This window comes from Boleophthalmus pectinirostris, unplaced genomic scaffold, assembly GCF_026225935.1.
Source record: "Boleophthalmus pectinirostris isolate CB_2022bp ecotype Guang Dong unplaced genomic scaffold, ASM2622593v1 HiC_scaffold_14, whole genome shotgun sequence".
Taxonomy (NCBI): Eukaryota; Metazoa; Chordata; class Actinopteri; order Gobiiformes; family Gobiidae; genus Boleophthalmus; species Boleophthalmus pectinirostris.
The window spans coordinates 25,842,414-25,986,592 of record NW_026571047.1 but is presented as its reverse complement, the minus strand read 5'-3'; the positions used below and the strand labels follow the sequence as shown (position 1 = coordinate 25,986,592).

The window sequence follows — 144,179 nt, the reverse complement described above, 5'->3', positions numbered from 1 at the left end:
GCAGTTATATGTAATATACATTCAGATTGTTTTATGTCTTGTGGAACAATCAAACTACCTATAGTCATGAGCTCTGGGTAATGACCAAAAGGACGAGATCATGGATACAAGCGGCTGAAATGAGTGGCTGGGCGCTCCCTTAGAGACAGGATGAGGAGCTTAGTCACACGGGAGGAGCTTGGAGTAGAGCCGCTGCTACCCCACATCAAGAGGAGCTTGAGATCTGTTCCGGATGCCTCCTGGGCGCCTCAACCGGGAGGTTTTCCAGGCATGTCCCACCAGAAGGAAGCCCAGGGAAAGACCCAGGACACAGCGGAGGGACTATGTCTCTGGGTTGGCCTGGGAACTCCTTGCAGTCCCCCCGGAAGAGCTGGAGAAAGTGTCCGGGGTGAAGGAAGTCTGGGAGTCCCTGGTTAGACTGGCCCTGGATAAGCGGAAGAAAATAGATGGATGGAACAATCAGACACTTAAAGGTTCTATATTACACAAAAATGCTTCTTCTAAGGTTTAAGTCATGTTAAAATGTTGTTATCTCCTCAAAAACATACCTGGAGTTGTGTTTTGTTTCATTCACACACATTTATCTTTGAATTATTCTTTATGTGTTATTAGTCTGTCTACATCTCCAAAGCTCAAATTTCACTGTTGCACTTTGTCATGTCATGAAGTTTATAAGTTAACAACAAACTTTTACCTTTTATTTCAGTAGAGAATGGCAATTCCAGGGCTGAAATTATTCAAATTTTGTAGTGATTCTAGTGAAATGAAACAAAACACAACTCCAGGTCTGTTTGTGATGAGGAAATAACATAACATCGATCAGAAAATTGTGTAATATGGGCTCTTTAATAACCACATTGTTGAGTTGTCATTAAAATAATTATCCTATGCACTTATATAAAGTAATATACAGATGGTTTTATGTCTTAGTATGTTCATTTTTTTCAAGAACACATCTGCATTTGACCCTTGATCCTTCAGTGCTGCTGTTAGGAGTAGTGGGGACCCATCTCCTGATCTTGATCAGGATCTACCTTCGCTGGAGGATTGTCTTCTGTGCATGTTTTGAGTTGATGGGAGAAACCAGACAAAACCCATGAGACAAGGTAACCAATTCCACCAACAAAGAGTTCAAAGTTTGCTGTAATATAACACAGTGATTATAATGAAGGTGCATGGAGTTTAAAAACACAGTGGAGCACGTCCTTTTTTACCACATGAACTCAGCCTAAATATGCAGGATTTGTGTTTAAAATGTGTAAATTAAATTAAAACACAACTCCAGGTTTGTTTGTGATGAAGAAACAACATTATAACATAGATCAGAAAATAGCGTAATATGGGCACTTTCAATGTGGAATTATTTTTGAACTCCTATAATTTACCAAAAGACGCAAAGAAAAAAAAACTAGTATTTAATAACACAAAAATAAATAAATAAATATGTAATCATTTGTAACCAACAGGTGGCAGTGTAGACCTTTATCCATTACTGCTTGAGTGAATTAAGTCTTAATGATTATACAATGTGGTTTATTCGACTGTAAACCAAGTGTAACTTTTAAAGAGATTAAAGTCATGGTTTGCATCCTTCACATGGGAATCATTATCTGTAAAAAAGAAAAGAAAAAAAAGCGTGATGATTTATACAAGCTGTAATGAAAAAACAAGCCTGTAAATGTAAGTCTGATTACATCCATATGAGCAACAGAATCACAAATGTTCTGGAAAAAAAAGTATTAAATATACTAACCTCTACGTATACTTATCTTATTATTATTATTATTGTTTAAAGCCATAGTATGCAACTTTTTTCCAAAAATAGACTACAGTAAAATCATGTTTGTTATGAACGTTTTTGTTACACTGAAACAGATACAAGGGGGCTTGCATCTCCACAGACCTGATTCTTATTTGGTCTGCTTGTTTCCATGGAAATAATTGCTCCTTTGGCAATAATATTTCACAGTATGGCATATAACTTTAAACATAACAGAATCCAGGCAAGAATAAAAAATCATAGTGGGAGAAATATAGTTAAAAGGCCTTTATTTAGATGGCCAAAGCCAACATGTTTCGATCAAACTGGTCTTCATCAGGGCTTACCCTGCATTCCATTATCTTCCCACTCCCACTTGGACCTCGGATTTGACGTCATGTCCGAGCTTGAAGCGTATTTCGCGTGTCGGACTCGGAGAATAGCGTGTAGCCTCATTACAACACCGACTACCCAGACCCACAAGCAGTGGAGACTGGAGTTGATTAGAGGCATGCATATATATATATATATATATATATATATATAATATATATATATATATATGTTATATATGTGTGTGTATATGTATATATATATGTGTGGTGTGTGTATGTGTATATGTATATGTATATATGTATATGTATATATATATATATATATATATATATATATATTTATTTTTTATTTTATTTTTTTTCTTCACAATTTGCCTGGGAGCCCGAGAGTTCTGTGCAGTGTCTTTGCTGTTCTGGACTGAGATGTCCGTTGGTTTTCCCAGTATCTGTTGTAGCCTCTTCCAGTTTGGGGGTTACGGCCCTAAGTGCTCCGATCACCACAGGCACCACTGATGCCTTCACTTTCCAGGTTCTCTCCAGTTTGGCAGTTAGCTTGGACTGTAGGTATCTTAATAACCATTTCTCCCACATCCTGTTCATGTAACCCCTCTGACTCAGGTTACTTATACATATATATATATCTTTTTATATATACACACACGCACACCCCCCCCACACACACACACACGTGTGTGGGCGTGCACACCCCATTGTTTTTTAATAATAATAATAAAAAAAAAAAAAGTATATGAGAAAAATATGAAAATGAGCCTTTGAGCCTACAGTGGTCGTACATATAACATTTATAAAAAACAAGACAGATCAAAGCTCAGACCCGGATGTTCACATGCTCTTAATTTATGAATCCAGAAAGTCTCTTTGATTTAATTTCTGAAGTCTATCTCCACTTCTTTCCAGTGGTCTCACATGTTCAATACCTCCAATGTGAAGCAGAGTGTCATTGCTGTTTTTTCACAAAAATGGTGATCCACTGTTTAGTCCTGGTTCTTAACCCTAATCACATATTTGCTCTCACACGCCTTTTTCTGCGGTTAATATAGAAAAAACCTGGACAAGGACAAGACAGACGATATATAACATGATTAGTATTACAACTAATGAAATAATTTTGTGTGAAGGATCTACTATTGTGTACATCCATGAACGTTTTTTGGACAATGAACACTGTATACAACTTATCTATGTCAGTGGAGAATGTTCTGAAGTGTGGTTTTAACTTGAAAACTACCACTTCATGACATCACGAGGAGAAACAGAGCATTTTGAGCTTTGGAGATGTGGACAGACTAATAATAAAGGATTACTCACTCATGAATGAAACAAAACAGAACTCCAGGTATGTTTTTGATGAGGTAACAACATTATAACATGACTTAAAGCTCGCGAGAGTCAGTTTTGTGTAATATAGGACATTGAAGACTTTTTTCCCCCCTTTTTTTTTTTCCAGTATTGCCCACACATACATGCATGCATATTGTTTAGTCAGCACATGGTCACATTGCCACATATTACTCCGAGTCCCATGGCGATCCTATTCTACTAATGGAAAGCAAATTAGCTGTCAGTCTCCTGCCACTCACAATATAAACAAGGATTTATGTGGAAGAAGTACTGCAGTTTTAGTTCCCTATTAGACTACACAGACTGCCCTATTTTCAGCTCTCGCCTTTCTCCTAACAATGTCTGCAAAACTTCCAATATGTCCTACTTTTTACATACTTTCAGTCTCTATAGGTTCACAAGCCCTTATTCAGATTTGAGCTGTGTTTTTAAAATAGGAAAATGAAAAGGAAATGCACGGTAATAGTGAAAGAAGACATGGACTTGAGCAGAAAAGGAGAGGGAAGCGAGAGAAAGAAAGTAGAAGAAGCAGCCATAAATAGATGAAGAATGCAACTGTCATCTACTGTTCTTAAAGAGCCCATATTGCTCTATTTTTCTGAGGTTGTTTCTTCATCAAAAACATACCTGGTTCTTCCTCTCAAAATGAAAACACTCTGTTCCACCTTGTGATGTCATGTGGCAATACAGGAAGTGCAGCACTGTGTTTTTAAACTTTATACATCTTCACTAGATTCAACTGGATAATTTCAGACCTAGAATTGCCCAATCTCTATTCAGCTAAAAGTAAAATGCAGCTGGTAACTTGAAAACTACCACTTCATGACATCACAAGGTGGAACAGAGCATTTTGAGCTTTGGAGATGTAAATAGACTAATAATGAACGATTACTCAAACATGTGTGAATGAAACAAAACACAACTCTAAGTAGGTTTTTGAGGAAGTAATAATATTATATCATGGCTTAAAGCTCAAAAGAGTCAGTTTTGCGTAATATATGACCTTTAAATCTTGTGATCAAAGGGACAGTCTGGAATTTTTGACATAGGGCCTCATTTCCTAGTGCGTGTGCCAGAGTGTTGGAGACAACATTATAACATTGATCAGCAAACTGCGTAATATTGGCCCTTCAAAGGTGCACTATGAAACTTTTCTGGTGTGTTTCTCCATGGAGATATTATTGCCTTAATTGGAAGCTCTTTTTTTTTTTTTTTTTCAAATACAGTATTGTAAAAAAAAAAAAAAAAAAAAAAAACTAGAAAAATATGCATTCTTACTGTGAGTGGGGTCGCCTCTCTTCACAAATCATGACCTCCAGTAAGTCTCAGTCATTTGTCTGTTGCCATCACAGCCTGTCTTTGTCTTCGGACATGAGCAACATGCGATGATTCATGATGCGTTAGTTTTACAACAGGACACAGTCTTCTGGAATTTTGGACATAGGACTGGATGGATGGAATATTTTAAAAAAGTGTCTCCACACGTCTCCAACACTCTGGATCACTAGAAAATGAGGTCCTAAGTCCAAAATTCCAGACTGTCCCTTTAAAGATACACTTTTCTGCCACCTGACTGTGTTTATGGGTATGTTATATATAGCTTTGCCTGGAATGTTCCACAGTATGGCATTAAACTTGGCTGTCTCCATGGAGAAGCAGGTCACACGACATGGATAATTTTGTAAGCAATACAAGCGCCTCTAATTTAATAAATACAAGATAAGGTTAATGTCATACGGTGGAACATTCCAGGCAAAGCAAACATCTCTGTGAAAATTTAGACAAAAAATTTGATCAAAAGAAAAGTTTTGCAGTGCACTTTTAACTTTCACACATTTATATCAGTTTGAAGGCCTATAAATAAAGTAAACAAACAGTATCCTAAAGAAATACCTCTACCACAATTGGTTCTGATGTAAGTAAAGGACATGTCCTTAACCAGAGCGAATTGCAGAATGAACCAGGACCAATCCATTAGATACACAGATTTCAGACTAAAATAGGCGCTCCTCCCCCTCTATCCCAAAGAAACACATAGGAACTGCTTCTAAGAAATGATTTAATCCCAAAGTGGAGCTTCCTGAATTATAAAGGAAGAAAGAATCAGTCAAAATAAAACTGGTGGCTCGGCTAATTGGACGTATCCATGGAGATTAGACAATTTTCTGATCTATGTTTAAAATGTTGTTTCCTCTTCAAGAACAGATCTGGAGTTGTGTTTTGTTTCATTCACACGTTTAACACACAAACCTGCATATTTAGACTTAAAGTTCTTCTCTCAGACAGAAAATGGTCTGTTCCACCTTGCGATGTCATGTGGTGATACAGGAAGTGCTCCAAGTCCATACGCCTTCACTAGAATCATTTGGATGAGTTCAGTCCTGGAATTGCCGATCTCTACTGAACTAAACGTAAAATGTAGCTTTTAACTTGAAAACTACCACTTCATGACATCACAAGGTGGAACAGAGCACTGAAGATAGTTTAGGTTAACTACTAACTAGGTTTACTCAAAGGTGAAAATGAAACAAAACACAACTCACAACATTATTGAAAAACATGAAGTCTTGCTGTAAGTGCTTTGTTACACGCAGGAGCACTAATTTAAAGCATCAGTTATTTTTGTTTCCTTTTTGTAATAAGTTTTGTAATCATGGCTTATTTTTGCGTGGCTTGTGGAGTCTATAAATACGGCTGCCTGTGTGTTCACCTTGTACGCTCAGCCGGGTGCACAGTGGGTTGATATGTAGTTTTTGTTAGCTGTTAGCCTTTTGTATTGACCTGGTGGGACCGGTTAGTCGGGCTGGTGCCGCCTTGTGCCTCTGCTCAATTTCATTTCTCTCCAGAGACTAGGTTAAGGATCAGAATACACTAGACGGTTTGCAAGAACCCCAGAATTTGTAGACCACACACCGGCCAATTAGCAAAGAGCTGTGAAGTCATGATGTCAAACTCAAGCGTCTGTCTGTGTCCCTTTTGTGGTACAGCACAACAGTAAACAAAGCGGTCCAGATGGATGTAGACGAAGACAGACATTCTGTGATGGCAACGATTCCCAAGATCGAGGATTCAAAGCCATAACAAAGAGAATGTTTGGTGAATTTTATCAAGTGCAAAGACATTATTGTCCTTCTTCCTACTAGATTTGGAGCATTACATACATCACGACCAAATAGCAACAAATGTTAAAGCCTACCGTCGAGCGAACGAATCCTAATGCTGCAAGGTCAGACGTTTCCACGAAGTGAAACCGGCTGATGAATCAGGCTAGGGACCGGCTGTCCCATTTTCGCTTTTCCTTTGGGTTCAGGTTTGTTGAGTTTTTGGTCTTCTACGGTCCTGTATGGGGTTGGCCTGGTGTCGCACCATTTTGTTCTGTTTGGCCAGCTCATTAGGTCCACCTTTCTGTTCATTACTTTCTATTATTTTTTTGGGCACAGGAGGGTTTTTCAATTTCTTTAAAACCTTTAAAAAGAATGAAAAGAAAATTAAAAACTCACTCTTGACTCCTGTTGCTTGATCGCCAATTACTTGGCTTTGGAGACAAGATGGTGGTGTCCCCTCAGATTGGAAAAAATGTAAACATATAACAATATAACTAAGACTGAAATTATTATTCTTGGCAACAACCTTTTTTCAGCAACCCTGACCTCTTTTTGTTCTAGTTCTACATTTTCTCCTTTATAGAAAGCAAACAACAGCATACAATTCAAAGGTTATCAAATAATTCTGCTTTCTCTGTTTGTCTATTTAAAGATTGCACTATAGGATTGAGAATTTGAGTCGTTATCTGCCAAATAATCATGTTTCCAGACATGCTGAAAATAACTATAGCCCCAATGTGACAAAAAGCATCTTTGTTGACACTTTCCACTTCCTCTGTGAGCGGTCACCATGGTAACGTTCCTCTACGGGAGCACAACAGGCCCAAAAAGGTCAGATATGAGTTAAGAGGTCTTATGAATAATGCATCATTCTAAAGCTACTCCATTCTTATCGTGGAACCAGGGCAAATTTTATTTTTATATTCACAAGGCGTTTCTATGTGGGCTATGGAAAAGCATTGAACTGTGTCTGTGCATAAAACATATATGGAAATAGCTTTAAATATTTAGCTTTTCCTGTTTTGCCTTCCAATGTTTATTTCACACATTTCAAAGCAAAGACGTGTGTAATGATATGCAACTTTAGAGCAAGTGATATGTACTGCCACATAACAAGGTGGTCCCAGGTTTGATTCCCAGACTGCATTTGACCTTTTACAATCCATGTATCATTTGTTCATTTGTTTTTCAATATAAAACCAAAAATAAGGAAATGAAAAAACAAATATTTTCTTCATTATTTGTCTCCAAACTAAAAATTTAAAAAAACGGATAACGATTTGTTTTTTTCAGTTTTTGTTTTTGTGTTTAAATGAATAATAACGGCAATTTCAGTGACTTAAACTTCAATGCCAGTCTTTTGTGCCGCAGACGGACTGAACCAGGGCTGAACCAGGGCTAAAAGAGGTCTAAACCAGGACTAAACCAGGTCTAAGTCAGGGTGGGCCTGAAGGTGCGCCCGTGTGGACTGTAGGGTGATCAGGACTAAGACCACAACTGAGACCAGGGCAGACACTGGAACTGAGACCAGGACTGAGACCCGGACCAGGACCAAGACCGGGACCAAGACCGGGACTGAGACCAGGACCAGATCGGGACTGGGATCAGGACCAAGGCTGGGACTGAGACCTGGACTGGGACCAAGACCAGGACCAAGGCCAGGACTGAGACCAGGACTGAGACAGGGACCAGATCAGGAATGGGACCAGGACCGAGACCAAGACCGGGACCGAGACCAGGACCAGGTCAGGACTGAGACCAGGACTGAGACTGGTTTAGTCCTGGTTGATGTAGACAGACTAATAATAAAGGGTTACTCAAACATGAATGAATAAAAAATACTACTACTACTATAAATAATAATAATAATATAATAATAATAATAATAATAATAATAATAATAATAATAATAATAATAATAATAATACCTTGGATTTATATAGCACATTTTTAGACACTCAAAGACGCTTTACAAACAAAAGCGTTACAAACAAGGTTTACAAAGTAAGCAAGTAGCAAAGAACAATAAAAATAGTATCCAGAAAGCATTCAAAAACAGACAATGAAGCAACCATTTCAATTAATTATAATAAATAAGTTAATTAAATAGAATATACGAATAATAAAATAAATAAGGAACAAAATCTAGCTAGAACCATACTTCGTCCGGATCCTGGACTTTGGAACAGCTAACAGGGACCTGCTCGTACGGGGTTAAATTTCTGAAATGTAACTTGATGCAAGACCTAAACGAGCTTTAAAAGTGATCAGTAAAACCTTCAAATCAATTCTAAAACACACAGGCAGCCACTGAAGGGAAGATAAAACAGAGGTCATGTGTTGATGTCTGTTAAAACCAGTGAGGACTAAAACACAACTCCAGGTCTGTTTTTGAGGAGGTAACAGCATTATAACACGGCTTAAAGCTCACGAGAGTCAATTTTGTACAATATAACACCTTTAAAACTGTGAACGTGAAAACAATAAAGTACTTCTACTGTATATTTGTCTCAGACATAATGGAGGTGGCAAGACACAAGGTCATAAAAACCCATTAGACGCTGAAATCTGTAAGTAGCTGGTTGTCATTAATATTTAATTGCCATATATTTCCAACCTACCCAAGTTACAGACAGGCAAGAAGCTGCACATGTAATCAAAACAATGCAGCTTTTCTGATGGAGGGTCCGCCACCTGCTTGTCTCCATGGAGATGCTATTGCTTTGCCTATAAAGTCCCACAGTTTGGCTTTAAACTATCTCCACAAACACACAGTTTACAAGATCTGGTCGTATTTGTTCTAGCAATAAAAACATCAGTTGAAAAAAAATGCAAGACAGAAGGTTCACTGTGTAACTTTTTAGTTGGGGGCCCGTCACCTGCTTGTTTCTATGGAGATGTCACTGCTTTGGCTGCAATGTTCCACAGTATGACATTAAACAGCTCTACCTTACATTTATTCAACTACATGTGGTTTAAAAGCTCAAAAATACCTCGACATTCTGACCGTTCTGACTGTGAGCGAGGTTGGGTCGCCTCTCCACAGATCTGGCCCGTAACTTGGTCTGGTTTGGTCTCCATGACGATAGAAAGGTTTAATACCGTACTGTTAAACTTTCGAGACAAAGCAATAACATCTACATGGACAAAAGCGTTTGACGGACCCTCCACCAGAAAAGTTACACAATGCACCTTTAATCTTCTAGACAAAGCCTGAGCATCTCCATGGAGACGAAGTTATAGTACAAAACTTAAATTCACTTGAACACACCTTTGCTCTGTTTGCGTCATTAGTTCTACAACAGTTTCATGCGAATTCATTTCCTCTTGTAGCAAAGTAATTTATGATAATGTCAAAAAATGCAAATTGAAGAGTCTACAGTTAAATAAATAAAATTGTTTTGTGCTTTGGTCCGTTTCAGTTTCAGATTACCAAAGGGAAAAGTTTAAGAAAAAGTTACTTGAGGGCACCACAGCTGTGTAAGCAAAAACACAGGATATACCAGCGACATCTGCATTTTAAATTAGGATCTGAAGCTCTGAAGGGTCAAACCAGTCGTTCTGTAACACTGTAAGGGCTCAGTACTGTTTTATAGTAGTAGTAGTAGTAGTAGTAGTAGTAGTAGTAGTAGTGGTGGTAGGAGGACGAGGAGGAGGAGTAGTAATAGTAGCAATAGTAGTAGCAGCAGCAGCAGCAGCAGTAATAGTAGTCGCAGAAGAAATCATAGTAGCAGGAGTAGTAGTAGTAGTAGTAAATTTTTCAAGGTATTTATCATCAGTAGTAGTAGCAGCAGCAGCAGTAGCAGTAGTAGTAGTAGCAGTAGAAATAGTAGTAGTAGTAACAGTAGTAGCATAAGAAATCGTAGTAACAAAAGTAGTAGTAGCAGGAGTAGTAGTCATAGCAAGCACAGTAGTAGTACTAGTAGCAGCAGTAGTAGTAGTAGTAGCAGCAGTAGTAGTAGTAGTAGCAGTAGCAGTAGTAGTAGTAGTAGTAGTAGTAGTAGTAGTAGTAGTGGTGGTGGAAGTAGCAGCAGCTGTACTAGTAGTAGCAGTAGCAGTAGTAGTAGTAGTAGTAGTAGTAGCAGAAGTAGTAGTAGTAGTAGTAGAAGTAGTAGTAGTAGTAGTAGTAGTAGTAGTAGTAGTAGTAGTAGTAGTAGTAGTAGTAGTAGTAGTAGTAGTAGTAGTAGTAGTAGTAGTAGTAGTAGCAGTAGTACCGCTAGTAGCAGTAGTAGTAGTAGTATAGTACAGCAGTAGTGGAAATAGCAGCAGCTGCAGTACTACTAGTAGTAGTAGTCGCAGCAGAAGAAATCGTAGTAGCAGAAGCAGTAGTCGCAGGAGTAGTAGCCGTAGTCATATCAGTTGCAGTAGTATTAGTATTAGTAGTAGTAGTAGTAGTAGTAGTGGTAGTGGTGGTAGTAGTAGCAGTAGCAGTAGTAGTAGTTGTGCAGTATAATTTTTTAAAGCAGTAATTTGTGTAGAAACATAACGTGCTTTGTCCTGATGCTTCCATGAATCATTTTTATTGATTGTCGTGCAGGAGGTCTGCTGTGGGGAAGCTTTTGTTATGACAGTAAACTCTGCTTTCCTGTGTGAAGGAAGTAAAAACAAACCCATAAAATAATGTTTGTAAAGGTAATAAGATAATGAAAGAATTTGTGGGTTAAACTATCCCTAACTTTGATGTTTTGGAAGCAAAGAAACATGTCTAAAGGTCACTGAAAACACTTAAAAAACACGGAGGAGCACTTTTGGTAGCACATAGTTATGTAACGAGACAGACGCGCTAAAGGTGTACTATTATGTAACTCTGATGATGGAAGGTCTGTCATTTGGTTTTCGAGCAGGTAGCTCTTTTTTTTTTTTTTCTTTTCTTTTTTGTTTTTTTTTTGACTGGAATGTTCTACAGTCTATCATTAAAGGGACAGTCTGGAATTTTGGACATACGACCTCATTTCCTTGTGATCCAGAGTGTTGGAGACGTGTGGAGACACTTTTTTAAAATATTCCATCCAGTCCTTGTATTTGCAGAAGTCACTGGTGCTAGACTAGTGCATGTCAATGGTCATAGTTATTCTGTCACTAAAAACAGTCTTACCCACTCCACAAAACACCCAAAGCAAATCTATTATTACACCAGACTGTCCATGTGAATGTCTGTGTCGTTAGAATGATGTTTGAAATAAAACTAACTTTGCATCGCATGAATCGTTGCATGGTTGAGGGACTATTTTCTCATATATCAGTCCGCCGCTGCCGAGCTTCCTATCAGAAAGTACAACTCACTGCTGCTGCTCAGACATAAATCCTTCAAATGCAAGGTTGGTTTTACTTCTAAAATTATTCTATTAACACAGACATTTACATGGACAGTCTGGTGTAATAATAGATTTGCTTCGGGTGTTTTGTGGAGTGGGTAAGACTGTTTTTAGTGGCAGGATAACTATGACCATTGACATGCACTAGTCTAGCACCAGCGACCTCTGCAAATACAAGGACTGGATGGAATTTTTTAAAAAGTGTCTCCACACGTCTCCAACACTCTGGCTCACTAGGAAATGAAATCCTATGTCCAAAATTCCAAACTGTCCCTTTAAACATGTGAATCTCCATGAAGACAAGCGGGTGATGGCAACAGGCAAGTGACAGGACAGATCAGTAGAGAGAGGCGACCGCACTCACAGTAAGAATGCATATTTTCCCAGCTTTTTAAGGCACCTATAATAATATCTCAATGAAAGCGATAATATCTCCATGGAGACAAGCACCAGAAAAGTTTCAGAGTGCACCTTTAACGGGCCCAAATTACGCAGTTTTCTGATCTATGTTATAATGTTGTTTCCTCATCGCAAACAGACCTGGAGTTGTGTTTTGTTTCATTCACACATGTTTATCACACAAACCTGCATATTTAGACTGAGTTCTCTCTCTGAAAACTCTCTGTTCCACCTTGTGATGTCATGTGGTAATGCAGGAAGTGCTCCACTGTGTTTTTAAACTCCATACACCTTCACTAGAATCATTTGGATCATTTCAACCCTGGAATTGCCGATCCTTACTGAAAAAAAGGTTTTTTTTTTAAAAAAAAAAAAAAAAAAAGAAGAAGAAGCTGTTAACTTGAAAACTACCACTACATGACATCACAAGGTGGAACAGAGCATTTCAATCTTTAGAGATGTAGACAGATTAATAATAAAGGATTGCTCAAACATGTGTGAACGGAACAAAACACAACTCTGGGCATGTTTTTGGTAAGAAAACAGTATTCTTACATGTCTTAAAGCTCACAAGAATCAATTTTGACTAATACAAATCTATTAAAAAAAAAACTGTTATAAATGAAACAATAACAAACCATGACTCGATCCCAGCTCCTGTGCACTGTTTCCCATGGAAGTGAACAGCAGGATCGGATGGTTGTACGGGATTGGGTATCTGTTCTAATGTGGTTTTGGGGGGCTGGGTCAGATTATGGCTGCAGTAAGAGCTGTCTGATTGGATTAGAGTGGGCGTTAAAGTGTGTGGTGAAATGCTTTCGTCTTTTGAGATCCTTCGCTGTAGAAAATGAGAGCAAATTTATCACGAAGAAGACACCGAGGAGTCAGAAATATGTACAGGACAGGAGCTAGACAGAGAAATATACAGTAGTGCATTACAGGTGAAGATTAATGAGAGAGACTTCTTGTTACTTCTTATATGTTTATAAAGCATCTTTGAGTGTCCAAAAAAGCGATATATAAGTCCAATGTGTTATTATTATTACTATGAGAGATCTTAGTTGTTTCTTTCTCAAAAGTATATCTGGTGTAGTAATGTGCTTTCATTAAATGTCCTATAATTATGCAAAATTGACTCTTGAGAGCTTTAAGATATGTTAAAATGTTGTTACCCCCTTAAAAACATACCAGGAGTTGTGTTTTGTTTCATTCACACATGTTTCAAAATGCTCTGTTCCACCTTATGATGTCATGTAGTGGTAGTTTTCAAGTTAACAGCTGCCTTTTATGCTTTGTTCAGTAGGGATTGGCAATTCCAAGGCTGAAATGATTCTAGTGAAGGTGTATGGAGTTTAAAAACACAGTGGACCACTTCCTGTACTACCACATGACATCACAAGGTGGAACAGAGAGTTCGCAGAGAGAGAACTCAGCCTAAATATGCAGGATTTATGTGAGTGATAAACATGTGTGAATGAAACAAAATAAAATGACAGGTACTGTATTTTCTGGACTATAAATTGCTCTGGAGTATAAGTCGCATCAGCCAAAAAATGCGCAACGAAGAAATAAAAACATATATAAGTCGCACTTTTTGGGGAAATGTGTTTTGTAAAATCCGAGACCAGGAACCGACATTTCATCTTGAAAGGCAAATGATATTAATAACAATAGAACAGAGAACAACAACACTGAATAGGCATCAACATGTTAACGTAACATATGAACAGTTATTCCGATAATTATAGCAGAAACAACAGAACATAAGTTTACCAAACTCACAATCTTATCTTATCTTTATCTGCAACTGTAAAACACTCATGTATATTAACAGAGTGAAGGTAACTGAGAGTTCATGTTTGTTTGATAAGGCTTAAATACACAAAATGTTTCAAATAGTTAGGTGTTTGTGCAGAATAAAGTTCCCACAGTGAATGCAGCAATCAGAAATTTTGTATATAAATTTATAATGCACCTTAAGGACTCACATAAATGAAATTTTAAATGGTTTAATAATAAAACAGTGTCAGATTCATCACTTATATGGACTATAGATGATTTTTGCTGTTGCTTTTGTCTGTTTTTAAAGGTGCACTGTGTAACTTTTTGGTTAGGGTCCGTCACCTGCTCTGCCTGGAATGTTGCACAGTATGACATTAAACAGATCTACCTTACGTTATTCAATTACAGGTGGTTTTATTGCTCAAAAATGCCTACAAAAACTGGAATTCTGATTGTGAGCGAGGTTGCGTCGCCACAGATCTGACCTGTAACTTGGTCTGGTTTGGTCTCCATGAAGATAGAAAGGTTTAAAGCCATACTGTGCAACATTCCAGACAAAGTAATAACATCTCCATGGAGAAAAACATTTGACAGACCCTCCACCAGAAAAGTTACATAATGCACTTTTAAATGTTATATATGGACCAACTGGAGTCTGAAATAAAACATGATTGGCTTATTGACTGAACTAATACTCAAACTCATCAAATAGTAAAATGGTGACTTGAATATATTTTCTTTAAAAGGCCAGACACAACAATTAAGATAAAATAACCTTTATTTGTCTCACAATAGGGAAATTCTGTTGTAGATGTAAGAACAAGTATGGTCCTAAAACTGAACCTTGTGGAACACCACCCTTATTTTTTCATGTTTTTTTGGTGAATCTTCAGACTATATGCATATTTAAACCATAAAACAATCACACATGCAAAATAATCACAGCATATAATAATAATTTGAGACACATAAAACATTATTGTAAATGATAATGGACTTAAAACCACTTCAGGGGCCGGAGGTTTTAAGTGTTTTAATTCCAATCCACTTTATTTCTATAGCACATTTCATAAACAAAGACTGTTTCCAAAGTGTTGCACACACAGAAAAAAAAAAATCTACAGTTTAATTAAATAAAAATAATAATAATAAAACAAAATAAATAAAACAGTAAATTATGTGATTTAAAACTAAATAAAATTGCTCCTATACAGTATGTTTTGTCATATGGATAATCAAATCTTCTTTTAAGTGCTTGTTTATTATTGTCCTTATCGTGATTTGACTTAATGTTATTGTTGGTTACTTCCTTCCTCCATTAGAGGTTTATGTGTTTTCCCAGTGAGCCACAGATATGAATCTTGCTTTGCATTGTGAAATGTGCTGATCTACAGCCGCGTGTTGAGTGACAGACCATTAAAGGAAGGGCGTGACTGCGTAATCGCCACACATAAAGAAATTGAACAAGCAGCAACCAAGCGTTAAATTCCAAGTCTAAATCTGCTTGTATGCAGTCATGTAAATCTCTTCAGCCAAAGGTCTATAATATTAAAAATGGGACCCTGATTTTTAAACTGTGAAAGTAGAGACTAGATATTTAAAAATTGTTCTAGGTCACATAGACCGTTATAGTGCTTATATATAGTATTCACATGTTTTTAGGGAACAGCTTTTTCTAATTAACACTATATAGATTAATCTGACATTTTCATCTTGATGCATACTGACGTGTTCTGCTTTAAAATTAACTCAATTTAATTTACATCAAGACGCCAGGCCTCTTTTAATAGGATAATATTTGTGATCCTGAAGTGAATGGATTTAGATTTTAGATACAACTTGGTGTGCTGAAATACATTAAGATATATTGTGTATAATTAGAACCTAGAACTTAGATCAAGGGTCACTAAACTTTTTTCTCTGGGGGCCACATTATCGCTCCTGACTGTGATGGGGGGGCCGGGGTCGGGTCGGCCTCATTGTGTAGTAGAAATTACTCATCTGGCACATCCACAATACTATATCAACACATTTTTCCTGGCACATATTTGTTTATCGTTACTAGTTGTTTGCAAAAATAGTAAGTACTCCACACTTTGTTTTAATTTGAAATACCACAGATATTTCATGTATTTATATTCTAATAAAAAATAACACCAAAAGTAAGAAATATCAAGGTAAGAAAGATCTGGTGATTGACACTGGCTAAGGAGAGTGAAAAATTACAAACTGTAGGTTGCACTGATCATATTAACAATAATCCTATGAATAACAATTGTAATAATAATAATAATTGCGTGCAGCACTTAATAAAAGTCAAATAAATAGGCCTATAAAATAAATACATAAAAAATGTTTTATTATATTATGAGTAACACATCAACTTGCCAGCTCTCTCAACATTTTTTATGTGAAGGTGAAAATAAAATGAGCATTAGGCCATTTACAGGTCAAAACTAAAGCAGAACAGAACAATGGGACTCAAAATCAGTAGTACAGTAGTATATGTAGGCACAGGTGACGGAAATTTGGTGGATAATTCGGCGGCAAATGTAAATGCCTCATAGGGCCAGAGCAAGTTGTGGGGGGCAGAGGGGCTGGGGGCCGGTCAAATAACAGCATCACTGGGATTAAGTACTTAAATAAAGACAAAGAGCTGAGTAAAACACACTCACACAAAAGTCAAAACAACTACCAGGTCACCTAGTTACAATAAACATCTACCAGATTGGAAAAGAGAGAGGGGGATAGAGATCGATCAAGGACAAAAGTGAAAACATATTTTGGGACAGAGGAAGGATAAGCAGACTTAACAAAATGAAAAAAATTATCCCACGTTTTAAAAAAAGCTCCCAAGAGAACATCTTACTTCATTCTACTCTAATCCAGGCGTGGACTGTGGGTGGAGCAGGAGACTTCCATCCAAGAAGAATAATGCATCAAGCAATAAGAGAAACAAATGCAATGAAATCTTTTGCATACTTTGGTGTAGAGAGTTCAAGTATAACAACAAACAGAGCAGGAATTCATGTGTTTATTTCTAAAAACTTGTTATACATCAAACTGCATTAATAAGTATAAGTCATTTGGAAATATGAAAACGTGTTCATTTAAAATTTAAAAAAGTCCTGAGATGGATTTTACTACAAATATTCCTATGCAATTTCTGACGTAATTTTCCTCTAACAGATGCATCATGAATCTCGGACTTCCGGTCATTGCGCAATGCATACTGGGAAAGATTTTCCGAAAAAGTGAGCATCAAATCGCCATGTTTGATTTCCCAGTGGGATGCGTCTGTTGTCAAAGCCAAGTCTTTTCAAGTCTTTTGAACCATATTGGTTTTTTTTTCTGGTTCTGATATTGTCATCATATTTTAGTTTTGGGATTCGGACATCATAATTGTGTGGTTGTTGGATGTCCGAACAGTGGAAAACGGCTCGAGAAACTGGCTTCAGAAGTTTGCGAACTCTGTAAATGCAAAATGGAATCAGATCTGTGTGACTGCAAACCTCTTTTCAAACTGTTTCCCTTCCCAACGGAATTGAAAAATAGTGAAAGGGGAAGGTAATGGGCAGAAACCTTTGGCTGCATAAATCATCCCGAGTTTGCAGTGAACATTTTGTATGTTCCCATCAAAATGGGATCATGTTTGTTAAGCGAGCGGTGCAGAAGACAAACAGGCTGAGGTTGCACTTTCTTGTTCGACTTTACAGCAACATCACATCTTGGTGTCTTTGCAGTGGAAGGTGTTTCTTAGCGAGCAGCTGGTGCCTTTCGCTTTTACGTTGACTTTTTAAATTCGTAACCAATGTTGAGTGAGGGATTTGCTTTGATGGTGCGCCACATACAAAATGTTCAATGCAAACTCAGGATGATTTAGACAGTCAAAGGTTTCCTTTTTCGTTTTTCCTGTGTATCACACTATTTTTCAGTTCCGTTGGGAAGGGAAACAGTTTGAACAGAGGTTTGCAGTCACACAGGTCTGATTCCCTTTTGCACTTATGAAGTTCGCAAACAAATTTCTCGAGTCATTTTCCGTTGGACATCCAGCAACCACACAATTACGATGTCCAAATCCCAAAACTAAAATATGACAATATCAGAACCAGAAACAAAAGCGATATGGTTCAAAAGACTAGAAAAGATCGGCTTTGACAATAACCGCATCCCACTGGGAAAACAAACATGTCGGTTTGATGCTCACTTTTTTGGAAAATCCTTCCCAGTATGTATTGTGCAGTGACCAGAAGTTCGAAATTCATGATGCATGTATTAGTGTTATCCATTGAAATAACAAAAAACAGTGCCCCCTGTCTTTTAAACGAAAACCTACAGTGCAAAACTAGATGCATTTATCCTATAGAATACCTTGGAAAAACTACTAGTGTAAGCCAGAAAGAGTACATCTCTCCCTCCCATGTGTACTGTACTATACCATGACCTCATTCATGCACTGCAGTCGGACTCAAGCGCGAAGACTTTAATGATGAAATAGAGTTGTTGTGGTGATATTTCATTAAACGGCGCTTGTCTCGCTAAAAGCCCCATACAAATAACAGCCTGATTTATTATAGGCTCCATGTTATAGTGATTTAGAGATGGCGGATTCAGTGTGGGTAAGACTCTCAGTTCCTCTACACTGCCCTTTATGTCTGCTGGTACACTCCTGAAGGAACTGAAAAATGTTGCATCGTCAAGTAGTTTTCAAAATGGGGAAACTCAGCGAGACTACTATCTGTCACTGACCTAAAAGCTCAATTAATCCTGCTTTGAAACTACTTTAAAATGCATAGTTACACTTCTTGAGCAGTGGCAGAGTTTCTGTAATTATATAACATGAATTATACGAGCGCCCCGTCATTTATTTGTGTACAATATATAAATCACGTACAAAGAGTTTGCTAGAGCTTGGTAAAAAAAAAAGTAAATAATTATTCCCATTTAGGTGTATCACTCCAAGAGAAAAATGTTTGAAAATTCCTTAATATAACTTCTTGCTGTTGTTAATGTAGCAGTCTTAAAACCGGATAAAAAGACAAAATTTAGTGGACTGTTTAAAATCCTCATCTATGTCCCATTTTAAGATGTCAAGACTTAACATTAACATTAACATGTTAACCTTAAAGGTTGCCGATATGATACATACCTCGATACAGTGTGCTTACGATTCAATACATTATATTTCAAATCGATTCGATACGGTTCAATAAAAAATAATAGCAAAATCATGGCTGTGATACTAAAAGTCTTGTTAAACCACGTCTTGTGCAAAGTGAATATGAAACACGCCCATTTTAATCAACTAAACAGTGAAAATGTTAAACGTGTTGCATAAAAGAGTTTCCTTCCTCTAAACAAACAACAAAAGTGTAGCTCTGTAACAAAATAATGTAGTAAAACATACCAGAAAATACTCTTGGAGATATATCAATACAGTAGCTCACGATATCGATACTGTATCATGACATTAAACGATACGATATATCAATATTTTGATATTTTTGTACACCCCTAATTAAAGGTGCACATTTCTAGATACGTGCTTGTCTCCATGGAAATATTATTGCTTTGTCTACAGTGTTTCACAGTATTGATTAAACCTATGTATCATGAGACAGACATGCAGGTTACAGCAGGGGTCCCCAATCCCCGGGCTGTGGATCAGATCCCGGTCGTGGGTAGTTTGGTACCAGGCCGTGAAAGCAGGAACCCTCCCTCCCATACGCCGCGTGAATCATGCCTCCTCCCATGTGCTGCTTGGGTCGTGTCTTATTTCATAGACCGTGTGGACTCCCGTGTGGACTCCCGTGTGGACTCCCGTGTGGACTCCCGTGTGGACTCCCGTGTGGACTCCCGTGTTTCCCCGTTTAAACCAGAATTAAACCAGGTCTAAACCAGGACTAAACCAGGTCTAAACCAGGACTAAACAAGGACTAAAACAGGATTTAACCTGGACTAAACCATGCCTCGTAAACTGCGTGTCCTGAAAAGAGCCTACCCTCTAAGTCCGCGAAATGTTGTCGAACATAAACATAAAACCAGTCCGTGGTGCAATAAAGGTCTGGGACCACTAGGTTACAGCACTACACTATATTTACACATTATTACAAGTCAGATCTGTGGAGAGTCGACCCTTTTCACAGAAGGAATTATTGTATTTTTGAAACACCTGTAATGAAATGGTAGATGGATATATTTAATGTCATACTATGAAACATGCAAAGCAATTACATCTCCATGGAGACAAGGAAGTGGCAGATCCTCCACTAGAAAAGTTGCACAATGCACCTTTAAATATTACTTATTGCTGAAAATGCTTTTTAATATGAGAGCAAATACCACTTTTAGCTATTCTTAGTTCTTGAACAACAGTAAACAAGGATAGCCAGGGTCATACTGTCATTTAGACTTTCCGTGTAAATTCTAAGTATAGCCTTTAATTATGCCGTATCTCTCGTCTCTGGCATCTCCCTCTTCATCTCCGCTCTTCCTCTTGTGTCTTCTTCATCATCAGCTCCTCTGTCATTGTCTGGTGAAAGTGGGTCAACATGAAAGCCTGTGAGATGTGAGAGGGCTGTAGGGAGACTGGAGGCAGCAGGCTGAATACTTGTTGTTTTAATTGCCCTCTCTCTCTCCAGTAGAGTACTATCAGTGTAATCTTAGCCCGCTGGAAAAAAAAAAAGTTCAAGGCTTTTAATGGCTCTGCTCTTGGCTAATAAAGTTAACTGTGAGTTTATACGATCAAGTACGCCAAGAAGAAGTTTTTTCTTTTTAAATCAATATAAATAAAGAAGTATATGAGTGATGTTTTAATTTTATTTGCTGTATAAACACTATTCAAGTTCAGTATCTTAGCTGGAGGACACGTGCTGTATTTCCCTATCGTGCATGTTCATGTTTATAGCACAAACCACAGTGTTCAGAGGAAACCCACGCACACAAGGGGAAACCTGCAAACTCTGCACAGATCGAACCCGAAACGTTCATGCTGTGATTCGTGCATGCTAGCCACTCTTAAAACCAGAGAAATATACATAATTTAGTGGACTGTTTAAAATCCTCAACTATTTCCCCTTTTCATTTGTCAAAACCTTTAAAAATTACCTCTTTACAACATTTAATATCATAAGTATGGTTAATTATGGGTATTTTATTGCTCGATTGCTGTATTTTTTGTTATTTTTAGAGATCTTAGAGCTCCCTCTGCTGGCAACACTAGGAAGTGAACAATGTTAAAAAGGCAAATTAGCAGCAAAGTGAAATATGGGCGCTTTAAAACAATACAAGCAATGAATTGATTAAAACAAAGGTTCAGTATGAAAGTATGCATTTTGAAAAAGATTGAAACCAACATTTTAAGATTGTGAAAATTTTAAATCAGGTGCTATGTGAATTACTATACCAGGTATGTAAGTGTAAACATTAAAGGTAAGGCTGGGTATCATTAAGAAGTTGCCGATACGATACATACCTCGATACAGTGCGCTTACGATTTGATACAATATATTTCAGTTCAATAAATAATACAGTAATAGCAAAATCTTGGCTGTGATACTAAAAGTCTTTGTTAAACCACTTCTTGTGCAAAGTTCTTATGAAACACAAATATTTTAATCATTAAATGTCAAATGTGTTGCATAAACGAGTTTCCTTCCTCTAAACAAGCAACAAAACTGTAGCTCTGTAACAAAATAATTTAGTAAAATGTACTACTGCGCTGTGTAACATTTCTAGATATGCACTTGTCTCCATGGAAATATTATTACTTTGTCTACAGTGTTTCACATTACAGCTTAAACCTATGTATCACAAGACAGACATGCAGGTTACAGTAGGGGACCCCAACCCCTGGGCCATGGACCGGTACCGAACCCCCCCTTCCATACACTGCGCGGACCGTGTCTCCTCCCGTGCGCTGTGTGGACCTTGTCTTATTTCATACGCCTCGTGGACAACCGTGTTTCCAGCGCCTCTAAACCAGAACTAAAACCAGGTCTAAACCAGGACTGAACAAGGACTAAAACAGGATTTAACCAGGACTAAACCTTACGCCGCCGGTCCCGAAAAAAGCAGCGTAAGGTTTAGTCATCCCATCCGGTTCGCGAAATGTTGTTGAACATAAAACCAGTCCGTGGTGCAAAAAAGGTTGGAGACCTATGGGTTACATCACTACACTATATTACAAGTCAGATCTGTGGAGAGTCGACCCTTTTCACAGAAGGATTTGTTTTTGTGTTTATGGCACAAACCACAGTGTTCAGAGGAAACCCACCCACACAGGGAGAAACCTGCAAACTCTGCACAGACAAACCCGAAACTTTCATGCTGTGATTCCTGTGTGCCAGCCATCCAGCCACTGTACCACAAGTTACACAAATAAAAGGTGATGATGATTAGATAAAAGGTTATTGACTTTTGCAATTTACGCAAAACTTTATACAGCAAAACAACCGTGATAAGAACAAGCTTACTGTTGATGATAAACAGACATTAAAATACACTGTAATACAATAAAAATAAATATAAATAAATAAAAACATACAACAATAAAACAAAAAATAGATAATATAAATACAATTAGTAAAAACAAAAAAACAATAATAATAAATACATTTAAAACACACAATTGTATTTTTATGAATGTCTCTGCAGGGTACTTGAATACACCATGGTATTAGCTGGCATCTATTGACTTTTTATTGCGTGCCATTTCCTTGCACTGCTACCTGCACTTCGAACATTCAGACCAAGGCTAAATGACAAAGCCTGGTTTGTTTCCAGTCAGGGCCACAGGGGAAGTCAGCGTGTTGCACAATACACCACAGTTTGACCACAACAACTAACTATTCTCTCCATAGACTCCTGTGTAAGAATGGCATAAATTACACGGTAAAGGCAATACTTTATTTTTTATATTATGTTCCCGTGTAAAGGCTTTTTCTCCCTGTGGTGCTCAGTAATAAAAGACTCAATAATGTTGCGTAAAAGGAACTGTACCTGATTTTTACTGTCTTAAAAACATGAAAAACAGCACTAGTTCATTTTTTTGTGGTTTGCAGTGGTACAGAATTATTCCTTACTTACTGTACCTTGCGCATAAGAGCAGAGTTTTGTCTTCACAGTAAAGGTAAAAAAAAAAAAAATAAAATCCTGACTACAATAAAACGCTTTATAATTAGATGTAAACAGAACACAGTAGGGATGTAACAATATCCAAATCTCTTGGTACAATATTATCACAATATGCATCTCACGGTACAATATTTATTGCGATATTTTGAAGAGGCTGATAGAATTGTAGATGTTTTCACACACTTTTTTTGCTTTTAAAATACCTTGACAAGAGTTTGGTGTCAATTATTACTATCATAATAGCAGAAATTCAAGCAAAAAACATATTTCTTCATGTTGTCTGCGCTGAAATGAATCATGGGATATGTAGTTCCCGATGTTTATTAGCTATTACTACTTTAAAGAAATGCATTTAAGCAAAGGAACTTGTGATTCAATATTATTGTGAGACTTCTGACAATACAATATCGCAATATTTTGGTTATTGTTACATCCCTAGTACACAGTGCACTTAGACCCCATTCACACTAGTGCGTATTTGAGTCATTTTCGTTGAGGATACAGTGTTCGTCCACACTAATCTGATGGAAAACGGCTCCAAAGACTCAATGATCTGATGCCACCAGCTCCCATGAAAAGTACGGATCTGATCTAGCACTGTGTGGATGCCTGAAAACATTGATACGCTGACTTAGGAGCTCTAGTCGTGTCATCATTGGACCATGTCACTGTGACTTACGCCTTCCTGATTCTCTGGGTTCATGACATGGTTTAAACATGTCAGTTTAAACAAACCATAGACAAACAGGAAACAGTAACTAGAACTACTTACTACTTCACGCTTGACATCTTCCTCAGCTCAAAATCGGCTGCTGTAACTTCAGACACGTGACACCAGCCTAGTCATGTGATTAGCGTTTCAGGCGGTTTTGTGTTACTGTGTGGATAGGGAACGGACACAGAAACGACGTGTCTGGACGCAAATCCTTTTCAATACGGTGATATGGTGATTCGTTTCAGTGTAAACGTAATCTTATTTTGACCTCAAGAGATGCTTATAAAATATATCTGTACTATAATAAGACACATTTTGCTTGAAAACATGGAACCGGCCCTTTAAAGGTTGTATGGAGGATTTTTTTTTGTTTCAAGTTGTCAATGATAGATTATAGAGATGCAGTAGCCTTGTAATTATGATGACCAAAAAAAAGAGAATAAAAATTCATCAACTCTGGACGTGGTGGGGCTAAACATTTGCCAATAGATAACAACACTGCCTCGTTATCTGTGAGCTGACAGGCTGTCAATCAATCTCCCTACGTTTCTAGCGTAACTGACTTGCCTGCGCCGCCGGTACGTGGTTTACGTACGCCTGTCACGCAGTCCACAGACGCAAGACGCACAGACGCTGTTTACTCCACCAACGCAACAGTTCTTAGCGGCTTTTTTTGACCTATATCTTCCTCGCAGTTAGCACAAAGTTTGTTGCAATGGCAGACAAGAATCCAGGAGCAGTTAGCCGCAAAAGAAAGTCCGTTTTTGAGGTCGCTGAAAGAAGAAGACAAGGGGAAAAGCAGCGAAGCCAAACTAAGGTGATTCTTGAAGATTCATTCCAGCGATGGCGCAACTGAAGCAGACGCAGGGTCTAAAGACTGACGCACTGGTCGCCAAATTACTCCTGGACAGGTCACTTCTGCTTATTATGAAAACGTACTTTATTTCCAAGAGCTAGTCAAACGTTTTTCAGTACACGAAAGCGATATCCTATGTCTGAAAACGTAATTTTCAAGGCAAAGAAAGAGTCCGCTTGCTGCTGCGTGTTGTAGCTAGTTCATTCGCACTGAATCTCCGCGCAACCTTCTCTGCACCCCTTTCCTGCTCCTCTCCCCGCTGCCCGTTCCGCTCTTCCCCCTGCTCCTCACTTCTCCGGGCACGGAATCTCCGCGCACCCCCTCCCCTCTCCTCTCTCCTCTCCCTGCTCCCTGCTCCGCTCTTCTCCCTGCTCCTCACTTCTCGTCCGCGCACAAAATGTCCGCGCACCCGCTCCCCCCGCTCCTCACTTCTCCGTCTTGCCTAACCAACACTGTAGTTAGTTGTTTACAAGTCATGTGCAGCGCACCGGCTGTAAACAAACCTGTTTCTGGCGTAAAGAGGAGGCGGGAGGAGGCGTTTCTACGTAGGGAGCTGTAGGGAGGGGGGGGTGGTTTCACGCATGCGCAACATTTGAAAAAGGACAAACAGTCGCTGGATTTCTCGTTCCTTGGAAAATCCTCTATACAACCTTTAAGTCTTCATACTATGTTGTAATGTTATGTCATCATCAACAACATACGTGGAGTTGTGTTTGTTTCATTTCCACATTTGGTCTGTTTCTTCAGAGCTCAAAACCTGTTTCTCTCTGACAAGTTGTAATTCACAAAGCTCCTACATATTGGGTATCCATGCTTTTAGTTAGTTAGTATAATAACATAAAAACACATATAATCTTGCAAAATATAAGAACAAAATATTAAAAAAGGAGACAGGGTAGCTAAGGAAAACCTCTCTTTAGGTCTGGACTGTATCTGTGCACGTCCCTGGTGTCTGCCATGTTGCCAGGCTGGTTTTCCGCATGAAGACATCACAGGGAGACAACAGATGCTTCAAACACGACCCAAAATACATATTTAACCACCACAGGGACTTACAACAATGATTAATAAGATAAAATGTTACTTAGTTTTGCTTTAATTGCTTAGAGACTTATCTTTAAACCGTGCTGCTGATCTGTTATTGAAGGATTTCACTGCGTCATTTTTAGCTTGATCCAAACAAATTCACTTTTCAATGAGCAAGAAAAGGCATTCTGAGCACCCTCTATTGACATTTTGTTTAAACAAATGTCATGTCTACTAATAATTTTAGGTATAAATAGTCCCAGGTCATAAGAGAAGAAAAAAGACAGAATAATGTATAATATAAGTGATTTAAAGTAGCGTGAACAGTGGTCTTCGTGTCTGCCTCTGCCCTTTTGTGAATCTGCTGCTCCGTCAGTCCGTCACTTATTATGAAAATCATCATTATCCGTGCATGAGAAGGGATTCAGCTGTGAAGAAAGCTTTAAACACCGACAGACAATGTGCTCTTCAAACTGTAACAAGTTACAAGTGTGAGACAAGAGCTGCAGGGTCTGATAAAAGATTCAAGTACAGAACAGAGTCTTTTGAGAGGAGCTGAATTCATCATCTGTGTTTCTAGGCTTTACTGTACTCGTATGTTGAGGAGATTTCTGGGTCACACTTTATTCAACGCTACACTACATGCACTGTAACTATCATTAGCACAATGTAATAAACTGTGTAACAACCTGTAATAACATGTCATGCACTGTGTGGCAACCTGTAATAACATGTACCTTGCTTTCTAACTACTTGTAATAACATGTTACCCTATTTGTAACTACCTATTATAACATGTACCTTGCATTGTAACAACTTAATACGTAATAACATACAATGCTTATTGTAGCTACATGTAGTAAAGTGTAATCCTAGTTGTAACTGTTGTAATAACATGTACCTCTTTTTGTAATTACACACTACTTGTAAAAACATGTAACGGTCTTTGTAAGTACTTGTAATAACATGTTACTCTATTTGTAACTCCCTATAATAGCATGTACCTTGCTTTGTAACTACTTGTAATAACGTAACACTATTTGTAACTAGCTATAATAACATGTACATTGCTTTGTAACTACCTATAATAGAATGTATATTGCCCTGTAACTACTTGTAATAATATATTACACTTTTTGCAATTACCTATAAGAGCATGTACCTTGCTTTGTAACTACTTGTAATAACATGTAATGCTATTTGTAACTATCTATAATAATATGTACTTTGCTTTGTAACTACGTGTGATAACATGGAACGCTATTTTTAACTATGTGTAACAGCATGTAACCCTAGTTGTAACTTCTTGTAATAAAATTTACCCCTTTTTGTAACTACACGCTACTTGTAGTAACATGTAACAGACTTTGTAACTACTTGTAATAACATGAAACACTCATTGTAGCTGCGTGTGATAACATGAAACCCTAGTTGTAACATCTTGTAATAACATGTACCCCTTTTTGTAACTAAACGCTACTTGACATAACATGTACCTTGCTTTGTAAATACTTGTAATAACACGTAATACTATTTGTAAGAATGTATAATAACATGTACCTTGCTTTGTAACTACTTGTAGTAACATGCAATGCTCATTGGAGCTACATAATAACATGTAACTCTAGTTGTAACTTCTTGTAATCCCCCTTTTTGTAACTAGACGCTACTTGTAATAACATGTAACTGTCTTTGTAAGTACTTGTAATAACATGTTTCACTTTTTGTAACTATGTGCAATAACATAGAATTCTCTTTGTAATTTGTCATTATGTCACACTCTTTGCTGCCACTTTTAATAACATGTACCGCTCTTTGACACAACCTGTAATAACATGTTACGCACTGTGTAATAAGCTGTAATGACCAGTAATTATATTGTATATCTGTATATTGTACTCTGCTTTGGGTTAGAGTTTCAGTTGCAAGTTATGTTTATTTTTAAGATAGTATTAGTGTAAAATTAAATGTTACAGGTTTTGGTTTCTTGTTTCACAGGAAGTTGCGGGGTTACTGTGGTCCTCTTTTGACATATTTCTCTAACACCGGAGGGACATCAGTTGAACGAGAGCGTAGCTTGTTTAGTAAGCAGAACGACTTTCATCGCTGATCAAATGGTTTGTATTTGGTGTATACAAATGTTAATGTTTTGAAGTTGAGTTGAGTCGAGTCCTTTGAAGCAAAAATAACATAATATAAACTGTTAATTTTGTTTGCAGCGGTCCTGTTCGCTGAACATGTGATGTTTTGGATGGTTTTGCGAACAAAATACTGTGAAATTAAGGTAAGTGATCACTGTTTTGTTGCCAGTCTTTTGGGAATTGTTAAGGTATCCAATTTGTTCATTAGCGTGCAGTGTATTGGGAGTTTCTGAAATACATTAACCGCTGAATCACCTGCACTTATCCTGTGTTTCTTCCGTGATACTTCCTGAACACTACTCCCCCTGCTGGTCATATCCATACTCACTTTCCCAATATCCTATGTAAACCTCTTATAGCCCCTTTAACTGGCAGGAGGGGAGTGGGCTGAGTAATAGGGGGAGGAGGCATGCTTGCTTCTCTCATAAAGGCTGTGTATGTTAGAAGATAACCACATCGGGACTGAGAGGCAGAGGAGAGAGAGCGCGCTGCCGGACAGAAAGAGAGAGAGAGAGTGAGAGAGAGTGAGGGGGTCAGGAACAGTGAATGAGTGAAGAATAGACAGAGCATTGTGTCGCCGGCCAAGACAGAACCCATGTCCGGACAAAGAGGTAGGTGTACACTGCTGCTGTGAGACTGTGGTATAGGTTGAATTAGTTACACAAGTGTAGAGGAAATAATTGAGAGAGCTGGGTACATTATATGTGTCAGAAACAAGAGAATGAAGAGAATGAATGGTGTAGAAGTGGCTAGAGTTGCAGGCAGGTGGCAAAGCACTGTTCAGTAGTAGCAGCTGCAGTATAAGTAGTAGTAGAAGCAGCAGTAGTAATTCAAATTCGTTGTTATTAGTTATAGTCAATGTAACTGTACTGATGTATTTGTAATGAAAATGTAGTAACAGTAAAATTAGAGATGTAGTAATTACTAGTAGTTGCAAAAAAGTAGCATAGTAGTAGTAGTAGTAGTAGTAGTAGTAGTAGTATTTTTTCCAATGATATAGCGTGCATTTGGTGGATGAAGTTAGAGTTATGGGCAGGTGGCAAAGCACTGTTTTCATAACATAACAGCAATTGCAGTACAAGTAGAAGTAGAAGTACCTGTAGTAGAAGTAGCAATAGTTATTAAAATTTCTCTTTATTTAATGTAATTCTATTCATGTAATATGCCAGTGTAGACTTACTGGCTGTGAGGTATTTGTAATGAAAATGTAGTAACAGTAAAATTAGAGCTGTAGTAATACTAGTAGTTGCAAAAAAATAGCAGTAGTAGTAGTAGTAGTAGTAATTTTTCCACTGTTATAGCGTGCATGTGGTGGAGGAGGTTGGAGTTGTAGGCAGGTGGCAAAGCTCTGTTTTCATCGCATCAATTGCAGTACAAGTAGTAGTAGAACCAGTGATAGAAGTAGTAGCAGCTGTAGTAGAAGTAGCAATAGGAAAAGTCAGATTTGTCATTATTAATTATATTCAGTGTAATTGTATTCATGTAGACTTACTGGCTGTGAGGTATTTGTAATGAAGATAACAACAGTAAAATTAGAGCTGTAGTAAAACAAGTAGTTGCAAAAAAGTAGTAGTATTAGTGGAAGTAGTAGTAGTAGTAGTAGTAGTAGTAGTGTTTTTCCACTGATATGGTGTGCATGTGGTGGATGAAGTTAGAGTTGTAGACAGGTGGGACAGCACTATTTTCATAACAGTGATTGCAGTACAAGTAGTAGTAGAGCCAGTGACATTAGTAGCAGTAGAAGTAGCAATACTGTAGTTATTAAAATTTCTCATTATTAATTATTCAGTGTAATTCTATTTATGTAATATGCCAGTGTAGACTTACTCACTGTGATGTATTTGCTGTGAAAATGAAGTAACACTGGTAGTTGCAAAAAAGTATCAGTAGTAGTAGTAGTAGTAGTAGCAGTAGTTGTAGTAGTAGTAGTAGTATTTTTTCCACTGATATAGCGGGCATGTGGTGGATGAAGTTAGGTGGCACAGCTCTGTTTTCATAGCAGCGATTGCAGTACAAGTAGTGGTAGAACCAGTGATAGTAGTAGTAGTAGTAGTAGTAGTAGTAGTAGTAGAAGCAGCTGTAGTAGAAGTAGCAATAGTAATCCATTTCTCTTACTGATTATATATCGTGTAATTATATTCATCTAATTTGCTGATGTAGACTTGCTGGTTATGATGTATTTGTAATAAACAGATTGATTTTGTTGTGGCTTGCAAAATGGTACAAAAATGTAGTAATGATAAAATTAGGTATGTAGTACTATTAGTAGTAATTTTAGTAGTAATTAGAGTTGTTGGCAGGTGGCTGGTCTCTGTAATACTTGGTATTTCTAAAAACAGCATACATATGTTGAAATGTAGCGTGACTGTACATGAATCAATATTGTGTAATAGTACGCATTAAGCAATAACTATTGGGGTAGTAGCAGTATTGGTAACAGTGACTAATCTATTAGGAAAGCATGGATGAGTATGAAGTATTTGTAGTAGTACAGTGTAAATGAAGTTGGATTCTATGTGTGAGTGAGAGTGTGAAGCAATAAAAGTAATATGTAGTAGCCAAATGAGTGGAAAATATATGGAATAGTATTATGGACCTATAGTAGTAATAGTAGTAGTAGCAGCAGCTGTGAGTAGTAGTAGTAGTAAATCATAGGCAGGTTTAATAAGATGCCGTATATGTCAGCATGTTCTTTTCAAATCTGTGTGAATGAATTACATACTGTAGTGAAATTGCAGTATAGTGAGTGAGGTAGGTGTGATTTTGTGGTGTGAGTGCAGTACTGGTACTATATGAGACTGACCGTAGTCCTTTTTGTTACTATAGTAAAAGTACACATATTGGAGCGATGAAAAGCACATGAAAAAATCGACTTAAGTAAAAGTACCTGTTCAAAATGCACTTTAGGGTACACTTATTAACATCTAAGTACCTGCTAGTTAGCATAGTTGTAAATGCTTAATTTGTCATTAATTGGTATTTATTTAACCCTTATTAATGTCTAATTCCACAGAAGCTTATTCTGCTATTAGTTAGACAGTTTCCTATTAATACACTCCTTATTACTTTATAAGTTTGACACTAGGTCACTTTTGTCCATGAATTATGATTTTACTAAACTGGTGTTGTTAAGGACTAGTAGCAAAAGAAATGTAGTTTTTAAAAATTTGCACCAAAAGCTTATTAGAATCATAATTCATGGACAAAATTAATTAATGAAAAATTAACCATTTACAACTATGCTAATTAGAGGGTAGTTAGATGTTAATAAGTGTACCCTAAAATAAAGTGTTATCTGTTAAATCAGAGGCCAAAATTAAAAACTGGCACTGAGTCGTGGGACAAACTAAGTATTTATTGAAAAATTTAAACAATATCAGCATGTTTCGTCTTCTTTTGAGATATGTAATGTTAAACCTTTTCTTATTAAAAATAAATGTTTAATTATAGTTTAGCTTAAACATTGAGTCCAGAACAAGCATAATATAAAATAATAACACATTTTAAATAATGTCTCTATAGTCTATCTGTAGCCGGCGGGCAGCTGTAATACATATTTGTATGATCTCACTGGCCAAATATAATTACATTGTGGGCCAAATTTGGCCCCCGGGCCTGAGTTTGACATGTCAGTCTTTAAGAGTAAAACGTAAAAGTAGTTTTGCGAGTATTTTGAGGTCTTATAAAGCCTGAAATGTAATGATTCAAGATTTGCACTGAGTTTTGTTCAGATGAAACTGATTTTTTTTTCTAGCTGGTTTTATTAGTATGTTTTTGTTTGCTCTAACTACAAATGTGTTAAAAATAAACCCTCAACCTTTTCAGCAGGTCTCAAACTATAATAAAAAATACTTTAGCTTTTCAGTCCTGTTCAAAAATGTCATGGAGTGTTAAGTTGAAATACTTGCACTCAGATGTAGTGAAATAAAATAAAACAGTATCCACTCTCAAATCTACTTAAGTATAGTATAGATACCTAAAATGTACTTAAGTACGGTGTTTTATGACTTTTTTTAAAACTTTTTTTTTTTACTTTTTTGTGTTTTACTTTTTTTTTTTTTTTTTTTTACTTCTACAAGAGTAAGTACACAAGAGTAACTCAGGGTAGACAGATGGGGTAGAGGGAGGGCAGAGAGAGGGGAGGTCAAAGTCATGTGATTTTAAAGGGTAGTTAATCTGCTAGTCTCAGTGTTTAAGAGACCTGATTTACTGTGTTAAATGGACACTATAATGTCAATATTATCTGGCCAAACCAATATTCCACAAGAGGCCACTTAAGGTAAGGGCTCTTAGCAGATTACGGTGTGTTAAGTGACCTCAGTGTTTGTGTGTTTTGGACCGGACTGGTTTATATATTCTGAAGAGTATTTAGATTATAATGGGATTAAAATTTGTCTTTCCAGATGGAGAAAGTATGCAATAGTGTGAGAACCTTGGAGTATGTTCATTTGCCCTGTTTGACCCTGGTTAAATCCTGATGTGGACTTGGTTTTGTCCTGTTTTAGTCCTGGCTAGTCCGGGAGGAGCTCGGAGTAGAGCCGTTGCTCCTCCATGTCGAGAGGAGCCAGTTGAGGTGGCTCCGAATGCCTCCTGGGCGCCTCCCTCGGGAGGTGTTCCAGGCATGTCCTACCGGAAGGAAGCCCCGGGGAAGACCCAGGACACGCTGAAGGGACTATGTCTCTCGGCTGGTTTGGGAACGCCTCGGGGTTCCCCCGGAGGAGCTGGAGGACGTGTCTGGGGTGAAGGAAGTCTGGGAGTCCCTGCTTAGACTGTTGCCCCCGCGACCCGGCCCCGGATAAGCAGAAGAAACTGGATGGATGGATAGTCCTGGTTTAGTCCTGCTCTAGTCCAGCTTTAGTTTAGAGTTTAGTACCGATTTTGATGTGTAAATGCTACGGATGTAATGATATCCAAATCTCTCAGTACGATATTTATTGCGATATTTTGAAGAGGCTGGTATTATTATAGATAGGACACGTTTCTGCTTTTAAAATACCTTGACAAGATTTTGGTGTGAATTATTACTGTCATAATCCCAACAATTCAAGTAAAAAGCATATTTCTTCATGTTGTCTGCGCTGAAATGAATCGGTTTGCAATGTTTATTAGCTATTGCTACTATAACACACTCTTATTTGTCTCCTTTTTTTTTTTTTTTTTAATCATGTTGCAGCCACAAACTAGCTCCTATTGAGTTATTTTTTTTTATCCTGGACATGATAGTATCCTGTAATCCCCCAGTCCTATTTAGGCAGAAGAACCTAGTCCCCCCATTAAGAGTCTATCTCAAAACACTTAAAAGATCATCTGGTTAACTCAATGTCCACTACAAAGGACACAAAGGAATGGGCCGGGTCTCAGGAGGATATCCAGGTATGTGTCATATCAGCAACTTCTGAATGATACCCGGCCCTATCCTTAGTGAAGTGAATCATTATCGACTTCCTTTATTTTGAATAGATGTAATGACTGGTCCAGCTTATTTTTTTCCGCAGTAAAATCCTCATTGGTCATGTTTTCACAGCTTGAGGTCTTTTGAGTTCGTGCTCTCTGTGTCAGACCGGCCTCCCCCTGTGGTTTCAGGTCGTAAACTTCCTCTGTGTTCATCATGTGAGGAGGTGGAGGAGGTTCCCCTTTAGAGAAAACGCTGTCGAGAGTCTTTCAAGTTTGTTTATGACTGGCAAATAAGTCCAGAAAGTGGGTGGATTGTGTCAAAATTTAGTTTCTTTCATGCAACATCCTCTTAACTGTAATCCAGAACTAAAATAAGAGGAAACGTTTTGTTGTTTTTAAAGATGCACTATCCGTTATATAAGGGTGAGTTGTTGTACAGTTGTAGGGAGTATTATTTGTTACATAAGAGTGAGTTGTTGTACAGTTGTAGGGAGTATTATCTGTTACATAAGGGTGAGTTGTTGTACAGTTGTCGGGAGTATTATCTGTTGTAGGGGGAATTAACTGTTGCTTAAGGGTGAGTTGTTGTACAGTTGTAGGGAGTATTATCCGTTACATACTGTAAGGGCGAGTTGATGCACAGGTGTAGGGAGCAGTACAGTGTAGGGAGTATTATCTGTTACATAAGGGCGAGTTGATGTACAGTTGTAGGGAGTATTATCTGTTACATAAGGGTGAGTTGTTGTACAGTTGTAGGGAGTATTATCTGTTACATAAGGGCGAGTTGATGTACAGTTGTAGGGAGTATTATCTGTTACATAAGGGTGAGTTGTTGTACAGTTGTAGGGAGTATTATCTGTTGTAGGGAGTATTATCCGTTACATAAAGGTGAATTGTTGTACAGTTGTAGGGAGTATTATCTGTTGTAGGGAGAATTAACTGTTGCTTAAGGGTGAGTTGTTGTACAGTTGTAGGGAGTATTATCCGTTACATACTGTAAGGGCGAGTTGATGCACAGGTGTAGGGAGTATTATCTGTTACATAAGGGCGAGTTGATGTACAGTTGTAGGGAGTATTATCTGTTACATAAGGGTGAGTTGTAGTACAGTTGTAGGGAGTATTATCTGTTACATAATGGTGAGTTGATGTACAGTTGTAGGGAGTATTATCTGTTACATAAGGGTGAGTTGTTGTACAGTTGTAGGGAGTATTATCTGTTACATAATGGTGGGTTGATGTACAGTTGTAGGGAGTATTATGCCCTCCACCAGAAAAGTTACACAATACACGTTTAAAAGATGAAATAATTAAATAATGTTTGAATAAAATATTTTCACATATAGATATTAACTATTAAGTACAATTAACACTTTATAATAACTACAATTTACAACCTTAAAGGACTCATATTATACTATTTTCTGGTCTGTGTTTTAATGCTGTTTCTTTATCACAGACTTACCTGGAGTTGGTTTAGTTTCGTTCACACATGTTTAACACACACGTATCACCGTATCATGGTAATTTCCTACCGTGACTCGTGTATCATAGTGAATTGTGGGTAACTCGGTGATTCCCGGCCCTATTTATAGCTCAGATTTGACTTGGCTGTGCATGTAACAAAGCAGTGAGAGCATGAGGATGGAGAGATCCAGATAAACTCTAACCTTGGCTATTATGAAATCACAATGTTTCTTTATAATCGGAACTCTAAATTTCAACACGGGGAAACCTTGAAGGAAGTGGCACTTTGAGAAGACAATAGAGAGTCTAGGGGTCAGATGGTTTGTTTGGTTTGACTGTAAACCTTTACACAGGCTGTAAAGGTGCACTGTGTAACTATTCTGGTGGAGGGTCCGTCAAAAGCTTTTCTGCATTGAGATGTTATTGCTTTGTCTGGAATGTTTTACAGTATGGCTTTAAACCTTTCTATGTTCATGGAGACCAAACCAGACAAAGTTATTTAATTTTATTTATTTATTTGAGACAGGGGCAGCGCATAATTTTTGCATTAACCTTAACAGGAGAGATGCATTGTACATCAGGTTGTAGCAACAGTGCTAATTTCCACCTGTCGTCCCTGGACAGATTCACTGATTGATTGTACTTAACTGATCTTGACTATCAGCTGTTCTGGAGACCTGTAGCATGTTTTGGGTTGATGGGGGAAACCGGAGCACCCGGAGGAAACCCATCCAAACACGGGGAGAAACATGCAAACTCCACACAGAAAGGCCCAGGCGACCCTTGGATTGAACTGGAACCTTCTTGCTGTGAGGCATGAGTGCTAGCCACTCAGCCACCGTGACCGTTACAGGTCAGAGCTGTGGAGAGGCGACCCTAGAATGATTCATCAGCCGGTTTCACTTTGTGGAAACCGTCTGCATTAGAATTTATTTGCTCGACGGTAGGCCGTTACTTTTTTTACTTAACCAATCGCTGCTATTTGATCGTGACGTATGTAATGCACCGGAACGCTCAGTGGTGTCCAAATAATTGCCAAAATCTGCGATCTTGGGAATCGTTGCCAACACAGAATGTCTGCCTTCGTCTACATCCATCTCGACCACTTTGTTTACTGTTGTGCTGTACCAAAAAAGGGACCCAGACAGGCACTTGAGTTTGAAGTCATGGCTTCACAGCTCTTCACTGATTGGCCTGTGTGCGGTTTACAACTTCTGGGGTTCTTGCAAACCGTCTAATGTATTCCGATTCCTGACCTAGTCGCTGGAGAGAAATGAAATTAAACGGAGGCACTAGGTGGCACCAGCCTGGCTAAGGTGACCCCACTTGCAGTCAGAATGTCTGTTTTTCTAGGTATTTTTGAGTTATAAAACCACCTGCCATTGAATAAATGTAAGGTTGATCTGTTTAATATCATACTGTGGAACATTCCAAGCAGAGCATATTCATAGAAACAACCCGATGATGGACCCCCAACCAAAAAGTTCCATAGCGTACCTTTAAGGGTTTTAAAACAGAATAAAAAACAATATTATTCCCAATTGAAATGAAAGAAATTCATGTATATATAAGTGCAAAACCAAAAAATATGAACTTACCATTATACTACTGGACTAATACTGGTATTGACACTTTTCAATTGTTTTCAACTTTTTCTGTAGTATTTTATTTATTTATTTGGTTCATGAGGAGATATATGAGACAACAGCAGAAAGATGGGTTAGTTTAAAATTTAGTTGTGAATCCTGTTTTTAAGATGCCCTTTTTCGATATAAATACACTTTTTTTCTGGTACTTTTCTTTCTAAATATATATTTGTTTTGCAATTACAGTATTTTGCGTGCAGTTACAAGGCCAGAGAGATAATGAATTGCTTTTAGTTGACTGTGAATTTCCTTAGTCAACAACAGTCCTGTTTTGCAGACTGCTATGACTCACTGTAAGTAATGTTATTGAAATTCAAACAAGCACCAAAGAAAGACCAGGGCAAGATATGAAACGTTTGCATCATTTAATTGTTGTAATCAAGGCTTTGTTAAAATGTTTGAAATTACTTGTTCATATTACGCAAAATTAACTCTTTAAGTGAGCTTAAGTCATGTTTTAATGTTGTTACCTTCTCAAAAACACATCCGGAGTTGTGTTTTGTTTGATTTGCACATTTTTGAGTCACCCTTTATTATCAGTCTGTCTAGTTTAGTTATTTATTTCATGTAATTCCCACTCTTGTGTTCTGTTTTAGTTGGCCCTCATGTATTTAAAAACCCTGTTCTTTGGGTTAGTTTTGTTCTGTTCAGTTAAATTTATGTTACCCCAGTTGAATTACCTAATTTGAGCCTTTGTTAAATTATAACTTTTTTGACGTTATTAAATTCAACTTATCTTTATACCTTGTCTTTGCCTTTCTGTTTTGTCCACTACAATCTCCAAAACTCATAATGCTCTGTTCCGAAAGTGGTAATTTTCAGCTTTTCAGTAGAGATTGGCTAGCCTGATTTCGTGGAAACCGTCTGACCTCACAGCATTAGGATTCGTTCACTCGACAGTAGGCGGGTAATTTTTTTATTTAACCAATCGCTGCTATTTGGTCGTGACGTATGTAAAGCGCCAAATCCCGCAGGAACAAGGGCAAAAACATCTTTCCTCTTGATAAAATTGACCAAACATTCTCTTTGTTCCGGCTTTAAATCTTCGATGTCGGGAATCTTTGCCAACACAGAATGTATGTCTTCGTCTACATCCATCTCGACCGCTTTGTTTACTGTTGTGCTGTACCGCAAAAGGGACCCAAACAGATGCTTGAGTTTGACGTCATGGCTTCACAGTTCTTCTTCACTGATTGGCCGGTCCTCGATCTATAACGTCCGAGATTCCTGCAAACCGTCTAGTGCAGAGGTGTCAAACTCATTTTGGTCCGGGGGCCGTATCCAGCCTACTTTGATCCCAAAGGGGCCGGATCTGAAAACTCATGTCATATAAACCCCAAAAATAAGAATAAGTTCAAATATTTGTGCAGAGAAACACAAATCTATTACAGAAATCTTTTTTAATTGATGAACTCTTTCTTTTACAAAACATTATAATATTATGAACAACCTGAAACTTTAAGAAAAATGCAATTTCAACACAATGTTTGAACATGAACTTGTATGTAAATAGGAATAAGTTAATTTTTCTTGGAAAATCCTGCACTCATTTTGTTGATGAGGGTGTCACGGTCAACAGTCAAAACGATCGTCCTTTAAGAGCGTTTGGAAAGAGACAAGTCTTCATTTGTGCTGCTCTGGTGGGAGGGGCCACGTACAGAGACACTGGAGACGCTGCTGTGATAAACACCAGCAGAATATTAACAATATTTTAATAGAAAATATAATTCAAATATTTTAGTAGAAAATCAACCGAGGGCCACATTAAAGGTCTTGGAGGGACGGGTCTGGCCCCCGGGCCGTATGTTTGACACCTGTGGTCTACTGTATTCTGATTCCTGACCTAGTCGCTGGAGAGAAATTAAATTGAAGGGAGGCACTAGAGATTGTCAATTCCTTGGTCTGAAATTGTCCAAATGATTCTAGTGAAAACGTATAGAGTTGAACGCAGTGGAGCACTTCCTGTATTACCATATGACATCACAAGGTGGACGTGAGTTTGAGAGTTGTTTGAGAAGAGTTTTTGACGAGGAAACATTACAACATTGAACAGAAAATAGTGTAATGGACCCTTTAAGAAAATGTCCTTTAAATTCCTTTGCCCACGTCTCTGTAATCCTCTTAAGGTTTATATGTAGGAGTTGATTATGTGATTTTTCCAAAAAACTATGTCAGAAATATTTCCTCACTGCAAATTCCTCTGATCTGGCCAAGAGTTTAAAACTTATATCAGCTTATTCATCTTGTTTTCAGATTTATTATGGACTTACTAGACCAGAGACTGCTTAATTCTAGTCTAGAGGTCGTTTATTTTAAGATAACTTGTCAAGTAAAATTATTTTGCTGCGTGGACAGATAATTTCACTACTTTTAAATCATTTTCTGATAGATTTAAGTGTTTATATCTTGAATTTTAGCCAAGCTTTACAGTTTTACATTTCTACAATACCGGTAAAAGTCTAAACTGTCAATATTTTCCATTAAAATCAGTCAAAGCTTTTAGGCAATCAGCTAATTACTGCTCCACTAATGTAGCTCGCATGTCGGCTGCTTCGTAAGTGAGCGCGGTCCTCGAGTCTCGTATAATATAGAGTCAATGTAAATGTCAAGTGCTTCCCACAGAGAGAAAGAGAACGAGCCTTCAGGTCAAAGCAGGTTCCACTTGTACTTAATTATGTGCATTTTAAAGAGCAGGCGTCTGGTTTATTTAGTATTTCCACTTGTCATAAATCTGCTTAAAGGTGCACTGTGTAACTTTTCTAATGCGGGGTCCACCACCTGCTTGGAATGTTCCTCACAATGACATTAAATCAATCTATCGACAATTATTTACTATTTTATTTCACTGTGCGTGGGATTGCCTCTCCGCTCGAGTCTGTAGCGTCACCTGCTTGTTTCCATGGCGACAGATAAGTTTAATGCCACACTGCGGAGCATTCTAAGCAAAGTGAAAACGTCGTAGGCTTTTTTAGCTTAAATTGGCTCAAAATTTTTACAAACATTTATAATTTTTTCATATTATGTTACATTTTTCAAGGAAGACAGTCGTACAAATCTCACCTGTGTTTGTGTCCATAAGCAAGACACTTCACTCAGTTCACTCGCTCCAGGGTCTGATTTGTGGCTTACTCGCATTAAAGCCGCACTGTGTAACATTTCGGACAATTAATAGACTAAAATAAGTGTTATTGTTGCTCAAAAATATATTGGCAAACATGTATTTTTACTATGAGGCTATGAAAGGCTTTTACACAAGTCTATTTATAGGCTGAAATGTTACGTAGTGAGGCTTTAACTATTCTTATGAGTGGTTTTCAGATTCTAGAATATGATTATGTCATATTTAAAATTTTTCTTATTGATTATGTTGTATTTTGCCATGAAATTTCCAAAAGTTAAAAGCACAAGTGTGATGATTTCTATTAGTGACTAGACCCTTGAACTCGCCGCATTGCAACAAAAATCTGCGCTTGATCAATGTTCATTTTACCTGAAACTCGTCTGTATTAAAGATGCACTGTGTAACTTCTACAGTGGAGGGTCTGATACTTGCTTGTCTCCGTGGAGATGTTATTTCTTCGCCTGAAATGTTCCACAGTAGGGCAGTAAACATATCTCCCTTCTATTTGTTCAGTTACGTGTGTTTTATAGAATTGTTTCCCAAAGACTGAGTCGTGATCCTCAGGTGGGTCACAAGAGATTTTTTTTGTGGGGGGGGGGGTCGCCTTGTCACGATCTGCATGTGGATCTGCAGTATACATATACAAATAGGCGACTTATGGATCCTTTTACTGCTGGTTCAATTACTGCTTTTCATTGTTTAAAACTTGAGTAAACGATCACTCAATCAACAATAAAATATCCTTATTAATGTTCAAAATTGGTCAAATCCGCCTTTATTTTGTGATTTACGAATAACGTCTACGGACTTGGGTCGCAAAGGTTTGTGACTTTTAAAATGTGGGTCCCTAGAAAAATAAAAAAAACATTTGGGAAACACTGCTTTATAGCTCAAAAATACCTTAAATTCTTACCATGTGCAGGCTTCCTTCTCCATAGATCTGACCATTAACCTGTCTTCTTTGTGATCACCAGGTTTATTTCCGTGCTGTGGAGTAATTCAATCGAAACAGTAATATCCCCAGAGACAAACAGGTGGCAGAACCCTCAAAAAATTACTGGCCAATCCAATATTTTGATCATCTAAACCGCAGCTTGCCTTACGTTAGAATTACGGTGATTTCTGTATTGTATTTTCAGTCATCGCTGTTGCACCTGCGCTGGCTTAAGTCTTCGTAACAACCATTTACAGTAGCTCTCGTATGACACAACTGTTACTGTATTTGACCGCAGCACGCCGACTAAGCACCATTGTCTGGTTTAGAGGTGAACACAAAAAAAAAAAACACGCTGCTAATCCCCCGTAGTTTGACTCATAGTGTGTGTCTGCAACGGGGTCTGTCTTTATACAGTGTACAGCTGTGCACACACCTGGTACAGAACGTGAAGGTTTACGGAGCTTTATGGTTTATTTGGGGAAGAGGTGGAGAGCAAGTTATGTCACAGAAATTAAATACAGACTCGGCAACACCAGGCTCCTCTGCTTGTTAAATGTATTTGATAAAGGATGAGGTAATAAAGGCCAAGAAAGCAAATTATACAGAGATGAAAGGGCCTATAATACACAGAAATATGTTATAAAGCTGTTACTCCAGGTCTGTTTTTAAAGAGGAAACAGCATTGTAACATAGGTCAGAAAATACCGTAATAGACCCATTAAAGGTGCACTGCGTAACTTTTGTAGGATAGGCTACAACCCGAGTTCGTCTCATCGGACATGTTACCGATTCACCGAGTATGTTCACAATATTCCTCATGGCGTTTAACTAATTCGTCGTGAAAACAAGCAGGTCAAGTCAGGCCAAGTTGGAGATCAGATCTGTGGAGAGGCGACCCCGCTCACAGTAAGGATGAGTGTTTTTCAAGGTAATTTTGAGCCGTAAAAAAGACAGTTAAAAAGAAAAGAAATCCAAATCCACTTTATTTATATAACACATTTTGCAAATAAAGCCGTTTCCAAAGTGCTGCACAGAGGTCGTAAAATGAAGAAAACAAAAAGGTAAATTGATAAAATGTGGTCATATCAGTCCTAAAATCAAATTAAAGCAAGACCATAAAAATCATGAAATAGCAGTAAATAAATAGGACCACACAATTCACGCAGTGTTAAAAGCAAGAGAATAAAAGTGGGGCTGTTCAGAACGCTGTTCCAGAGTTTGGGGTCGACCACAGAGAAGGTCCTGTACCCGCTGATTTTAAGTCTCGTTTTAGGCCCCACGAGCTGGAGTTGGCTCTCAGACCTCAGAGCGCACTTAGGGGAGTAAATTTGAATGAGGTCTGAGACGTACTGTCGGGCCAGTCCATTCAAAGCTTTAAAAACAAACAATAAATAAAATCTTAAAGTCAACTCTAAAATAAACTGGAAGCCAGTGCAACGACACTAAAATCGGGGTAATGTGCTCACGTTTTTTGGTTCCAGTTAAAAGTCGCGCAGCAGAATTTTGGACCAACTGTAAGCAAGAAATGAACAACTTTGAGCGATATTTCTTACAACTATAACAATTACTTTTTTACTTTTGTCTTTTCCATGTCTTAGGCCCTATCCACATTAGTGCGTATTAGAGTCATTTTTGTTGTGGATGCAGTGTTCGTTCACACTAATCCAATGGAAAATGGCCCCAGAGACGGAACGATCTGGTGCCGCCTGCTCCCACGAATTCATCTGAGTACGGATCTAATCCACCACTGTGTGGACGCCTGAAAACGTTGATACGCCGACGTAGAAGCTCTAGTTGACGTCCTTATTGGACCACGTCACTGCAACTTGTACCTTCCTGATTCGCTAGGTTCATGACATCGGTCATGTGACGCTTTTGCGGAAAACAGTCCAAACAAACCATAGACAAATGGGAAACAGCGTAACTAGAACTACTTACTACTGTCACGCTTTCACGCATCTTCCTCGGCTCCAAATCGGCTGCTGCAACATCAGACACGGTGTTCAGCTTCCTTGTTTTTACCGCCCATGTGACGTTTCAGGCAGTTTCGCGTTACTGTGTGGATAGGGAACGGACACAGAAACGATGTGTCTGGATGCAAATCATTTCTGATACGGTGATAAAACGTAAACGTGTGAAACGTAAAAGTGTAAACGTAACCTCAGAGAGCACAGGGGAGTAAATCTGGATGAGGTCCGAGATGCGTTTTGTCGCCAGTCCATTCAAAGCTTTAAAAACAAACAATAAAATCTTTAAATCAACTCTAAAATTAATTAGAAGCCAGTGCAACAACTCTAAAATTGAGATAATGTGCTCTTGTTTTTTGGTTCCAGTTAAAAGTCACACAGCAGAATTTTGGACCAACTGTTATTGAGAAATGAGCAATTGCGCTGTTTCTTACTTTTTTACCTTTTTCTTTTCCATGTCTTAAATCAGAACCTTGGAAAATAGGTAGCTCGGGAGGACACGCTCTGCGCTCATAAATCCCGTTACCCTGCACCTTTAAAAATAACACTAACCATGTGTGAGTTAAAGGTCATCGCTGCTGCACATAAGATTTCAGGTCAACGATAAGCTGACGTTTCACATGTTATTTTTACGTGTCCTGACTCCACACATATTATGACACACGCTTCGGTTTGTTTCGCTCAGAGACTTCCAGGAAAATATGACCTAATGCCTGTATTTGTTGTGCAGGTAGATCCCCGCTGTGTGCCCGGACATGTGTTTTTGGGTGACTGTGCCAACCTCAGCATCGTCACTGAGCAATCGAAACACGCAGCGACAAGAGCGGATCTTTAGACTTGTGTTTGTCTCCATGGAAACCAATCACAGGTGGAAATAGTGGCAGCCATTCCTATCTGACACCTATTAGTGAATCGGACCAGAAATTTGGACCCAGTAAAGATTACGATGGCAGGAAGGCTGAAAGCAGATACTCAAAATCAGAAATTTTATGCTATTTTTCTGTTATAATGTTGTTTCCTCATCAAAAATAGATCTGGAGTTGTGTTTTGTTTCATTCACACATGTTTAACGCAAAAATCCTGCATATTTAGGCTGAGTTTTTCTCTAAAACTCAAACTGAAAACATTCAGTTCCACATTGTAATGTCATGTGGTGATACAGGAAGTGCTCTACTGTGTTTTTAAACACCTTCATAAACCTTCACTAGAATCATTTGGATCTTTTCAGCCCTGGAATTGACAATCTCCACTGAACTACACTGCAAAAAACAAAATCTAGTTAAAATGACTTGAATTAAGAAAGTTTTGTCATGATTTGAATACATTTCAATTGACAAGTAAAATGATCTGCCAATGGAATAAGACTTTTTGTACTGAAAATATGAAAATACATCTTGCTGCACTTAAAATAAGAAACAAAATCGAATGTTGCTTAAATTAAGAAAAACAGACTTATTCCATTGGTAGATGATTTTACTCAAATAAAGTAAAATGTTTTTCATTTTAACTTACCTAGATATTGTTTTTTTTCCAGTGTACAGGTAAAATGTTAGCCTAATAGGCGAGTACTTTTTTTTATTTAACCAATCGTTGCTATTTGGTCGTGACATATGCAATACACCACTAACGGGGCTAACTGGTATATTAAGTTTTTCCCAAATCCTGTAGGAAGAAGGACAATAACATCTTTGCTCTTGATAAAATTCACCAAACATTCTCTTTGTTCTGGCTTTAAATCCTCGATCTCAGGAATCGTTGCCAACACATAATGTCTGACTCTTTGCTGAATGGGTGGTGCCTGAACTCGCACTTCCGGGGGTTTTGCGAACTGTCTAGTGTAATTTGATTGAAAATGAGAGGAAGCACTAGGTGGCGTCAGCCTGGCTAGTGAAATGTAGCTGTTAACTTGAAAACTGTCACTTCATGATCAAGGTGGAACAGAGCATTTTGAGCTTTGGAGATGTAGACAAACTAATAATAAGCGATTACTCAAACATGTGTGAATGAAACAAAACACAACTCCAGGTCTGTTTTTGACGATGTAACATGGCTTAAAACTCACAAGAATCAATTTTGCGTAATATAGGACCTTCAAATATATGGTTTAGAATGTTGTTATAACTGTATCATGAGTCTGGTGTTATGAATAATTAACTGTATGAATTGTTTTTGGCTCTAGACCGTGTAGAGAAATCAGTGGTGCATAGTTCTTCTTTTTGGGACATTTATAGTGAAGGAGGAGCTCAAGAGGCTGAGGTGGCTTGAAATTCTGCTACTGAGAAAATTCTGATAGAGTTTTATTGATACTTTGCAGTGACATCACGCTGGGGAGGTCTACATGTATATTTAAGGTGGAGTATTTAGGAGTTACCATGGTGACACAGTGCACATATTAACTAACACTGTCCAAAAAAGTTTTAAGATAGTCTGAAAACTCAAGAAAAAAACACAAAATGGATTTAAACCGCACATTTTCAGCAACCTGCGATCAATACGAGCGTTCATGATCCTGTTTAGGAATTTGATTTTCAACAAAAATTTGAGAGCGACTGACGGAAAAACTGTAATTTTACGTCTGAGAGACTTGTTTAAAAGCACAAATCATCTATAAATTTTATATTTGTAGTTCCAGCTAAATCAGTTGTTTATGGTCAGATTGTGTAAACTCAAAGCTCAGATTAAAGTCTAACTCGAGTCACAGAGCTTCAGACAGAGAAACGTGAATGACATCAGCTGCAAAATATCAATGGTGCGAGAGTTAAAGTACAAGAACGAGTAAATAATTAATCAGACTGTATCAAATTGTAAAACATTTTATTGATCACAGACCCGAAAGATAGAACTATATCTTCTTACGTAACACTTTGGCTCAGACTTAGACTTAGACAAGCTGTATCGATGCACGAGGGAGATTATTTGGACACAGTAGCTCACAGAAAGAGTAAAAATATAATAGGTCATAATAAATTCTAAATTATGAGAGCGAATTGACAGTTAACAGTTCACAAAGCTGTCCTAAAGCCGTTCACAAGCTCGTATTTTTTCCAGCAATAAACATGTCCACGAATCTTTATTTCTCTTTTTAATGGCTCAAAACAAAATAATAAAATTTCCCATCACTATAAACTGATCTATTGAGACTGGCTTTTAATCCACAGTAATACAGTGACGTTTTGCACAATTTTGTTTTTATTTCATTGTGTATAAGGTGCAAATGTGTAACTTTTTAACTTTTTGGTTGGGGGTCCATCACCTGAGATGTCTTTTTTTTTTTTGTCTGGAATGTTCCACAGCATGCCATTAAACAGCTCTAATTTGCGTCTTCTTTGTTTGTTTGTTTTTTTGTAATTAAAAAATACTTAGAAAAACAGGGATTCTTCTTTGGTCTCCATGACGATAGAAAGCTTTAATGCCATACTGGTAAATATTCCAGACAAAGCAATAATATTTCCATGAAGAAAAGCATTTGACGCCAGAAAACTTACACAATACTTCGTTAATTTTGTGCATGTTTTTATTATTTTACTGTGTTGCTTTTATTGGAAAGCACTTTGGAGACCTTGGGTGTTGTAAAAGCCTCTATAAATAAATAACTATCTATTGTTAAATTATAACCGGACGTACTTGTTAATTTTTATACAGCTGCATGTAACTCAGTGCTTCCTTTTGCGTCGCACGTACAAGCAGCTGGAACTGGAACGTGCCCAAAGCCATTTCTGATTAGACTTTAATTTAATTTTAATTGAATGTAGTACACCAAATATTTCTGAGCACTGCACAACTTTTCTGGTTGGAGGTCTGCTACCTGCTTGTCCCATTAGAGATGTTACTGCTTTCCCAGATTTGTATGACATCAATCTGGCATTTATTCATTACAGGTGTTTTTGTTGCTCAAAAATACAATAATTCCTTTTTTGTATAAAGGCGACTCTTCGCAGATCTGAACTGTAATGTAGTGTAGAGCTGTAACCTGTTTGTCTCCCTAGGTTTAAGCTATACTGTGGAACATACTAGACTAAGCACTAATGTTTCCATGGAGACAAGCATGTGGAAGCAACTAGAAATTACGAGGTGCACCTTTAAGCCAAGACTCAAGGCTAATTTGCAATATTTACATCCAGGCCTATATTTTTTTAGCCAGGCTGGCACCACCTAGTGCCTCCGCTCAATATCATTTCTCTCCAGCGACTAGGTCAGGAATCAGAATACACTAAACGATTTGTAAAAACTCCGAAAGTTGTAGACCGCGCACCGGCCAATCAGTGAAGGGCTGAACCAACCCGAGTTGCGATATCAGACCGCGTACGCTATCCTCCTTTGGACTTACTTTGTCAAATACAAACCGCATTTTTTATTGCACCTTTAATTCGCAAGTTCATCTCACAGAAACAACAATGATCGTTGACAGACATGTTCACTCTCTGTTCTGTTTGCTGTTGTGCCGGGGATTACTTGGACACCACTGAGTGTTCCGGCGCATTACATACGTCACGACCAAATAGCAGCGATTGGTTAGATAAAAAAGTACCCGCCTACTGTCGAACGAATGAATCCTAATGCTGGGAGGTCAGACGGTTTCCACAAAGTGAAACCGGCCAATGAATCAATATTTCTTTAGCAAATTCATCTTTTTCATTTCACTGTAAGTTTTGTTTCATCTTGTAACTTTTGTCAGTTGTTTGTTTATATCACAGTTAAAGGTGCACTGTGTAACTTTTCCGTTGAAGAATCTTTCAGGGTGCTTCTATCCATATAGCTGTTGCCTGGAATGTTCCACAGTATGGCATTATGATTGTTTATCTCTTCGGAGACAGCAGGTGACGCCAAAGGGCCAAGTTACATGTCAGATCTGTGGAGAGGCGAGCCCACACACAGTAAGAATGAAAGGTTTTTAGGTAAATAAAAACACAGGCTATTGAGTAGACACAAGATGGATAGATTTAATGCCATTTTGGGACATTCCACACAAAACAATATCATTTCCATGGAGACAAGCAGGTGACAGACCCTCCACCAGAAAAGTTACATAGTGCACCTTTAATATTTAGCTTTTTGAACAGGTTTTCCAATTACTCTATACATGAAATAGCAGCTAAACTCCCGAAGCGTTAATTAATTACTCAGCAATTTGACGTTTTATTGACATTTTTCGTTCTTGCCGTAACCTGCCAAGTACTGTATCTGAATTATATAATGCAGATGAAGTGTCTTGCCCAAGGACACAACAGCGATATGTGACAAGTCAAGGCAATATCTGTGTGCATCTAGCGTGTAAACTTCTGTGCTGTAGTTGGATGTTTTTTTAGTTGTCATTTATATTTTCGACACACAGAAAAAAAACAAATAGATGAAGGAAGATATATGGAATTATGTAGCAAAGACAAAAAGGTAAATAACTCTACTAAATATTTGTTAGTTTGTATCTTATATTGAAATCCTCACTTCTACCTTCTCCACACCAGACTTTTTTTTTTGTTACTACTTTCTGCTAGTATAGTATAACATCGAATATACGAAGCAAGACATATGGAATTATGTAGTAAAAAAATGTAAGTTAAAGGTGCACTGCGTAACATTTCTCGTGGGGGGTTTGCCTCGTATCTATTACAACACTACGCTAGATTACAGTTCAGATCTGTGGAGAGTCGACCTCTTTCAAAAGCAATAAAAACACCCGTAATGAAGAAATGCTGTTTGGATACGTTTAAATCTAGGGATGTAACAATAACCGAAATATCGTGATATCGTATCGTCAAAGACCATCACAATATATCGAATTACAAGTCTCTTTGCTTAAATTAAGAGTTATGGTCCAGCAATAACTAAAAGAAGACAGAGGGAACTACATAGACCATGATCCTTTGCTCTGTTTCAGTGCAGACTACAAGAAGAAATAACAGTTCTAAACACTTTTAAGTCTTAGTTCTTTGGATTAAGTCTTGTCAAGGCAATTTTAAGAGGAAAAAGTAGCATATTAACAGTTTTCTTAACCTCCACAAAATATCGCAATAAATATATATATATGAGACATATATTGTGAAAATATTGTACCGAGAGATTTGGATATTGTTAAATCCCTAATCATGAGCCTCCCACCATATCGCAATAAATATCGTACCATGAGGTTCATACTGTGATGATATGGCATCATGAGACTTTAATAACAGTTCTAAGTCTTATTTCTTTGGATTAAGTCAAGGCATTTTAAGAGGAAAAAGCAGCATATTAACAGTTTTAGCTGTTTAGCCTCCACAAAATATCGCAATAAATATCGTACCGTGAGATTTATATCGTGAAAATATCTTACTAAGAGATTTGGATTTTGTTACATCTCTAATCGTGAGCTTTCCCACCATATCGTGAGCTTTCCCACGATATCGCAGTAAATATCGTACCGTGAGGTTCATAACGTGACAATATCGTATCGTGAGACTTGGATTATCGTTACACCCCTATTAAAATCATATCATGGAACATTCCAAGCTAAGCAATAACATCTCCATGGAGACAAGCAGTTAGCAGAACCTCCACCAGTGCACTTTTAAATTACTTAACTAAATATTTTTAAAGCAACAGGGTGGCTACTTTGAGGATTTCAATATAAAACATTTTAAAAAGTTGTGTATTTTTTACCTTTTGTCTTATTATAATTCCATATTTTTTACTTCATATATTTGCTGTCTTCTGTATGTTTATAAAATATTAAAAATTAGTAAAAAAATAAAGGAGAAAAAAGCATTGAATGAGCTGCTGTGTCCAAACTTTGACTAGTTGTGCACAAGAACATCTGCTTCTAAGAACATCTGGGGATCTAATAACAGCAAGCAAGCAGTTCCATATGAAGAGATGGAAGTTGTGTGATGTTTTCTATATGGATCTAAAACGTAAAAATAAACAGAAAAAAATGAATGACTTGAATGAGTGTATTGTAAATCACTCCATCAACCCAGCGCAGTGACAAAAAGCCAAACGGGGACACAGAGGAACACGCTTGAGGACATCTCTGTTCCCAAACTCTTGCGTTTTCACTTGTCCCAACACATGCCTGCAAGGATGACTTCTCTCTTAAAAAAAAAGAAAAAACTATCATTGACTCGGGCTGATTTCCAGTTATGCAATAATGCAGCTGGAGTTAACTGCTTGAAATCTCAAAATTGCTTTCTTGTCCTTTAGGAATTGCTGTATTTTTCTATAATACCGACAATAAACAGCCTAAATGATGCTATTTATGTAATCAAAAACTTACCTGGAGTTTTGTTTCATTCACACATATTTAACACAAACTCTGCATATTTAGGCTGAGTTCCACTTTGCGATGCCATACAAGAAGTGCTCCACTGTGTTTTTAAACTCCATACACCTAGAATCTAGAATCATTTGGATCATTTCAGCTCTAGGGATGCGCAAAAATATCTAAATATCAATATTTCGTATCGTTTAATGTGATGATACAGTATTGATATCGTGGGCTGCTGTATCGATATATATCGCTAAGAGTATTTTTTGGTATATTTTACTGATTTATCTTGTTACAGCGCCACAGTTTTGTTGTTTGTTTAGTGGAAGGAAGCTTGTTTATGCGACACATTTGACATTTTCACTGTTTTGATGATTAAAATGTTTGTGTTTCATTTGAACTTTGCACAAGAAGTGGTTCAACAAAGACTTTTAATATCACAGCCATTACTTAGCCTTTATTTTTTTATGGAACTGTGTCGAATCGATTTGAAATATATCGTATTGAATCAAAAGCGCACTGTATCGAGATATGGATCGTATCGACATTTTCTTAATGGTACCCAGCCCTGTTCAGCTCTAGAATTGCCAATGTCTTATGAACGGAGATGTAGAGTGACTAATAATAACAGATAAGTGTGAATGAAACAAAACAAAACACAACCCCAGATATGTTTTTGATGAGGTAACAACATAATCTCACAAGAGTAAATTTTGCCTAATATAGATGTTGCGGAAAATGTTATATCTCTTGATGATAAATAATTAATCCATTTGCGAATCCTGATGAGATTTTGGAATACAGACCAAGGTTTATTCTTGTTACAGCTCATCTCTGGCCACAGACCAACTGCCTCTCCTCACCAGCAGGATGTCCCTCCCATTTTTTTTTTTTTGCCCTGAATGTTACAAAGCACCAAGTTTATATAGCCTGAGATGACCAGAGTTCGACAAACATTTCACATTGAGAAGGTGACGACTCCTCCTGAGGTGTGGCCAGATGTGTTTGATCTGATTTGCACCCATATTTGCATACGCATTTGTCACTTCCCGACAAAATTAGCAAGCAAAATCGAACAGAAGTGTTTACATTGAAGGGTCTTTTTAAGGTTGTCCACACGACAGCACTCCTGGATTTTTTATTTATTTTTTATTTTTTTGCGGGTTGAAAAAAATATGCCTCCACACACTTGTCGGATCAATAAATATTTACATACACGAAAACGATGTAATACATATGCCACACCTGTATGTGGCGCTGTTAACAATAATAATAAAATTTAATAATACATATCTCATCACAATTTTTTTTAAACTTTGAGGTAATTTAGACTATTTTAGATGTATCCCAGAAATATAACTGTTTTGTTTTTAGCTATAAGATTTGGATGAGAATTATTAGAATAACTTGGTCTGAAAATCCAACAGTTTAATTACCCGTGCGTAATTGTTGTTACTGATCTGTGTGCGTAATCTGCGTAGTACGTATCTTAGTTGCTGGGTGAATTTCAGTCAAAATGTGTTTTCATATAAGGGCAGTGTTCTGTGGAACAGTTTACCACCCACAGTTAGAGACTCCCCCAGCTTTACGACTTTTAAAGGCCATTTAAAGACATGGCTCAGGTCGACACAGGTGTGTGATCATTTAATATAGTTTACAATGTGCAATGGGCAAAGTGCAATATGCTATTTATTAAGTATTTTAATATTTAAATTACGGGCAGTATGTAATATACTAAAGAATTTTACCTTCGAGGGCACGTGCAATACATTGAAGAAAAGCACTTTATAGTAATTTTAGCAATGGGCTGTGTGCAATATCTATATCTATACTGGCATCTTAACTAAACAAGGCAGCGTGCAATTTTGATCAAATAATCCAACATCCTTTGCTTGACCTGTGTCTGTGATCTTGTGACTGACCAGCTCTTTGTGTCTGTCTATTTGTATTACTGTATTGTCTGTCGGGGTGTATGGTTTTTACTGTGCTTTTGTTTTATGATTACATCAACCTGCCTAGGGACAGCAGATGGAAATTAGCCTTGGGCTATAATCTGATAACATATTTACATATCATGTATATGTTCATTAATGTGTTTTGTCCCTATTTTTATTTTTTTTTTAAATAAATAAATAAATAAAATAAGGGAGCGGCTCCGTAGGCTACACCTGTCACATTTCGGCAGCAGCCTTGTGGTCCGCGGAGGCTAGTTTGAGGCCTGCAACGTCATCGTTTCCAAAAACTACGGTTTGCTCGTCCACACGACAACACAACACCGGCGTTCTCAGATTTCTCCACTCTGGAACCCATTCTCAAAAAACACACAATAAACTAATTAAAACTTCACCATTTCGACCAAAAAACGTTGTGTGGACAGGCCCTAACACTGTCTTTAACTATCAAACCAAATGAGTTTTAATACAAGACCAAATGTGTTTCTAAAAGATAAACTAATCACTATTTTAATGTAATCAATCATAAACAATATTTTCCTGCGGGGTTCTAGTCTCAGGTAGAAATCACATTCATTCACACAAAGACAGATTGAGAAAAATCTTTCCACATTATAAATTTCCATCACATTGAACCTTTAAATAATGAGTATTAGTAGTAGTAGTCCGAGCAAACCCCTCTGAGGAATGTAGACTCTGCTGCACATGTAAACTAGTCTGGATAGGCTTCGGCTTGTCACAACCTTTAATTAAATAACTAGTGGAAGAAGAATTAACAAATCCTTGCTTTGGGTAATCACGTTTTAATGGCGTAGCCTGTAATGAATACAACATGTACTACACTGTTTGAATTCAGTGAAAGTTGCCATAGAAACAATTACAGTTACATCTCTGCTAATAATCCACAATAGACTACATTTTGTGTTTTATAGGCAGTGTTGGGGAGTAACAGATTACACGTACCGGAGTTATGTAATCAGAGTACAAATTATGAGTAACTGTATTCAGTTACAGTTACTGTTTCAGTGAGTGGTAATTGGATTACAGTTACTTTGTTGAAATAAATGGATTACACGGCAGTATTTTCCTGTTTTCACATTTTGGGCTAAATCTCTTTTTTTTTCTCAGTAATTCCACTCACTGCCAGACACTAAACCAGGTCTAAACCAGGTCTAAAACCAGGTCCAAACCAGGTCTAAAACCAGGTCTAAACTAGGTCTAAACCAGGACTAAACTGGGACTAAAGCAGGACTAAAACCAGGTCTAAACCAGGTTTAAACCAGGACAAAACCAGGACTAAACCAGGACAAAACCAGGACTAAACCAGGTCTAAACCAGGACTAAACCAGGACTAAGCCAGGACCTTGAACTTGAACTTGGGAGAGAGAACCTCAACCCCGTGGAGCAGGGTGTCCGCAAAGCACACCAGGACTAAACCAGGACAAAACCAGGACAAAAAACCAGGACAAAACCAGGACAAAACCAGGACTAAACCAGGACAAAACCAGGACTAAACCAGGACAAAACCAGGACTAAACCAGGACTAAACCAGGACTAAACCAGGACAAAACCAGGACTAAACCAGGACAAAACCAGGACTAAACCAGGACAAAACAGGACAAAACCAGGACTAAACCAGGACAAAACCAGGACAACCAGGACAAACCAGGACTAAACCAGGACTAAACCAGGACTAAACCAGGTCTAAACCAGGACTAAACCAGGTCCAAACCAGGTCTAAACCAAGTTTAAACCAAATCTAAACCAAGTCTAAACCAGGACGAAAACCAGGACTAAACCAAGTCTAAACTAGGACTAAACCAGGACCAAAACAGGACTGAAACAGGACTAAATCAGGATTTAACAGGACTAAACCACGCTGCGTGGACGTGTCTCCTCCTCTTCTATCAATAATATTTTTAATACGGTTGAGTAAAGTCTGGGCTTTTTATTTTCTTTTAGCAGACAAAACTTCCTATGTGACGATATCCGAGTCTTTGCTTCTGTACAGCAAATCAAGTAATCCAAAATTACTCACTTTAAGTAATTTAATGGATTATGTTACAAACTACATTCTGGTGTATGTAATCTGTAATCTGTAGGGGAATACATTTTAAAAGTAACCTTCCCAACACTGATTATAGACTATTGGTTATAAAGGACAACCTCTAAATGTAGCCTATTAATCAATAAGTTAAGGTTTGCATTTTAATGTTGCACTATGATGTTTCCATGGAGATGTCTTTGCTTGGCTTGGAATGTTTCACAGTATGGCATTAAACTTATCTGTATACAGTGGTGGAAGAAGTAGTCAGTTTTGTTACTTACAGGTATCGGAGCAAAAAGAATACTGAAATAAACATAAAAGTATCACCTGAAAAAAAACTAAAAAGTAAAAGTGTTTAGGTACATGTTTTACTTAAATCATGGAGTAAAAGTATTTTGCACAGATTTGGGGATCTAATAAAGCTTCAAATGGTGGTGGTTTTATGGTTTTGACACAGGTTTATGCTGAAATTTTAATCAATTGTTATTTTCTTATAGCTTGTGAAGGCGTATTCAGTTTGAAAACACATTGGAGCACTTCCTGAATTACCATATGACATCACAAGGTGGAATAGAGCGTTTTGAGAGAAGAACACAGCCTAAATATGCGTGATTTGTGTGTTAAATAGTTAAAGTTTGTCAAAACACAACTCCAGGTATGATTATGATGAAAAAGCCCTTTAACGGTGCACTTGTGTAACTTTACTGATGGATTGCATTGGATTTTCTGGGTCCAAAACCTCCTTGAGTCCATGTAGATGTTGTTTTTTTTCCTGGAATGTTGTACAGTCTGGCATTTAATTTAATAATAATAATAATAATAATAATAATTATCAGTGCTGAGGGCTGAATCAGTGCTGTGGTGGGAGCGGAAACCGGATTGGAAACATTCAAACAGGTTACTCGTGGTGAGGTGCGATTTCAGCTGGGTGGCGACGGTACGTTCGATAAGTTTGGAAAGAAATGGGAGGTTAGGGATGGGTCTGTAGATCTTTGGAATGTCGGGGTCAAGTCCAGGTTTTTTGAGGATAAGAGTAAAGGCGTCAAGCTTGAGCACAGATGGGATGGAGCCAGTGGAGAGAGGAGTGTATGATGGATGATGAGGGAGAACAGAGCAGGCAGACAGGTTTTGACGAGAGTGGACTGGACGGGATCGAGAAGATTTCAGAAGTTCAGGCAGGTCAGAAGGGGAGATCAGGAAGAAATGGGAGAGGTCGGAGTAAGTGGTGCGAGGGCAGGGAGAGGTAAGAGCGAGGGATGAAGATGCAGAAGTTGGTGATTTTGTTTTGAGAAAAATGACAGGAAGGATTTAAGTATCTCCACAAAGACAAGCAGGACACATCATCAGGCCAAATTACAGGTCAGATCTGTGGATAAGTACGCTCGCTCATGTTATTAATGCATGTTTTTGTGGCAGCTTTGAGAAATAAAACCTGTAATTAAATAAATACTTTATTTTTGTTAAAAGGGACAGTCTGGAATTTTGGACATAGAACCTCATTTCCTAGGCCCCGTTCACACTAGTACGTATTCGAGATGTTTTTGTTGAGGATGCAGTGTTTGTCCACTCTAACCTGATTGAAAATGGCTCCAGAGACAGAACGATCTGGTGCCGCCAGCTCCCGCGAATTCATCTGAGTACGGATCTGATCCGGCACTGTGTGGACGCCTGAAAACACTGATACGCTGATGTAGGTCTATGCACCGCCAACATGCTAAGAGGCTAGAATATATGTCCATTTATATATACGGTCTGTGCGTACGACCTGCAGACGTATAATCTCTGAAAAGTTTAACAGGAACCATCTCCAATGTGATAGAAGCACAGAACAGACTCACCATCAGCAGAACACCCCTCTGTCACAGAAAGAACACTCATATTCCACCAAGTTGTGTCCTTTAGTCCGACAGAAGCTGAACCACATCAGCGCACAACAGCGAGCTGTTTTTGAGCACTCATTTTATGCAAATTAGCCAAGCAGTTTTAAATTTCGTTTCTGTAAAACGTAAATAAATATGCTTAAAGCTGTTTGGATAGGGAAGGCTTGCGGACACAGAAACAACGTGTCTGGACGCAGATAATTTCCGATACAATGAGATGTAGATTCATTTCAGTGTAAACGTAGTCCTAGTGAGCCAGAATGTTGGAGACGTGTGGAGACACTTTTTAAAATATTCCATCCAGTCCTTGTGTTTGCAGAGGTCACTGGTGCTAGACTAGTGCATGTCAATGGTCATAGTTATCCTGCCACTAAAAACAGTCTTACCCACTCCACAAAACACCCAAAAAAAAAATCTATTATTACACCAGACTGTCCATGTAAATGTCTGTGTTGCTAGAATGATTTTAAGTAAAACCAACCTTGCATTTGAAGGATTTATGTCTGAGCAGCAGCAGTGAGTTGTACTTCCTGACAGAAAGCTCGGCAATGGCGGACTGATATATGAGAAAATAGTCCCTGAACATGCGACGATTCATGCGATGCAAGGTTAGATTTATTTCAAACATTATTCTATCAACACAGACATTCACATGGACAGTCTGGTGTAATAATAGATTTGCTTCGGGTGTTTTGTGGAGTGGGTAAGACTGTTTTTAGTGGCAGGATAAATATGACCATTGACATGCACTAGTCTAACACCAGCGACCTCTGCAAATACAAGGACTGGATGGAATATTTAAAAAACTGTCTCCACACGTCCCCAACACTCTGGCTCACTAGGAAATGAGGTCCTATGTCCAAAATTCCAAACTGTGCCTTTAATACTACGCAGCATCCCAGGCAAAGCAATAACATCACCGTGGAGACGAGCAGACGCCGCCCTCCGCAAGAAAAGTTACACAATGCACCTAGTTGCTGTAAAGTCCTAACAGGATAGAGAGATCGCACAATGGCTAGTCTAGTAAAAACCCAGCAGGATGTTTACGCTGAGCGGGTGAATCTGTTTTCGTTGGAGAAACATGTGCTCTAAACATGTCCTGGGCTCCTCCTAGCGCTAACACAGTAATATATACAGACATCTGTGGGGGTCTCAGCATTCCAGACCACTCAAGTGAAAAGGAGCACAGCGTGGTACGAGTTAACAAGCAAACTTTGGGATTTTTAAGTGCCTTATAAATCCACAACTAACGAAATCCTGCGTAATTAAAGGACATATGTTAAATGTCTAGACGCACACGTAGGCAGGTTGGGTTGGAGCGAGCGCCTGGACTGTTCACAAACTGATATCATCCTCTCTATAAACATGTCACGATAATCTTTATTTCTGTTTTTTTATGGTTCAAAACAAATGATTAAAATTCCCCATTGTTATAAACCAAGTGGGTGGCGCTTCATTCATGAATTACAACTGGAGGAAGTGGATAATTTGTACAGTATATAGCCCCATATAACTCAGTGTTTCCTTTGTGTCGCTTTTACTAGTGGAATGTGCCCGAAGCCGTTTCTAATTTCATTTTGATTTAATGTACATGTACTTAAAGGTGCATTGTGTAGCTTTTCTGGTGGAGGTTTCTGTCAAATTCTTTTCTTCATGGAGATGTTATAAATTAGTGTATCGTTCGTTCATTCGTTTTTCAAAATAAAACCAAAAATAAGAAAATGAAAAAACAACTATTTTCTTCATTATTTGTTTCTAAACCAAAATGAAAAAATGGATAATGATTCGCTTTTTCAGTTTTTGATTTTGTGTTTAAATGAATAATGGAAAAATTGGATAACAGCCTTTTCTCGTTTCATCCAATTTTGACCCTTACAGACTGAACCAGGACTGAACAAGGACTAAACCAGAACTGAACCAAGACTGAGTGTTGGAACTGGCCCTGTCGGGTGACCGCAGGCAAAAGGACTGGCGCAGATCTCTGCACCCCATGGGGTAAAGTGGCGACATCGCCCGATCAAGCTTTGTGCACACCCTGCTCCACGGGCTTGGGGTTCTCTCTCCCAAGTTCAAGATTAGTCCTGGTTTAGTCCTAGTTTAGTCCTGGTTTAGACCTGGTTTAGTCCTGATTTAGACCTGGTTTAGTCTGTTTAGTCCTTTAGACCTGTTTAGTCCTGTTTAGTCCTGGTTTAGACCTGGTTTAGTCCTGATTTAGACCTGGTTTAGTCCTGATTTAGACCTGGTTTAGTCCTGGTTTAATCCTGGTACAATCCTGGCTCAGTCCATAAGGGTCAAAATAAGGTGAACCTGTTATCAGTTTTTTTGTTTTTTTTCCATTATTCATTTAAATACAAAAATTTTAAGTAATTGTTATTCGTTAAAAAAAAAAAATAATAATAATAATAATAATGTTATTTGTTTTTTTAATTTTAGTTCTGGAGACAAATGAAGAAAATAGTTGTTTTTTTCGTTTTCTTATTTTTGGTTTTATTTTGAAAAACGAAGAAGGTCAGATTGCACAAAATGGGCAGATGGTCAGTGATAATTTGCAAGTTTTGGATTTAGTACTATTGGTGGTTTTCAGATTATCTCAAATGTGGATAAGAGACATATTTTCCTATTGTTTACATTGTACTGCCATGAAATATCTAAAAAGTAAATGGAAATACATTGGACTTGATCATTTTATTTATTATTTATTTATTTATTTATTTATTTTTATTAGGCATTTTTCATTTCATTGTGTCATAATCTTTCTTGTAACTTATGTCCACTGTTTGTCTATATTACAGTTTTTTAATACTATCTGCTTTCTGTACATTTTTGGGTTGTGTGGGTTTATTTAAGAAATGCAAAATAAACTAAAGTATTTGAAGATCTCGGCACAAGACAGGAAGTCATCTCAGTTTTTGCAGAGGTCATTAGATCAACATTCCTTTCCAATTATGCGTTCATTGATCTGTACTACTACACAATCACAGGAAGATGACACACAGACAGTAGTTAGTCACAGGGCTTTCGATTTCACACATAACACGTGAAAGAACTGAAATGAATGACAAATGCATGACTGTGGTTTAACGGCACAGGGCCAGTCATACATTTGGTCAGATGTTGTAACTAGGGATGGGCGTTCGATGAAATTTTCTTAATCGATTGTCGGAAGGATGAACGATCGATTATCGATTAATCATTAACGTTTTTATATTAAAATGATCATCATTATTATTACTGTCTGCACTACTAATCTGCATAAATAAATTAAACTTTACGACATATAAACAGTAACGACTCTAGAGCCACATTAATCCGTTTGAGATTATAATGTGTTTAATTCAGTTTTGCGCAACTTTCACAGAAACGAAACTTAAAAACGCATCGCTAATTTGCATAAACTAAGCAAAGATAAAACTACAGCTCTTGTGTCGCTGATGCGGTCAGTTTCTGTCAGATTAAAAGACATGACTCAGTAGAATACAGGTTAATGTGACCATATTTGTGTTTGTCAAAACCAGGACACCGTACGGGGGGAGGGAGGTGGGGACTCGTCATCGACATTGCGCGACTCTCACCTGGCAAAACTTTTTCCCACTGGACACCGAAACATATGTGCTGCTTTATACACTGTGCACATGGACTCACACTTGTCCCGAATGCAACGGAAAGCGTGGAATTTCTTGTACAAATCATCGTTAAATACACATTTGTACTTCGGTACGTTGCAGACTGACCGAATGTTTGTGTCTCGCTCCTTCTGAGTGCAGAGAGACACATGTCTGGACCCCTGTTTGGTCACACTACGCACAGCAACCTACATTCGGTTTGTCAATTAAAATGAACGTAATCGATGAAATTCTTAATGATCAATTATCGATTAATCGACTAATCATGCCCATCCCTAGTTGTAACGTAATGTAATTGGTCACACTCATGAAATTGCCTCTATTTTCTGATCTATGTTATATTTATGTTTTATTTCATTCACACATTTTTAACACACAAACTCTGCATATTTAGGTTCTTCTCTCAAACTGAAAAACACTCCATACACCTTCATTAGAATCATTTGGATCATTTCATCCCAGGAATTTCTCATTTCTGCTGAACTAAATGTAAAAGGAGGCTTCATGAAATCACAAGGTGGAACAGAGCATTTTGAGCTTTGGATATGTTGACAGTAGCACGAGATAGAATTTTCAGTCCCGCTCCCGCCTGCGCCCACAAAGAATTCTAATTTTCATTCCCGCTCCTGCCCATATCTGCGATATTTTGTCCCGCTTCGGCCGTTTGGTTTCTTAAATTCTATCAAACACGGAGAAGCGGAAAAGAATTGTCACCACGTCCACAAGATTAGGCTACATAAAAAGTTTTCATTAATGTCAAATAAAATATCCAGCACAAATGATGTATGATAGACATAATTAATCATTTGTGTATTTTACTTTACACTCATATTTAGTTTGCGCTCCTGCCCACATCTGAAATAAGCTTTCAAAATGTGTCCCACGGCGCACTGTTTTGCGTCGGGTCCCACGGGTGCGGGGCTCTAGTAGACACACTAATAATAAAGTGTGAATTAAACAAAACACAACTCCAGGTATGTTTTTGATGAGGTAACAACATTCTAACTTGGCTTAAAGCTCACAAGAGTCAATTTTGCGTAATGTAGGACCTACAGACATAGAACTAATTTACTTATTTGAGTAACTTTTTATTAAAATTGTAGTTTTAAATATCGGGTTATTTCAAATACCACACTTTTACTTCTACTTAAGTAATATATTTTACATTGAAACATTACTTTTAATTAAAGGTTCACAAGATCTGAGCAAAATTTGTCTTACCATAGTACAGCTGAAACAGTAAAAGCAGCTCTTAAGGTCAAAATAAGTCCACTGTATCTAATTAGAAAGCATTTGATTGACCATTAATGAAGAATACTGTGATATCATGTCGTCAAAAGTCTCACAATAATATCGAGAGCTGTTACAATATATCGAATTACAATTTCCTTTGCATAAATGCATCGTTTTACAGTAACAACTGCCAAAAAAAAAAGGATGGGGAACTACATGATTCATTTCAGCGCAGACAACTTGAAGAAATATGTTTTTTAAGTCTTGTCAATGTATTTTAAATGCAAAAAGCATCCTGTCTACAGTTTTATTAACCATCCAAAATATCGCAATAAATATAAATAAATATCGTGATAATATCGTACCGAGAGATTTGGATATCGTTACATCCCTAGTTAGTATGTTAGTTGTTGTTAGAATTATCATAACTGCAAAACTCTAGCCTGATTCACTTTGTGGAAACCTTCTGACCTCGCAGCATTAGGATTCGTTCGCTCAACAGTAGGCGGGTACTTTTTTATTTAACCAATCGCTGTTATTTGGTTGTAACATATATTAAGCTTTTCCCAAATCCCATAGGAAGAAGGGCAATAACGTCTTTCCCCTTGATAAAATTCACCAAACATTCTCTTTGTTCCGGCTTTAAATCCTCGATCTCGGGAATCGTTGCCAACACAGAATGTATGGCTCTTTGCTGATTGGCTGGTGCCCAAACTCGCACTTCCGGGGTTACGGGGAACCGTCTAGTGTATTCCGATTCCTGACCAAGTCGCTGGAGAGAAATGAAATTGAGAGGAGGCTGGAGGTTGTCAAAAGCTCTGATAAACTCAATGTGGTGAATAATTAGGATGCTCTGAACGAATAAAGAAAGTGAGGAGTAACTTTTGATTATTGCAAACTGTTTAAAATGACCTTGTTTTGTTTTGTTTGTTTTACAGTAAAATCCAGTACAGTGCCCTTAAACATCCTTCACACATTATAGACTCATATCATACACTCAAGATAAGTATATTGTTTTAAACGGAAGAACAGTAGGTCAGTCTTGAGCTTTGGACTTTATTGGAAATCACCGCAGCCCAAAGCCAAACAATCACAGGATACTTTGTTAACTCAAACTTACTTCCTGGTGCTTCTACTGTAGCCGTACACACAGCGTGGTGCGAAAGATAGAAGATAAAGGGGCCATGGACATTGTCAGGGAGTGACTTTTGTTTTATTTAATTTGATCTTGTTGTTGTTGGATGAGAACCTTGAGGAAACAACAGCCTGACTGTACGGTACTGTATTCCTGTGATTGAATTTTAATAGAGCTTGAGATTCTGTTATTTCTAATCGTCTATGATCAGCCTGGGAGAGATCTGCAGCCAATCCTCAGGCAGTAAAAGTTTGTGGACTTTGGAAGAATACTTTTGATTATTTTTGTGTTGAATGTCAATGATTAAAAGCTTGTATTGTTTAGTGCAGTGTTTCCCAAAAGTATTTTTCTTGGGACTCATATTTTAAAAGTCACAAACCTTCGTGATGGATGGATTTGACCATTATTGAACATTAATGAGGATATTTTATTGTTGACTGGGTGATCGTGTCTCTGAACAATTAGTATTACTCAAGTTTTAAACAATGAAAAACAGTCATTGAAGCAGCAGTAAAAGGATCCATAAGTCGCCTATTTGGACGTTAAATGTAGCCCGTTTCTTTTTCTTTTTAACATCCAATTGAACCAGCAATATTGGAACAAAATAGTCAATAAAATAATAACAAAAAGATTAGAAATTATACAAAATTGTCTTAACATATCAACATTTCTAATGAGATAGGTGGATCTGTCTGTGTTTTTGTAGCCTGTTCCAGTCCAGGTGCAGGAGGAGAGCGCAGCAGCAGATCAGACGCAGCATTCAGTCTGTTTCTGTGCTTTGTTTTCATTTTTGTGAGAACAGAAAATCCCAATTCACACATATATGTAGTAGTGAAAGGAATAAACATAGAAATACTGACCAAATGCTTCTCCAGAATAATAATAAGGCCACAGATCCATGTATAAAACTGTATATTGCAGACCTACATGCAGATCGTGACAAGGTGACCCCCCCAAAAAATGTCTTGCGACTCACCTGAGGAACGTGACCCAGTCTTTGGAAAACAATGGTTTAAATGCCCTATATTACGCAAAACTGACTCTTGTGAGCTAAGCTATGTTATCATCAAAAACAGACCTTTAGTTGTATTTTGTTTGATTCACACATGTTTGAGTAATCCTTTATTATTAACAGACTATTATTAACAGCTCCTTTTACCTTTACTTTAGTAGAGATTGGCAATTCCAAGGCTGAAATCACCCAAATGATTCTAGTGAAGGTGTATGGACCAACGAGGCTCATTTGGTCTTCCGATAATTTATGTTATTAGGTAATTTTTTCAGACCAAGAGTTTGTTTTCGAATGCCAGTGGAGGCAGTGCCCAGACACGTCACAGCAACAGTGAGCAGTCGAAACTGTCAAGAACGAAAACAAACTCTTGGTCTAAAAAAAAGAACCTAATAACATGAAGCTGTATGGAGTTTAGAAACATAGCACATGACATCACAAGGTGGAACTGTGTGTTTTCTGTTCAGCCTAAATATGCAGAGTTTGTGTGTTAAACAGGGATGTAACGATATCCAAATCTCTCTGTGCGATATTATCACGATATGAATCTCACGGTACGATATTTATTGCGATATTTTAAAGAGGCTGATATAATTGTAGATAGGACACTTTTTTTACTTTTAAAACTTTCCGTCATAATCCCAAGAATTTAAGTTAAAAACATATTTCTTCATGTTGTCTGCGCTGAAATGAATCATGGGATATGTAGTTCCTGATATTCATAAGGTGTTGCTACTATAAAACAATGAGTGCGTATACATGCATATGAGTATCCTGGTTATGATTGGGTTTTTTGAGTATCCCGGTTTCATCATGGTGCATGTATAAGGTTTCAGTATCCCGGTTATGAGAAACCAGGTTATTGTAGCTGGTATTTTCCGATAGTACCGACCAGGATACTGTGGCATGTATACCCAGTCTCCCCGGGTACTGCAACATAAATTTGAGTGCGCATGCATCCAAAAGACATAGTTTTCAGTCTTTTCACCACTACAACAGCGACATAAATAAAGTGACCATACATGAGTGAAATGGCTGCGCTAAACCTGCACAGAAATCTGCACTCGTACAACCTGCACACATATGATCGCTGAAAAGTCATCTCCTATACGATATACGCACAGAACACACTTACTATCATCAGCCACTCCTCTGTCACAGAAAAAAACACATATATTCCACTGAGTTGTGTCCTTTAGTCTGAACCGCATCAGCAGCACAAGGAGCTAATTAGCCATGCAGTCTTAGATTCTATAAAATGTAAACAAATGAGACAAAGCTGAATTATATTATCAAATGAGCTGATGTGGTTGTGGTTCATATGTTATAGAGCTGAGTGTATTTATGCTGAATATTTTAATTTAAAAAATCTACACGTTGGGTTTGATGTGTGCAGTGGATTGTGGGATACCTCATAGCTCGTACCGCTGGTTAGAACCTGTGGATCTATTAAAATAACCTCCCCAGCTTCCTGTTTGCATTTTTCCTGGTTTATTAACTTAAATTAGGTTAATTTTTGAGACGGCGCATTTGTAAGATTATGTCAAGAAACCGGGATACTCTATTTCAGGGGTGTCAAACTCATTTTGGTCCGGGGGCCGTATCCAACCTACTTTGATCCTAAAGGGGCCGGATCAGAAAACTCATGTCATATAAACCCCAAAAATAACAATAAGTTCAAATATTTGTGCAGAGAAACACAAATCTATTACAGAAATCTTTTTTAATTGATGAACTCTTTCTTTTACAAAATATTATAATATTATGAACCTGAAACTTTGTGTTGAAATTACATTTTTCTTAATGTTTTAACTTGAACTTGTATGTAAATAGGAATAAGTTCATTTTTCTTGTAAAATCCTGCACTCGGCTCCACTTTTCTCATGTTGGACATTTTTCTGATGAGGGTGTCACGGTCAACAGTCAAAACGATCGTCCTTTAAGAGCGTTTGGAAAGAGACAAGTCTTCATTTGTGCTGTTCTGGTGGGAGGGGCCACGTACAGAGACACTGGAGACGCTGCTGTGATAAACACCACAGAAAATTACCAATATTTTAATAGAAAATATAATTAAAATATTTTTGTAGAAAATCACCCAAGGGCCAGATTAAAAGTCTTGGAGGGCCGGATCTGGCCCCCGGGCCGTATGTTTGACACCTGTGCTCTATTTGATCATGTGTACACGAATAGGAGTATCTCAGTTTAACGCAGTAACCCGACTACTACCATAACCGGGATACTGACGTGCATGTATACACACTCACTGTATTTAAGCAAAGGGACTTGTAATTCGATATATTGTGACCGCCCGTGATATTATTGTGAGACTTTTGACGATACGATATCACGATATTTCAGTTATTGTCACATCAGTAGTGTTAAATATGTGTGAATGTTTCAAAACACAACTCCAGGTGTGTTTTCGAGGAGGTAACAACATGATAACGTGGCTTAAACTTGCATTGTGAATTACTACTGAAGAGACAGAGACAAGCAGATGCATCAAAAAAAGTGACGTAATACACCCTTAAGTATGGGGATTACTCTATTTTTGGCTCGCTTCTCCCAACACCTGTTTGAGCATTTCCTTGACAAACTTCTCTCTGCTCTCATGAATCGCCGAAGCAAAAAGAAAACAAACAGCTAAACCCCTCGCAGTGAAAGAGGCTCTCACATTTACAGGCAGATCAGGTCTGGGGCTGTTCTCTCATTTACACTGCCTCCCCAGGGGACCTCTCTCTCTCTCCCCCCTCTCCCCTATTCTCTCTCTCTCTCTCTCTCTGTACTTCCCTCCTCCCTTTTCTTTTACTTGACCTCCCTCCCTCTCTCTCTCTCCGTATGTCTTACTTTCTTTCGCTTCATTTCTTCACTTTATCCTCCTGTCCTTTCCTCTACTCTGTCCTTAACTCTCCCCTTTCTCTCCTCTCTTCTCCTCCTCCTCCCTCTAACTCTTTAATCCCTCCATCTTTGTCTTCCTATCTGCCCCTCTCTCTTCTCTCTCTTCACTCGTTCTCTTCTCTCTATTCACCATTCCCTCGCTAATCCTTGTTTTCCACTCTCTCCTCACTCCCTTCCCTCTCTCTTTCTCTTCACACTCCTTTCTTTCTCCGCCTCCATGCCTCTGTCTCTCTCTCTCTCTCTCTCTCTTCACTCTTATCTCTTCTCTGTTCATCATTTCCTCTCCCCCTCTCTCTCTTTCTCTACTTTTTATCCACCCATCTCCCCCTCTCTCTTTCTCTTCTGATCATTATCCACTTCCCCTTTCTCTTCGCTCTTTCCCCCGTTTTCACCTCTGTCTTCCTCTACTCCTTCTCCTCCCCTCTCCTCTATCTCTCTATCTTCACCCCCTTTACCCTCTCCTCTTCTCTCTCTATCTCTCTTCAGTCTCCTCCCTCTCTTTCCCTTTCTCTCTCGCTACTATTTCCTTCTCTCTCTCTCTCTCTCTCTCCCCCTCTTTTCAGTCCTCTCTCTCTCTTTCCCTTCTTTCTCTACTTTTATCTTGATTCGCCCTTTACCCTTTCTCTCTCTCTCTCTCTCTCTCTGTCTCTCTCTCTCTCTTCAGTCCCCTCCCTCTCTTTCCCCCTTCTGACTCTCTCTCTCTCTCTCTCTCTCTCTCTCTCTCTCTCTCTCTCTCTCTCTCTCTTCAGTCCCCTCCCTCTCTTTCCCCTTCTCTCTACTTTTCTCTTCTCTCTCTCTCTCTCTCTCTCTCTCTCTCTCTCTCTCTTTCTCGCTCTCTCTCTTTCTCTTCAGTCCACTCCCTCTCTTTCTCCTTCTCTCTACTTTTCTCTTCTCTCTCTCTTTCTCTCTCTCTCTCTCTCTCTGTCTCTCTCTCTCTCCAGTCCCCTCCCTCTCTTTCCCATTCTCTCTCTCTATTTTTATCTCGACTCACCCTTCCGCCCCGTCTCTCTCACCCTTCCTTCCCTATTTCCTCCCTTTCTCTCTCTCTCCTCTCTCTCTCTCCACCTTTCCTTCTCCCCCTCGTTTCTTTCTTCTCTCTCTTCTAACCCTCTCTCTCTCCGCCTTTATCTCTATTCACTCTTTCCTCTCCTTCTTCACACCCTTTTCTCTCGCACGTTCTTCTCTTCCTCGTCTCTCTCTTCAGTTCCCCTCCTCTCTCTCACTTTCCTTCTCTCTCCACCCCTCTCCCCTCCTCCTTCCCTCTCTCTCTCTCTCTTCCTTCATTCCATTCCCTCCCTCGCGCTCTCACTCTCGCAGAAGTCCGGGGATCCCAATCCGTCACTTATGACATCACGGCGTTCTCCGGCGAACCACTCGTGAACACGGGGAGTCCCCACTCGTCTGTCCCCGCCCGCTCGGCCCACTCGCTCCTTTAACCCCCCCCCCCCCCCCCCCCCCCGAGCGGACGAGTGCGCACGCTGTTAGCCTCCGTCTCCATGGCAACGCTGCTCGGAGAGGAAATACCACCAGCCTACTTGAGAAGCCCCGAACGCAATCTTGTTTTTTTTTTTTTTTTTGCTCATATATTTCCTCCCTCGCTTCATATCTCCTTCCTGACTGATTGATTTTTTTCTTTTTCATTCCCTCCGTTGCTCTACCCCTTCCCTTTCTCTTACCCTACACCCACCCACTTTCACTCTCTCTCTCCCTCTCTCTTTCTCCTTTTCTCATCTGTCAGTTTAAGTTCATTGCCAGCTGAGGTAAGCCGCTCTTTCTTGCTCAAAACACATGCAATTCCACTTTAGATTCTGCACTACTTTCAACCTGCTTTTACTACGACTACTACTACTACTACTACTTCTTTTACCACTATCTCCTTCTCGACTGGACTTTGTATACACATTTCTGCAGCTCTGTTAGTTCAGCGTGTACTCTGCCGGCGTTTCATGTGTGTACTTTGTAGTTTGCAGGTCGGCTCGAGCTGCAAATGATCAAACGTGCTCGGCTGTACATCGTATTTGTTGTCACTAACGGCTCCCTCGACTGTGCGGGTGCCGGTTGCCTCTGTGCGTTATTGTCACACCCTCTTTTATGCCTCTGTCAGTGATTTAAAGTTTAAACTGTGTCATGAGTCCCAAAGGTAAACAGTGGAAAATTAAAGTGAGGGTAGTGAATATTTTGGAAAAGGGTTGTGTAAATATTGACCCATTATAACGGAAGAGTAAACAATAGGCTTTTGTATTCCATCTTATAAAGTATACGTCTTGTGTGTCTTATGTGAGGTAACGGTTGCTCAAGTAGTATTACAAAATAGGCGATTCCTGCTCCGACTTGTGCATATTTTTGTGTCCTTGGGCAAAACACTTCCCCGCCTGGTGCATACTGTGTACCGTTTTTTCCCAAAGACTGGATCTCAACCACTATTTTTAAGTCGCCTTGTCACGATCTGCATGTAGGTTGAAATGTTAAGACATGTTTTGTATAATTTCTAATCTTTTTGTAATTATTTTATTGACTATTTTGTTCCAGTATTGCTGGTTCAGTTGAATGTTGAAAAGAAAAACAAATGGGCTACATTTAATGTCCTAATAGGCGACTTGTGGATCCTTTTATTGCTGCTTCACTTACAGTTTTTCATTGTATAAAACTTGAGTAATACTAATTGTTCAGAGAGACAATAAAATATCCTCATTAATGTTCAATAATGGTCAAATCCACCTTTATTTTGTGATTTACGAATAATGTCTATTGACTTGGGTCTTGAAGGTTTGTGACTTTTAAAATATGGGTCCGCAGAAAAAAAAGTTTGGGAAACACAGCCGTATACTATACTATATATATATATATATATATATATAGATATATAGATAGATATAGATAGATAGATATAGATAGATATAGATAGATAGATATATATATAGATAGATATAGATATATATAAAAGAATCTTTGATGTACTGTATTTTCGAATACATGTTCAGTTTTTCATGCCCATATTTAAAAACAATCTCTAAAATCAGCTTTATAAAAGTTGGGCGGTTAAGTGTCTTGCCCAAGGACACAACAGCATTGATGTGTAGGAGCTGAAATCTAATCATCCAAAGTGTAGGAAAGTGAATCTGATCTTTCTCCAAATGATGTTTTACCAAGAGCGGGATTCGAACTGCCAACTCCACCAAGTATTCTTAGCAATATAGAACCAAAACACCAGTATTTACCAAAAACAAAACAAAAAAAGCTAAATTTAATGCCATACAATGAAATATTCCAAGTAAAGCTAGAATAAATCCATGGATACAAACAAGATGTGGATCACCTCTCATAAAAGTTACATAATGCTTCTTTAATACACTGGCTGCAGTTACATTCACACCCAAATTCTAATTGTTATCAGATTTCCTGAGTTATAAAACAATTCAAATGAAATGTAAACAGAAAAATTATCAGATTTCTCTGATCATGCTCCCTCTGATGGTGTGGTTTGTGTATTTTAAGCTCTTTCTCATACATTTTTCCACCTAATGTTTGATTGTAATTGTTTTCATACTGTGATGTGAAGAATACTTTGAACATGTATTTAGTCAGAGAATACTCAATACCTGCATTAAAAAGTATTTTGTAATGTATTCTGTAGTGGTGTGTACAAAAATATCGAAATATCAATATATCGTATCGCCTAATGTGATGATACAGTATCAGCTGCTGTATCAATTTATTGCCAAGAGTATTTTCTAGTATAGTCTGCGCAATTATTTTGTTACAGCTACAGTTTTGTTGCTTGTTTAGAGGAAGGAAACTCGTTTATGCAATAATAATACGTAAAATGTTTGTGTTTCATCTGAACTTTGCACAAGAAGTGGTTTAACCCTCTCAGGCTCAAATTAATTTTTAGTATCAGGAAAAATCTGATATTTGGGGAAAATTATAATATGGGGTAGTAATATACAATTCTGACTTTTTTATCCTTTGTAAACAAAAAAAGTATTTTGCACTTCTTGCAGGCTGTTTGCTTGTAGCCATTCTTGCAGTCTCCATCGTCCACGTTTATCAGCATGGATGGGAAAAAAGGCTCCTGAGTAAAAAAAGCTCATATAATATGGATGTGGACTAAGTAGGTACTTAGAATTTAGCTGTTGCAAATCTGCAACGCCTGCCTGGAGAACAAAGACTTTTAGTATCACAGACTTATTTTAGCCTTTATTTTTATTGAACCATATCAAATCAGTTTGAAATATATCGTACTGATTTGAAAGTGCACTGTATTGAGATATGTATCGTATCGTGTCCTGTGTCTCGAGATATGTATCGTACTGTGGCCAATATATCGGGATATGTATCATATTGTGGCCTATGTATCAAGATATGTATCGTATCATGGCCTATGTATCGAGATATGTATCGTATCATGGCCTATGTATCGAGATATGTATCGTATCATGGCCTATGTATCGAGATATGTATCGTATCGTGTCCTGTGTCTCGAGATATGTATTGTATTGTGGCTTATGTATCAAGATATGTATCATATTGTGGCCGATATATTAAGACATGTATCGTATTGTGGCCTATGTATCAAGATATGTATCGTATTGTGGCCGATCTATCGAGATATGTATCGTATCGTGGCCTATGTATCAAGATATGTATCGTATCGTGGCCTTTGTATCGACATATGTATCGTATTGGCAACTTTTTAATGATTCCCAGCCCTAGTATTCGGATATATGGTCCAGTCAGAGTACTGTATTCCGTATACTTAGAATACTTTCACGTAGGGTTGCCTTTAAATACTAGAGTTAAAACACATTATAGACCAAAATATAAGAACAGTTTCATAAAAGTTTGTTCAGCTTCTCCTGTCACTAAATAGAGAAGAAAAAAACACACATGCATATGCTTTAATGAGTGATATTTTCCATTTTTCTCCTTGATTATGTGCAATTTGAAGCTTAAAGGTGCGTTGTGTAACTTTTCTGGTGGAGGGTCTGTCACCTGCTTGTCAATAATGTTCCACAGTATGGCATTAAACAGATTTATCTTTCATTTATTCCATTACAGGTAGTTTTATAGCTCTAAAATAGTTAGAAAAACAGGCATTCTGATTGTGAGCGGGGTCGCCTCTTCACAGATCTGACCTGTAACTTGGTCCGGTTTGGTCCTCGTGATGATAGAAAGGTTTAATGCCATATTGTGAAACATTCCAGACAAAGCAATGACATCTCTATGGAGACAAGCACCAGAAAAGTTACACAATCCACCTTTAAATTGTGTGACCAAAAAAAAGTAACTGTAGCAGAATACAAGTACTCTGATTACATATTCTGAGTACATGAATTGAGTTACTTCCCAACACTGTTTTCTTTTAGGCTATCACCATAAATTGGAGTAAAATCTGACAGATCGTGGGACTTGTTTGAAAAGGTTCATTGGAAATATCACGTCCACAAGGTCTGGCTCCAGATGTGATGATCTCAACGTGTTTAAGTCTCGTGTTGTTCTGTAACCAAGGCCTCCACATGTATTTGGGTCCAACGTCTGACTGAACCTGTGCCAAAAATCCTAAAGGATCTCCTGTTTGGTTTAAAGGGCTATTCCGTTACGTAACACCCAAATTATTCAAACAATTTATGGAAATGGCGATGATTAAAGAAAAAGAGAGTCACACATGTGGAAAAAACGCCAACCTGGTTGAAGAAGATGTTTATATAAAGAGAGAAGACAATAAATTATACGATCAAGGGAGTCATTCAGAGTTAAGCGTGACTAAGCATATGTAGGTCAATGGAGATTAGAAAATGGCCACTTCTGGTATAACAGGGTATTAGATAAAATCCCATTGAGTTCTATGTCTCAACTACACAATGGATATAAAGTTCACAGAGGTAGAAGTGAAGATCAGATTTCAAGTAGGTCTTAGTCACATAATAAAGCTTTGTTAGCATTATTATTACTGTATATTTAAAAGTCTTAGGCTACGTTCAGACTGCAGCCTGAAGTGACCCAAATCCGATTATTTCACCCCTATGTGACCTGTATCTGATCTCTTAAAGACAGTCTGAACGACACAGATCCGATTTTTTCAAACACGACTCAGGACACTTGTAGCCAGGCTGGTGCCACCTAGTGCCTCCGTTCAATTTCATTTCTCTACAGCGACTAGGTCAGGAATCAAAATACACTAGACAGTTTGCAAAAACCCCAGAAGTGCAAGTTCAGGCACCAGCCAATCAGAGAAGAGTCATATATTCAGTGTTCGTCAGCGATTCCCGAGATCGAGGATTTAAAGTTGGAATAAAGAGAATGTTTGGTGAATTTCATCAAGGGAAAAGACGTTATTGCCCTTCTTCCTATAGGATCTGGGAAAAGCTTAATATACCAGTTAGCCCCGTTAGCGGCGCATTACATACATCACGATCAAATAGCAGCGACTGGTTAAATAATAATAGTACCCGCCTACCATCAAGCGACCAAAATCTAAGGCTGCGAGGTCAGACCTTTTATACGAAGTGAAACAAAAAAAAAAACAAAAAAAAAACGACTGATGAATCAGGCTAGGCCACTTGGATATGTGCTCCTAAAACTGATACATATCCGATCTTTTGACATGCGACTTCAGTCTGAACGGTCAGGTCACATTCATCCCACCTACACGTCAGGCTCAGTGTCTAGTTAGTGGAGGGAAAGCGAAGTTAGCGAGTTTAATACTTGGGGGGATCGTTGTATTCAGGCCAAATTGGAGGGGTCTTATCGGAACCGGACGGTTTTAGAAATGATTACCAAAGAAATGTCCGAGCACAGGTACAGGCCGTCCTGGCTCCAATGTCAATGAAAAATGAAGAGTCTTTGAGCCAAATACAAGGAGGATAAACACTCAAACAAACAAAGCGACCGTGGACGTGTAACCTGTCCATTTTACGAAGAACTGGACCATATTTTGGGAGACAAGCCCAGTGTTTAGGCAACAACCTGAGCTCACTCGCTGCAGGTGATGTCGTCGTGTCCTCCAACGTAAATGCTTGACACTTTTGGGGCGTTTATAGTTCACACTGGAGCTCACATACAAGTTGCATTTAATTGGAAATGTGAACGACCTCGCAAAAAAATCGGATTTCACAAAAAATCCAAACTGAGCGTTAAGTCCTGCAGTCTGAACATAGCCTAATATTACACAAAATTGACTCTTGTGAGCTTTAAACCATGTTATAATGTTGTTACCTCATCAAAAACACACCTAGAGTTGTGTTTCATTTCTGCATTATTAGTCTGTCTACATCTCTAAAGCTCAAAATGCTCTGCTCCACCTCGTGATGTCATGAAGCAGTAGTTTTCAAGTTAACATAAAAATAACATAATATGGACACAGTAATATGGATTTTTTTTCTATTTTTTTAAATTTCCTGACATTTACAATTTTAGTTCCCGGTTAGATATGAGCCCCAGACATTCCATAACTGTTCTAGCAACCAAGAGCCGAAACCTGTCTAAATTTAACAATAGTTCTGATTAGACTAATACAAATAAACAACGTCACGTCTAGTTTGTTAAATGAAGGTTTAATCTGTCTGAAAAATGCCTTCCTTGCACGTAAACTGTCCCTGTATTTTTGTTTTCATAGCTTCTTTTCTTCTCTTGTCAAAATTTCAAAATGCTCTGTTTTTAGCGGAAGTAGGTGTTAGGTAGTTGAAGCAATCGTGAAAGGACCAAGATTGCATTAAGCTGTAGTTTCTAGCCTGGTGAACCAACCGTTTCACTTTTTGCATACATTCTGTACTTCTTTTGGCTCACCAGACAAGTCACAGCAACATTTTCTGTAATTGTAGGAGTTCTGTCAGTTTTGGGTCGTGTCCGAACTTGCCTTTTCTCTGTCCCTGTACTGGCCATAAATCTATGCTACAAGTTGTATTAGCAGTAGTAGTAGTAGTAGTAGTAGTAGTAGTAGTAGTAAGAGGCTAATTGTAGACTCTATTGTGTGTTTTTATATCCTTTCTTGACATTTATGTTTGCATTAACCATTCAAATCAAAGTATTCTTTCATTCAAATGGTCAAAAGTCCCCAAAACCTGAAGCTGAAAGAAGTGTAGAAGGTTATAGTAGCAGTAGCTGTAGGAGTAGTAGTTTTTTGGCATATTCTGCTACAGGGAAATACTTTTTAGGTAGGCTAGGAGTTGTAATAGTAGTAGTAGTGGGTGGTGTCTGAACTTGCTGTCTCTTTTCTGTCTTGTCTTGACTCCATCATATTGCTCAGACCACAGTAGTCATATAATAATAGGAGTAATAGTAGTTAGTAGTAGTAATAGTAGCAGTAGTAGTAGTAGTAATAGTAGCAGAAGTAGTAGTAGTAGTAATGCTTTGGTAGTAAGATGCTGAACAGTAATAATTTGTTTTGTAATTGTAATGGAATAGTAGTAGTAATAGTAGTAGTAGTAGTAGTAGTAGTAGTAGTAGTAGTAGTAGTAGTAGTAGTAGTAGTAGTAGTAGTAATAATGCTTTGGTAGTAAGATGCTGAACAGTAATAATTAGTTTTGCAATAGTAATATAATAGTAGTAGTAGTAGTTGTTGTTGTTGTTGTAGTATCTGTAGTATCTCAGGTTGTATTATAAAATAGGTGGTTCCTGCTCCAATTTGTTTTTATATGTATGAATTTGATTTGTACTTTATGTTGTAGTAGTAGTAGTAGTAGTAGTAGTAGTAGTAGTAGTAGTAGTAGTAGTAGTAGTAGTAGTACTTCGGTAGTAAGAAGTTAATCAGTAATAATTTGTTTTATTCTGTCTCTCTATCCCCTGTTCTGATTCCATATTGTTCACACCACAGTAGTCATATAGTAGTAGTAGTAGTAGTAGTAGTAGTAGTAACAGCAGTAGCAGCAGAAGTATCTCAGGTAGTATTATAATATATAATATATTATATATTATAAATAGGTGGTTCCTGCTTCAATTTGCCTTTATACGTATAAATATGATTTGTGACATGTTTATGTAGTAGTAGTAGTAGTAGCAGCAGCAGCAGCAGCAGCAGCAGTAGTAGTAGTAGTAGTAGTAGTAGTAGTAGTAGTATCTCAGGTAGTATTATAAAATAGGTGGTTCCTGCTCCAATTTGTCTTTATATGTATGAATGTGATTTGTACTTTATGTTTGTTTATGTAGTAGTAGTAGTAGTAGTAGTAGTAGTAGTAGTAGTAGTAGTAGTAGTAGTAGTAGCAGTAGCAGTAGCAGTAGTGGTAGTAGTAATTTTGGTAGTAATATGAAGCGACAGCAGCCCAGTAGTGTGTCTGAAGTTTGGCGCTTCAAATACTGACATAAACATCGTTGGTAGATCAGATATAGTTGCAGCTGCCACACATGAATGCTGTCACTGTGTCATTGGGCAAGATACTTCACCTCCCTTGTCCTCCAGTGTCTGCATACAGTATTTGATAACAGTGTCTCACAACTGCCCATGTTGACCCTTCCTCTCCTCCCCCTCTCTTCCTGTTTGCTCTCTCCCTCTCTCCCTCCCTCCTCCCCCTCTCTTCCTGTTCGCTCTCCCCCTCTCCTCTCTTCCTGTCTGCCTCGTCCTGCCCCCGCTGGCCTCGCAGAGATGAAAGAGAGGAACCCCTGGCACACGCCCCTCACCATCATCATCGCTGTCGTCGGGGTCATCGCCATCGTTGCCCTGGTGACCGTCGCCGTGCTGCAGAACAAGCCTCTCACCCCCAAGTATAAGGTAACAGCGCTCAGGATTACACAGTACACATACAGCGGTTCAAAGTACTTCTTACTAGTTTTAATCAGTCACTATACATATATATATATATATTTTATTTATTTTTTTCATTCACAATCGCATTAGATAAGCCAGATGCAAGATGCATTGTTTTGAATGTTTTAGAACAAGTGCTACTTTTCCACACCTGTCCATGTAAAAAAAAATTATAAATAAAAATAAATAAACTACATGCATAAAAACAAATAAGGCAAGACACATAAGTTAAAAGGATAAAATATACACAGTGGTCCCTTGTTTATTTTATAAAGTGTGGATTAAGTTTTAAAAATAACCCACAATAGGCGAAATCCACAAAGAAGTCAGCTTTATTATTATACCTGTTTTAAGGCTGTAAAATCCCTCATCACACACTTTAAACACTTTTCTCAGACAGGACGGTTACAACCCTTTTTGCGTCCTTCCTAAAACTTATTGCTGCTGTCGTCCTTTTGTTATTTTCCTCCTTCTTTATGTAACAAACCGAAGAGTCATTTATTCCGTAATGTAGCCTACAGTTTGGAGACTCGCACCAGTGCAGTACAACACCGCACCCGCCCGTTAACCTGAGATTATATCAAACGTTTGCACTGCACACGCCACAGACTGAACCAAGACTAAACCAGGACTAACCCAGGACGACCAACCTAGGACTGATTACAGGACTGAAACAGGAGGAATAAACCAGGACTGAACTAGGACTAAAACAAGAGTAAACCAGGACTAAGCCAGAACTGAAACAGAACTCACTGTCGGGACGGGCTCGGGGGTGACCGCAAGAAAAAAAGACCGGCACAGAGCTCCGCACCTCACCAAGGTAAACAGGGCCATCGCCCAATTGCACTTTGCGGACACCCTGCTCCATGGGCTTGTTGTTTTCTCTCTTAAGTCCAAGATTAGTCCTGGTTTAGTCCTGATTTAGTCCTGCCCCATCAGTGTGTAATCACTGCCTGCAGCATACCGCCCGTACAATTCCAAAACGTTAAAACCCGCCCATTTTAGCAACTGTTTGCCCGAACCCGACCTGGTGCAGGACTCTGCTATAGCGTGTAACTTCTACCTTCCTTCAGCGTGTCTAGATGTGACTTTTTGTGCGATGGTTAGAACATCTTCCTCTGTCTTTGGGTGCGACCGCAGGAGCCTTTGTCAGTGCAGAACATTTTGTCACCATTGTGGGTTTTGTCGGGGAGAAAACTTGCAAACATACAGCACTTCAGACTCACACTGCTAAATTTGGCAGCTGAATACATTCTGTACTGTACAGGAGACACAGCACGGAGGAGAATGACTGACAATTGTCTAGAGTCCTTTAGCCAATCAGGACGCAGGGGGAGGAACACAATGCATGTTCATACACTGTAAAAAGAAAAAAGCAAGCAAAATTGCACATTAAAAAAATCAGCATAACAGCAAGGCTGTGATGTTTCCTCATCAAAAACATCCCTGGAGTTGTGTTTTGTTTCATTCACACATGTTTGAGTCACCCTGTTTACATCTCCACAGCTCAAATTGCTGCGTTCAACCTTGTGATGTCATGAAGCTGTAGTTTTCAAGTTAACAGCCACCATGTTTACTTTTTGGTCAGTAGGGATTGGCAGTACAAGTGAAGGTGTGTGGAGTTTAAAAACTCAGTGGAGCCTGTATTATTATCACATGACATTACAAGCTGGAACAGAGTGTTTTCTGTTCTGAGAGAAGAACTCAGCCTAAATATCCAGGGTTTGGGTGTTAAACGTGTGAACTGAACAACACAACAACACAACTCCATGTCTGTGACGAGAAAACAACATTAGAACACACAGTAGATCACAAAATAGCCTAATATGGGCTCTTTTAAATGCACTGTCCTCAAGGGTTCACTCTAAAAATCACTACACAGCTAAATATAAATAGTATTATGATAACATTGCAGTTAAGATCCTAAAAAACTGGAATGCTGGCTTTAGTTGTTTCCATGTTTTCTAAAATGTTGCTCTTAAATCAGTCCCGTCAACAAAACTTTGGCGGTCCAGCGCAAGAAACGTCACATGGGCCCCCTCTAATATAAATGATTAGGAAGAAAGTCCAACTCTGAGCCTTGAGCATTGTGAACTCAAACTTTTCTTTTTTCCTTCTGCAAATATTTTCACAGTTGCAATAGAAAAATTTTGTATAGCCTCATTTCACACGGGTATGTATGTGAACAAAGCAATGGACAAATCCCCGCTTGAGTGCCTCTGTCTGCTCACTTTCCCCTCCACAACTTTCTAAATATTATTTTACACAAATTGAGTAATAACACTGTAAAACCGCACTGTGGTTTGGCTAATGTCACCGTGGAGCAGGACCAATAGAAAGAACATGGGAAAAATTACACTGAAGATTACACTATTCATAAAACTTGAAGTGGCGACATGCAGCTTTCCTCTTAAGGCGTCCACCACCTGTTTGCCTCCGTGGAGATGTTCTTGCTTCCTCTATAATGTTCCGCATTACTGTATCAGTCTTGTGTTTATTCCATTAAAGGGACAGTCTGGAATTTTGGACTTTTGGAGACGTGTGGAGACACTTTTTTAAATATTCCATCCAGTCCTTGTATTTGCAGAGGTCACTGGTGCTAGACTAGTGCATGTCAATGGTCATATTTATCCTGCCACTAAAAACAGTCTTACCCACTCCACAAAACACCCGAAGCAAATCTATTATTACACCAGACTGTCCATGTGAATGTCTGTGTCAAGAGAATAATTTTAGAAGTAAAACCAACCTTGCATTTGGAGGATTTATGTCTGAGCAGCAGCAGCAGTGAGTTGTACTTCCTGATACAAAGCTTGGCAGCGGCGGACTGATATATGAGAAAATAGTCCCTCAACATGCGACGATTCATGTGATGCAAGGTTAGTTTTATGTCAAACATTATTCTATCAACACAGACATTTACATGGACAGTCTGGTGTAATGATAGATTTGTTTTGGGTGTTTTGTGGAGTGGGTAAGACTGTTTTTAGTGGCAGGATAACTATGACCATTGACATGCACTAGTCTAGCACCAGTGACCTCTGCAAATACAAGGACTGGATGGAATATTTAAAAAAGTGTCTCCACACGTCTCCAACACTCTGGATCACTAGGAAATGAAGTCCTATGTCCAAAATTGCGAACTGTCCCTTTAAAGGTATGTTTAATTTCTATAACAATACGAGACATGGGGGCTCACCTATATAATTTTATTTTTTATTTTTTTTTTTTTTTTACAAAAGAATGAGAACTTCACACATCAGTTACTTGAGATGGGTGCGTTGGAAGAGAGGGAGCAGCCCAAGAACATGGAGAAAAATCCCACACACCATCTTACTTACTAAATTGTGAGATTCACGGTTTGTCCTAATAAATCTCACAATTTCTAAGTAAGACAGTGTGCGGGTTTTTTCTTTTTACAAAATGGTTTAGTCATGTAAAGCCCGGTTCATAAATGCCAAATCTATGTTATTTGTAGAACCCAATATTATTAGATTTTTTTTTATTTTATTTTATTGTTTATTACCTTTTGTTGATTTTTAAAAGTGCAACTTTTGTGTAACTTTTCTGGTGGAGGGTCCATCAAATCCTCCACTGAGATGTTATTGCTTTGTCTGAAATGTTTCACAGTATGGCTTTAAACCTTTCTATCACCATGGAGACCAAACCAAATCAAGTTTACGGGTCAGATCTGCGGAGAGGCGACCCTGCTTCGTCAGAATTCTTGTTTTTCTAGGTGTTTTTGAGCTATAAAACAAGCTGAAATTGAATAAATGTAAAGTAGAGCTGTTTAATGTCACACTTTGGAACATTCCAGGCAGAGCAATGACATCTCAACACAAACAAGAACAGAACATGACGGATCCTCTGCCAAAAAGTCACACACCGCAGCTTTAATGTTATCTTTATCTGCGCAGCTCGTTGAAAACTGTTTGCTTATAAAATCTGCTATTTAAAGAAAGCAGATTTGGATTTGTAAACACGTAAAATCCAAAATCCGTCTCATATTTACTCTAAAACCAGAGATTACATGCAGATCTGTTACTTCTGCTCAGTCTCTTCTGCAAAGGCGTAACTGCGTAGTGTCCAGATGATCAAAGTCAGTCTTGTTTATGTGAAATCTCCTCGCTTTATCTGCTTCCTTGTTAAACTGTGGGAGTCTTCTGCTGCGTCTGATCCAAAGATCCGAATGTCCAGAGTTCACTGCCCAAATATGGAGGCGAGTTAAAACAACCTGAACCTGTGACTCTGCGTTCTATCTCACGCCCGTATAAGGTCGAGCGAGCGGTAATAATAATAAAGATGATGTGTTCTTTCTGTCAAACGCGAAAAATGAAAGCAGCTACTCTGTGATGCGTCAAACTGTGAGCGCAAATGACCGCAAGTTAAACAAACCTTCTGTTAAATATTTTCTATGGAACTGTTAGCAGAATAATATAACATTACACTAGTAAGATTATATTGAAGTGGATTATATTTTTTGCTCATTAAGAAGATGGCTTTAGCGACAATAATCGGTTAATTTCGCCTGCTTGTCTCTATGAAGTTGTTACTGCTTTCTTTGTCTGGAAAGTTCCACAGTATGGCATAAACTCTGCGTAAATCTCCATGGAGACAAGCAGGTGACACCACTAAGACAAGTTACATCTTTAATCCGCAGAGAGCCAACCCTGCTAACCAACATTTTTATTTAGATTTGCAGTAATAAAACACTTTAATTTATGGAATGAAGCATATATACTAGTATGTTTAATGCCAGATTGTGGAACATTTCATAAATCCTGACTTAGGCTACGTTCAGACTGCAGGGCTTAATGCTTAATTCAGATTTTTTTGTGAAATCCGATGTTTTTGCGAGGTCGTTCACATTTCCAATTAAATGTGACTTGTATGTGATCTCCTGTGTGAACATTAAACGGCCCAAAAGTGTCCCGCATGTGCACTGGAGACACGATGAACCTCAGCGAGCGTGCTCTGTGTTTACGGAAGTTGTCCAAACATGGACGCGAGCATTGAGCACCTGGAGATTTTAAAGTTCCTCTCGTACCGGAGCCAGAACATGAACAACTTCATGAAGGACGAGGTTTTTGGCCGTGGCATTTTGTGGGGCAGCTGGCAGCGACGTCCGTTGAAAGAAACGTGTGGATGTGGAGACGTAGCCAAGAGTGGTGAGTGGTGATGTGCTTCGCTTCAGTGACACGGAGTTCATTAACAATTTTTGCCTACTTCAGAGCAGAATAGTGACGTTTGTGGCTTGTTGATGACGTGTAGGTCGAATGAATGCGCTTTGGCCATTCAGACTGAAGTCACATGTCAAAAGATCAGATATGTATCGGTTTCAGGAGCACATATCCAAGTGGCCTGGGTCGCATTTGAAAAAATCGGATCTGTGTCGTTCAGACTGTCATTAAAAGATCAGATACATTTCACATGGGGCCAAAAAATCAGATTTGGGTCACTTCAGGCTGCAGTCTGAACGTAGCCTTAGACTTAAACTTTATTGATCCACAAAGGAAATTATTTGGACACATTTGCTCACACATCACAATATAATATTATAACAAAAAGCAAAAATATAAATGGTAATAATAAATTCTAAATAAGTAGCAAAAAAGAGCAAGAGACAGGTGTCAAATAAGAGGTAATTACATAAATGTAAACATACAAGTAAAAATAAAATAGAAAGATAAATAATAAAATATAAAATCACAGCTTTATACAAGAGGTCATTAGTCAGGCTGCACTCAATTTCATTTCTCTTGAACGACTAGGTCAGGAATCAGAATACACTAGACGGTTTGCAAGGATCCCGGAAGTTGTAGACCATGCACCGACCAATCAGTGAAGATCTGTGAAGCCATGACGTCAAACTCATGCATCTGTCTGTGTCCCTTTTGTGGTGCAGCACAACAGTAAACACAGCGGTCGAGATGGATGTAGACGAAGACAGACATTCTGTGTTGGTAACGATTCCCGGGATCGAGGATTTAAAGCTAGAACAAAGAGAATGTTTGGTGAATTTTATCAAGATGTTAAGAAAGACATTATTGCTCTGATTTGGCACATTACATACATCACGACCAAATAGCAGCGGTTGGTTAAATAAAAAAAGGACCCGCCTACCATCAAGCAAACAAATCCTAATATTGCGAGGTCCTCACAGGCTAAGAGGTCATAAGAAGTCAGTGCAAATGTGTTCCACTGCAACAGCTGGGGAAAATATGGTTGTCCGAGAAAGTTTAATATAATGTCAGGTATCGCTAGTCTGACTCAGTTATGGAAGTTTGACTATACACGCATCAAGAATCTTGGACTTCCGGTCACTGCGCAATGCATACTGGGAAGGACTTTCCGAAAAAAGTGAGCATCAATCTGCCATGTTTGTTTTCCCAGTGGGATGCGTCTATTGTCCAAGTCGATCTTTTCTAGTCTTTTGAAACAAATCGCTTTTGTTTCTGGTTCTGATATTGTCATATTTTAGTTTTGGGATTCAGACACCGTAATTGTGTGATTGTTGGATGTCCTAAAGTGGAAAACGGCTCGAGAAATTTGTTTGCGAACTCCATAAATGCAAAAGGGAATCAGATCTGTGTGACTCCAAACCTCCGTTCAAACTGTTTCCCTTCCTTCCATGGCGGTTTGATGCTCACTTTTTCAGAAAATCCTTTCCAGTATGCATTGCGCAATGACAGGAAGTCCAAGATTCTTGATGCGTGTATTGAAAAAAACTTCCGTCTGCTGTAAAATGATGTGGAAGAAAGTCTAAATGTTGTACAAAGTTTTTTTAGAAGACACTTTTCTCTACTTAACATATCAAAATTACGAAAAGACAGTTCTCCCCGTTTACTGTGGGCATTGACATTTTCGCTGTGACGTAAATCCAGCCGATTCGATCTGTTCTGAACTAACTCGAGTTTGTGCTTTGGAACTCTGATCTGATTGGCCGTTCCGTTGCACTTTCTCGAGGTGGAGGTCAGTTTTACCCTGAGCCCCAAGTGCAATACGAAGGTCAACCAGCAACCTGTTTGACTCCTACAGCTTTACCTACAGTTTCATAAAGAAGACTGGTAAAAACTATCCTTTGAAATCTTAAAATCAACCAAAACCTGGAATAATATTAATGTTGGACCTGTAAGCTGATCACAATTGCAAATGCCTGATTAGCATATGAGGCATAGTACATTGTAACACTGGTATTTTCACATTATGAGATGATGCTGTGTTTTGAGTATAGCCTTTAAATGTGTTGTTTTTGTAAAGCCACTTGCCTCATCTGACACTGAAGATAAGACAGTCGTGATGTCTGCGAGACCAGGAGTACTACTAATACTGCACTGCTCTGTCTGAAGCTCTGTTACTCTCATTAGACTTTATTTTAACTCAATCTGACCAGAAAGAATTCACTTAGCTGGAATTACAACAGATGAGATGATTTTTACTGTTAAACAAGTCCCAATTTACTCAGGACAGTCCCAGTTTTGAGCCCTGTGTCCTCTATCCCAGCAGATTTATCCAAAACCAGTGATTTGTCCCAGTTTTTGTCCCAGGCGTCCCTATTTTTGACCAATCTGCTCCCTGCCAACAGCAAAGCGAGGTATAAATTGTCATTAGTAGGAGTGTAACGATATCCAAGTGTCACGATACGATATCATCATGGTATGAACCTCACGGTACGATATTTATTGCGATATCGCGGGAAAGTTTACGATATGGTGGGGAGGCTCACGATTAGGGATGTAACAATATCCAAATCTCTCTGTACGATATTTTCACAATATACATCCCACAGTACTGTATTTATTGCGATATTTTGTGAACGCTGCGAACAAAACTGTTAATTTGCTTCTTTTTCCTTTTAAAATTCCTTGACAAGACTTAATCCAAAGAACTAAGACTTAAAAGTGTTTAGAACTGTTATTTCTTCATGTAGTCTGCACTAAAACGGAGCAAAGGATCATGGTCTATGTAGTTCCCTGTCTTTTTTAACTATTGCTGCATCATAACTCTTAATTTAAAACTTCTAATTTGATATATTGTAATGGTCCATGATATTATTGTGAGAACTTTGACGATACGATATCACGATATTTCGGTTATCGTTGCATCCCTAGTCATTTGTTAAGGTAAAACACAGAAAAGCTGCTCAAAAACGACCAAAACACAAAGAAAATGTGACAACACTGACTCACATTAATGCCGAGTGCTAACAATTTTCCTTAATTATGCGCTCGTTTTGCAATTTTATTATCACCAACCACCACAAACCAGGGATGTCCCAGTTTTTTATTTTGAAAATGTGGTCACCCTACTCTCAACTAACATACTACATACATTTCCAGCTAGTCACTCTCACCTTTTTGCTTGAAAATCAAACTCCTAAACACAATTATAGACTCTCGTAATGATCACAGGCTCCTGAAAATGTGCTATTTTGGTTTTTTTCTTGAGTTTTCAGATCATTTTAAAACATTTTTGGCAGTTTTTGCAAATGTGTGCATTACGTCACCATGTTTACTGATGAAAATTTTGTCAATAGAGATCTATGTAGAACACCCCCAGCATGACGTCACTCTAAAGTATCAATAGGTTGCATTTAGGCTGTAGAATCTGATGCTGTCATAAGCTCAGGTGGTGGGCGAGGGACTATGTAGCTCTATGGGAGATTTGAAAGACATAAATGAGCCACAAATATTGAACTTTATGAACATTATTTACAGGGATTACTCGGGTTCACAAACTTGTCTTATTAATCTCATGTCCTTAAATTCTTTCAAATGACAACAATCACAACTGGAGTTGAAAAATGGCACCACTTATAAATTCTGTTGTGAAAGCGTAACTCCACTTCTGTTTATTTATACAGACAGAGCAGACCATGAACTTTGCGCCGGTTTTTGTTACAGTAATTCCAGCTGTATTAACCGTAAACCAGGTCCACAAATCTGCACAGTTAAACAGCAAATTCCACCATCGAATCGAGCTTCAGACTGCAGCCTGAAGTGACCCAAATCCGATTTTTTCGACCCAATGCGACCTGTATCTGATCTTTTAATGACAGTCTGAACGACACAGATCCGATTTTTTCAAATGCGACCCAGGCCACTTGGATATGTGCTCCTGAAACTGATACATATCGGATCTTTTGACATGCGACTTCAGTCTGAACGGTCAGGTCACATTCATCCCACCTACACGTCAGGCTTGGAATTTAGAGGGAAAGTGAGGTTAGCGAGATTTGGGGGGGATCGCTGTATTCAGGCCAAATCAGAGTAGTCTTATCGGAACTGGGCGTTTTTTGAAGTGATTGCCAAATGATGGTCCGGGCTCCAATATCAACAAAAAGTAAAGAGCGTGTGAGCCAAATACAAGGAGCCTAAAGACTCAAACAAACAAAGTGGACATAGACGTGTAACCTGCCCATTTTACGAAGAACTGGACCATATTTTGGGAGACGAGCCCAGCGTTTAGGCGACTTCTCTGTACACTTTTGGGGCGTTTAAAGTTCACACTGGAGATCACACACAAGTCGCATTTAATTGGAAGCGTTAACGACCTCGCGAAAAAATCGGATTTCACACAAAAATCCGAATTGACCGTTAAGCCCTGCACTCTGAACGACGCCTATCTAACTTTTTGGTTTGGGTCCATCACCTGCTTATTTCTACTGACATGTCATTGCTCTGCCTGGAATGTTCCACAGTATGACATTAAACAGCTCTACTTTACATTTATTCAATTACAGGTGGTTTTATAGCTCAAAAATACCCAGAAAAACAGACATTCTGACTGTGAGCAGGGTCGCCTCTTCACAGATCTGACCTGTAACTTGGTCTGGTTTGGTCTCCATGAAGATAGAAATGTTTAAAGCCATACTGTGAAACTTTCCAGACAAAGCAAGTTACACAATTCACCTTTAAACTGTAGTGATTTGAGAATGTTTTGATTTCACATGAGTGCAACCTGTTATATAAAGAAGAGATTATCTGGGGTTTTATTATGTGGACTTGCAATGAAAACAAAATAAACAGTACTTCTTTCAGTTTTGTGTCTAAATGAAATTAATGCTTGTTTGTTTTTTTTACTGTTTTCAGTATGGAATTGTCCTGGACGCTGGCTCCTCTCACACGGCCATGTACATTTACCAGTGGCCCGCGGAGAAAGACAACAACACAGGGAGGGTAGAACAGACCAACTCCTGCAAAGTCAAAGGTACCATCAAACATCAACAAATCTATAACATGTGACTTTATTTTTATTCATTTATTTATTTATTTGAAGATTTGATCCATCTCTTTTACAAGGGCCTCCTAATTTAAAGGTTGTATGGAGGATTTTTTTTTGTTTTTTTTGTTTCAAGTTGTCAATGATAGCATTATAGAGATGCAGTAGCCTTGTAATTATGATGACCAAAAAAAAGAGAATAAAAATTCATCAACTCTGGACGTGGTGGGGCTAAACATTTGCCAATAGATAACGACACTGCCTCGTTATCTGTGAGCTGACAGGCTGTCAATCAATCTCCCTACGTTTCTAGCGTAACTGACTTGCCTGCGCGCCGCCGGTACGTGGTTTACGTACGACTGTCACACAGTCCACAGACGCAAGACGAACAGACGCTGTTTACTCCACCAAAGCAACAGTTCTTAGCGGCTTTTTTTGACCTATATCCTCCTTGCAGTTCGCACAAAGTTTGTTGCAATGGCGACAAGAATCCAGGAGCAGTTCGCCGCAAAAGAAAGTCCGTTTTTGAGGTCGCTGAAAGAAGAAGACAAGGGGAAAAGAAGCGAAGCCAAACTAAGGTGATTCTTGAAGATTCATTCCAGCGATGGCGCGACTGAAGCAGACGCAGGGTCTAAAGACTGACGCATTGGTCGCCAAATTACTCCTGGACAGGTCACTTCTGCTTATTATGAAAACGTACTTTATTTCCAAGAGCTAGACAAACGTTTTTCAGGACACGAAAGCGATATCCTATGTCTGAAAACGTAATTTTCAAGGCAAAGAAAGAGTCCGCTTGCTGCTGCGTGTTGTAGCTAGTTCATTCGCACTGAATCTCCGCACAACCTTCTCTGCACCCCTTTCCTGCTCCTGTCCCCGCTGCCCGTTCCGCTCTCACTTCTCACTTCTCCGGGCACGGAATCTCCGTGCACCGCTAACCTCTCCTCTCTCCCTGCTCCCTGCTCCGCTCTTCTCCCTGCTCCTCACTTCTCGTCCGCGAACGAAATGTCCGCACACCCGCTCCCCCCGCTCCTCACTTCTCCGTCTTGCCTAACCAACACTGTAGTTAGTTGTTTACAAGTCATGTGCAGCTCACCGGCTGTAAACAAACCTGTTTCTGGCGTAAGAGGAGGCGGGAGGAGGCGTTTCTACGTAGGAGCTGTAGGGGAGGGGGGGTGGTTTCACGCATGCGCAACATTTGAAAAAGGACAAACAGTCGCTGGATTTCTCGTTCCTTGGAAAATCCTCTATACAACCTTTAATCATTTATGTTAGATCAGAAAAGATTCAAATTAAAATAATCTTATGCAACACTGGGCAAGACAACACTGCAAAAAACTAAATCTATCCAAGTTAAGATGACTTGAATTAAGAAAGTTTCATCATGATTTGAGTCAATTTCGCTTGACAAGTTCTTGACACGCTCTGCCAGTGGAATAAGACTTTTTGTACTTAAAATATGAAAATACATCTTGCTACACTTAAAATAAGAAAAACAACAACTTTTTGCACTTAAAATAAGAAACAAAATCGAATGTTGCTTGAATTAAGAAAATCACACTTATTCCATTATTTTACTTATGAAGTTGAATCTACTTAAATAAAGTAAAATGTTCTTAATTTAAGTCATTTTAACTTACCTAGATATTGCTTTTTTTCAGTGAATACAAGGGAAGTTGAGTCATATAACACAATTTGTACACAAAGTAATTCCAGGTGCTTTACAGAATAAGAAAGACATTAAAATCACAATACAAACAAATCAAAACATAAGTAATCGAGATAATATTAACATTAAACAAGAAGAGAGAAGCGTGCGGAGTCAAAACCTTTCAGTCATATGCACAGATAATTCAAATAAATCAACTTTTTTTTTGCTACTAGGCTGAAGTCAAGTACTACATGACATTACACAGGACTACCCAGATTACCCAGAGTTTGAATTACTTCCCAATTTAACAAATCTATTTGAAATGGGAGGAGTGAATTATATACATTGGAGTTACTTATTTCTGGAGATTTCACCCAAAGTTTTCCAGTAATTCTTAGTCATGGCTCTTCCAGTCAGCAATTTCTTAAGAAAAAAGGGGGACTCATGCATCATACATACATGTACATACTTTTTTCATAATGTGACTTCATATTTACTCAACACTGAAAATTGCGTAAACTTATGTCTTTGTAACTTTTTCTAACAGATTCCAGACTCATTAAAATGTCTGTACACCCTGCACTCGAGCTCAAAATTAGTGCTGTCTGTATCTAATTATAAAGCTTATTTTTAATGTCCGGGAATCAGTAAGTGTGCTGTTAGAATGCTATTACTGTGATGGCAGAACTCGCTTCAGGGATCACTTCCTGCTTCTGAAGAGTGCAGACGCTATCCTTGCTTGCTCCTGCTGTTTTTGCTTTTTAATCAGTTTACCTCCTCCAACAACGGATAATGTGTCTATTTTTGATTTCCTTTTAAATAAATTAATACTTTTAAACATTTTTTTATTTTTTAACAAATCATCTGATGGGCCAGCAACATGTCGGGGAGAAGAAACCAAGAGAATTCTATCTGTCTGTCGGATCTATCAACAAGAAATTTATGAGCTACAAGCACGGATATTTGCTTTAGAAACTGAAAAAGGACTTCATCAGACGCTACCAGTGACTTCCAGTGGTGAGCAACCTACAGTGAGTGCGTATACATGCACATCAGTAACCCGGTTATGATTGGGTTTTTGAGTATCCGGTTTCTTGATGGTGCATGTAAACGCAGTAACCGGTTTCAGTAACCCGGTTATGGCAGTATCCCGGTTATTAGAAACCGGGTTACTGTAGCTGGTTTATTCCGATAGGTTTTAATGAAGAGTAAATTTTTGCGCCTGCGCATTTGTAAGATTATGTCAAGAAACCGGGATACTCCATTTGATCATGTACACGCGAATATGAGTAGCCCGGTTTCTCAGTGCGCATGTAAACGCAGTAACCCGAATACTGACATAACCGGGGTATGGCTAATAACCGGGTTATTGATGTGCATGTATACGCACTCAGTTACTTCCAGAGAAGAGGGTGAAAATATCGTTATATCACCCACAATAAAGCTAACAAACAGATTTTCACCACTGTCACAGACTGATGTTAACATACAAACGGATAATGTACTGTCATCACAAAACAAGAACAATAAAGTTGGCAAAAGAGTGCAGGCATACCGGGAATCTGTGTCAAACGTCAAGGTCAGAAATACGTTGCTGCTAGGAGACGGGGCTATCACTGGTGTGAGTCACAGAGAAATCCTAACATGCTGCTACCCGACCTACACTGTTTCTGAGATAACAAAACTCCTGCCAAAAGTTTTGTCAACACACCAAGGTGTTCAAAATGGATCAGAATGATAGTGAAAGGGATTTCACTAAATTATTCGAGGAGCTTAATAAAGTGGAGGTTAAGACATTTATCAGTGGACCTCTTCCCAACATAGACCTAAGGAACAGGAACAAATTTACCCGACTGTTTCAGCTGAACACGTGGCTGCTGAACGTGTGTGTGACCAGAGGATTGCACTACATTGTCAGCAGTCACCTCCAGTCTCTCTCTCTAAAACCTTCAAATCAGGCAAGAAATCTAATCAAATCAATAACATCTGCAGCCTTTTACCATCTAAAAAACATAGCAAAAATCAAAGGTTTACTGTCTAAAGCAGACTTGGAGAAACTTATCCATGCGTTTGTCTCCAGTAGGTTAGATACTGTAATGTTCTGCTCACTGGTCTCTCCAAACGAGCTGTGAGACGCTGCAGAACATCCAGAACGCTGCAGCTCGGGTCCTTACTCGAACTAGGAAGTACGAGCACATAAGTCCTGTGCTCAGGTCTCTGCACTGGCTCCTGTGCCTCAGAGAATAGACTTTAAAGCAGCTCTGCTTGTACAAGTCTCTCCATGGCCGAGCACCAAAGTACATCTGTGACATGTTAGTGTCATATGAACCATCTCACACTCTGAGGAGCTCAGGGACCGGCCTCCTGCTGGTGCCCAGAGTCACGACTAAACAAGGGGAGTCAGCGTTTCAGGTTCATGCAGCTAAAACCTGGAACAGTCTGAACATGTGAGACAGACTCTTCTGTGACGCTGTTTAAATCCAGGCTCAAAACATTTCTGTTTAACTGTGCAAATAACTGAAAGGTTTTCATTCCGCACTTTTCTCTCCAATTTATGTCTCTCTTTTTTCATTTTAATCTTCATGATTATTTATGTTTTGATTTGTTTTTATTGTGATTTTAATGTATTTCTTATTCTGTAAAGCACTTTGAATTACTTTGTGTACGAATTGTGCTGTACAAATAAACTTGCCTTGCCTTGCCTGAAAGTTCTGAAACTCATTGCGGTGAATAATTAGAATGTTCAGAAAGAGGAATGACTTTGGATCACTGCAAACTGTTTAAAATGAGTAGCTCTAGTCATGGATGTTAAAAATCAGGTACAGCATCTTTAAAGGTGCATTGTGTAACTTTTATGGTGGAGTTTTCTTCATGGAGATGTTATTCCTTTGCCTGGAATGTTTCACAGTCTGGCGTTTAACCTTTGTATTATCATGGAGACCAAACCAGACCAAGTTACACCAAGAAACTCCGATCACAGTCAGAATGTCTGTTTTTCTAGGTATTTTTGAGCTATAAAACCACCTGTAATTGAATAAATGTAAGGTCAGAGGCGGCGCTACCATTAGGAAAAGTAGGCAGCTGCTTAGGGCCCCCAAACTTGGAGGGGCCCCGAAACAATTTACCCTCAATACCACTAATTTGATTTTCTCTCAATATGACATTAAATGAGAGTCGTTTACTTTTAAACAATAATCATAAGAAAAATAATCCTCATCATATTTACTGGATGTAAACAAAAATGTAATTGTACTAGCAAAAAAATAAAACTACTTTCAGCTCTGGTTATTTATTAGGTGACCAAACCAATAAGACAAGTTTCCAATCCACTATAATTCAATAAATAAATATTAATTAAACAATAAATATATATATAAAAAACAACAACAACAACAAAACGGTGCATTATAATGAGGGCCCCAAACTCAAGTTCGTCTAGGGCCCTCAAATTCCTAACTCCGCCAGTGTGTAAGGTAGATCTGTTTAATGTCATACTGCGGAAAATTCCAGGCAGAGCAATGACATCTCCATGGAAACAAGCAGATGACGGACCCCCAAACGAAAAATGACATTAAAGTGCAATTTGCAAAGCTAAATTTGCAACACAATATTGGATGTTAGTTTCATAATTTATTTCAAATTCTAATCATAACAGTAAAATCGTGTAATAACGTCACAGTGATGTTGTACTTCGATCCCGTTACAAAGATAGGAAGATATCTGTATTGTTATGGCACCGTCTTATCACGTACCACAGCTGCTATCTGTCTAATGGGCCATTCATGTAGTCTGGAAACTGATTGCGCTGTGAAAAAATAACACTTCTGAAGTCATTTTCCTTGATGGGATTATGTCAGAGTGCCCTGAAGACGAGGAGGTGAAGGAGGGAGGGGATGTTTTGAAAGTTAAAATCTCTCTTTTCGTGTTTGATATCAGATTCAAGGTTGGGCGTTTGATAAAGTCCAATTTTTTATTTTATTTTTTTACACTGCATTAAGATGGAGGTTTTATTTAAAGTCAATGTAATCCCAAAAATCTTTATTTATTAGGAAAAATACATTGCTATCTGAGACAAATCTTTCATAAAAAGCCTTCAGTTGATGCCTTAAAAGTGCATCGTGTAACTTTTCTGGTGGAGGGTTCGTCAAATGTTTTTCGTCATGGAGATGTTATTGCTTTGTCTGGAATGTTTCACAGTATGGCGTTAAAGCTTTCTATCGTCATGGTGAGCAAACCAGACCAAGTTACAGGTCAGATCTGTGGAGAGGCGACCCCGCACACAGTCAGAAAGCCTTGTTTTTTTTTAAGTATTTTTGAGCTATAAAACCACCTGTAATTGAATAAATGTAAGGTACAACTGTTTAAAGTCATACTGTGGAACATTCCAGGCAGAGCTATGACGTATCCATGGAAACAAGCAGGTGTCGGACCCCTCAGACAATAAGTTACACAGTGCACCTTTAAGTTCATGCATTAATATTTTGAAAGATAAATAAAATAACAACATAAGTTACATTAAATTAAGAAAACTGAACATTTCTTCCTCATGAAACAGGACTTTTGTAAATCGCCAATGTTTTATGCCTTCGTTTTCTTTGATATTGATGTTTACATTTTTTACAGGGTCCATTTTACGCTGTTTTCTGATTTTTTATAATGTTGTTTCCTCATCAAAAACATACAGCAACAGACTAATAATAAAGAATTACTCAAACATGTGTGAATGAAACAAAATACAACTATCTTAGCGATGTTTCTGATGAGGTAAAAACATTATAACTTGGCTTAAAAAGAGAGAAAATTTTGCATAATATAGGACCTTATATACAATGGCATCACTAACTACAAATGTATAAATTCTCCTGTGATTTAAAAATGCAAAATAGATCAATTTAAAGTTGTAAGAAAAACAAGAATTTGGCAGATCCCCCAGTAGAAAAGTTACATTTAGTGCACCTTTAAATCAATCTGTTCTTGAGTTTACATTGTTTATTATCAATTTCAAGTATTACTCCAAAATAATAATAATAATATAGGGAAAACACACTTGAAAAATCTCTATATTCTCATTTCTCACAGGTCCTGGTATCTCGAGTTACGCGTCAGATCCTAAAATGGCGGCTCAGTCTCTGCAGGTGTGCATGAAGGAGGCCGAGCAGTATGTGCCCAGCGAGAGACACCAGGAGACGCCGCTGTACCTGGGAGCCACGGCCGGGATGAGACTGCTCAAGTACGCTCATCTGAAATACTCTCTCACACGTACTACACGCACTGTGCTAAAATATACTTTGCCTGTAAACAACGCAAGCATGAATTGTGCCATTTAGGAGTTTGACTTCAACAAAAAAGACTGAGTGACTAATTGAAAAAAATGCCTCTGCTACATAGCCTGGGACTGTAATGCTTTTGGAGAGGGATTTGTTTAATAGTGTTGTAGTACTTGGTCTCGTCTCTGACTCGAGTGCATTTGGACTTGGTCTTGTCTCGGACTCAAGTGCACTTGGTCTCGGTCTTGTCTCGGACTCGAGGTCTGTGCAGAGGCTGCTCAATATCACTGCAAAACCAGTAAAATAATGTCACTGTAAATGTTATGAACTTGAAAAAAACTCACTTGATTCACTTTGAAGTTGTTTTGTGTAAAGCGCCAGTGGAAGCGGGATTAAAGACGGGGTTGTCAAATTGTGCGTCAGGGTCCAAAAAAGGAGTGTTTAAGTGCAGTACAGTTTGCTTGTCTTATTTTAAGCCTAGATGAACATTAACCAGATCAAATGGAGATAGATTTATATAAAAAAATAAAAAAAACATTGATATTCAGTATAAATGTGCCAAAATATCTGTAAAATACAAATAAATGTAGGAAATGACAAAGATGGTCTTGACTTGGTCTTGCCGAGCTGTGGTCTCAATCTTGTCTCGGTCTCGGCCTTTAAAAGTCTCAGTCTTGTCTCGGTCTTGATTCTCAGAGGTCTTGTCTCGGACTCGAGGTCTGACACTCAACAAGTGAGTTCATATTTCACTACAGCCAGTAAATGTGCAGAGGCTCAATATCACTGCAGAACCTTTAAGATAATGTGACTGTAAATGTTATGAACTTGAAAAAATCCACTTGATTCACTTTAAAGTTGTTTTGTGTAAAGTGCCAGTGGAAGTGGGATTAAAGAAGGGGTTTTCAAACTATGGGTGAGGGTCCAAAAAAGGGGTGTTTAAGTGCAGTACAGTTTGCTTAAATGAACATTAACCAGATCAAATGGAGATATTATATATATATATATATTTATTAATTATATATTAAAATAATATTTATAATTAAATATATTATATATATTTATTAAAAAAAAAAACATTGATAAACAGTATAAATGTGACAAATAAATGTAGGAAATAGCAACGATGGTCTTGATTTGGTCTTGATGGGCTGTGGTCTTGTCTCGGTCTCGATCTTTAAAAGTCTTGATCTTGACTCTCGAAGGTCTTGGTCTTGTCTCGGTCTTGGACCCTGTGGTCTCGGACTGGTCTTGGACTCAGTTAGTGCGGTCTTGACTGCAACACTATTGTTTAAAAGTACAAAATCATCCCACCTGTTGTAGTTCTAACTAAGTCAGGGCTTTTATGGTCAGGTTGTGTTAAAAAAAAAAAAAAAAAAAAAGCCCAGGTTAAAGTCTAAATTGAGTAACAGAGCTTCAGACTCTGGTAAAGTTGGTAAAGCAATAACGTCTTCATCAAAACAAGCAGGTGACAGCTCTTATTCCCCACCAAAGTTACATCGTCGACCTTTAAATATTAAATTATGTAGGACTGAAGATGAGCGCTTTATTTCAGTACAAGACATGAATCCTGACTGAGTGTGCAGATTTTGTACAATATTGAATATCAGTACATTTATACAGTCCTGGTCTGTACTGTTCACTCCCAATAGGAAAGGCCACTTCATATTTAGAGAGCTGTGACAGAATCCAATCGCATTTCCACTCCTGCCTTTTCCATCTGACAAAACATGATTTATTTCTATGTCGACTCCACTGCAACACACACTACAGTACACACGACACCGCGCACACTACAGTACACACGACACCACGCACACTACACTGAATCTAATCCATTATGTGCAGTGGGGGCTCTCTGCATTTAGTATACAGCTATTGACTTCTATTATAAATAAATATTGCTACTCTATATGTAGAAATTAAAGTTGAAATTTGAAAGAAGGAACTATACTGTCTCAAATCTTGTACTTAAGTTTAGTTTAGACCTCTAGACACGTTCTGAAATACATGGGATTCTTCAAATTTCAGTCTTAATGCTCCTCGAGTTGTTTATTATCCGAACAGAATCCTATTTTTTTATGCAGTGTTCATTTTTTGAGCTTTCTGTCATGTTATAATTTGGTTCCCTTATCAAAAACATGCCTAAAGACGTTTTAGATGTCATCCATGCATGTCTGAGTAATTTAGTGATCTTTCCCGGGTCCTGTTTGAACTCTCGACATGCCTCCGTGCAACAATTCTCCATAAATATACAAAAACATGACACAAAACTGTACACAACAGCTTAATCCAGTGTGTAGTTGTTTAATTAGTTGATTGTGTTGTGACAGCGCTCTGAAGGGGTGTGACTTAGCGCAGAGAGCAAAGGGAGAGGGACTTAAAAAACATGATAATAAGTTGTTTTTGGTGAATCTTGCATTTTTAAAACAATAAAAGGTAACATGGTGATCTAAATATTTTATGTGTCAGCAGTTAAGAGCCCATAGATGTAAAATACCCCCAGTTTTAACCATAAATAGCAAATCAAATCACAGTAGTTATTAGAAAAACAAAAAGAAATTTCCTCAAAACAAAATTAACATGAGAATATGTTGTTTGTGTTTGTGTTTTCCCGTTGCAGTATTGAGAACAGCGCAGCGTCAGATCAGGTTTTCCAGGCCGTGTCCGAGAGTCTGCAGAAGAGCCCTTTCTCGTTCCAGGGAGCGCGAATCCTCAGCGGGCAGGAAGAGGGCGCCTTCGGGTGGGTCACCGTCAACTACCTGGACGATCGTCTCAAACAGGTCTGTGGATTCAACAGTAACAGTTTATGTATAATACACGCGTCAAGAATCTCGGACTTCCGGTTATTGAGCAATGCATACTGAGAAGGATTTTCCAAAAAAGTGAGCATCAAACCGCCATGTTTGATTTCCCAGTGGGATGCATCTATTGACAAAGCCGATTTTTTCAAGTCTTTTGAACCATATCACTTTTGTTTCTGGTTCTGATATTGTCATATTTTAGTTTTGGGATTCTGACATCGTAATTGTGTGGTTGTTGGATGTCCTAACAGCGGAAAACGGCTCAAGAAATTTGTTCGCGAACTTCATAAATGCAAAAGTGAATCAGATCTGTGTGACTCCAAACCTCCGTTCAAACTGTTTCCCTTCCTAAGGGAATTGAAAAATAGTGAAAGGTGAAGGTGATGGGCAGGATCGATCCACGGGAAGGACAACAAAGGTAATCTCTGACTTGCTTTGATGGTGCTCCACATACAAAATGTTCACTACAAACTCGTGACGATTTAAGCAGTCAGAGGTTTCCTTTTTTGTCCTTCTTGCGTATCAATCCTGCCCATCGCTTTCACCTTTCACTATTTTTTAATTCCGTTGGAAGGGAAACAGTTTGAACGGAGGTTTGGAGTCACACACATCTGATTCCCTTTTGTATTTATGGAGTTCGCAAAAAACAAATTTCTCGAGCCGTTTGACGAATCCCAAAAAAAAAATGACAATATCAGAACCAGAAACAAAAGTGATATGGTTCAAAACACTAGAAAAGTTCGGCTTTGACAACAGACACATCCCACTGGGAAAACAAACATGGCGGTTTCTTGCTCACTTTTTCGGAAAATCCCTCCCAGTAGTCTGCTTGATGCTCAATAATATGAGCCAGATGAGAAATAGATAAAGTAGCTTAACAGAAAAAAAAAACAAACATATATATACACTTGCCTGGGATCCAGAATACACACTTCTTCAGTACTTTATGAAGATGTGAGTCTGGTCACTGGTGAATCCCCCTGAGTTTAGATGGACGTGACTGACAGGTGGATTAGCCAATCAGGGGCAGGCATGATCTGGCCATATCAAAACAAATACGCCTGCTTACAAGGAAAATGACAGGAAAAAAATATCACAGGGTCTGATTTCTGCAGAATCAATGAGCAACGCAGTAAAAAACAAACAAATCTCACTGCAGGATCACATTTGGCTGAGTTTAAGATGCAACAAAGGACATGGGGACCAGACTGGTATCTGTATAAAAATACAAAGAGATATCATTCTAGCTTTGCCAGGCCCTTCATTGGGGCAGACTGGAAGAAATAGGGTAGATTAACTGAAAACAAGGCTCGCAGGTAAACCCAGACAAAGCAGGTTCTGGTTTTAACTCCCCCCTTTAGAGCAGGACTAATCAAACTCAGAGCAGTATAGATTCTAGCTTCTCGGGCCCCAGTTCCTTGAAATTGAAAATGACTTCCAGATGGCCGTCCAAATGTCTCAATTTCAAAAAACTTTGCCCAAACGCCTTTCTTTGAAACCTCATGGACCGCTTCTGGGTGTATAAAAGATTTCACTGGAAAAACATGTAAGAAATGTCCCACAATTACACCGAACATTCACACATGAGGAGATAATTACAGTTACGTCTTTACTTGTGGCAGCGTTGTAGTACAGTCATCGTCATATTGTCATCATTATTTCACTCTGTACTCAGTGGTGGTGAGATGCTTTTGTAGCCACAGCTGCCCCGGGGTAGACTGACAGAAGAAGCTGCCAATCTCTACTCTTTGAACATCACTAATCACTCACAAGCCACAGTCATATGGAGATAAGGTGGGTAAGGTGTCTTGCCCAAGGACACAATAACAAAATACACTGGTCAGTGGTGGGAAGTGCTAACACTGCAACTACATTAAGACACAAGAACCTCTAGTGAAAGAAGTCTCAGTTCTGCATCATGTAAATTGTTTGTTACATAAAGATGAAGTGTCCTTTTAAAAAACATTGCAAAAGAAAAATAAGTACAAATCAGGTTGCAGTTTAAAACACAAATAAAAGGAAAATTGGGCAAGAGCACGCCAGAATCATCATGTTTCTTAAAGGTGCACTGTGTAATATTTCTGGTGGAGGGTTCGCTACCTGCTTGTCGTAGTTTTGTCTGGAATGTTCCATAGTATAGATAAAACCTATATCACAACTAAGTCTGGTCCAGGTCTCAGTCCCGGTCTGGTCCTGGTCTTAGTCCCAGTCTGGTCTCAGTCCAGGTCTCATTCATGGTCTGGTCCTGGTCTGGTCCCAGCATCAGTCATGATCTCAGTCCCGGTTTGGTCCCGGTCTCAGCGCCGGTCTCAGTCCTGGTCCTGGTCCCGGACTCATTGCTGGTCTGGTCCCGCTCTAAGTCTTGGTCTCAGTCCCAGTCTCGTTCCAGTCTGGTCCCAGACCTGGTTCAGTCCTGGTTCAGCAAACGAGAAACGGTCGTTATCCATTTTTTCCGTTATTCGTTTAAACACAAAATCAAAAACTGAAAAAACGAATCATTATCCGTTTTTTTCATTTTGGTGTTGGAGACAAATAATGAAGAAAATAGTTGTTTTTTCATTTTCTTATTTTTGTATTTATTTAGAAAAATGAATGAAAGAATGATACATGGATTATATTCTAATATGTATATGTATTTTTGTGTTATTGTCCTTTCAGGGCCTGGAGACCACAGGAGCGCTGGACTTGGGCGGAGCGTCCACTCAGATCAGTTTTATCTCGGACACTTTCGACAGCTTAGAATCTCCCACTAATGCTGTCACTTTCCGTCTCTACGGCAACGACTACAACCTGTACACCCACAGCTTCCTCTGCTACGGCAAAGACCAGGTCCTCCGCATGTCCATCGCTCACCAGACAAAGGTACACCACAGGCCGAGATCTTCAGTTCAGACACAGAATTCAACTTTGACTGGTTTTAGTTTAATAATAAGTAAGAATGTAACAATAACCGAAATATCGTGATATCGTATCGTCAAAAGTCTCGCAATATACGGTATATCAAATCACAAGTTTGTTTACTTAAATGCATTGTTTTATAGTATCAACAGCTTATAAACATCGAAAACTACATATCCCATGATTCATTTCAGCGCAGATAATGTGAAGAACTAGAAAAGCACTCAGAGAGCGCAGACCTCCGCCAAGGACTACCCCCATTTTTTATATAAATTGCGATAAAATCAGTCTTCTGGATCAGATCCGGATCAGCCTTTGGAATATGAAAGAGGATCCCATTGTCCATCCCTGAGTCAAATTTCATGGGGTTTGGTCAATAATTAACCGAGATATTGAGAAACAAAATGTTTGGCCCCATTTACCACAATGTTAACTAAAATTTCAAAGTGATCCAGAATCCAGGATTTCTTCTGGATCAACCCCAAAATGAAATCAGTTCTTCCTTTTCACATTTTCAACAAATCCTGAAAATTTCATCAAAATCGGTCCATAACTTTTTGAGTTATGTTGCTAACAGACAAACAAACAAACAAAAACAAACAGACAAACGCCGGCAAAAACATAACCTCCTTGGCGGAGGTAAATATGTTTTTACTTGAATTCCTGGGATTATGATGGAAATAATTCAGACCAAAATCTGGTCAATAAGCAAAAACGTGTCCTGTCTACAATTATATCAGCCTCTTCAAAATATCGCAATAAATATCGTACCGTGAGATGCATATCGTGATAATATCGTACCAAGAGATTTGGATATCGTTACATCCCTAATAATAAGTTAATGAGCAAAATAATAATGATTTATGTGGAATTAATGGGTTTCAGCTTCCTGTTATATGCAACATTTTAAAGAATTTTCACATTCAAAAGATATAGTCATTTGTTTAAATTGTTAATCGCTATGGCAACGGTCCTCAAAACTGAAACTGAGCTCAAAATGCTTTGTTTTACAGCTACATTTATAAATTTTTTAGGCCACGTTTATATAATGACGGTCTGAACAGAAGACGCAAAAGTGGTGTCGCACCTTAATTTTTTATTCCGTGTTTAGACGAGCGTTTTGGGAGGAAATCTGTGTGCATACGGTGACGCAAAAGTGTGTGGAATTCGATGTATGGAAATGATCCGACATGTTTGTTTCTGTGTACTATATGTGACGGCAGTGTAGACGGAAACGTTACAGCGGATTATATTCAATTTTTCCACTCTGGAGTGTGGTTTCAGATTTTTGCATTTTTAAACCTCAAAAACGCTGTTACCATCTAAACAAAAGGCACTTCTGATAAAATATTTTGTTGTTTTTACTCTCAAGTGTTGTCATGTAAACAGGCCCTTAATAAAGTTTGGAGATTCCAGGGCTGAAATGATCCAAACAATTCTAGTGTTTCCCACAGAAAACAGGCAAGGTGGAGATTCCGGGCCACTCGTTGTCAGGACGGCCGATTTAACTTTAAAAAGCTGCGGGAAACACTGGATTTTAGTGAATTAATTATGAATTAATAATCCAATCTCTAATGTTACTGTGGATCATTCTAGATAAAACTATGACATTTCTATGGAGACAATTAGGTCCCAGAAATGTTGCAAAGTGTCCCTTTAACTATGAATTAATACGAAATGTAAATACAAACTCCATCATCTTGAATCAACCTTTTTAAAAACACAGTGGAACACATCCTGTATGACCACATGACATCACAAGATGGAACAGTGTTTTCCATTTGAGAGAAGAACTCAGGTGTGACTGAAATAAAACACAACTCCAGGTCTGTTTTTGATGAGGAAATGACATTATAACCAGTGTTGGGAAGGTGACTTTTAAAATGTATTCCCCTACAGATTACAGATTACATATCCCAAAATGTAGTTTGTAACGTAATCCATTAAATTACTTAAAGTGAGTAACGTAATCTGAATACTTTGGATTACGTGATATTGTCATGTTTTTTAAAACTACATGAATGTACCAACCACATCCTGAAAATTCTTGTTTGTTCAGTCTTTATTTGACCAGATTAAAAATATTATTGATAGAGAAATGATTTTTATATGAGATCAATGCTGCCTTAAATTATGTCCACACTACTGTTAGTGTCATATTGTATTAGTTTAGTCCTAGTTTAGACCTGGTTTAGTCTTAGTTTAGTCCGGGTTTAGTCCTGGTTTTAGACCTGGTTTACACCTGGTTTAGTCCTGGTTTAGTTCTGCTTTTAGTTCTGGTTTTAGTTCTGGTTTAGTCCTGGTTTAGTCCTGGTTTAGTCCTGGTTTAGTTCTAGTTTAGTTCAGTCCTGGGTTTAGTCCTGGTTTAGTTCTAATTTAGTCCTGGTGTAGTCCTGGTTTAGTCCTGGTTTTAGTCTTGGTTTTAGTCTTGGTTTTAGTCCTGGTTTAGTCCTGGTTTAGTCCTGGTTTAGTTCTAGTTTAGTTTAGTCCTGGTTTAGTTCTAGTTTAGTCCTGGTGTAGTCCTGGTTTTAGTCTTGGTTTTAGTCTTGGTTTTAGTCCTGGTTTAGTCCTGGTTTAGTTCTAGTTTAGTTTAGTCCTGGTTTTAGTCCTGGTTTAGTTCTAGTTTAGTCCTGGTGTAGTTCTGGTTTTAGTTCTGGTTTTAGACCTGGTTTACACCTGGTTTAGTCCTAGTTTAGCCCAAAATGTGAAAACAGGAAAATACCGCCGTGTAATCCATTTATTTCAACAAAGTAACTGTAATCCAATTACCACTCACTGAAACAGTAACTGTAACTGAATACAGTTACTCATCATTTGTACTCTGATTACATAACTCCAGTACATGTAATCTGTTTCTCCCCAACACTGATTATAACATAGATCAGAAAATGGCGTAACATGGGCCCTTAGTTATATAAAGTTATATAATTTAACAAGTTTCAGACACATGTTTTGATGTTTGATTATTCTATATTTTCCATTTGAATCATATTTATTCATAGTTTTCCAATAGGTGATTTCACCAACGCTCTTCTGTACATGTCACATCAATCTCCATAACATCTGCCATGTGCTCCCGCTGTGATGTGCTCAGTCTTAATTTTATCCATCTGTTCTTACGTCTTTTGTCCTTCAGATTTTCGACTTCCAGCCTGACTTTAATCGCCTTTACTGTAAACATGTCTCGCTAATATGAAAAGATAATGTTTTAGTCTCATTTGAAGTTACATATTAATACTTTCCGTCACGCTGGGGCTATTCTACGTGTATGTGCATGGTGGAATGTTCACCAGTTACCATGGAGACACAAACAATGCACAGATTAGCAAATACTGACAAAATAGTTTTAAGATAGTCAGGAAAACTCAAGATAAAATACAAAATGGGTTTAAAATGGATCAATACAAACGTTCATGGTCCTGTTTAGGTGTTTGATATTCATCAAAAGTGTGTGAAAGTGAAATCAGATCAGTTGACGTTCCAACTATGACTATGTTGACCCAATTTTTTTTTTGCCCCTATGCTCCAGTATCTGATCTTTTAGTGACAGTCTGAATGACACAGATCAGATTTTTTCAAAATGTGACCCAGGCCACTTGGATATGTGCTCCTAAAGCCGATACATATCCGATCTTTTGACATGCGTCTTCAGTCTGAACGGTCAGGTCGCATTCATCCCACCTACACGTCAGGCTCAGCGTCCAGTCAATGCAGGGAAAGCGAGGTTAGTGAGTTTATTGCCATTAGGCCAGTTAATAAGCAGCAATAACGTGTCCTACCACAATTATGCAGACGACACTCAGATCTACGTCTCTCTGGCAGCAGGAGACTATGGACCAGTGGACTCACTCTGCCACTGCGTCCAACAGATCAGTGTGTGGATGCAAAACAACTTTCTCCAGCTAAACTCTAACAAGACTGAAGTCATAGTGTTTGGTCCACAGAAACAAAGGGACAGTGTCAGCATCACCTCCAGTCTCTCTCTCTAAAACCTTCAAATCAGGTAAGAAATCTAGGGGTAATAATGGACTCAGACTTGAACTTTAACAGCCACATCAAATCAATAACATCTGCAGCCTTTTACCATCTAAAAAACATAGCAAAAATCAAAGGTTTACTGTCTAAACAGACTTGGAGAAACTTATCCATGCGTTTGTCTCCAGTAGGTTAGATACTGTAATGTTCTGCTCACTGGTCTCTCCAAACGAGCTGTGAGACGCTGCAGAACATCCAGAACGCTGCAGCTCGGGTCCTTACTCGAACTAGGAAGTACGAGCACATAAGTCCTGTGCTCAGGTCTCTGCACTGGCTCCTGTGCCTCAGAGAATAGAGTTTAAAGCAGCTCTGCTTGTACAAGTCTCTCCATGGCACCAAAGTCCATCTGTGACATGTTAGTGTCATATGAACCATCTCACACTCTGAGGAGCTCAGGGACCGGCCTCCTGCTGGTGCCCAGAGTCACGACTAAACAAGGGGAGTCAGCGTTTCAGGTTCACGCAGCTAAAACCTGCAACAGTCTGAACATGTGAGACAGACTCTTCTGTGACGCTGTTTAAATCCAGGCTCAAAACATTTCTGTTTAACTGTGCATAGAACTGAAAGGTTTTCATTCCGTACTCTTCTCTCCAATTTATGTCTCTCTTTTTTAATTTTAATCTTCATGATTATTTATGTTTTGATTTGTTTTTATAATGATTTTAATGTATTTTTTATTCTGTAAAGCACTTTGAATTACTTTGTGTACGAATTGTGCTGTACAGATAAACTTGCCTTGCCTTGCCTATTAATATTTGGGGGGGGATCGCTGTATTCATGCCAAATTGGAAGAGTCTTATAGGAACCGGGCAGTTTCTGAAATTATTGCCAAAGAAATGTCCGAGCGCAGCTACAGACGGTCCTGACTCCAATGTCAACGAAAACTAAAAGAACCTGCGAGCCAAATACAAGGAGACTAAAGACTCAAACAAACGAAGCGGCCGTGGACGTGTAATCTGTCCATTTTATGAAGAACTGGACCTTATTTTGAGGAGACAAGCTGAGCTTTTAGGCGACTTCCATAAACAATGAACACGCTCACTGTGTGTGATGTCGTTGTGTCCTTCAGTGCACATGCGGGACACTTTTGATGCGTTTAAAGTTCACACTGGAGATCACATACAAGTCGCACTGAACTGGAAATGTGAATGAAAAAAAAAAAAAACGGATTTCACAAAAAAATCAGAATTGAGCATTAAGCCCTGCAGTCTGAACGTAGCCTTAGTCAGTTCTTTCTGGTCAGATTGTGTTAAAACAAAGATCAGATTAAAGTCTAACAGGCTCCAGACAGCGCAGTGCTTACAGTTAGCATCACAGTCCCAGGCAATGTCGATGAGCTGCAAAGGATCAATAATTTATCCGGTTTTAGACACATGTTTGGATTATTCTGTCTTTTCCTTTAACTCGTATGTGTTCACAGTTTTCTAACATTTTCATTTATCGTATCTTTTACTTTTGTCTATAAATCATCTTTTGTACATTTAATTCAAACACATTTAAAACTACTTCAGATGACAAAAACAAAAGTCAACAAAAGCAGAAATATCAGATATACAGATAACAGGGTACATGGGAAAACTACAATCAAACACAGAGATATCCTGTATATCTAGTATCTGTACATGTGAAAACTTCTCCACAACATTAATCGTGAGCTCCCATGTGTTGGACTCTTTCCTAATTCTGTCCATCTGTCGTCTGTGTGGTTTGGTCTTACGTCTTTTGTCCTTCACATTTCAGACTTCAAACCTGATTTTAATTACCTTTACTGTAAAACCTGTCTTGAGATTATGAGCAGATGTTGTTTTATCCTTATTTAAATCAGGTCTAAACCAGGCCTAAACCAGGATTAAACCAGGACTAAATCAGAACTAAACCAGAACTAATTCAGGACTAAACCAGGTCTAAATCAGGTCTGTAACCAAGTCTAAACCAGGACTAAACTAGGACTAAACCAGATCTAAAACCAGGTCCAAACCAGGACTAAAACAGGGCTAAAACAGAACTAAAACCAGGTCCAAACCAGGACTAAACCAGGTCTAAATCAGGTCTGTAACCAAGTCTAAACCAGGACTAAACTAGGACTAAACCAGATCTAAAACCGGGTCCAAACCAGGACTAAACCAGGTCTAAAACAGGTCTAAAACCAGAACTAAACCAGGTCTAAAATCAGAACTAAACTAGGTCTAAAACCAGGTCCAAACCAGGACTAAACTAGGTCTAAACCAGGACTAAACTAGGATTAAACCAGGTCTAAAACCAGGACTAAAATACATCTAAAATCAGGTCTAAACCAGGACTATAACCAGAACTAAAATCAGGACTAAAACCAGAACTAAACCAGGTCTAAACCAAATCTAAACCAGGTCTAAACCAGATCTAAACCAGGTCTAAACCAGGATTTAACCAGGTTAGATTAGTTGTATACTTGTTCTTGATTTCCATACATTGACAATATTTTCAGATAATGTATTTTTAATCAGGTTTTAAGACATATATTTTCCTTTTTAATCATATTTATTTACTCTTTTTTAACTAACTTCATTTACTTATGTTTTACTTCTATCTATAAATCATCTTTTGGGTCTTTCACCACCTCTCCTCTCCACAACATCCAACCTGAGCTGTCCGTGTGCGCACTCCTTCCTAAATCTATCCGTCTGTATTCTATTCTTACATCTTCTGCCCCTCACATTTCACACTTCAGACCCGGCCGTGGTAATAAAAGTCTGAAAAGCGGGCCGCAGACGGGCTCTTCTCAAATGTTGTGGAAATGGGGCTGTAATGTAAAATCGCATTATCACCATCCTGTTCGTATAATCCAATCCAAACCTGTTTCCACTGGACTCTGAGCATCTGGCGCCAAGACGTCAGTCAAAGATTCAGTTAGCCCGGGGTTTTTTCTTCGGGATCAGATTTGAATGAAGCAGGTGAAGGCTTAACGTCATAAGAAAGAAGGAAGTCTTGATTGGAAAACTTAAAAATGAGGATTAAAGTGTCCATATTACGCTTTTTGTCAAATCTACTGCATGTTATAATGTTGTTTCCTCATCACAAACAAATCTGGAGTTGTGTTTTGTTTCATTCGCGCATGTTTAACACACAAACTCTGCGTATTTAAGAGGGTTTTTTTTCTCAAACTAAAACCACTTGTGATCATGTGAAACTAAACACACCTTCACTAGAATCATTTGGATAATTTCAGCCCTGGAATTTCCAATTTTGCCTCAATAAAATGTAAATGGTGGCTGTTAATTTGAAAGTTTCAAGTCTCAAGTCTTTGACCTCAAGTCTGAGTCAAGTCCCAAGTCAAATACAGGCAAGTCCAAGTCGAGTCTCGAGTCACTGGCCCATAAGTTCAAGTCAAGTCCAAGTCGTCTGCTTTGAGCGTCAAGTCATTTTAACCAAAGTACCAAATAGAGCTTATATTTTTGCAATTTATATGACTTTTATACTAAATTGTACTTAAAACATCTTAGTATATTTAGTATATAAGAGTTGTAGAATTTAATTTAGTTAATTTTTCCTTTTTAAATGTCTTGACAAGATCTTAGTGTGAATCATTACGGTCAGAATAGAAAGAATTCAGATTTAAAAGTGCTTCTCAAGTCTTGTCAAGTCTTCTCAAGTCCGAGTCCCAAGTCACTGACCTTCAAGTTCAGTCGAGTCCCAAGTCTTTGTCCATTTTATAAAGTCAAGTCTCAAATCCTAAAAATAGTGACTGAAGTCTGACTCGAGTCCAAGTCACGACCTGTAAGTCCCACCTCTGCTAATAACAAAGGGTTACTTAAGCGTTTTATACTCTATAGAAATGCAATCATTTAAAAACTGGACTGGCATTTCAGATTTCAACAAAGTAAAATGTAATTATTCCTTAGTCATAGTCAGTTTTGTCTTTTTAATTGTGTCCAGGCAGTTCTTCTCATGTAATTTCTCTCTGTTAAATGTTTGCTTCTTTCTCCTAGTCAGGCCCAGGATCCATTTCGGACCCGTGCTTCCACAACGGCTACAATGAGATAAAGAACTACACAGTGGTGTACGACAGCCCGTGTGTCTCTGCTCGAAAACCCACCTCCGGTCCCGCCACCTTCACCCACTCGGGGCGAGGGAACTTCGACCAGTGTCAGGAGCTGGTCAAGAACGTCTTTGACTTCACACAGTGCAAGTACAGTCAGTGCTCCTTCAACGGGGTCTTCCAGCCAACTCTGCAGGGGCCCTTTGTAGTGAGTATCATCATAATATTATCATTATTATGGGGTTAAGAGTTCACCAGCTGTCCTTCCTTTCATTGTCCCGCAGCACGGTTTAATCCCCCCCATTTTTTAATAAACATTTTTAGTCCCTGTACTTAAACTAATAATATTTTCACCATCATCATTTCCTTTCATAATCTTTTACTATTTCTTAAAATCTCAAAGCATTATTTTTTTTAAATTATTATTATAATCATTATAACTGTTACAACAACAATAACTGTAATACTTGTTATTGTCTCTACTATTGATTACAATTATTACAACAATAACTTATGAGTAGTAGTAGTAGCAGTAGTAGTAGTAGCAACAGCAGTAGTAGTAGTAGTAGTACTAGTAGTAGTAATAGTAGTAGTAGTAGTAGTAGTAGTACTAGTAGTAGTAATAGTAATAGTAGTAGTAGTAGTAGTAGTAGTAGTAGTAGTAGTAGTAGAAGCAGCAGCAACAGCAGTAGTAGTAGTAGTAGTAGTAGTACTAGTAGTAGTAGAAGCAGCAGCAGCAGTAGTAGTAGTAGTAGTAGTAGTAGTAGTAGTAGTAGAAGCAGCAGCAACAGCAGTAGTAGTAGTAGTAGTACTAGTAGTAGTAGAAGCAGCAGCAACAGCAGTAGTAGTAGTAGTAGTAGTACTAGTAGTAGTAGAAGCAGCAGCAGCAGCAGCAGTAGTAGTAGTAGTAGTAGTAGTAGTAGTAGTAGTAGTAGTAGTAGTAGTAGTAGTAGTAGTAGTAGTAGTAGTAGTAGCAGTAGTAGTAGTAGTAGAAGCAGCAGTAGTAGTAGTAGTAGTAGTAGTAGTAGTAGTAGTAGTAGTAGTAAGTAGTAGTAGTAGTAGTAGAAGCAGCAGCAACAGCAGCAGCAGTAGTAGTAGTAGTAGTAGCAGCAGTAGTAGTAGTAGTAGTAGTAGTAGTAGTAGTAGTAGTAGTAGTAGCAGTAGTAGTAGTAGAAGCAGCAGCAGCAGCAGTAGTAGTAGTAGTAGCAATAGTAGTAGTAGTAGTAGTAGTAGTAGAAGCAGCAGTAGTAGTAGTAGTAGTAGTAGTAGTAGTAGTAGTAGTAGTAGTAGTAGTAGTAGTAGTAGTAGTAGAAGCAGCAGCAGTAGTAGTAGTAGTAGTAAAAGCAGCAGCAGTAGTAGTTGTAGTAGTAGCAGCAGTAGTAGTAGTAGTAGTAGAAGCAGCAGTAGTAGTAGTAGTAGTAGTAGCAGTAGTAGTAGTAGTAGTAGAAGCAGCAGTAGTAGTAGTAGTAGTAGTAGTAGTAGCAGCAGCAGTAGTAGTAGTAGTAGTAGTAGAAGCAGCAGCAGTAGTAGTAGTTGTAGTAGAAGCAGCAGTAGTAGTAGTAGTAGTAGTAGTAGTAAGTAGTAGTAGTAGTAGTAGTAGTAGTAGTAGTAGTAGAAGCAGCAGTAGTAGTAGTAGTAGTAGCAGCAGTAGTAGTAGTAGTAGTAGTAGTAGCAGTAGTAGTAGTAGTAGTAGTAGTAGTTGTAGTAGAAGCAGCAGTAGTAGTAGTAGTAGTAGTAGTAGCAGTAGTAGTAGTTGTAGTAGAAGCAGCAGTAGTAGTAGTAGCAGCAGCAGCAGTAGTAGTAGTAGTAGTAGTAGCAGTAGTAGTAGTAGTAGTAGTAGTAGTAGTAGTAGAAGCAGCAGTAGTAGTAGTAGTAGTAGAAGCAGCAGCAGCAGTAGTAGTAGTAGTAGTAGTAGCAGTAGTAGTAGTAGTAGTAGTAGTAGTAGCAGTAGTAGTAGTAGTAGTAGAAGCAGCAGTAGTAGTAGTAGTAGCAGTAGCAGTAGTAGTAGTAGTAGTAGTAGTAGTAGTAGTAGTAGTAGTAGTAGTAGTAGTAGTAGCAGTAGTAGTAGTAGTAGTAGTAGCAGTAGTAGTAGTAGCAGTAGCAGCAGTAGTAGTAGTAGTAGTAGTAGTAGTAGTAGTAGTAGTAGTAGTAGTAGCAGTAGTAGTAGTAGTAGTAGTAGCAGTAGTAGTAGTAGTAGTAGTAGTAGTAGTAGAAGCAGCAGTAGTAGTAGTAGTAGTAGTAGTAGTAGCAGTAGTAGTAGTAGTAGTAGTAGTAGTAGTAGTAGTAGTAGTAGTAGTAGTAGTAGTAGTAGTAGTAGTAGTAGCAGTAGTAGTAGTAGTAGTAGTAGTAGTAGTAGTAGTAGCAGTAGCAGTAGTAGTAGTAGTAGTAGTAGTAGTAGTAGTAGTAGTAGTAGTAGTAGTAGTAGTAGTAGTAGTAGTAGTAGTAGTAGAAGCAGCAGTAGTAGTAGTTGTAGTAGTTGTAGTAGAAGCAGCAGTAGTAGTAGTAGTAGTAGTAGTAGCAGTAGTAGTAGTAGTAGTAGTAGTAGTAGTAGTAGTAGTAGTAGTAGTAGTAGTAGTAGTAGTAGTAGTAGTAGTAGTAGTAGTAGTAGTAGTTGTAGTAGAAGCAGCAGCAGTAGCGTCTAGTATTTCCAGTTTTTACTCATCCGAGCTCTAACCAGGTCCGGCCCTTTGCTTCTGAGATCTGACAGTATAAAAAAGAGACAATAACTCGGAAAACAGTTAAAAAACCAAGAGAAATCATTTTTAGACATAAATTTTCCAACTATTTTTTCCGTTATAAATGTAGCGCTTTGAATATTTGGCCCCAGACGACCTGTGGTGAAGTCTTTCTCATATCTGTGTCTGTCTGAAGTGTCTCTGTGACATTGTGATGTGACTTATGTAACCGTGAGTGTGTTTGGATGAGACAGTCCGGTCTTTACCTTGACAGTGTTTTAATTGGAGCAGTGAGTGGTGCTTGTTGACCTTAGACTTCCTTATCAGAGGAAGGGCAGCTTCCAGAAACTCTTTTATTGTCAGTGTGTGAAACAGTAGAACGCAATAAACATGAGCATACGCCCGGGTTTAATCACTGCCCGTCTGAAATAATATTACTTCTACTGTGATAAAAGTAGATATTCACAATAACACTCACATATAGGCATTTTAAATATAAATTAATTATCAAAACCAGATTAATCTTATTGCTGTGTTGGTTACATAAACATTGTGATGAGATGTTAAACCAGCTTACACAAATTTTAAAGGTGCACTATGTAACTTTTCTGGTCTGGGTCTGCTGCCTCCGTGTTTCCATAGAGATGTAATTCCCTCGCATGTAATGTTCCACAGCGTAACATTAATTTTTATCTCTGTACTTAATCATAAATACCTTGAAACACATTCATTCTCACTCTTCACAGATCCGACCTGTAACGTTACTGTGGATCATTCTAGACCACAGGTGTCAAACATACGGCCCGGGGGCCAGATCCGGCCCTCCAAGACCTTTAATCTGGCCCTCGGCTGATTTTCTACTAAAATATTTTTATTATATTTTCTATTAAAATCTTGTTAATTTTCTGTGGTGTTTATCACAGCAGCGTCTCCAGTGTCTCTGTACGTGGCCCCTCCCACCAGAGCAGCACAAATGAAGACTTGTCTCTTTCCAAACGCTCTTAAAGGACGATCGTTTTGACTGTTGACCGTGACACCCTCATCAGAAAAATGAATGAAAAGTGGAGCCGAGTGCAGGATTTTACAACAAAAATTGACTTATTCCTATTTACATCCAAGTTAATGTTAAAACTTTGTGTTGAAATTGCATTTTTTTTTTAAGTTTCAGGTTGTTCATAATATTATAATATTTTGTAAAAGAAAGAGTTCATCAATTAAAAAAATATTTCTGTAATAGATTTGTGTTTCTCTGCACAAATATTTGAACTCATTGTTATTTTTGGGGTTTATATGACATGAGTTTTCTGATCCGGCCCCTTTAGGATCAAAGTCAGTTGGATACGGCCCCTGGACCAAAATGAGTTTGACACCCCTGTTCTAGACAAAACTATGACATCTCTATGGAGACAGTTAGGTCCCAGAAATGTTACATAGTGCTCCTTTAACTAAATTTTTAATACTTTTGCTAAATGAACTGAAAGACTTAAGCTCTGTTAGGGACAATGGAACTAAAAAAAGAACCGAGATGGATAATGGAATAAATTAAATAATGTTTAATTAACAGGGATGTAAAAGATAAATGAACAAAGTAGACTAAATATATATATAGAAAATAACCTAAACTAAGAAACAAAACAGAACAAAAACGGGTCACGCAGGCGTACAAAAAAATGAGTGATTAAACTAAGGGACACACAAAAACTAAAACACAAGTGCCCCTAAGTAAAACCACATAAACCCACAAAAAGAATCGAGTGGCAAATTTTTTTAAAAAGGCATAAAACAGAAGTTAACAAGCGCAGTTGGAAATAGCAACCTGGTCTCCCATGAGGCATCGTGGGGACAGTTTATCACCACAGAAGCAGCTTATGAGGAGCCCAGCCCATATAGAATGTCTGTGTTTACTTTTTCTGAGATTTTGAGACCACCCCCGCTGCTCTAGCTCGATCCTTCTCGGAGTTATGACCAAAAACGCATATTTGAACTTGGTTACCTTGACCGGTTTCAACCTGTAACATCCAGTGTACCCCGGTTATGCGTGTGCCAACTTGTGCGATGACTGGGTGAATATTTTAGGCCGCACATGGTTCAGAAATTGCCTGTCCTTTATAATGGCGTGACCTTTCAATTGACCCGTGTGATCTCAAATGACCTCGGATTGTCACCACATTTGTTTTTTTGCAGCATGGGGCGTGGAGGCTTGATCCACGGACCAAATTTGGTGACAATCGGTCCATAAATGACGGAATTATCGCGGGTGGACAGACACACACAGACACACAGGGTGAATACAAAACCTGGTAGACCCATCGGGGACCAGGTAACTAGAGTCTCAACCAAACAAAGTCAGACACGTACAAGCACAAAACGAGTGAATGACAAGAAAGAGACACACACGAACACAAAATGGCACATGGACCACCGAGACCTGCAGCCCCAAACAGGGGGAGGAGGGTTAAGGTGAGACAGGATTGGCCAGATGTAAAAGTACTCCACCAATTATGGACCAGGGCTCTCACAGCAGGATTCAGGACAGCCAGAAAAATAAATTAAAACACAAAACAAGGCAAAACTGAAGGTCTGGGGCGGTAACAGAACTGTATTCACACGAACTCCCATCATCTTGAATCAACCTTTCATCGCTATTCTAATTAAAGACAGGGCGGCCTTCCCTTCCTGTGATAAAACACAAAATGAAGCTGTATCCATCTCTGTTATCTCCTGAGACAGAGGGAAGAGGAGTGTACGACTAAAATACCCTGCGTCCATGACCTTTGTGACCCTCCTGTCTTCCCTTAGGCCTTCTCCGCGTACTTCTTCGTCATGGACTTCCTGAACCTGACGGATACTTCTGTTCCGCTGGAGAAAGTGAAAGAAGCTCTGGCCGGTTTCTGCGCCACGCCCTGGGACACGGTGAGGATGATTTAAAATGTCCTCTTCGTACTTTCAGAGCGTTGTAATTTATTACTGGAACGTGCTTCATGCGTGTTCTAACCTAATGTATCAAAAGTGTCACACTGTGGACCATTCCAGGCAAAGCGGGAATCTTCTATATTTGATTTTAGTACAACTGAACCTGGGCTGCCAATGCCTTAAGGGATCACTGTGAAACTTTTTCTAGTTGAGGTTAAACTACAGCATGTCATTTCTGGATTAGAGTTGACAGGAATATTCAACACTGTGACATTAAACTTAGCTATTAAATATTTATTCATTTGTTTTTTTTTTATTGCTTAAAAATGCAATAAAAGGTTTGGGCTTGCCTCTTCACAGATCTGACCAGACTGGCTGTGGGTGTTGGGGTTTGGGTGGTGAGGGTTTAGATCAGAGAGAGGTTTTTTTTAGGTTTAAAACAACTGGATTTCACCATTGAAACTGGCAACATAAACATAAACATAAACATAAACATAAGGGTCCGTCCATATGAAATCATCTAAAAATTCTAAAAACTAATCCAAAAAAATCACCAAATGAAAGAATAAAAAATTTTAGCTCAATCCTTTGAGTCGTTCCTGAGTTATGGCCCATTGAAAGTTTTTCAGAGACCTTCATTTATAATCATTTTTGAGAAACCATAATTTCATAAAAAATAGAGCTAGGAAGCTGAACATTTTTATTATTGTAGATTCTTGGTCATAAATTCTAAATCTGTTGTCAAATACTATAATATGACGTTTGAAATGAAGTTAATAGTAGATGTTTTATTACTTTAATCTAATCAGAATAATGCCAAAGTGTCTCTGGTAAAAAATATTATCAACATCTAACTGTGCCCACATGGGGAAATGAGGGTCCAAAGAAGAAATTTGGTCTGTGTCCATATTTGGGGCTCTACACCGTCCACATGAAAGCTCAGAAAAGTGTGAGATTGTTGTCAGAAATGGTCATTCTTTCAAATATTCAGGTTCAACAGTTAGTTTGTAAATATCTGCTTGGAGTAAATACATCTTGGACCTCAAAAATTTAAAAATAAATCGAGCTGCAACCAAATTTGAGATTTTAGAGGCCCACAGTGCCCCCCTTAATAAAGATATCTAATATTTGACAACAGATTCAGAATCTATGACCAAGAATCTACAATATTACAAATTTTCAGCTTTCTAGCTCTATTTTTTATGACGTTTTGGTCTCTCAAACATGCTTGAGGTATCTGAAAAAGTGAGCATGGCCCCAAAATTTCAATGCGCCATAACTCAGGAACGACTGAAGGGACTGAGTTAAAATTTGAGATTCTTTCATTTGGTCATTTTAGAAATTTTTAGATTTTTTTTTTTAGCTAAATCTGAGATGTCTCATAGGGGAGATTCCTTAAAAATGTCTGATTTCACACGGACTCACCCATAAACAAGAATATATCAGTGTTACAATCTGTAAAAGTTGTATTTGATTTAAACTTGTCTGCTTCATATTCAAGGACTCATTTCAGGGTGGTCATTTTGTAAAATTTTGAAATCCAGATCTTACACACTGTTCCTTTTATAGATTTTTTAACCTCTGCACATGGAATTTCCTTAATACTTTATTATTCTTGCCCCAATTATCAAACACTATCTTTGCTTTTCTCCACAGATAAAGACACGGTATCCGAGCGTTAAGCTGAAGTACTTGTCTGAGTACTGTTTCTCAGGCACGTACATCCTCACTCTCCTCACAGAAGGATACAACTTCACCTCAGAGACTTTCTCCAACATCAAGTTCATTAAAAAGGTCAGTAAAAAAAAAAAAAAACAAAAAAAAAGCATATCACTAAAGCAGGGGTTTAAAACATACACTGAAATACTGATTGTTGGTTCATTTGAGTATAAGGTTGGTACACATTTATCTTAGGTGTATTACAGTTACTTTATTAATCTTAAAGTCTTGTAAAAAATAAGAGTAACATTTTTATGGCCATGAAGATATCACTGTTATTTTTCACAAGACCCAGATATACTGCTATAATGAGACTTTATTTATATCTAATTTAAACAGTCTGATTTCATTTATTTATTTAACTTTAAGATGTATTGTACTCAAAGTTTTAACCATTTATGAATACCGACATCATTTTTAACTTAAGATAACGTTCATTCACTATTATGGGGCTCATTAAAAAGCCTTTAACTGGCCTCTGTAGTGCTATTGTGCCATCTAGTGGATGTCAGATTTGTTACAAGTATTTTTTATTTTCTAGATAAGGAGTCTCCAACCAGTAGCTCTATCTACCACCTTGCAAGTAGTTCGCCATGGGATTTCTGAATTATGCCATTGTGCTGAATAACAAAAGAAACAATTAATTACATGCCTACGAACTTTGTAAATATATAATTTTGAAGCCCAACTTTGTACACTAATAAAAGGACAATGGTTTAAGTTTTATAAGTGTCTAACAGTACGCAAAGGCTCTCCCTCTCTCTTATAATCATCTCATTTTGCTAAAATGAGTAGCTCTCTGGCATTTTTTTTTTTTTTTTTTTTTTTTTTTGTAAAACTAGCTCATCGAAGGAAAAAGGTTGGAGGTTCTAGATAAAGTTTGTATATAAAGAATCACTACTACTATATAATGGATCTCTACTATAGTCTACATACATTTGTGAAAATGTTATGAACTAGTAAATATAATTATGACGTTGCACTATTAAAAGGAAAAATGAATTACCAGGAATGGTTAATGATAACGCTTTTCCACCTTCAAGGCACTCAAAGGTATCCAGGCTGGCGCCACCTAGTGCCTCCGCTCAATTTCATTTCTCTCCAGCGACTAGGTCAGGAATCGGAAATACACTAGACGGCTCGCAAGAACCTCAGAAATGCGAGTCCGGGCACCAGCAAATCAACAAAGAGTCATACATTCTGTGTTGGCAACGATTCCCGAGATCGAGGATTTAAAGCCGGAGCAAAGAGAATATTTGGTGAATTTTATGGAGAAAGACGTTATTGCCCTTCTTCCTACGGGATTTGTTGCATTACATACGTCACGACCAAATAGCAGAGACTAGTTAATTTTTTTAAAAAAGTACCCGTCTACCGTCGAGCGAACTATGCTGCGAGGTCTGACGGTTTCCACAAAGTGAAACCGGCTGATGAATCAGGCTAACTCAAAGGAAGCACTCACACACACTTTCATACGCCAATGTAGTCAAGGTGCTTTAAGTGTCTTGTCCAAAGAAACAACAATAGTATACATCAGGACAGGGAACTTAAAAATGTAGTGCCATAACTTCATATTCCTAACCACATGATACTGTCAATGTTGTTCTACATTTGCACTACACAATTTACAATTTTCAGTTTTACGATATTCCTACTTGTTTTACTAATACAGTCATTCTCAAGTCCCTTTAGTTTAAAATCTCCTGGTCTCTGCCTCAGTCTCCTCTGTCTAAAACATATTTCCTCCTGTTTCTCCCCGTGCACAGATCAAAGGCAGTGACGCCGGCTGGACTCTGGGTTACATGTTAAACTTGACTAACATGATCCCGGCTGAAGCTCCGGACACGCCCCTCCTCCCCCACGCTGGCTACGTGTCCGTCATCACCTTCATCGCTCTGGTCCTCTTCCTCCTCTTCATCCTCAGTCTCCGCCCCCTCTGGCCACGCTGCTCCCAAAAACCTCAGATCGTATAAAACCACTCCTGCACACTGTAAAACGAGACAAGTCCGCTTTACTTTAAAATACTGAGTTGGGTACTGGTATAATATTGTTTTATTCATTATTTACATTTATTTCAGATGAATTGATTACATAACAGAACTTTAAATCATATAAATATATTAAATGATTTTTTAAAAGTTAATTTGTGCCAGTTTTGTTTGCAACCATGTGCAAATCTGAACTTTGAATCATAACCAAATATTTCCAAAGAGTAGGCTTCGGACAATTCAAAATAATGACTCCAAAAAAAAAAAAAAAGAAAGAAAAAAAAAGTTAGGAAATAAAGCCACAGTATGTAACTTTTTAGTCAAAAATAGAAGCATGTTCGGGTTTTCTTGGTTGTTTGTTTTGTTTGGGTTTTTTGGGGGGTTTTTTTGTATTATTTTGGTCACTTTTACTGGTCAAAACATGCGTTCTTACTCTGAGCGGGCTCGCATCTCCACAAACCTGACTCTTATTTGACCTGGAGAATGGCCACCTCCTGCTTGTTTCCATGGAAATATTGTTCCTATGGCTGTAATAAACTAGTCAGGTCACTCAGTTTCATTACTCTCCAGCGACTAGGTCAGGAATCAGAATACACTAGACGAAGACACCAGACTAGACTAGAACCTCGGAAGTTGTAGACCGCGCACCGGCCAATCAGTGAAGAGCTGTGAAGCCATGACGTCAAACTCAAGCGCCTGTCTGGTCACTTTTGTGGTACAACACAACAGTAAACAAAGCGTTTGAGATGGATGTAGACGAAGACAGACATTCTGTGTTGGCAACGATTCCCGAGAAATGGTTAATGATAGTGCTTTTCCACCTTCAAGGCACTCAAAGGTAACCAGGCTGGGGCCACCTAGTGCCTCCGCTCAGTTTCATTTCTCTCCAGCGACTAGGTCAGGAATCTGAATACACTAGACGGTTTTCAAGAACCTTGGAAGTGCGAGTCCAGGCACCAGCCAATCAACAAAGAGTTATACATTCTGTGTTGGAAACAATTCCCGAGATCGAGGATTTAAAGCTGGAATAAAGAGAATGTTTGGTGAATTTTATCAAGGGGAAAGACGTTATTGCCCTTCTTCCTATGAGATTTGGGAAAAGCTTAACTCTTTCCCCCTTGGATGCCCACTTGGAACAACTCATACATATGTTAGTTTGTATGGGTTGTAGTGGCCCACACCTATCACAGCCTCTGTTTACATGCGAAAAACCGAGCCATTTGTAATGGTCGTCAAATCACGTCTTCAGTGATACAGCAGAGGTGTCAAAAGACGTCATTAAGGAAACAAGGGAGGGTCATCAAATGTAGTCTTCATGGGGGAAAGAGTTATTATACCAGTTAGTCCTGTCAGAGGCGCATTACAAACGTCACGACCAAATAGCAGCGATTGGTTAAATAAAAAAGTACCCACCTACCGTCGAGCGAACGAATAAGAGATGATTTCATTTCGTAGAAACCGGCTGATGAACCAGGCTAATAAGATACCACACTATGGCATAAAATGTATCTATCTTCATGGAAAATGTAAACAAAGTATGTTTTTTATCCTTCTATTTCCATGGAATCATGCAGTTGTCGTACCACCTTCAGAAAGTTACATACTGTATCTTTACGTTAATGCTGCTGCTGAAATCCTATAACTTTATTAAAATGTTACAACACCCTTTACTCTTTTAAAACAGATTTTTTAAAAAATCATTAGTTATTATTATTGATTTAACCCAACTTAAAACAAATAATTATAGTTTCATGATGATTTTTAAGTTGAGCTGACTTGTATGTTTTTACAGTGTCGTTCCTGCATGTGAGAGGAGTGTATGGACTTTATTATGACATTCCTCCAAGAAGTGTCAAAATAAAAGATGTTTTATTTCCAGACTCCAGAATTTCAAGGTCAAAGTTCAGTGTGCAGCTGCCAGGACCGATCCAGGGACTTTTATTTTGAAGGACTGTTTTATCCTGATTTCACTGAAGGACGTTCTATTCTGTTCTGTTCTGTTCTGTTCTGTGAGAGTGAATGAGAGAGCGACTGTAAATATTGTGCGTACCCAAACCAATGCATGTATGTGTTATGAAATATAATGTGAATAAATAAATAAATAAAGTAATCCAAGTTTATATAAAACACAGCTCTTGTCATGACTGGACTAAAACAGAAGAGAAAATATAAAAAAAATCTGTTTGAAATTGTTTATTTAAGTTTATTTACAGTCTATTTACAACTTGTTATCAACATAAAACAGTTAATTGCACTTTTAATTATGTATGATACACTTATGGACACTAGATGGCAGTGTTTACATCTGTACGTTCCCAAATCTAAACAGAAATGTACAGAATTGATGTTAACATTTTTCTACAGTGTATGTCAGTGCTACAACATTCAGACCGTTTGATCTAAAAAGTGTTCAACTTAACATAAAATTAAAAGTAGTTCAATCCTCAATTTTGTTTAAAAAAAAAAAAAAAAAGACACTTAATGAACTCAACATTTGCTTATACTTTACCGCAGCCTTGTGTTGTGTTTTGTGACACTTGATTGGGAATTTACTAGGGACGTAACAATATCCAAATCTCACGGTACGATATTTATTGCGATATTTTGTGGAGACTAAGCAGCTAAATCTGTTAATATTCTACTTTTTCCTCTTAAAATGTCTTGATGAGACTTAATCCAAAGAACTAAGACTTAAAAGTGTTAGAACTGTTATTTCTTCATGTAGTCTGCACTGAAATGGAGCAAAGGATCATGGTCTATGTAGTTCCCTCTGTCTTTTTTTAATTATTGCTGCACCATAACTCTTAATTTAAGCAAAGACACTTGAAATTCGATATATCGTGATTGTCCACGATATTATTGTGAGAATTTTGACAATACAGTATCACAATATTTTAGTTATTGTTACATCACTAGAATTTAGTATTAAAATTGCTTTGAAATTTTCATTCACACATTTTTATCGAATAAGTTTCTCATTTGGAGAGAATTGGGCAACATCTGAAACAACTGAGAAAGAAATCCTAACCAAATAAATGCAAAGAACCTGAAACAGAAGAAGGAAAAATACTATTTGCATACATTTTTGTTCTAATTCCATATTTTAACGGGTAGCAGTGAAAGTTCTGTTCTCCTTTAGGATATTATCATCATCATCGCTCTCGTCCTGACAGTTTTTATTTCAAAAACGTTGAGATGCAGATATATTTGTCAACATGTGCGTCCCCAGTGCAAAAACTCAACAACGGCCAGCGCAAGAACGGAACAGTGCCACCGTGTCGATATATGAGTATGTTATATTTGATCTGGTGCGCATTGTTTATATTTCTTCTCATTATATTGTTTATATTGAGAAGAAATGACATGTAACACGTAAATGCCTTTTTTTTTTTTTTTTACATTACAGCAGAGAAACTTTTGATTTCAGTGCGACCAGTGATGTTGGTGTCCCTTTTTACCCAGCGCATCAAAGTCTGGAGTTAGTTTTGTTGTGGCGATTCTCAGGACGCGTTCGTGTGGTGTCGGAATAATCGAAAAAATGACTTTCACAATGAGAAAATTCACACGAACGCCTCTTCATGTCAGAAAAACAACTCGGCAAGTCGGATCTTTCGACACCACGTGAATATGACCACATAATACGGCGCACCACAACAAAGGTCAATGTATCTAGAGTGCGCCATCTATTGGGAAACGCCGGAATTGCAGAAAAAATAAAACATTAACAATTTATTCAAGTTTGGCGGGCCGGATTCAAAGGTTTAAAGGGCCGCGTACAGCCCCTGGGCCATAGTTTGCCCACTCCTGATCTAGGGACTTGTTTCAAACCCATTCTTAATTGGGTCAAATACAGTAATAATAAAGTAATAACAAAAAAATTTAATTAGTTACTTACATCCTATTACACATTTTATCTTACAATAGTCCTCCATGAGCGCCAGTATTGTAAAATGTGGGCTAATGCTGCCTCCTAGGGGTCTAAAAACACTGTTACAAGCTGCTCAGAAGGACTCCACAATAAAGTTTCAAGTGATTTCCTCATCATGTGTTAGAATTTTCCATTATGTACAGTACATGTAACACAAGCTGATGTCATAAGCCCATACAGTAAGTCTTGCATTGCAGCTGGTCATGTGATTTCCCTATTCAAATCTCACTGGCGATTACGTAAAGCTGTAAAAGTGAACTGTCAACTCTCCTGTCTGTCACTTACGGTACCAGGAAGTGTGGCCGCCCAGCCTTTCCTAAAAATCCAACTTATCTGTGGGGAAAAGAAAGCGCAAAAACAATCTTTATCTTGATTGTAAATGTGTTTCTGTGGTTTAGACTCTGCCCATTTTTGTTAGGGTTGGCACAAATGTACACGTTACCTCATTTAGGAGGAGTGGGTGATTCTATATGAGTCATTTCTACAGTAAAAAACGAAAAATATATCAACGTTAAAGATCCTAAATTACGCAAAATTGACTCTTGTGAGCTTTAAGTCGTGTTATAATGTTGTTATCGCCTCAAAAACAGACCTGGAGTTGTGTTTTGTTTCATTCAAAATGCTCTGTGCCAACTTGTAATGTCATGAAGCGGTAGTTTTCAAGTTAATGGCTACCTTTTACTTTTTGTTCAGCAGAGGTCGGAAATTATCCGAATAATTCTAGTAAAGGTGGACCACTTTCTGTATTACCGCTTGACATCACAAAATAGCAGACAGTGTTTTCCTTTTGACGTAAAAAATCTGCGTAAATATGCCTCATTCACCTGGAAAAATAGATCTGTATACGTCTCTATACAACATGAAATAAACATTAATCAACACATTGTTTTAAAGCATAATTAACTTAAAAGTAACAGATAAATCCATGTATCAAGGGCGACCAAGTTCACCAGTAATGTTACAGTAACGTTTTAGAGCGATCAGTGACACCAACTTAGGTCATTTGTTGGGACGTCCTTCACCCACTTCAACAAAAATGACTGAATAAATTAAAAACTTCCATCTGATCAGACACTGTGTGAATGAAAACTGTTACATAGACACACTACCGGTCAAAAGTTTTAGAACACCCTCATTTTTTCGGTTATTTATTCCAATTCAAGTCGTGAAAGTCCAATGAAGAGCTTGAAATGGTACAAAATGTAAAAACTGAACAGTCAGATTTAAAAAAAAAAAAAAAAAAAGATAAAAGATACAAAAGACAAGTTCAAGCTCTGCCAAAACTACCTCAGGAAAAAAGAACAAGATGATTTCTGTTGTAAAAAGAACGAGCAAACAGTAAACGGTAAAAACCTAGAAAAAAGTGTGGTGTTGTAAAACTTTTGACAGGTAGTGTATCTAGAAGGCCATATTTTAAAGGTGCACTATGTAATTTTCTAGTGGAGGGTCTGCTGCCTGCTTGTCTCCATGGAGATGTTATTGCTTTGTATGCATCTACTTTATTTTACATTTTGTTCATCGCAGGCATTTTATTGCTCAAAAATATCTTTAAAAAACATGCGTTCGTACTGTCAGCAGAGTCATCTCTCCACACATCTGACCTGTAACTCGGTCTCCATGGAGATGTTATTGTTTTGCCAAAAAAATATTCCACAGTATGGCATCAAATGTAGCATGTAGTTTTGTTTTTTCTTGTTTTTTTTTTTCATTTTAAGTGTTTTAATTGCTCAAAAATACCTTGAAAAAAACACGCACTCCTATTATTATCAGCAGCAATCCGTGTATCGTTCGTTCATTCATTTTTCAAAATAAAACCAAAAATAAGAAAAAAACAACAACTATTTTCTTCATTATTTGTCTCCAAACCCAAAATGAAAAAACGGATAATGATTTGTTTTTTCAGTTTTTGATTTTGTGCTTAAATGAAAAATGGAAAAAAATGGATAATGGCGTTTTTGTGACTTAAACTGAAGAGATGCTGGACTGAACTAGGACTGAACCAGGATTGAACCAGGTCCGGGACCAGACCGGAAGCAGACCGGGACTGAGACCGGGACTGAGACCAGGGCTGAGACCAGGACTGAGACCGGGACTGAGACCGGGGCTGAGACTGGGACCAGACCAGGACTTAAACTTAGTCCTGACTGGTTCAGTCCTGGTTCAGTCCTGGTTTAGTCCTGTTTTAGTCCTGTTTTACTGTTTTAGTCCTAGTCCTGGTTCAGTCCTGGTTCAGTCCTGTTTTAGTCTGTTTAGTCCTGGTTCAGTCCTGGTTCAGTCCTGTTTTAGTCCTGTTTTACTGGTTCAGTCTGGTTCAGTCCTGGTTTAGTCCTGTTTTCAGTCCTGTTTTAGTCCTGTTTTAGTCCTGTTTAGTCTAGTTTTCAGTCTTTTTAGTCCTGTTTAGTCTGTTTTAGTCCAGTCCTGGTTCAGTCCTGTTTTAGTCCTGTTCAGTCCTGGTTCAGTCCTGGTTCAGTCCTGGTTCAGTCCTGTTTTAGTCCTGTTTTAGTCTGGTCCTGTTTTAGTCCTGGTTCAGTCCAGTCCTGGTTCAGTCCTTGTTTTAGTCCTGTTTTCAGTCCTGTTTTAGTCCTGGTTTCCTGTTTTAGTCCTGTTTTAGTCCTGGTTCAGTCCTGTTTTGTTTTAGTCCTGTTTTAGTCTGGTCCTGTTTTAGTCCTGGTTCAGTCCTGTTTTAGTCCTGGTTCAGTCTGTATGCTGCGAAAAATTTGGCATCACAGTTTAAGTCACAGAAACAGGAAAAATCCGTTATCCGTTTTTTCCATTATTCATTAAAACATTCATTTTGGTTTTGGAGACAAATAATGAAGAAAATAGTCTTTTTATTTTTTCATTTTCTTATTTTTGGTTTTATTTTGAAAAACAAATGAACGAATGATACACGGAGTAGCGGCGTCGCCTTTTCACTGATCTGACCTGTAACTTGGCCTGGTGAGTTTATCTGTTTGTCTCCATGGAGTTAGACCAATTTAAAGCCACACTGGGGATCATTCCAGAGAAAGCAAAAACATCCGCATACACAAAAAGTTCCACAGTTCATCTTTAAATATGTCTAAACGGTTTGTTAGTCAGGCAATGCAAAAGTGCCCCATGCGTTTCCATTATAAATAATCTTAGAAGACGTATTTACAAGACAAACTCTGAAATCCTGTCATCTGAGTTTCCCGTTCATCCCGTTCGCTGAGGTATATCCCGAGTCTTTCTTCATGGACGCCGCCTGCTCGGAGACAGAGGGGATTGTGGGTAGTGGGTCGGCGGTGTACTGGGGCGTCTCACTCAGCTGGTCCCGGTCGATGATGTTGGTGGTCTCCGGGTCCAGTTCGTGAATCTTCTCGCGGTAAAATCTTTGTCTTAACCTCCTCATCTGCGGCAGCTCGCAGCACGTCTCCAGCATCACCAGAACACAGATCAGACCCACCAACAGGTACACTGCAACAGGAAAGACAGGATTTATTGATTTATTTGTTGTCATGGAGATGAAAAACTGTGTTGCATCTTTACACTTTGTTAAATAATAGTTCTTCAACAGGTGTTTTCAAATTGGAGCAGGTACACGCGCACACTGACCTTTGAAGTAAATGCATCTTTTGTGTTTCTGCAATTAATGAGTTTCAATAACAACTGATAATATATTTTTTTAACATTGTATTTTAATATTTTTATGTGTATTCATAAAGGATTTTTAAAACAGCAAATAATTTCCGACTTCATGCAGGCCTAACTGAGGCGACTATTAACATCACTGAACATCAGTAGGACACGAGGACTAACCCAGGACTAAACCAGGACTAACCCAGGACTAAACCAGGTCTAAACCAGGTCTAAACCAGGTCTAAACCAGGACTAACCCAGGACTAACCCAGGACTAAACCAGGACTAAACCAGGACTAACCCAGGACTAAACCAGGACTAACCCAGGACTAAACCAGGTCTAAACCAGGTCTAAACCAGGACTAACCCAGGACTAACCCAGGACTAAACCAGGACTAAACCAGGACTAAACCAGGACTAAACCAGGACTAAACCAGGTCTAAACCAGGACTAAACCAGGTCTAAACCAGGACTAACCCAGGACTAACCCAGGACTAAACCAGGACTAAACCAGGACTAAAACCAGGACTAAACCAGGACTAAACCAAGACTAACCAGGACTAACCCAGGACTAACCCAGGACTAAACCAGGTCTAAACCAGGACTAAACCAGGACTAAACCACATCTAAACCAAGACTAAACCAGGACTAAACCAGGATTAAACCAAGACTAAACCAGGACTAAACCAGGTCTAAACCAGGACTAAACCAGGTCTGAACCACATCTAAACCAAGACTAAACCAGGACTAAACCAGGTCTAAACCAGGACTAAACCAGGACTAAACCAAAGACTAAACCAGGACTAAACCAGGTCTGAACCAGGACTAAACCAGGACTAAACCAAGACTAAACCAGGACTAAACCAGGTCTGAACCAGGACTAAACCAGGACTAAACCAAGACTAAACCAGGACTAAACCAGGACTAAACCAGGACTAAACCAAGACTAAACCAAGGACTAAACCAGGTCTGAACCAGGTCTAAACCAGGACTAAACCAGGACTAAACCAGGACTAAAACCAGGACTAAACCAGGACTAAAACCAGGACTAAACCAGGAACCAGGTCTAAACCAGGACTAAACCAGGACTAAACCAGGACTAAACCAGGTCTAAACCAGGACTAAACCAGGTCTAAACCACATCTAAACCAAGACTAAACCAGGATTAAACCAGGACTAAACCAGGTCTAAACCAGGACTAAACCAGGTCTAAACCACATCTAAACCAAGACTAAACCAGGATTAAACCAGGTCTAAACCAGGACTAAACCAGGACTAAACCAGGTCTAAACCAGGACTAAACCAGGTCTGAACCAGGACTAAACCAGGTCTAAACCAAGACTAAACCAGGATTAAACCAGGTCTAAACCAGGACTAAACCAGGACAAAACCAGGTCTAAACCAGGACTAAACCAGGTCTGAACCAGGACTAAACCACATCTAAACCAAGACTAAACCAGGATTAAACCAGGTCTAAACCAGGACTAAACCAGGACTAAACCAGGACTAAACCAGGTCTAAACCAGGACTAAACCAGGTCTAAACCAGGTCTAAACCAGGTCTAAACCAGGACTAAACCAGGTCTAAACCACATCTAAACCAAGACTAAACCAGGATTAAACCAGGTCTAAACCAGGACTAAACCAGGACTAAACCAGGTCTAAACCAGGACTAAACCAGGTCTAAACCAGGTCTAAACCAAGACTAAACCAGGATTAAACCAGGTCTAAACCAGGACTAAACCAGGACTAAACCAGGTCTAAACCAGGACTAAACCAGGTCTAAACCAGGACTAAACCAGGATTAAACCAGGTCTAAACCAGGACTAAACCAGGACTAAACCAGGTCTGAACCACATCTAAACCAAGATTAAACCAGGATTAAACCAGGTCTAAACCAGGACTAAACCAGGATAATCTTGGACTTGAGAGAGACAGAACCCCGACCCCCTGAAGTAGAGTGTCCGCAAAGCGTGATCGGGCGATGGCCGCGCTTTGCCCCGTGCGGCGCCGAGCTCTTCCTCCGTCCTTTCGCCAGCGGTCACCCGATGGTTTACGCAGGCACACCTCTGGGCCCGACCTGACACTCATTCCTGGTTCAGTTCTGGTTTAGTCCTGGGATCAGTCTTGGTTTCCTGTTATGATGTTATTTCCTCATCAAAAACAGACCTTGAGTTGTGTTTTGTTTCAGTCACACATGTTTAAACACACAAACCAGGGATACTTAGGTTCTCCTCTTGAACAGAAAACACTCTGTTCCACCTTGTGATGTCATGTGGCAATACTCTATACACCTTCTCTAGAATCATTTGGATAATTTCAGCCCTGCAATTGCCAATCTCTAACTGAACTAAAAATAAAAGGTAGGTGTTAACTTGAAAACTACTCCTTCATGACATCACAAGGTGGCACAGACGTAGACAGACTAATAATAAAAGATTACTCAAATGTGATGATAAAAATAACATACTCTGCTTTTACTCAGATTTACAAGGACATGCAAACACTAAACAATTGATAAAATAACTCAAGTAATTAGAAAACCAACCAACACTGCTGTCAAATGATTGAACAAGGAACCGGACTAAGCTATAATAAATAAAGAATGATTAATCAATGGAGTAACTTAAGTCAACAATGGCCAGTGGGTGTGACGGTCTTATAACTCTATGAACCTGCACCACACCAATGAATAATATTATAAGAGCCAAGGGAGGAAAAACAAGTACAAGTACATGTCTTTTTGTGGAAATTACAGCACGTGGATTACTGACTATCGTGATCTAAATGAAAAGATAAAATACAAAAAGCTTAAAGGTCTCATATTACTTTGAATATGAGACTCTTGTGAGCTTTGAGTCATGTTATAATATTGTTACATCATCATAAACATACCAGGGTGTGTGTTTTGTTTGATTACACATTAGAGTAATCCTTTATTATTTCTCAAAATGCTCTGATTCAACTTATGATGTCATGAAGCGGTAGTTTTCAAGTTAACAGCTACATTTAAAGGGACAGTCTAAAATTTTTGGACACAGGATCTCATTTTCTAGTGAGTCAGAGTGTTGGAGACGTGTGGAGACACTTTTTTAAATATTCCGTCCAGTCCTTGTATTTGCAGAGGTCACTGGTGCTAGACTAGTGTCAATGGTCATAGTTATCCTGCCACTAAAAACTGTTTTACCCACTCCACAAAACACCCAAAGAAAATCTATTATTACACCAGACTGTCCATGTAAATGTCTGTGTCGATAGAATAATTGTAGAAGTAAAACCAACCTTGCTAGATTCTCACTGCTGGAGACAGTGTGGACACTCAAACGTTAATCACTCTCATATTTTTTGGACATGTACAAAATTAAAATCATTCTGGGACAATGTGTTTGAAAAAACGGATACGATCTTGACTTATGTTGTCCCCAAAGACCCAAAGATATTTTCGTTAGGCCTTCTGCCTGGAGAGGTGATCGAAAAAGTGGACACTTTTTTTAAATTCTGACTTTGGCATCAAAAAAAGCAATAACAAGAAGTTGGCTTAAAAAGGACACGCCGTCAGTGAACCAGTGGCTAGACATTATAGAAGAAATATATTCTATGGAACGACTGACTTTTTTTCTACATCTCAAAGGACATTTTTTCATTAAACACTGGACAAAATGGTTGAAATATAAACAAAAAGGGATTTAACTTCTATATCCTTATAACATTGGAACGGTGCCCCAGGTTTTGTATTTACTCGTTTGTTTCTCTAAACTTGAAAAACTGAACAAATAAAAAGTAAAAAAAAAAAAACAACAACCTTGCATTTGAAGGATTTATGTCTGAGCAGCAGCAGTGAGTTGTACTTCCTGATAGAAAGCCGCAGGATTGATATCACCTAGCACTAAGGATGTAACAATAACCGAAATATCGTGATATTGTATCGTCAAAAGCCTCACAATAATATCGTGGCCTCTCACAAATTACAAGTTCCTTTGCTTAAATGCATTGTTCTTAGTAGGAACAGCTAATAAACATCGAGAACTACATATCCCATGATTCATTTCAGCGCAGACAACATGAAGAAATGTGTTTTTTACTTGAATTCTCGGGATTATGACAATAACACTTCACACCAAAATCATGTCAGGGTATTTTAAAAGCAAAAAAGTGTCCTATCTACAATTATCAAAAGAAACAGAAAACGCACACCAAAATTCTTATAGAGGTGCAAATGCAAGGAGCAGCCAGACCAGGGTGAAAAAATGCATAGCACACTCGGTTGGCCGATGTCCAAAAGTCTTTTATTAACAAAATAACATTTCGGCAAAAAAAGCCTTCATCAGATATTTTCCCTGTCTTGGACCACAGCACACCAGCTTTTTTTGCCGAAACGTTATTTTGTTAATAAAAAAGCTTTTGGACATGGGCCAACCGAGTGTGCTATGCATTTTTTCACCCTGGTTCTACCTACAATTACATCAGCCGCTCCAAAATATCGTACCGTGAGATGCATATCGTGATAATATCGTACCGAGAGATTTGGATATCGTTACATCCCTACCTAGCACCTATCTTACCGGCAAAGCTGCTGCTGAGAAAATAGTTCCTCAACATGCGACGATTCATGCGACGCAAGGTTAGTTTTATTTCAAATCTTCTTTCTATCGGCACAGACATTTACATGGACAGTCTGGTGTAACCATAGAATTGCTTCGGGTTTTTTGTGGCGTGGGTAAGACTGTTTTTAGCTCCAGCTCAGGGGGCCTAAGACGAGACTTAAAACCAGAGGGGACAGGGCTTTCTCTGTGGTCGGCCCTAAACTCTGGAACGATCTGCCGCTTCACGTTCGAGCAGCTCCCACAGTGGAGAGTTTTAAATCTCGTCTGAAGACCCACTTTTATTCTCTGGCTTTTAACACCGCGTGAGTTGTGTGGTCCTCTGTGTCTTTTATTTATTTTTATGTGTTTTTATTGGTTTTAATTTATTTATTGGTTTATTTATTTCTATTCTATGATATAGTTTCATTTTTATTTTACTGGTTTTATATTATTTTACTAGATTTATTACTTTAAGACTAGTATTATTTTAGTAATTTACTTTATCATCTTATTGTTGTTATTTTTTGTGTATTTGTGCAGCACTTTGGAAACAGTTTGTTTATGAAATGTGCTATATAAATAAAGTGGATTGGATTGGATTTTAGTGGCAGGATAACTATGACCACTGACATGCACTAGTCTAGCACCAGCGACCTCTGCAAATACAAGGACTGGATGGAATATTTAAAAAAGTGTCTCCACATGTCTCCAACACTCTGGCTCACTAGGAAATGAGGTCCTATGTCCAAAATTCTGGACTGTCCCTTTAAACTTTTGTTCAGTATAGATTGGAAATTCCAAGGCAGAAATAACCTAAATGATTCTAGTGGAGGCGTGCGGAGTTTAAAAGCACAGTGGAGCACTTCTTATGTATGCAGGGTTTGTACGTTAATGTTAATGTAACATGTGAATGAAACAAAACACAAGTCCAGGTATATTTTTTGACGAGGAAGCAAAATTTTAACATAGACCCTTCAAGCATTTTTAACTTGTACTACAGTATAAGTCACATTTTACAATAACAACTAGTGTTTATAATAACATTTTTGGACATTTCCTCTATTTAAAATTGTACAGTAAGTTCTTTTTTTACCCTCTGAGTGAATCTGTTTTAGGTCATGACCCAGTAGCTGTAAATCAGTGCTTTTGTTAATGTAAGGGAAGTGGGATCAGTTACATAAGTGAAAGTAACTCTATATCGTGAAGTACAACTCGCTTCTGTAAAAATGAACTGTAAACAGAGGAACAGATACAGGTGTGAGGTGTGGCTTCACGGGATTTCACGGGATTGTGTGTCTTTGTTAAACATCGTATAAGCTCTTGTACGGCATTGCTCTGTACATATTTGTTTTGACTACAAATACAGATCACACATGGATTCTTTCTCATGTGGGGGATTGGGTGGAAAATACTAAATGTACACAAAATACCCGAGATCCTGTGATATGGAACCAAATAAAGTATTAACTAATGACGTAGTTGCAAAAATTCTTAAAATGGTCTTGTTGCTAGTATTTCTTTCCCGAATGTTTGTACTACACTGTAAAACCTGACAAGTTCAAAAAAATCAATTAAACTTATTACGTAAAAAATTCTGGTTTTGAGTTAGTCTTCAGTACAAAATGTTTAACTGTTTACTACCTTTTTTTTTTTTTTTTTTTAATTAGTACTGACTCAGTTTTTGGTAAATGTACTCTAATACAGTGGTCTGCAAACTTTTTGGCGCCACAGACCAGTTGTATGTTTGACAATATTTCACAGACCAGGGGCTGTGGCAGCGCCTGGTTTAGTCCTGGTTTAGTCCTGGTTTAGTCCTGGTTTAGTCCTGGTTTAGACCTGGTTAAGACCTGGTTAAGTCCTGGTTTAGACCTGGTTTAGACCTGGTTTAGACCTGGTTTAGTCCTGGTTTAGACCTGGTTTAGAGTCCTGGTTTAGACCTGGTTTAGTCCTGGTTTAGACCTGGTTTAGACCTGGTTTAGTCCTGGTTTAGACCTGGTTTAGACCTGGTTTTAGTCCTGGTTTAGTCCTGGTTTAGACCTGGTTTAGACCTGGTTTAGACCTGGTTTAGACCTGGTTAGACCTGGTTTAGACCTGGTTTAGACCTGGTTTAGACCTGGTTTAGACCCTGGTTTAGACCTGGTTTAGTCCTGGTTTAGTCCTGGTTTAGTCCTGGTTTAGACCTGGTTTAGACCTGGTTTAGACCTGGTTTAGTCCTGGGTTTAGACCTGGTTTAGACCTGGTTTAGACCTGGTTTAGTCCTAGTTTAGACCTGGTTTAGACCTGGTTTAGACCTAGTTTAGACCTAGTTTAGTCCTGGTTTAGACCTGGTTTAGACCTGGTTTAGTTTAGACCTGGTTTAGACCTGGTTTAGACCTGGTTTAGTCCTGGTTTAGTCCTGGTTTAGTCCTGGTTTAGATAAAGATAAAGGTAGCATATTCACAATTTTGTAAGCCTCCGCAAAATATCGCAATAAATATCGAAATGTGAGATGCGTATTTCGAAAATATCGTATCGAGACACACACATTTTAATCATCAAAACAGTGAAAACATCAAATGTGTCGCATAAAATGAATTTCCTTCTTTTAATCAAGCAACAAAACTATAGCTCTGCAACAAAATAATTTAGTGAAATGTACCAAAAAATTACTCTTGGCGATATGTCGATACAGCAACCCACGTTATTGATACTGTATCATCGCATTAAACTATACGATATATTGATATTTTGATATTTTTGCACACCATGACAAACTACATACTCCTACTGTCCTGTTTGTATGAATCATGGAAAACCAACTGCCTGACACAATCCCAGACACTTGATTCTCTGTCATGATGTATTTTTAACAAACTGGAAGGAAAATATTGGACAACTATAAGAAAACAACAGCATGACACCACCCCAGACAGTAGTTTCTGCAGAATAGTGCATTATCACAGTGGTAGAAAAGACTAAGGCTGTGTTCAGACTGGAGCCTGAAGTGACCCAAATCCGATTTTTTGGCTTCTATGTGACCTGTATCTGATCTTTTAATGACAGTCTGAACGACACAGATCCGATTTTTTTCAAATGTGACCCAGGACACTTGGATATGTGCTCCTGAAACCGATACATATCTGATCTTTTGACATGTGACTTCAGTCTGAACGGCCAAGGCGCATTCATTCGACCTACACGTTATCAACAAGACACAAACGTCACTATTCTGCGCTGAAGTAGGCGAAAATTGTTAACAAACTCCGTGTCACTGAAGTGAAGCACATCACCACTCACCACTCTTGGCTACGTCTCCACATCCACACGTTCCTTTTAACAGACGTCGCTGCCGCTGCCCCACAAAACACCACGGCCAAAAACCTCGTCCTTCTCCTTCTCAATCTCCTCCTTAAAACAAGTAAGTTGTTCATGTTCTGGCTCCGGTACGAGAGGAACTTTAAAATCACCAGGTGCTTAATGCTCGTGTCCATGTTTAGACAACTTCCGTAAACACAGATCACGCTCACTGCGGTTGACGTCATCGTGTCTCCAGTGTGCACATGTGGGACACTTTTGGGCCGTTTACTGTTCACACAGTGGATCGAATACAAGTCGCATTTAATTGGAAATGTGAACGACCTCGCAAAAACATCGGATTTCACAAAAAAATCGGAATTTGAGCGTTAAGCCCTGCAGTCTGAACGTAGCCTAAGTGGACGGGGCTAAAACATGTTCCTGACTCTTACTTTAAAATCAGGTATCCATGAGTGTCTGAATGATGAAAAATTGTCGAATTAAAACAAAATATGTCTTTTGAATGGAAAAAAGTCCTTAAAATGTTGTCTATAGAGAAACTGCATGTGACTGCATGTTCCAGCGAGCCAGACCGCCAATAGATTACCGTTGTAAAGTTAGCAGATTTTCATGTTGTTCCTGTAATTTTCACATTACGACACATGCCGGTAAAGTGTTGCGCACAGAGCTGTAATCAGCAGGGAGATAAAGACACAGGGGTTCAGTTGTATCGGATCCCGGGTGAAGCGGACAGACGAGACAAGTGGATAGCTGCTATAAATCGGAGAATTTATGACCCGACCACAGACGAGCCGGCTAAAGGAGGTCAATTGTTGCAGCTGTTAAGACACTGCAGGTTTTGTAGCAAGCACTTTGTCGGAGGTCAGTCATCATCAATTACAACTGAACTCGAATTCTCAACCTGAGAATGTACCCAACAAACTGGAATGCAAAATGTTGAACAAGTTTAATTTGGCCTCGTACTTTAAAGGCCCATCTCATGCAAAATAACTCTTTTCACACTGTATCTTCTGCACATAAACAAGCACAATTTGGGTTTTGGAACATCCATTACACAATATTTATGAAATCTTTGTAATGTAATGTAATCTATGAACTATGAAAGGCCGACTATCGCTCATCCCTCCGCCCGTCCCTCCAAACGTGACGTAGGCTCTGAGTGAGTCACCCTTCCTCCGCCCATCTCAGGGAGGGAGGGGGAGACAGGTGTGCACCCTGATAGTGGTAGAATAAACTTTTATTCATCATGGCGATACAGCGCGTTCAGCCGCATGTGTTGGACCTGGAATCAGCTGAACATTACTGATTGGTAAAGTATTAATAAACACTAGTAGATAAAGTTATTATATCGTGTTCACTGCAGTGTAGAACAATGAGCTTTTGCTGTCGCTTTTGTTTAGGTGTTCATGTGGGAATTGTCAGCCGATGCGGGGTGGAAGCGGGGAGGAGGCGGTGGAGCGGGTACGAAGCGCTTTCTGCTACTTCAAAGGCGTCATAGGTGTATCTGCCGTGTCCTCGTTGTAGCAGCTTTAGTTCGTTGTCACGTGGGAGAGTGGCAGAAATACGCTGCAATTTGTTAAAAAAAAAACGTCGAATCAATCTAAAAAACACTTCGGGGACATATACAAGGCCCACACATCACTCTTAGAAGGTAGAAAGCTCTGAAATGTTGATTTTGCATGTGATGGACCCTTTTATTTATTGCTTGCATGCAAGTGAGAAGTGCGGTCCGTGTGTTGAAATTACTAGAATGCTGCCTACCATCATCGGGACCGTCAATATGGCGGCCAAAACAAAAACGGTCACATGGCTGCAGGTTCTTTATATAACAGCAAGATGAGACCTGTGAATAGGCCCTTTAACACCACATGGCTCCTCAACTCTACCCCCATATATAATAACACTATTGTAATATATTCCCAGGTACTAAGACCCAAGTATTCCCACGAGGACTCACCTGTGATTCCCAGTCTGTAGAGAGTCGGGTGCGAGCGTCCTTCTTTACTATGCGTGGACCCTGGGACATAATCTCCCAAGCCGATGGTCGTCAAGGAGATGAAACAAAAATACAACGATTCCAGGAAGTTCCAGTCTTCTTCCATTGTGACAAAAATCCAAGAAGGGATGAGCAGGAAGAGTATTGTGAGGATGATCGCCATGCAGGTCGCGTGGAGGAAAGCGAAGAGGGACTTCGACATCGCCCAGCGTCTGTGGAAGTAGGAGATGGGTCGCCGGGTAACGACGAGCATGATCCTCTGCACCACCGCGGACAGGAAAAGCAGGGTGACCGGGATCCCGAAAAGAGAGTAGAAGATGCAGAAGGCTTTCCCCTCGTCGGAAAGAGGCACCGTGTGGCCATAACCTGCAATTACACACACCACAAATTACAGTTTAAGTACAGGGATGGGGTATTATTACACATGAGGTTTCCAGGGAGACAGTGGACTTAAATAGAAAGATATAATGAAATGTTCTTTTAAAATCTGCTGTACTTAGCTGGAAGGTCCAAACATTTAGGAAGCCATAGTTGACGCTTTGTGCACCTTGTTTCAACTTTTAAAATGCCTCAAAAAGAAAAGAATCCACAGAGAGCGATCCAAGTGCAGTTAGAAACTCTTTACTGAGTATTCACAAAAACAAAACATACAAAAAGGGGAACTTTTTGAAATACAGGTTTCAGGAGGTCAAAAAACTGTTTGGCTCTCGCCTTAAAAAAGGAGCCATACACCACAAAATAATACAAAAAATAAACATTACTTAGGTAAACTTATGATTAACATTAATAAGAATTAATTGGAAGAAAAATTATAAATAGATCAAATAATTTTTTAGCAAATAAGCAACAAATAATCATAAAGAATTACCAAAATTACCCCAAATCAAGCATTTTGAGTAAATATCAAATCAAACTAAATAAGAATAATTATCTCAGTAATTAAAAATGTACAAAACCGGGTTTAGGCTCCCACATCAGCGTTTTAAAGGTGCATTGTGTAACTTTTTGGGTGTACATGAGGTTACTAAAGAGAGAGTTAACTTAAATAGAAAGATATAATGACATTTCTTTTTTAAAATATGCTGTATTTAGTGTTTTAAAGGTGCACTGTGTAACTTTTTGGGTGTACATGAAGTTACCAAGGAGACAGTGCACTTGAATAGAAAGATATAATACAATTTATTTTTAAAATATGCTGTATTTACTGTTTTAAAGGTGCATTGTGTAACTTTTTTGGGTGTACATGAGGTTACTAAGGAGAGAGTGAACTTAAAAGAAAGATATAATGACATTTCTTTTTAAAATATGCTGTATTTAGTGTTTTAAAGGTGCACTGTGTAACTTTTTGGGTGTACATGAAGTTTCCAGGGAGATAGTGTGCTTAAAAAGAAAGATGTAATGAAATTTCTTTTTAAAATATGCTGCACTTAAGAGTTTTAAAGGTGCATTGTGTAACTTTTCTAGTGGTTTGTGTGCTTGTCTGTGTAAAGATTACATTCCTTTACCTGGAAAGTTTCACAATATGGCATTAAACTGAAATGCAGATGGCAGCACTTTAGGCAAAGTTACATGTCAGATCTGTGTAGAGGCGACCCCACTTAGAGTAAAAATGCATGTTTTACTCTATGTATTTTTGAAGAATCACAAAAATAAACACCGGTAATTCAAGATACATAACTTCAAAGCAATACTGTGGAACATTTCAAGCACCACATCCCCATGGAGACAAGCAGTTGGTGGACCTTGCATCAAAAAGTTACACAGTGCACCTTTAAATGTAATACAGAAACAGAAAGTTAACGAAAAAACATGGATAGTTACTGTAATTTATTAAGTCACAGCATAAATAAATGTAAGAAATATGTTCCAATATTGTTGCTTTTTGATATTTTGGAGTAAAAAACTGTATTATTCTAACAAAAAATCAATTGAAGTTGTAATTATCTCCTACACGTCTACTATTACAGACTGCAAACTCAAACCTAACCCTACATTTGTGTAAAGTACAGAGCCACTGAGCGCTGTTAAACAATAAAACAGATCATGCAAACAAGATTAACTTTCATGGAAGTACTTTGTCACTGTCTGAATTTTAATACTTTTCAGGAACTTTGAAAATAACTTTTTTTAAGAAGTTTTTGAACTTTTAGTGAACTGCTGCGAGACAGAAACATAGAAGCAAGAAGGACTTCCAAACCTGACCGTGTAATGTAATAAACTTTAAGTGTCATGGGGGACAGTAGACATGGGCATTAGAGGACGCTTCACAGGATAAACGCTAAATTAGGTTAAAAAATCAGGGTCACTGCTCATCACACAGTCCATATATTTATTCAATTACAGGTGGCTTTATAGCTCAAAAATTTGCATACAAACATTAAACCAGGACTGAACAAGTCCAAACAAGGACAATAGACCAGCAGGTATTAAATCAAGACTAAACCAGGACTAAACCAGGACTAAATATACCAAAATACTTCTTTGTTTCTTTGGATATGTCATTGCTCTGCTTGGAAAATTTGAACAAAAAAAGGTATTCTGACAATAGACTACCGGGTATTAAACCAGGACTAAACCAGGTCTAAACCAGGACTAAACCAGGACTAAACCAGGTATTAAACCAGGACTAAACCAGGTCTAAACCAGGACTAAACCAGGTAAACCAGGACTAAACCAGGACTAAACCAGGACTAAACCAGGTCTAAACCAGGACTAAACCACGACTAAACCAGGATTAACCAGGACTAAACCAGGACTAAACCAGGTCTAAACCAGGTCTAAACCAGGTCTAAACCAGGTCTAAACCAGGACTAAACCAGGACTAAACCAGGTCAGGTAAACCAGGTATAAACCAGGACTAAACCAGGTCTAAACCAGGTATTAAACCAGGACTAAACCAGGTCTAAACCAGGACTAAACCAGGACTAAACCAGGTCTAAACCAGGTCTAAACCAGGACTAAACCAGGACTAAACCAGGTCTAAACAAGGACTAAATATACCAAAATACTTCTTTGTTTCTATGGATATGTCAGTGCTCCGCTTCGAAAATTTGTACAAAAACAGACATTCTGACTGTGAGCAGGGATGCCTCTCCACAGATCTGACCTGTAACTTGATCTGGTTCGGTCTCCATGAAGATAGAAAGGTTTAAATCCATAACATCTCCATAGAGAAAAGTTACAGAATGCACCTTTAAACTAGGACAAAACAAAGACAGAACAAAGTGGTCTAACTCGTGACATTAACCTGACAATTAACCAAGAAATGAGTCCGAAGACTTAATATTTAACCAGGACTAGACGAGGGCTAAACCAGATGGCAAATCCCGCTCTCTCCATAAACATTATTTTGTTGTTGTGTCCTTGGGCAAGACACTTAACCCACCACACCCCCACTGTCTGCGCACACTGGTGTATGAATGTGTGTGTGAATGGGTGAGTAGTTTCTTGACGTAAGGTGCTTTGAGTGCTTTGAAGATGGAAAAGTGCTGTATAAAAGAGCAATAATTTTTTTGCTGATCCAAAACAATTCATTTGTATTTTATATGATGACATTTTACTGCAGGCTGTACTTGAACTTAAAACATTTCTTTCTCATTAATGCCTGTTCTCTTCATCATTCAGCAGCAAAAAAGACATTTGTTGAAATAAATTTGAGATGAAAGTACCACGGAAAAACCCTCAAACGTAAAAGTATCAACGCAATAGTCTCCAAAACCCTCTCCAAAAGGTGCAGTCTAGTAAAGTTTATAAATCAACTTCATTTATTGTCTAGAGAAGTAAAAATTTCACGGCATAGAAGGGATGTAAAGATATCCAAATCTCACGGTACGATATTTATTGCGATAATTTGAAAGAAGCTGATATAATTGTAGATATGATACGATTTTTGCTTTTAAAATACCTTGACTTTTTTGATTTTAGAGTGAATTATTTCCATCATAATCCAAAAAAAAAAATCAAGTAAAAAAAACGTATTTCTTCATGTTGTCTGCGCTGAAATGAATCATGGGATATGTAGTTTCCGATGTTTATAAGCTGTTGCTACTGTAAAAAGATGCATTTAAAGGTTGTATAGAGGATTTTCCAAGGAACGAGAAATCCAGCGACTGTTTTGTCCTTTTTCAAATGTTGCGCATGCGTGAAACCACCCCCCCTCCCCTACAGCTCCTACGTAGAAACACCTCCTCCCGTCTCCTCCTTACACCAGAAACAGGTTTGTAAACAACTAACTACAGTGTTGGTTAGGCAAGGCGGAGAAGTGAGGAGCGCGGGGAGCGGGTGTGCGGACATTTCGTTCGCGGACGAGAAGTGAGGAGCAGGGAGAAGAGCGGAGCAGGGAGCAGGAGAGAGGAGAGAGGAGAGGAGAGAGGAGGGGGAGCGGTACACGGAGATTCCGTGCCCGGAGAAGTGAGGAGCAGGGGGAAGAGCGGATCGGGCAGCGGGGACAGGAGCAGGAAAGGGGTGCAGAGAAGGTTGCGCGGAGATTCCGTGCGAATGAACTGCTACAACACGCCAGCAGCAAGCGGACTCTTTCTTTGCCTTGAAAATTACGTTTTCGTGTCCTGAAAAACGTTTGTCTAGCTCTTGGAAATAAAGTACGTTTTCATAATAAGCAGAAGTGACCTGTCCAGGAGTAATTTGGCGACCAGTGTGTCAGTCTTTAGACCCTGCGTCTGCTTCAGTGCGCCATCGCTGGAATGAATCTTCAAGAATCACCTTAGTTTGGCTTTGCTGCTTTTCCCCTTGTCTTCTTCTTTCAGCGACCTCAAAAACGGACTTTCTTTTGCGGCAAACTGCTCCTGGATTCTTGTCGCCATTGCAACAAACTTTTGTGCGAACTGCGAGGAAGATATAGGTCAAAAAAAAAGCCGCTAAGAACTGTTGCGTTGGTGGAGTAAACAGCGTCTGTGCGTCTTGCGTCTGTGGACTGCGTGACAGGCGTACGTAAACCACGTACCGGCGGCGCGCAGGCAGGTCAGTTACGCTAGAAACGTAGGAGATTGATTGACAGCCTGTCAGCTCACAGATAACGAGGCAGTGTCGTTATCTACTGGCAAATGTTTAGCCCCACCACGTCCAGAGTTGATGAATTTTTATTCTCTTTTTTTTGGTCATCATAATTACAAGGCTACTGCACCTCTATAATCTATCATTGACAACTTGAAACAAAAACAAACAAAAAAAAATCCTCCATACAACCTTTAAGCAAAGACACTTGTGATTCGATATATTGTGACAGTCCACGATATTATTGTGAGACTTTTGACGATACGATATCACGATATTTCGGTTATTGTTACATCCCTACTGCATAAACAACTTGTTTTACTCAGTAGATACAATACACCATTGAATATCTTGATTGTCATGTTGCTCATTAAGACCAGGTTTAGTCCTTGTCCTTATCCCTGTTACGGCACAGCATTAGTCCTGGTTTAGTCCTGGTTTAGTCCTGGTTTAGTCCTTGTTCAGTTCTGGTTTAGTCATTCATATATTTTGTCCTGTTATGGGAATTGGGGTGTGCAAAAATATTGAAATATCGATGTATCGTATCATTGAATGTGATGAAACAGTATCGATATCGTGGTCTGCTGTATCGATATATCACCAAGAGTATTTTTTGGTATATTTTACTGAATTATTTTGTCACAGCGCTACAATTTTGTTGCTTATTTAGAGGAAGGAAACTCTTTTATGCGACACATTTGACATTTTCACTGTTTTGAGGATTAAAATGTTTGTGTTTCATATGAACTTTGCACAAGAAGTGGTTTAACAAAGACTTTCAGAATCACAGTCATACTTTAACCATTATGTTTTTATCGAACCGTATCAAATCGAAAGCGCACTGTATCAAGATATGTATCGTATCGTGGCCTATGTATCGAGGTATTGGCAACTTCTTAATGATACCCAGCCCTGTATATGGGAATGTTTTAGTCCTGGTTAAATCCTGGTTTAGTCCTGGTCTGGTCCAGGCTCTCCAAGAAAAAACGCTTCTCAATTACTTTTGTTTGTATAGAAAATAGAAAGAACGAGTCTAAATAGCAGTGAAGATCTAATCAGGACTAAAAACCAGTTAGACTCCAAGCTCAAAGAATTACGCACGGGACAAGTCAAACTCGTCTGTCTCACCTGTTGTGGTCAGGACGGTGCTGGTGAAGAAAAGAGACGATATGAAGTCCCAGTTTTGATCGGAGGCATTCGTCTGTATCGTCACCCCGTAGTTACTCGCCTCCAGGACCCGCGCCAGAAGCTTTTCCAGCCTTTCCTCATCCACGCACGGGCTCGCGTTCAGAAACTCCCTCCGTGCGTCCTGCAGCTCCCGGCGCAGCTCACGTTCGTACGGAAGCTCAATCGCGGAGAAAATCCCAGCTCCTATGATGAGATACAAAACATATCCAAGAACTAAAGCTGTGACATTCAAGGCTGAACGATGTCGCTCCACAAAACGGGCGCACCATTCGTTTGCGCCACAAGTCATAACTTAAAAAAAAACTGTCACAATTAAACAAAAAGTAAAGTTTGAAGTCAAAACTGGGGCTAAACCAGGTCGTAATCGGGTCTGAACCAACCAGGAACATCCACGGACTGAACCAGCTCTTCAACTAAACTATTGTCGGTCTCCTTGTCCTCTCCTCTTCCTCATTCCTCGGGTCTGATTGGAGCGAGCGCGCGGTGACGTTGCGCTTTTACCGGACCAGGTAGAGTCGTGGCACTTTCCTTTCTCTCTAAACGTCTCCAAAAACCGGTTCTACAGGTTTTAAATGCTGAGAATCACAACAAAGGATTTGCCTAGAAACCCAGGGGTCCGGTTTCCAGACGACAAACTAAACAAAATTAAAACTAGTGTGAATTTCAAAGTGGATACAGCTTATTTAAACGCTTCAAGACATATAATTTACCACTTCAGAAAGATAAGGTGTCCTCATATGATCAAAAATTTACGAATAGTAGTTTTAAAGGCACACAGCTGCAAGACTATGTTTAACTAATCCGATATTGTACATTGATAATTTGGAGATTCTTAGGTTTATTATATTGGTACAGCCCATTTAGGTGTGGCTGCATTGGCCTGTACAAGTAACAAAAAGTGGTGCAGTCAATTACCTCACCCTAATGTGACCTCACATCTTCCACCACAATACATTACATAATATAGCCTGACTGAAAATGCATAGTAGGCTGTATTGGCTTAAAATGGACTACTCCCCTGCAAAAAAAACTAAATCCACTCATGTTAAGATGATTTAAATAAAGAAAGTTTTATCAAGATTTGAGTAAATTTCACTTGACAAGTAAAACTTGTACTTAAAATATGAAAATACATCTTGCTACACTTAAAACAACAACTTTTTGCACTTAAAATAAGAAGCTAAATTGAATCCAAGGCCATGGTTCTCGACCGGAAAAAGGTGGCTTTCCCTCTGTAGGTGCGTGGGGAGTCTCTGTTTTAAGTGGAGTTCAAGTATCTCGAGGTCTTGTTCATGAGTGAGAGGAGGACAGAGCGTGAGATTGACAGGTGGATCGGTGCAGCGTCTGTAGTGATGCGGTCACTGTATCGGCCTGTTGTAGTGAAGAGGGAACTGAGTTGAAAGGTAAAGCTCTCGATTTACCGGTCAGTCTTCATTCCTACTCTCACCTATGGTCATGAGCTTTGGGTAATGACTTAAAGGACAAGTGGCCGAAATGAGTTTCCTTCACAGGGTGGCTGAGCGCTCCCTTAGAGATGGGGTGAGGCCCTCAGTCACACAGGAGGAGCTTGGAGTAGAGCCGCTGCTCCTCCACATCGAGAGGAGCAGCTGAGGCTCGGGCATCTGTTGTGGACGCCTCCTTTAGGAGGTGTTCCAGGCATGTCCCACCAGAAGGAGGCCCCAGGGAAGACCCAGGACACGCTGGAGGGACTATGTTTCTCGGCTGGCCTGAGAACGCCTTGGGATGCCCCCGGAGGAGCTGGAGGAAGTGTTAGGGGTGAGGGAAGTCTGGGAGTCCCTGCTTAGACTGCTGAAGCAGAAGAAAATGGATGGATGAACAAAATTGAATGTTGCTTGAATTAAGAAAAACACTCTTATTCCACTGGCAAATAATTATACTTGTCAAGTTTAATCTACTCAAATAAAGTAAAATTATCTTAATTTAAATCATTTTAACTGAGCTACATATTGTTGTTTCCAGTGTGTTACTCAAGTACATAGATACTGTAGCTCTACCCGCTATTATCATTAAATATGAGACATGAATAAAATAAATGTAAACAACTGTAAGTTTATTTAAATACAATATTTTGAGCTGGCAAAACTTTGAACTGTTAGCCTACAGCAGTCTACTATTACATAAAAAGGTGCACTATGTCACTTTTTGGTTGGGGGTCCGTTACCTGCTTGTTTCTATGGAGATGCCACTGCTCTGTCTGGAATGTTCCACAGTAAAACATTAAACAGCTACGTTACATTTATTAAATTCCAGGTGTTTTTATTGCTCTCCACCAGAAAAGTTACACAATGCAGCTTTAATAAGTCAGTATGCATTCTAATGAGTCTTAATTTTAACCAAACAGCAATGAATTTCTTTAGTTATTTACAGCCAGGAAGCGATTTTACAATAACCTCTATACCAATGATCCTAACAGACTGTAATCTTTATTTTAGCCACCAGAGGGCGCCCAAGACTGTAACTTCATTCAATAAAGCAATGCCAAACCTAAAATAAGGCATAATATTCATTCACAATATTTGCTGACTATAATATTTATTAGGATCAAGTATTTTATTAATAGAACTTGCAGATTTAATTTCCAGGAATTTACATAAATCAATGTCTCCTTATATTTGTTTATGTGTAATAATTTAATATGTACATCTGTTCAAATAGGCCGGGTAAAAAACAGGTAAAAAACAACAACATAATCTCATCTTTTAAGCAAGTTATAGATTCTTCTTTCAGAAAATATTGCATGTGTAAATATTGTATTGTAATTTCCTAAAAGTATGAACCTGGGATCAAGCACAATTTAAGCTTTGTAGTCTAGATAACAAAAGATTTGATTGTGTTAAGCTGCAAGTAACAATCTTAAAATCCCTCAATCCTCAAAAACTATACTATATATCTGAATTATCTGCAAAACAAAGACGGTTTAAAGATGTATGATGTAACTTTTCTGGGTTCTGGGTCTGGGATGTTATTGCTTTGCCTGGAATATTTCACAGTACGGTATTTAACTTATCTAACTTCTTTATCTTTAAAAACATCTGTACTTGAATAAACAGATGATAGATAAGTTAAAGTTAAAGGTGCACTCTGTAACTTTTCTGGTCTCCATGGAGATATTACTGTTTTGCCTTCATTATTCCACAGAAGGGAAATAAACTTGGTAACAGAGACAAGTTAATAGTCAGATCGATGGAGAAGCAAGCCTACACATGGTAAAAATTCATGTTTAATAAGATATTTTGGGTTATAAATCACCTATAATTCAACAAATGCAACGGAGATTTGTTCAGTGACATACTTTGGAACAAGGGTTTAATCCCGGGACCCAGAATTCCAGGGAAATCTGATCAAAACTATTTGTCGATTCCCGGGAAAGGTTATAACAAGAAAAATAGGAAAATAGGCAAAAAAAATCAATAGTGCTCATCTATTTTTTGTTTTACAGTAATGTTAATGCCACCGTAACTACAGTAATAAGGACTCACTTCATCAGCGTGATGTCTGGGTTTGCATCCAGTTTTGTATGAGGGCACTTTCAAAAAACTGACAATAATAACTCCAAGTGTATGTTTCCTGCTCATGTCTGTGCACGTCTCATACAGAAAGAGCCGCTGTTCTGTCTGTATCATGTCAGTCGATCGCACCGTTACTTCTGTACCACTGAAAATTTAAAACGGTAATCGAGCAGCAGAAAGAAAGTTTGGAGTGAGCGAGAAACTTGTGAGGGACTGGCAGAAAGGTGAGGATGGAGAACACAGCGTCACAGCGACCTGGATGATGCGCCATGCAACTTTCCTGGAAGTCACTGGATGGATCGACAAAGCCTGGACTTAAGTGACACTGAAACCATCCTGTCGGGATTCAGAAAAGCCGGAATAATTCTAACTGGAACTGATGCTGAGTGTGACGACAGCGGCGCAGAAGAGGAAGCGGCGCTGCATTTACCTCTGGAGGTCGCTGTGATGCTCAAAAGTGGTCGTTGTGGTAACACTTTATAATAACTACAGCTTATTTAGCCTTAATAAAGCATGAACAAAGACTGAATTCATAATGAACTAAGACTTAATTAATCATGAGTCACACTTAGTAACTACTTAATTACTACCTTAATTAGCACTTAACTTCCACTTAATTCGCCTGTGCTCTAAATAGTTACTCATAATTATTTCACACTTAATTACTCATGAACTCAGCATTTGTGTGTGCATTTGTAAATGTATACTTAAGTACAAATTTGAGCATTTATTGATGATTAGTAAGCTATGAGACAATGATTTACTAATAATGCAATGCAATGATAATTCAGGCAGCTATTATCTGTTAAGTCTTTTTGAGAGCTTTTCTAAAGTGAAGACTAATTATGCTTTATTAAGCATATGACTCATGATTAATTAAGTCTTAGTTCATTATGAATTCAGTCTTTGTTCATGCTTTATTAAGGCTAAATAAGCTGTAGTTATTATAAAGTGTTACCGTTGTTGTTTATGTTATAGTTTATCTGAAGAACTGTTCATATGTGACATTAACAGTCTGTTGTTCTCTGTTTTGTTATTACTAGAACTTGACTTTCAAAATTAAATGTTGGTTCCTGGTCTCTGATTTGATCAAATAAATTTCCCCCAAAAAGTGCGACTTACATATGTTTTTTTTCTTCTTCATTATGCATTTTTTGGCTGGTGCGACTCAAACTCCGGAGAGAGTTTGAGTCATAAGGTCTAATTGGGCTCCAAAAAAAGAACTGCTGTTATTTCCCGGGATTTCCCTCTTGTCCTGGGATTTGATTCATGTCATTTTTGGGAAAAAAATATTAAACACTATTTGGAACATTCCAGGCAAAGAAATAACATTTAAATGCAGATATAAGTAGAGGATCTTCTTACATAGTGCACCTTTAATGCCACACTGGGGAACATTCCAAGCAAAGCAGTATCTCCCTCCAGTTGAAAAGTTACACACTGCACATTTAAGAGGAAAACTTGTATTTGGAAAAGTTGGCTGTGTCACTTTAGTTGATTTGCAATAACATAATCTCCCTTTCTCTTTTATGAGTTATAATTGAGTTGATTTAAAGCATCGGGCCATTTTCAGAACACATCGACAGATTTATTACATCTCAGCATCTAAAAAACACACACCAAAATGCAAAAAAAAAGGAAAAAAATATGATCATAGTCC

The 144,179-nt window shown here is 38.5% G+C and overlaps 2 protein-coding genes across 5 annotated transcripts; one reads left to right on the top strand and one right to left on the bottom strand.

Annotated features, from left to right (window-relative positions):
* The first annotated feature begins 28,389 nt into the window (after nucleotides 1–28,389).
* entpd1 (ectonucleoside triphosphate diphosphohydrolase 1) lies at nucleotides 28,390–117,501 on the top strand. 4 transcript variants are annotated; one of them, XM_020940681.2, is made up of 10 exons: nucleotides 28,390–28,540; nucleotides 75,048–75,175; nucleotides 85,303–85,420; nucleotides 92,160–92,310; nucleotides 94,968–95,127; nucleotides 97,807–98,010; nucleotides 106,047–106,304; nucleotides 111,571–111,684; nucleotides 113,341–113,478; nucleotides 115,170–117,501. In XM_020940681.2, exons 1-10 carry the CDS (start codon nucleotides 28,525–28,527, stop codon nucleotides 115,374–115,376), a joined length of 1,494 nt encoding a protein of 497 aa, XP_020796340.2. In that variant the 5' UTR covers nucleotides 28,390–28,524; the 3' UTR covers nucleotides 115,377–117,501. The 4 variants fall into 4 exon arrangements, with proteins under 4 accessions (XP_020796340.2, XP_055006247.1, XP_055006248.1 ...); XM_055150272.1 differs by lacking the exon at nucleotides 28,390–28,540 and adding an exon at nucleotides 61,570–61,707; XM_055150273.1 differs by lacking the exon at nucleotides 28,390–28,540 and adding an exon at nucleotides 61,589–61,702.
* A 4,480-nt stretch (nucleotides 117,502–121,981) lies between these two features.
* On the bottom strand, nucleotides 121,982–139,377 carry LOC110174589 (potassium channel subfamily K member 1-like). The gene is made up of 3 exons (XM_020940695.2): nucleotides 138,930–139,377; nucleotides 132,753–133,157; nucleotides 121,982–122,757 (listed from the first exon to the last, which is right to left on the bottom strand). The coding sequence occupies exons 1-3, from the start codon at nucleotides 139,276–139,278 to the stop codon at nucleotides 122,480–122,482; spliced, it is 1,032 nt and encodes a 343-aa protein (XP_020796354.2). The 5' UTR covers nucleotides 139,279–139,377; the 3' UTR covers nucleotides 121,982–122,479.
* Nucleotides 139,378–144,179: the final 4,802 nt, after the last annotated feature.

What these genes read in the sequence shown, in the direction of transcription:
- entpd1 (XM_020940681.2), top strand. An exon ending in CTCTCACCCCCAAGTATAAG is followed by an intron (nt 75,176 to 85,302) that starts GTAACAGCGCTC and finishes TACTGTTTTCAG; the next exon opens with TATGGAATTGTCCTGGACGC. An exon ending in ACATCAAGTTCATTAAAAAG is followed by an intron (nt 113,479 to 115,169) that starts GTCAGTAAAAAA and finishes CCCCGTGCACAG; the next exon opens with ATCAAAGGCAGTGACGCCGG.
- LOC110174589 (XM_020940695.2), bottom strand. Translation starts at nt 139,278, where the DNA reads ATGACTTGTGGCGCAAACGAATGGTGCGCCCGTTTTGTGGAGCGACAT. An exon ending in CACCGTCCTGACCACAACAG is followed by an intron (nt 133,158 to 138,929) that starts GTGAGACAGACG and finishes GTGTAATTGCAG; the next exon opens with GTTATGGCCACACGGTGCCT. An exon ending in CTACAGACTGGGAATCACAG is followed by an intron (nt 122,758 to 132,752) that starts GTGAGTCCTCGT and finishes TTCCTGTTGCAG; the next exon opens with TGTACCTGTTGGTGGGTCTG.